Source organism: Drosophila navojoa, chromosome 4, assembly GCF_054131105.1.
Source record: "Drosophila navojoa isolate 15081-1374.11 chromosome 4, UAZ_NAV_1.0, whole genome shotgun sequence".
Lineage (NCBI taxonomy): Eukaryota > Metazoa > Arthropoda > Insecta > Diptera > Drosophilidae > Drosophila > Drosophila navojoa.
This window is the reverse complement of record NC_142892.1, coordinates 24,318,462-24,462,640: the sequence shown is the minus strand read 5'-3', so window position 1 is coordinate 24,462,640 and position 144,179 is coordinate 24,318,462. Positions and strand designations below refer to the sequence as shown.

At 40.6% G+C, this 144,179-nt stretch overlaps 7 protein-coding genes and 1 long non-coding RNA gene across 8 annotated transcripts; 6 read left to right on the top strand and 2 right to left on the bottom strand.

Annotated features, from left to right (window-relative positions):
• Positions 1-1,037: 1,037 nt before the first annotated feature.
• Trxr2 (Thioredoxin reductase 2) lies at positions 1,038-2,749 on the top strand. The gene has a single exon (XM_018102633.3). It carries the CDS (start codon positions 1,158-1,160, stop codon positions 2,703-2,705), a length of 1,548 nt encoding a protein of 515 aa, XP_017958122.1. The 5' UTR covers positions 1,038-1,157; the 3' UTR covers positions 2,706-2,749.
• Positions 2,750-26,889: 24,140 nt separating this feature from the next.
• Positions 26,890-114,457, bottom strand: LOC108650333 (uncharacterized). The gene is made up of 4 exons (XM_030387838.2): positions 114,273-114,457; positions 82,610-82,682; positions 42,973-43,011; positions 26,890-27,311 (listed from the first exon to the last, which is right to left on the bottom strand). Exons 2-4 carry the CDS (start codon positions 82,623-82,625, stop codon positions 26,890-26,892), a joined length of 477 nt encoding a protein of 158 aa, XP_030243698.2. The 5' UTR covers positions 82,626-82,682; positions 114,273-114,457.
• ND-B14.5AL (NADH dehydrogenase (ubiquinone) B14.5 A subunit-like) lies at positions 70,317-71,573 on the top strand. The gene has a single exon (XM_018102636.3). The coding sequence runs from the start codon at positions 70,462-70,464 to the stop codon at positions 70,930-70,932; it is 471 nt and encodes a 156-aa protein (XP_017958125.1). The 5' UTR covers positions 70,317-70,461; the 3' UTR covers positions 70,933-71,573.
• On the top strand, positions 87,509-87,889 carry LOC149091539 (uncharacterized). The gene is made up of 2 exons (XR_016196713.1): positions 87,509-87,762; positions 87,818-87,889. It is a non-coding gene; the product is annotated as an uncharacterized LOC149091539 (long non-coding RNA).
• Positions 114,458-121,262: 6,805 nt separating the features above from the next.
• LOC149091538 (uncharacterized) lies at positions 121,263-121,965 on the top strand. The gene is made up of 2 exons (XM_089260215.1): positions 121,263-121,408; positions 121,469-121,965. The coding sequence occupies exons 1-2, from the start codon at positions 121,352-121,354 to the stop codon at positions 121,943-121,945; spliced, it is 534 nt and encodes a 177-aa protein (XP_089116341.1). The 5' UTR covers positions 121,263-121,351; the 3' UTR covers positions 121,946-121,965.
• Positions 121,966-126,386: 4,421 nt separating this feature from the next.
• Positions 126,387-126,868, top strand: LOC108650332 (uncharacterized). The gene has a single exon (XM_018099448.2). It carries the CDS (start codon positions 126,483-126,485, stop codon positions 126,858-126,860), a length of 378 nt encoding a protein of 125 aa, XP_017954937.2. The 5' UTR covers positions 126,387-126,482; the 3' UTR covers positions 126,861-126,868.
• A 620-nt stretch (positions 126,869-127,488) lies between these two features.
• On the top strand, positions 127,489-128,373 carry LOC108652446 (uncharacterized). Its single transcript, XM_018102634.3, has 2 exons — positions 127,489-127,795; positions 127,858-128,373. Exons 1-2 carry the CDS (start codon positions 127,712-127,714, stop codon positions 128,329-128,331), a joined length of 558 nt encoding a protein of 185 aa, XP_017958123.2. The 5' UTR covers positions 127,489-127,711; the 3' UTR covers positions 128,332-128,373.
• A 1,309-nt stretch (positions 128,374-129,682) lies between these two features.
• On the bottom strand, positions 129,683-130,736 carry LOC108650331 (uncharacterized). Its single transcript, XM_030388928.2, has 2 exons — positions 130,367-130,736; positions 129,683-130,311 (listed from the first exon to the last, which is right to left on the bottom strand). The coding sequence occupies exons 1-2, from the start codon at positions 130,475-130,477 to the stop codon at positions 130,153-130,155; spliced, it is 270 nt and encodes an 89-aa protein (XP_030244788.2). The 5' UTR covers positions 130,478-130,736; the 3' UTR covers positions 129,683-130,152.
• Positions 130,737-144,179: the final 13,443 nt, after the last annotated feature.

Below are 144,179 nucleotides of genomic sequence, written 5' to 3'. Positions count from 1 at the left end.
CAGCCAAGAGGCAGTCGGTCGCTCAGGCAGTAGAGCATAACGCCATTTACTTGATTGGAGATGGGTGTTTGGTCCTTTGGCAGGCCGAGCAATGGCGGCGGAAGGCCTCTAACCATCGTCCAGCAGAAACTCTAAATGGTTCATGGTGAAACATAAATCATTGAAGCTGACATTTCACCATTTTCACTGAACTTGTACTTATACATACATACATTCGTATGCGGCTAAGGGTCGGTCTATTTGCTTAAAGGATAGGCAGAACTCACGCAGAATATCTTGATTTTCCAGAAGATGCTTGAAGTGAAAATAACCTGAAGCGCCTGATGGTGCCTGCTAAGCCATTGACTGAAATTCATAGGACAAACCTACAGGATAAGGATTTAGAGCAGGGACTTTCCTTATTCGCCAACAAGGCCAAGCTGCATAAATCATTCTGTAAATTCAATGTGGACATCACTGGTATCACAGGCCACACACATTGCCCCACAGACGCACTGCATTCGCATCCGGCCAGTGGCTCGACAGGGATTTGCAAAGTGCAGGCCTCTGGGCAGCGAGGAATTGCGCAAAAATTAAAGAACATATCCATAAGTTAGATATGCAATAATCGATAATAATCGGATATCGTAAGAAAGGGCTGATAAGTTCCAGGACTAACCATATAATATGTTATAAGCTTAGTGCATATGGTTGGTAGTCCAGCTCTTTTTACTTGGTGAACTTCAAACATACTATCGACCACTACAGAAAGTTAATACGTTACTATCATCAAATATCGGTAGTTCCCCACTTCTACTTTATTCTTTCGTGTCGGCTTGATATCCCTTCGAATACCTATTGGCCGACGAGATTCCTGAACAATAAAAAACTAGATATAATTATATATATATAATTAATAAATGGTATTAAATAGTGTTAGTCTTCAGTCAAACCTGAAAATATCTGAATATTGAACGGTGTGCACGATTTTCAATATTTTCCTTAACCCTGCCATGGTTAATGAGGTCAAATAAATCAGATCTCTAACAAGTTGGCAGCGCATTTTGATTCTCTGGCCAGGTCGGCTTGTACCAGTCTAGTTGGCAGCTCCCCAGCTTCATTGCTACAAATTGTCAAGTTTTAGTATTATAAATACGGACTAATATACGGAGCAGAAAATGATGTTGCTGAAATCACTGCGAAGCTCGGGCACATCTCGCTCTGTGCTGCTTTTGCGGTGCGCTGGCTCGTTGAGAAATGCAATTAAATTTGATTACGATTTGGTAGTGCTGGGCGGTGGCTCCGGCGGTCTAGCCTGCGCCAAGGAGGCCGTCGCGTATGGCGCACGTGTTCTATGTCTCGACTATGTGAAGCCTACGCCCGCTGGTACCAAGTGGGGCGTGGGCGGCACCTGTGTAAATGTGGGTTGCATACCCAAGAAGCTGATGCATCAGGCCTCTCTGCTAGGCGAAGCCGTGCACGAGGCCGTCGCCTATGGCTGGAATGTCGACGACCGTGACATTAAGCCTGACTGGAAGAAGCTGGTCAAGGTCGTGCAGAACCACATCAAGTCCGTCAACTGGGTGACCCGCGTGGACTTGCGCGACAAAAAAGTGGAGTATGTGAACTCCATAGGTAGCTTTGTGGATCCCCACACCATTCAGTACAAAACGAAGCAAGGAGAGCTGAAGCAGCTGACTGCTCAGTACGTGGTGATCGCAGTGGGCGGCCGACCACGATACCCGCCCATAAAGGGGGCCTTCGAGCTCGGCATCACCAGCGACGACATATTCAGCTACGAGAAGGAGCCAGGCCGCACCTTAGTCGTCGGCGCTGGCTACGTGGGCCTCGAGTGCGCCTGCTTCCTGAAGGGTCTTGGCTACGATCCCACAGTCATGGTGCGCTCGATCGTGCTGCGCGGTTTCGATCGGCAAATGTCCGAGTTCCTGGCAGCCATGATGACGGAGCGCGGCATACGCTTCCTGAATACCACCATTCCTATGGGGGTGGACCGCACGCCCGAAGGCAAGCTGCTTGTTCAGTATCGCAACACGACGACCCAGACGGATGAGAGCGACGTCTTTGATACGGTCCTGTGGGCAATTGGACGAAAGGGTCTAATCGGGGACCTCAACCTTGGCGCTGCTGGTGTGCAGACCTACAACGACAAGGTCATTGTCGATCACACAGAGGCCACCAATGTGCCCCACATCTTTGCCGTGGGCGACATCATCTACGGCCGGCCAGAGCTGACTCCAGTAGCTATTCTAGCTGGTCGCCTGCTGGCGCGACGCCTCTTCGCTGGCTCGACACAGCTGATGGACTACACTGATGTGGCCACCACTGTATTCACACCACTGGAGTACTCCTGCGTGGGCATGTCCGAGGAGATGGCTATCGAGAGGCTGGGTGCTGATAATATAGAGGTGTTTCACGGATACTACAAGCCCACCGAATTCTTCATACCGCAGAAGAGTTTTCGCCACTGCTACCTCAAGGTGGTGGCCGAGCTGTCTGGCGACCAGAAGATTCTCGGACTGCACTACATTGGGCCCGTGGCTGGGGAGGTTATTCAGGGATTTGCCGCCGCTCTGAAGTCTGGCCTGACTGTTAAGACGCTGCTTAACACTGTCGGCATTCATCCCACAACCGCAGAAGAGTTCACTCGGCTATCGGTGACTAAACGTTCTGGTGTAGATCCAACACCAGCTTCGTGTTGTAGTTAAATGTACTAGTTATGTTTTTGAAATACACAAGTCTTATTATACGTTTGGCAAACTATTTTAAGAAACACAACTGTCATAGAAGAGTAAGATTCATGGAAAATTCATGGAATACGCGCCTCACCGGCATTGAGTTGAAACATTTCTATGCGAGGCGTACTCTGGCGTTTGAAGAGAACGCACACGTTCCGTTGATATGACGTTTTAATATAAATGACGATGAGATTCCGTTGTGCGACTATTTTTGGCATATGACGTCGTAATTTATGAAGTTCACGCTAAAAAAACAACAAAAGGGCAGTAAGAAGGGCCAGTTACAGACGGTTTTCTTCTTTCTTTGCTGTGCTTTCTTTAGTTCCGCCCGTTGCACGAGTATCTCTGACCCGCAATCCACGGCGTGCAATCTGGCTGCTGGCGCCGCAAAGTATGCCATGTTTTTCTAGGCCTGCCATTCACACACCACAACAACAGCAAGTGGCTCGGGAACAGCAAACTGTTGGGGGAGTTTCGCAGGCCAAAAAAAGTTTGATTAATGTTTACTTCCGATTTGCATAAATCTTACTTTAGCATTTTGGGCAATTTTAGTTGCACGTTTTTGAGGCTGGCTCGAGTCTCGCTCGCCTCGTGTCGCTTTGTTATAAATTATTTTTTTATTGGTCCGGTTTTCTGACCTCTTCTGGTCCATGCCCATTGCCGTATGCTCCCTGAGTGCAATCTTGGGTCCTAGATGGGCGTGGGCTGGGCCACACAAAGCGCAGCAGCGAGCTGCAGGTATAAAAGTCTGGGATGCAGGTCAAGGCAGCTCGTGAATGCTTGTAGGAACAGCTCAAGTAATTCACAATTCTCTCCACTTCCACGGCTGCGACCATAACTCTTCGATTAGCTTTGCCAACTCATTTAATAAATGGTCTAGGTGACAGTAAGAAAATACAACAAATTTACCCAAGAAAGGGAAGAGCTGCTTTTAGTTTCCATTGCAACACCTTACAATCATAAATTGCGAGCACACCTAGTCCACGAGCCCCGCCTCAGTCCGTTGGCCATCCACAGCTCGCGCTGCACAACTTCTGCCCCCTCCAAAAGTTTGGCAGTAAGTTAAAGCACCCGCGGGTAATTCGATAAAGCGTAAAATTTTGCACTTAAACTATTTTCTTTCTGGCATTTGCCAATTGCATTCGTTATTGCTGCCGTTGCACCTCCCACTGAAGTTATTCTTGTTGTTGTTGTTGTTGTTGGTGCACGGCGCCAACTGCTGTCAGTTGACCTGTGTAAGGGGTTTTGAATTACAATACAATGCAGTTGGAAAATTCGTGGCTGGCATTCGAAAGTTGAACTGATTGCGTGTTTCCAAGTGCACGAGTATATTGAGTCATTTTCTCCTTTTGGCTCTGCAAGCCGGTCTGCTAAATTCCCAAAAAACTTTAGTGTGGGAGAAAAGCTAGCGAAAATCTCTCTCCGAAGTAAGGAGCAACCAATAATAATGAATCTGGCTACTCAGCCAACCAGCTGTATGCTTTGTATGCTCTCTTGATGCCAGTACTTGTTTACATTATTTATATACAGTTTCCGAAGGCACTTAAATACAAATTTGAATTGAATCACTACTTTTGGGATCAACAATTTGTGCAAGGGCAATGATTTTCATAAAATGAGTTCATCAATTCTCGATTCTCTATTTTGATAAGAGATATGGATCTCCGAATCCCTTAGAATATGATAGACAGTAGCCCCGCTGTACCCGGTAGCTTTAAGGTTGATCATATGAATTTCTCATATAGACAATGGCATTAAGATAATAGTAAAATCGTTTTCTAATCTAACAGTTTTACCAAAATACTACAAATTCCATAAAGGGACTTTTAATACATATTATGTAATATTAAGATTAAGAATATTACTATTCAAATCGAAAATTTACTGCTCGAGTTACCCTGAACCCTCCAAGCTGATCTAATCATTGTACACTTCTTTAATGCACACATACATACACATGGATCCATATGCATGCATAAGCCCACGCTCTGCTAACGGCGCAGTAAGCAGCGACTGCGCTGCAATGTGGGCAATATTATGAGAATTTATTTGTTGAATAATTTACTTTCTAGACGTACAATCTTGATGAAACTTCAATGCGCTTATTACAAACTGATGGTAAAGGGGGCGTGGTATCAAAAATCTGTAAATTGCAAAATGTTTGTATTCAACATATGCATATAAACAGCAAATCTGAAATCTCCTGGTATAAAAGTGTTCAAATGAGGCTTAAAAACAAAATCACGATTATGCATGCCAAATTTCAGCTCTCTAGCTTTTGTATCTCTTGAGACCGACACACTCATACAGACGGACGGACGGACAGGCGGACAGGGCTATATCGACTCAGCTCGTCGTCCTATTCAAGAATATATATACTTTATGAGGTCTGCGATGATTTCTTCTGCCTGTTACATACTTTTACACAAAACCATTATACCCTGATTTCCTCAGGGTATAAAAATACTGCTACGTTCGATTCGTTTCGATTTCATTTAAATTTTGCCATTTTTGGGAACGGTGACAATAAGTGACAATAATAATTAACTCATCCGATAACTTTTTTATCGAGAATAATCAAAAATTGATTTTGTTTTTTGAGCCTCATTGGAATACTATTAGACGTGGAGACTTCAGATTTGCTGTGTATATACATATGATGAATATAAACATTTTGTAATCAACAGATTTTGGATACCACGGCCCCTTCGTCCCCAATTTGTAAAAAACGTATTTCAAGTACTAGAAACTTGTGCTTTAAAATGTACACACATTTTGACCATATAATTACGCCCTGAAAATTTCATTAAGATCGTATGTTTACAAAAGAAGTTATTCACCAAGTAAATGCTCACACTATTGCCCACACTGCAGCGCAGCCCAAGCGCAGTCGCTGCTTACTGCGCAGGGTGAGGGTGGATGCATGTGTATGTATGTGTGCGTGCATAAAAGAAGTGCAAAATGATAAGAATATTAGCTTGGAGGGTTCAGGGTATCTCCTAGTCGATCAGTCTCGGCTAGAGTCTTCTTACTTGTTTATTTTACCATTAGACTTTTCCAATTATTTTAATTAATTAATTATGCTACTGTGCTAATTAATTACTAATGGTTATTATTTATATTTAACTATATTTTGTGTATGTATTACTACTAATGTAGAAAGAGAGCACAAAGTAGAAATCAACAATGGTGTGATGGGTATTTCAGTCTCTCTTCACGAAACTCAATTCTCGACAGCTCAAACATTAGCTGATGATGATATAGTTAAATCAGAAATTTAATTGTCTGCTCAAATTTAAATTATTATTCCACCTATCCATTCAGAAGGGCCGGCCTTGAATTACAAAAGGCAAGGAATGCTGCTCTCCTGTGGAACAGCTGTAAAAGCAATTAGATAATGACAATTAGCAGTAGACAGCAGCAATAAAATTGTTTATCGTTGTTTGCAATAGAAGACAAAACATTATATTGCGTAAATACCTCAAGTAATCAACACATTATCAACTTTTGCTTAATTACACATGCTGTGCGGATCCAGACGCTGCGGCAGATGCTGCAGCTGCAGAGATACAGATTCAGATGTGGATATAGAGTTTCTCGCCGAGCTGGGGCGAACGTAATATGACAGCAAACAGCGTTGCTGATTCCAGCAGTTGTGCAGGGCGAGTGCACAGACAGATACACAATACTTGCCCAGTGAAGGGCTGTGCAGAGTGTGGCCGAATGGTAATTGATATATTTAATAACTTAACTAAATAGAAAGCTTTTATTGTGATGCCCGCCTCAGCAGAGGGTGAGGATATTTGCTTATTTGTGTGGAAATTCGAAATTTATTTATTGGATCATTGAATGCCTATTGTCTAGACAGTGCTCGCATGCAGAAGTGGACGAAATACATTCAGTTAGACACATTGTATATAGCGAAGCAAGGTCCAAGTCCTGGGCAAACAAATCAAGAACTGATTGCAAATTTAATGGGTTTTAAAAATTCCAAATTGCTAAACAAGCTCTAAGCTCTGCATTCTGTTTGTGCACACAGCCAGGTGTGCTTCTGCCTGAGCGTATGTATATGTTGTGTCTGTGTGTGTGATTTTACATACGGATGTCACGCCCACTGTCCAGCGCTCACAATTACGTTATGGGCGCCAGCCGTGAAACCGCAAGCTGCTGCAGCTGCTTGCCTAAAGTGGAATTGTTTGTAATGCGACATCAACCTCCAAGAGGGACTCCCATGAGTGGGTCGTGGGCAGTGGAGAGCGGAGTGCAGAGAGTGGGGAGTCGCTGTCATAGTTGGCAATTAATTTAAGATTTTCATTTTCATTAGCTCAGTTAGCCAGTTGACTTGGAGTGCCAGAGGTATTTCGTGATCTCCTTTGTATGCAGAGTTAACAGTTTAAGTGAATTTATCCGCCTCCTCCACAGACTTGCGAAGATTGTTTTTTAATCAACATTAACGCATTAAAGCATCTCCGGACGCAGTTGGCAGACACTTCCAGCAGGATTCGTTTGAGGCTTTCGTCATGCTGTGCAGCTGTATTGCTGACTGCAGTCCCTTCCTTCCCCTTGCCGGCCCCTGCCGAGTCAACCACTGGCAGTGCTTAAATATGTGTGCCGTAATTTAATTTCATAAAAGCAATTGTATTCCTGCCATGTGGCGACTAAGTTCGCCTGGGCTAGCACATGCCAAAGCCGAGAGTCGAGAGCTGGGAGACGAGAGCCTCCACAAACTTCGTTGCCATTTACTGGAATGACAAAATGACGTCGCTTCCAACTCTGAGCTGGAGCTGCCAGTGAGAGTGAGTGCCGCATTTATTTTATTTTTTGTAAGTTTTTCTTTTTTCTTCTTCTTTATTTTTATTTTAATGCCAACACCGAGAGTCAACGCAGACGATGAGCATTTTCATTGTCTTGCCTGCCGTCGGCGTTGAGAGTCGCATATTTGACATTGGACTTGTGTGCTCTGATAGCGCGCCAGCAAAAATATCACAATTGCTGGCAACACACCGGACAGAAGAGCACACTCACAAGTGCACACACACATACGTAGACAGCTGCACACATTACATATAATTCTGCATGTTTACTTTGTGTGTGCGTTAATATTTTTGTTGTGGCTCCGACAACGCTACGTATGCGCAACGTGCGGCAAACACAATGCGAGGCGAGGCTGCTTCGCACACACTGCACTCTCTCATCATTTATGCACAAACGTTGCCAACTCCTGCTCCTCCGACTGCATTTTTACTCGCCAGCTCTGTTAAGTTTTTGTTCCGCAGGCGGAGCCGCTGGGAGGGAACGGCCGTAGCTACGCCAGTTAGCGGGCGCAGCCTAACCACGTTGCGGAATTTACCCAGACAGAGAGCAAAATAAAAGGCAAAGAAAGAAGCCGCGGTTTAAGCATTTTCAAATTTAATTTAACTGCTGAAAATGGAAACTCAACCCCCAATCATACATCCAAAGGGTGCCAATGTATTAAGAATGGCATCGCCCTTGTTTGAAGTTGAGCCACGAGAAGATGTGTACAAACAGAATTAATACGAATTTACGTTTCAATGATAAATTTAAGAATGAATTTGTGAATTGTGCTCTCTGAATTGATTCATACATGAACTCTTTATCGAATGAAGGTTTCTCCATAATATTAAAATGTAGTTGAGCTTTAAATTTTCAATAAAAGCAATCAGAAGATGAGAGTTTGTTCTCTGAATTCTTATTTATACACACATAATACGATATAAATATATCGGCTAATCAACTTACTCTTACTCTTAAACTATAGACGAAACAGTTACATCCAAGGTGGTCTTAAGAAATTCCGCTCCTATTCTTCTGATCTTGAATTGAATACTCGAACTTACATAGGAAATTTGCACAAGCTAAGCTACCATCGTCAATTTGCCGCGCCCCTAGTGGACGTATCACTTAAGTAACCCTTACCAGATAAGTATAAAATGCATGACTGATTGATTAACAAGTGATTGACTCATAAATGAACTAATTCCATACAAAGCATTAAAAGTTTAGTAAGGCCCCACTAATAGGTAGTTGATTTTATAATAGACACACTTTTTCCCTATTACATGATGACTCTATTATTGGCTTTGGTCGAACTCATTGGCACAAGATCTCATTAGAGGTCTATTTGTCAAACTAACCTGTTCGGCTAGCTCTCCTTTTGAAAGCGTCAGCCTGCAGAACACTGCATTAGCAGAACCCGCATTATTACGGTCAGCTGCTGATCATTATCCGGTAGAGGCGCGGCTGTTGTTCCCCTTTTTAAGCTTTTCCCTCTCACTCTGGGCACTGTGCGCAGCTCTTTTGCTCTTGTTGTTTTTGTACAGTCGATGTTTTCCATGCGGAAAATTTTCATTGTTGGTCTCGTTATTAATTAATTTGCTGCGGCTGCCTATCTCTCACTGCCAATGTATGGGTGCATGAGTGAGTTTTCTCTCTGTGTGTATGTGCGCGTGTGAGTGTGTGTGGTTATCAGCTTTGTATCTGCCGCTGCCGCTTTTTGGCCGGAGCGCCACTCTGGGTAATAAAATATTTGCGCATGACTGAAATTGAATACTTTGCTGCAGTTCTGCACAATTTGCAATTGCCATGGAATCATATACTTAATTATGCATCGACAATGAGCGCCCCAAAGCGATGGGCTGAAACTCAAAGCGATGCGGCCAAGTCTTAGCTTTAAGTCAGGTGTAAAAGGCCTTTGCTAGAGGACCTCTAGACGACCCCTCCGCTACAGTCTAGTGCTCCAATGAGTTGAGAGTGAACATCAACTCTCTGGAAATGAATTATTTGGTCTTAAGCGAAACCATTTGGCTCTCATTAACTAATATCAAAGAGAAAGGGCAGCATGTTTTACTTCTCAAAAATCTCATAGATAACCAGGGAAAAATTTTTCCCAGTGAAGTAAGCGCCAGCAGAGCGGAAGAAAAACTAACATTTAAGACATTAGCAAATTGAAATCATGCCTGTCAGCTGGCATTCGTCAAGGTGAGCCCAGCTGTCGGCCTTGATTATCAAAGTCAGCCCATTATGTCGCATGGAGCAGGCATTGCAGATGATAACTGCTGTCATACCATCAAGCAGGCGCTCTGCTAGGACACACTGAATGCAGCTGCATGGGTATTATATGAGCCTCGCTCGACTCACAGCTGCAGTCAAAGCCACAAACATATCAAAGCAGTCTAAAAGTTCAGGCACGACCTCTGTATCCCAATACCAAAATGCGTCTATATATATGTGTATGTGTGCTTTTTGTATATGTATGCATTGGTTGTTTCTCTAACGAGTCTTTTGTTATGTGAGATCCGAGCACGAGAACGAGACCCAGAACCAGGCCCAGACAGATGGTAAACATGTCACATTGACTGTGTGCAGAGTGAAAGCGACGTTGGCCAAATGACAAAATCACTGACAGCCACGCCCGCTGCTTGATTTGCAAGCCCAACAGCTCCACAGCTCCTCAGCCCCCAACATGTTCAGCACGCTTTCATTTTTATACCCTGAACCCATTGAAAATGGGAAATCAGGGTATAATGGTTTTGTTAAAAGTATGTAACAGGCAGAAGGAGGCGTGGCAGACCCCACAAAGTATATATATTCTTGATCAGGGCGACAAGCTAAGTCGATTTGGCCCTGTCCGTCTGTCTGTCCGTCCGTCCGTCCGTCCGTCCGTCCGTCCGTCCGTCCGTCCGTATGTATGAACGCGTCGATTTCAGAAGATATAAGAGCTAGAGACTTCAACTTTTTTTTAAAATGTCCGTATATATCACGCGCATATCGAGTTTATCACTAAAAAACGATAACTCATTCCGATACTTTTTTATCGATAAAAAACCTTATCGAAGATCACTTAAATAATTATATCTCCTACATCTTTCAAGCTAGAGTCTCCAAATTTAAAATGTATATAAAGATGTATTTTATACAATTTCGGTTTTTGTTAAAATTTGCCCCCCACCCCTAAATCAACCCCTTCACCTTCATCTTTGTAAAAGGCGTATTTCAAATACTAGAGACTTGAGCTTCGGTATACACATACATTTAATACATTATGATTACGTTCTGAAAGTTTCATTACGATCGTACGTCTAGAATTCAAATTATTCAACAAATAAATTCTCAAAATACTGCCAAGACTGCAGCGCAACCTAAGCGCAATCGCCTGTATATGTGCCCGTGTGTGTGTTGTTTGTTTATATGCGTGTGTGTCCGCGTGTATTTGTTTGTATGCGTGTGTGTGTGTGTGTGTGTGTGTGTGTGTGCTAATTGTTATTGAAATATCAGTTGCTTGTAAGGTTCAGGGGATCTTGTAGTCGAGCAGTCTCAACTAGAGCTTTCTTACTTGTTTATATACCTCTTTTTTGTGCGCCTCGTTTGGATGAAGGGTGTGAATTATTAAAAGCCATAGCAGCAGGAGCAGTCAAAGTCTAAATTAGCCAGAGCCCAACGCGGAAGGACAGCCAGGAGGACAGACGACAGACGATAGACGGCAGTTGGCAGTCAGCAGTCAGGGCCGAGCGACAGCTTGTGCATTGTTTCACTTTCGACGAACGCAATCATCATTATCATCATTTTTATGATGATTATCATTAGCATAAGCATTGCCATTGCCCCCCCCCCCCCCCCCCCCCCCCACACTTTCGCCCGTGCAGCTCCAGCACCAGCTGCACTACGCGCCGGCACGTGTTCAGGTCCTGGTCCATGTCCTTTCGCTTGTCACTCATTCGCATAAACAGTTAATTAGGCATAATATGCATTTTACTGTCATGTTGTGCAATTTTTATCTACGCTCATCCCGTCCTCGCGACCATTTTTATTACTTTCGCCTCTTCCCACTCCCTTTCCCATTCCACTCTGATACATGCGTTGCCCGTCGCCCGTCGCCCGTCACTGGTCGTCCACCGCCATCGCATTTATGATTTTTAATGCGCTCATTTATGTCGGCGATATGCGCACGAGTCTGCACCGCTTGTCAGTGGGCAATTCGATGTTCGATCCAGAGGAAGGTGATATTGCAATATTGTGATTTCAACATAATTTTATTACACATTGCTGCACAAACCTACAATGTGCTGCCCTCACTCGCGTAGGTCATCACAAGAGTTGAATGGATTGTGAATCTCTTTCTCTAGTTGTACGTTGTCTTTGATATGTGCTTAAGATGGAGAGTAAGTAAGAGTTCAGGAGTTTATTTTCTATTGCAGAGATGGAAATTCTTTTCTTAAATTCTTCAAGGAAAATGTAAGCATGAAGCTTTAGCTTTTGCTAGATATTTGTTTATTAAAATTTTAATTGTGTAATTGAATTCTAAGCTAGGTTCCCAGATATTAATTGCTCGACTCAATCAGGCATTAAACAGATTCTCCATCTGCTTGCAGTCGATAGACAACGCTGCGTATAGTTAATAATATTTAGATTGCTTACCAGTTGTACTTGATGTGCCGAAATCTTTGCAAAAACTATGCCGTAATAGAGTCAGAAAATATCTAAAATTCAATTGACTCAACAATTTGCATAAAGTCACACAGACAGGGGGCTGAAGGACCATGGGTGGGTAGAACGAGGGGGAGAAGAGGCGGATGGAAATTTCGAGCTGGTGTTGGCATAAAATTCAGTTTGGCATTTCCTGATAGCTGACTTTCGGTGTGGCCCGCTTTTAAACTACGCAAAGTGTTGCTGACAATTATTACATCCGCATAAAATTCACATATGGGGGTTACACACAAACACACATACACACACACACACAAATACACACATACATATATAGCGGAGAAGAATAGTATTGTAGTCATATATGTGGAACTGAGAGGATTTCGGGCTTACATGGACACACCCATGGCCATGGAGACAAACTGAGAGAGAGAGAGAGAGAGAGATAGAGAGGGAGAGAGAGAGTTGGCAGAAGGACGCGGGAAATGAAACAAGCAAATTAAAAATAAAAGGAAACTTATAAGAAATGCGACGATTGAATTTAAATGCCCTGCCACTTGAGCGAAGCCAGACGTCGCCTTCGACAGCCACTTCGATTTCCAGTTCGGACCCAAAGTCAGACTCAGTTGCGAGGGTGACGACGAGCAAAGCCCATTTCCTATTTGGAACTGCTTTCGACAACGCCTGCCAATGTGCATTTGAGTAAGTCATGAGAGGCAGTTGCTAAGATTTGCCTGCTCCACGCTCCACGCGCCACGCTCCATATCCCCCTGCCAAGGACCCATCGCATGCTAATGGGCGCTGGGCATTTGTGAAAGCCGTTCTGGTCAGTTAGCCGGGAGGAGGATAAGAGGGTAGGAGGGCAGGGCATTGGAGTTGGCCGCCTGCGCCGTCTGGCATTATAAAAATAGGTTGTTAATATGCATGACCATATGCCAAGTGGGCCGACCAGAACGAAGCGAATGCCAAGTCCGTCTCTCCATGCTAAGCAGCTTGGCAGCTCGGACGCCGCTTTGTCTTTTATTGCCCCGTACTGAACTGGTAAGACGCCTTGAGACAGTTTGTTAGTTTTGCCGCCCAGCGGTTGGCAGTGGGGCAGAATGAATTTGGACTTGATTGCGACCGAGTTGGCTTGCTGTAACTTTGGGCTAGTGTAGCAAAGAGAGCACCGCTTACAGCTGAGTGGCTTGAAGCCGACTACAAAGGGAGCACTTGAAGACTTCTTAGAAAATGGGATATTAAAGGCATATATAATGCTTAGTTCATTTTCTTTCACTTTCCTTTCTTTTATGGTTATATATCACAATCACTGTAGATCAAGAATAATTCTCTTATCAAAGAATATGACATTCATAAAGCAACACAATTCAAGAAAAACATTTGGCTTTTATTTAATTTATTGTTAATTTATGAAGTTTTCAGATCATTCGCGGACATACTTTTCGTCCAACACTCGGATAGAAGCTTTCACGAAGCCCGCCCCAATTAGAAGTATGTCAAAGCAAATGTATTTCTGCATATTAATCACTCGGCTTGGCCAGGCACTTCCACTTTCCACTGGCAGCCAATCAGGCAATCCCAGATTCAGTTCTTTTGGCGAAAGTGCCCCTGCCCCTGCCTCCGCCCCTGCCGCACCCACATTCGCAATTCATTAAGTGTCAAAAAGTTTTGCTTTTGGTCATTTCTTTGGCGCCAACAATTTGCATACATCGAAAAGTTACGGGTGGTGCGGGGTGAGGGAGGCGCCTTTCACTCGTTTTGCCAACTTTGAAAGGTCCACAAATAAGCAGTGAATAGCCAAAGTCAGGCTGCCAATGCTTGAATGGAGCGCATAGAAAGTTCCACCTTGCAGCCAACGAAATGCAGGACAATGCCAAACAACGTGTGCCGTTGTCCATGCCATGAATGAATGAAAGGACATAGAATTAAATTTATTTGAAACCCAGTGCACAGTCTAAAAACTAAAGTTTTCGCCATTTTCCCTTTCTCTCTTTCTATGTCTGTGTCTGTGTGTGTGTGTGTGTGTGTGTGTGTGTGTGTGTGTGTGTGTGTGTGTGTGTGTGTGTGTGTGTGTGTGTGTGTGTGTGTCAGTGTGTGCATGTGTGTGTGTGCATTGCCAAAGGAACTGTGGAAATTTGAAGAGCTTTGCCCTTAGCTGCTGATGAATATTTAGATATTTTACGCTTCCTTCAGTTCAGCTGTTGTTGCTGTTGCTGTTGCTGTTACAGTTGCAGCTGCCAAATATTTGTTGTGCTTATTGCGCCAGCAAAATTAACTTTGGCAATTTTAATTAAATTTCTGGACATTTTGGTTTCGAGACACATAACAGAACAATTTTAGCCGGGCGTGGTAAACAAAATAAAACGAGCTGCGGAATCTGAGATATTGGCTTCAAGTTTTGTTGCCCAGCAAGCAAAAGCGACCAACAAATGTCGAGAGCGACAGCGATCAGCGCTAAAGCAAAGATAAAACCACAGACTAATATCGCTCTGTCTGAATATTGGGAATTTCTGCTCCTTTTGAGTTTCAGTTTGAATTCATTTGCAGACTCCACATCGATAATCAGTTCAATTCCATCTCAATAAAACACTTGTAATTTAATTATGTGCGAGGCAAGGCAGCGCTCTAGGCAAATGCCTCGGCCCTTCAAGTTCTGCGTTAATGCGTAATAAATATGTAAAGAACGAAAGAAAATGCGATGGCAGAGGGGCCAAGAAAGCAACTCGGAGCACGGAAATAAAATAAAAAATATGCTGCATAATTTTGAGCTTTGTTCCGGCTTAGTGCCTTTCGACGCTCGCACACACACACGCACACGCGCAGGTATTTACAAGTGCAGGCAGATCCTCAGATCCTTATACGTCAACTTAACAGCGTAGAAAATATCCAAGGCAACAATAAGAACAATAGTTCCCCGGGGAGAGTCGCCAGCGCCGAGTGCCGCGTCCCCCTTTTGGCAAAAAGGCAAATGGCTCACACACAGACACATATACAACTGAACGTCCGCACCTACACACACACATTCACATACAGTCTCACGCATGCAAATCCTTTTGCTGGCGGCAGCTGCGGCTGCTTCTGCTTCTTCCTCTGCTGCTTTTTATTTTAACATTTTTATTTTATTTCCACAGCGCCTTTTGTGAGCATCTTTGCCCTCCACCACGGCTTGCCGGCTATGCCGCCAGCTTTTCAATTTTTATTTTCATTTTTCTTAACACACACATGCACACACGTATATACTTGCACGCGCAGAATGTGCGAAAGGATAAATTTTTACATATTTTTCTTACCTTTAAAAATAATTTCGCAGCTGCTTCCCCCGTCGGCTCCCTCGCAACATTTTGTTGGCTTATTTTGTTGCGCAGTTGCTGCTAACTTGAAACGGAATTCAAATGCATATTTAACTGTGTGCGTATGTATGTATGAGCTACTCACACATACACACACAAGCAAACACAAAGCACATTTGCGTCGAATTTGCATTTGTTTTGCTTCTGCCTAACGCTAAGCGCGACTGACTAGAAAATACCCTCGCCCAACAGCGATTCTCCCTCGAGTCTCCATTTCTAGGTTATCTGATATATTAAGAGATAAGCTACACACTCTAGCATGTGAATCTGTATAATACACATATATTTTTATATGGTTTATTCATTTTCTGCTTGCTTCTAATAATCTTTTAAATAAGAAACACAAATTATCCATTCATCTATTCACACTGATTATACATTTTCGTGAAATTCTTTATTATATGATAGTAATGTTACGAACTCTGCTTTAAAAATAGAAAGAAAATGTTCATGTAAAATATGGCATGAAGAGATTAGATCTCAGCGTGGTTTTTGGGAGTGTGTGTATAGGGTACTCTGCCGTCGTGTCTTTATTACGAGACAATTAAGTTCTGTTGACGGCAGGCTGACTGCAAGCAGCAGACAAAAGAAAGGCGACTCGAGCAACAGGGAGAGACAATCTCTAGCGAAGCATCGCATTCTTGCACACACTCACACATAGTCACATAGTCATTTTTTCGTACACATACATACATATATAGATTCCAAGCAAACTAACCGCCAGCGACTTGGTGATATTTTTCCCTATGCAAATCGCATGTGATTCCTGCCCGCTTTCGAGCACTGCCTTATCCGGAGTGCCACTAGGCGTGCGTATGAATTCATCTTTTATAAGCGCATCTATGTAATAATGTATGTATGTATGTAAGAGCCTAGCTACAAGCGTGTGTGTGTGTGCATATGTGGTATATGTAAAGGGAATGAAGCAATATATGCACCCACACAGGAACACTTGCACATACTCACATATATACATTCGCATTATTTAGGTGCATGTAAATAAATACATCCATAAATGAAATTGAAAAATTCCAAGAGACACAGTGCTTCGACTAGTCTGCGAGTACGCGTATGCAACGTTTTATTATTGAATTCAAATGCTTTGGGGGACGGGCGAGAATTTGAAAGTGTCGAAGCAACTCTACAGAGCCCAATAAGAGCCAAGATGCCTCGGGCAAAGAATGCACAGCATATCAAGAGGCACCATAAAGGAGTTTTAAGTTTGGAGGTCCATCTATATTGTTATACTATATATAGAGAATAATGATCTGAATGAGATGAATTTACTAATTAAAGAATGACTTGGAATATTAATAATTTACTATAATTTATAGATTTTCAATAGTAAATGTTTAAGTTCGCGACTGATAAATTGCAAACTCATTTAATTATTATAATAATACTATTTACACGTTCGTAATAATAATAACAGAAGAAAAAATTCTATATTATATTTATCATATCATTTTAATATTTTTAATCAATATTTAATGTACAAGCTCGCTAATTGATAAAACCACTGAGACAATGGGAAGCCAATGACTTACAGATGAATAGGTAGGTTAGTATAACATAATATATATACTACAACTGTTAAACTCGATGAAGCGGAATATTCGTGAAATTACACTACATTTACTACACATACGTATGTATATAAAAATATTTTCATATTTCAATATGATAGCTTAAGAGGATTTTTTGTTTCCTGGAATCTGAATTTCAAGAATTCTATGTATGCTGATGTTATGCTGGCAAATCGACTTTAAACAGCATCGGCAAACACATGTACGATGTGGTGCGGCGTGTGGTTATCAAAACAATAAAATAAAATATGTAAATTGCATTCGAAATATAGTGCAGACTTGGGTATAGTTAGAGAGCGAGCAGCGAACGACTATTTACACATATTATGTACAAATATTTGAATTCACTTAAGTCTGTGGGAATATTGATTAGCATATGCTATTATGGCATGTGGGGTCGCTCGTTTGACTGCTGATGTGGAAAAGAGTCTATCGGCTATTTATATATCATGGTAGAAATACGCTACAAAGGCGTTGGCAACTCACTTTCACTTGCTCAACTCTATTCGTCGTTTAGAAGAGTATTCTGATTACTCATAGATCTGCAATGAAGATCCCAAGAGATCAGTACGAGCTGACATACATACAAGAAGTGAGTGCATTCCGAATGTGCTGCTGTCTCAGCTCTTTTAAACTGCCCATGAAATATTTGCGAGCAGCCCTCAAATTTATTTCTCTCATAAATAACTCAGCAGGCGATGCTCACAGCTTCATTCATTTTGTGGTTGAGCAAATGCGTTAAAAGCCTTTGCTCGAGTGCCTGGCGAGCATTGTGCAGAAAATATCCTATTTTTGAGATACGGATTTCTACGCCTGAGCAACAAGTGTGGGGTGCATTTGCATATGGCCCATGGTTGGCATAAAATCATCTTGCGCTATTCAGTCACTTACCTCTCGGACAATCAATTTCATTGTTCATCAAGTTGAGTCATCCAACGAGGAAGCAGAAAACAAAGCGCGCGCAACATGTCTATTTACTCTCCGGCGACTAGGTAATCTCGCGAGCCCAAAAAATAGCTCTGCTATAATAACTATTATAGGCAACTTCTTGTTGTCGAGTTTGATTGCTGTTTGGTCCTCAGACTACAAATAACTCTGCATGTGGCACTCGGGCAAGCAAATTCCTTCAATTATGGCCTGTTTATTGGCTTATTTATTTGTTTATTTGTACATAAACTTGTTAGTTTAAATTTTGGATTCATTCGCGCATGCCGCAAACACGCCTGCGGCGTGTTTAGCAAAGTTTCTTTCGTTTTAGTTTAGTTCGAGGAGTTTGCTCGCGAATTATCAGCGCGGCGCCTGTCGGATCGGCGCTAGTCAAATTTATTGCCCGCCTGCGGCTGCTTATAATATTGAAAGTGATGTTTCTCAAATAATCGACTGCGATTGCGGTTGTTCCCCAATTCGCCTCTGCTTGTCAACGTACATTGAAGCGTTAAGCTACTGGCCAGAGAAAATCTACATGTGATTGTTTTAAGTTTGTCTTTAAATAAAATGGAGCTCTTTCTCTATGCCAATTATAAGTAGGCAATTTAATATTACGTATACGCAAGAAGCAAGCAAATAAAATGGAAAAACGCATAAATTGGCTCGTAACACGATAGCTGGAAAACTTCAATGTCACAATTATCCGCTTTCAGTGACAGCCGCAGCCACAGTCAGAGGCAGAGGCATGTGCTAACTAACAATGTTGCATGGGTGCAACAGAAAAATTACGCTTTTGCTCGAGTGTTACCGCTTCCAACTTGTTACACACACCTGCACAGTCACCTGCACACTCACACTGAGAGTAGTCAAGTTTTTTGGCGCCAAATGGAATTATGATTTAGCTGCTATAGCGACTCTGGTCAGTTCACACATTGTCCACTTGCCACTGACGTCGTATACTTAATATTCACTGCACTTGCAATTGGCCATTTGGACGGCATTTCGAAGCACGTCGTTTGAAAATGTACGCTAAACTGCAGTTAAGACTTGGCCGCAGCAACAAAAATTAATGCAAAATTGTATACACACGACACGAATATGACGACTACGACTACGAGAACGACAACGACGACGACAACGACGACGACAACGACGACGACAGCGGCAACGATGACGCTGACGACGAGGACACAGGAGAGACACAGCAGCCGTAGCAGCAGCAGCTCATTGTTGCGCTTGCCACATTGAATGCGATCCGTTATTGCGGCCCTAGCCTGATGCGACGATGCGACTACCGGCCACATTTCACATTTTAGCGCCAGCCTCGTCGTCTCACGCACACACACACGCACGCACACATAGACACGCACAGCCAGAGATACACTCGGATGAGATGAGCAACAGTCGAGAGACGGGATTCGCTTCCGAATGCTCTCGCTGCTGCTCTCCAAGCCGAATCCCATCCGCACACAATAAAAGTTATGCAAAAGCCAAAATACCAGCGGACGCCACCTAACAGCATGCAGCCCGAATGGCACGAGCCCACAATCTGTGTGTGTGTGTGTGATAGTGTATGCTGTTAGGAGCCTTTAATGAGCAACAACCTTTGTAAATTGCTACACTTTGTAATTTGCAGAAAGTTTGTAGGGGCAAAGCTTTCATACAGAGAGCTTTGGTAAAGCTCTCTAGTATATGAGCGTAGGGGCAATTACCCCTACATTGATTATAGCACCCTGTGGAAGCTTTAAGCTTTTCGAAAAGCTTTTAACATTCCTCTGTTAAATAATATTCCCTGAACTAGTCAGCTGCTTATGCAGCTTAAAAGGGCCTACTACTACTGCTTTAGTTTTGCTCTCACGAAACTTTTAAAAGCTTACTCCGATTCGACTCGGCAGTGCTCATATAATTTAACATTGTATGGAAACATGCCCCTTTCAGCGTCTGCTATGTTATGTTTAACATTATCTAGCTACCCCTGATGAGAAGGGGTAGTTCAAGACTTGACGAAACTCCTGCAAAGCAGGAGGCGGCTGGCTATCGTGAGGGGAGGTAACAGCGAGAGAGAGAGCTCAGTATCTGAGAGCGCATCACAGCAGAGCAGGGCAGAGCAGGCAAACCCTGTTATCTATTGAGCCAGCAGATGGAAACCGACTTTCAATAACATGAAGCCTGTTAGGAACTTCGGAGCAATGGAATTTCGAGCAGTAGCCATTCAATTAGCGCATTCCAGAAATACTATAGAATGACTAAAATATAATTATAGCTACAACTACATTTTCATGCTATCCAATTTATCGCAATTTAGTTTCAATCATGTTTCGATTAGTGTTATTAGACCTGTGCCATTTCTGGCCCGCGTACTGCTGTAAAACAGTTTTATAGCTGTCAGCACTTACAGCATTTTATGGCTCTAGACAGGAGCGAGATGTAGTTGTGTAAAGCTCTGGTGTGGGTTAGCTGCAACTATCTTAAAGTTCTCTTTATAACAGAAATTGTGCCATAAACCTGGCTATAAATAGACCATAGAGCCCGCTGGCTGTCGAAAGCACTTCATTAACAACATGCTCCAAGTACATCGTATCGAGTTAATTCCAATTTGCTCACCTGCTTTTCAGAGCCCATCATTAGGTCAAAATTTCGACTCGCTTGCCCCGCCTCCCCCATCGCATCTATTTCTGCTTGCTTGGCACATTTCTCTCGACTTGTGCTCGACTGGCTCCTGCCTTCATTTTTTAGGATTGCTCGCCATTTTTATGATATTCATGAGAGTTGTTCTACGTGAGTGTGAGTATCTGTGTGTGTGTGTGTGCCTCACGTATAAATATTTTACGACGTCCTTCAGTCATTTACTTTTATTGCAATATTTGCTCACTCAACGTTTATGATGATCATTTTAAGCCATTTTTATGGCCAACTGCTGTGCGAATTGCATGAATCACGGACCCGCTACTCGCAAGCAGCCCACATGTGAGTACCCGTACTCCGTGCTCCAAGTGCCCTTAGGTGTTTGTCTGACGCCCTATCTCCCTGGCTCTCTTCTGTCTCATTCTCTCCTTTTGCCTCCCCGTATGCGGAATGTTGCTAAATATTTGGCCACCTTTGGCCACTTTGCTGCTTTTTATATAAATGGCAGCTCATTAAATTGCTGCCATCGTTTCCGGCTGGAGTGGCCGTCGTAAATTGGCCAGGTGTTTTGCAACCCCCTGCCCCGGCCCTGGCCATGGCCCAGTCCCCGCTCGGACAGTTGAATACTTGCATGTACGAATTCTAATTTGGTCGGCAAGTTGTCACATCATTTGGCCTGCTGGCCACGTAATGAGCTGCAGCTGAGCCAGAGCCAACTTTAACTGGGCAACACGACTCGAACTTTGGGCATAACTACTACTGGCATTCGCACGTGCTAGCTGAACTCGGGGCAACTGGAAATTATGTCAACTCGGAGTCGGCCAAAAACTATGCTAAAGTTGATGCCACTTTTGGCTCAGCACTTAAAGGATACGCCTGATTGCTTTCCGGCCTGTGCTCTACCTCCCTCATTCTCTCTCTCTCTCCCTCTCTCTCTCTCTCTCTCTCTCTCACTCTCTCTGTCTCTCTCTCTTTCTCTCTATCTCTCTCTTCTATGCTCTCAATAGTTGAGCAGTTTTCGAGCGCAGTCGGGCCGAACAAAAAGTGCACTTCATTTGATTTAAATTGATACGATGTCAGTTTGAATTTAATTTCGAAAATGGCACAGCCAAAAAATTTACCAACCGCCACTTGAGTGATAGCAAGAGAGAGAGAGACAGAGAAAGAGAGAGAGAGAGAGTGGGAGTTTGGTTAGACTTATACAAGTTATAATGGCCTGACCACAATTTCCCACTTGACAGCGGCCAAAAGGCATGTTCAAGTGCTTGGACACTTAAGAGCAAAATGTATTCATGTGAATTGAAGATGAGATTGCGAGCTCAGGCAGAGCTTTGTGAGTCACTTCGTCCGCACTTCACTTTACAAATTGACAAAATTACAGAATTACAATTGAATTATGCCAAATGCTGCGGGCAGACACTTAGGCGCACTCTTTCAAAAACTTGCCTGGCTTATCAATAGGCATCTCCAGCTTACTGACTCGTATCTAACTTGTTTTGCGCGGCCAAAACTTGGACCGCCTTCTTGGCACCTACGGCCTTAAAAGCCAGCTCCCATTTACACACGATTGCGACACTAAAAAGTGCATCCAACTGTCATTTCCACCGTCTCGAATCTGAGTTTCTTGTGTGTGTGAGTGTGTCAGACAGTCAGACGGGCGTAGGCGTACCGTCGTGCTCCAGTGAACTGACTCTGTTGATTTGGCAGGTCATACACGATTGGGCAGCGAGAGCTCCACGTCAGCTGACACAGCAAGGATTATGTGTTGTTTTCTTTTCGGACTCCTTCAAGCACTCAACCATTCATAACTACTGCAAAAGTTATGCAGTTTTCGTTATTTACTCAGGGTAATCCAATGAAGCGTTCGAGCGATATTCAATTGAGCATTGGCACAAAATTAAACATTGGACTACCCCAGTGCAAACGCGTCCTCGCAGCTGCATTACCCAGTGTCGACTCCCCCACGGAGGGATCGGTGTGCATGTTCCACGCGCCCCCTTATGCAAGCACAGTCCATTGCACACATATCGACAATGACAAGTACATGGGCATAATAAAGTCTTGGAATTTATTTTTATGTGCATATAATAGAGGGCAGCTGACCCATCCGTTCACCCCCTCGCACAGAGCCCAGAGCTCAGCGCCCATCGCCCGAACGCCCAATCATGCAGGCCGCCCCCAAGAGACGCATTTCATCTAAAAATACGGAAAATGCTATTTGCCTGAAAGTCCCGAAGCCCGAGAGGCGGGCGAATGCGTAGAAATAACAAGAATAACAGTTACAAGGCAAAATATACAGACGAAGCCAACCCAGGGATCAGAAAGCAGGACCATGACCATGACGTGCACTGACTTACATCGTGTCCAATGCATAGCCCAAAATCTGTCTGACAAAATGTCTGCAGCGAATTTTCCAATTTTGCCAATATTTGTGTAGTCATTCGAAGATTATCCTAATTGCGAATCTCGGCGTGAAGCAGGGGGTTTTTCGAGCCCTTAACGTTGGCCACGCTTGATGATCCACGGGCTTATGGCCATCGATGCGACAGGTCAAATATAGAGATACAGGCCTATCAGGCAAGGGGACCCGCCCGGAGGCGGAAGCATGAAATTGTCGCAATTAAAGGGAAATATTTTGTGAAAAGCTAAAATTATAGCCAGATATGCTATGGCAAGTGGAAGAAACTACAACAGAAACAGGAAAGTAAATCAATCAATTACGTAGCTGTGAGCTCAATTCCTGAAAGCGCACAGCAAATGAACAACAAACAAAGGAAGATTTCCCAACTTTGCGGCGTTTGGCTTATCACAATTCATTACAGGCGCAAGCGTCTAAGGACAACATCATCCACAAAATATACTTTTCGTTTTAGATTTCGTGACAAATGTACAAAAATGGCGAGGCCATAAACTGCAAAATTACCAAAAGCACAATATTTACACAGACCTAGGCCTAGGCCGCTTCAGTTTGGGCGAATGAAGTTGACCTGGCTGCCAAGCTGCCTGAGTGCCAGCAGGAAGCAGGCTGGCGGAGCCAAAAAGGATTACTTATCGCATATTTTGACATAAGTTAAGTTCATCACTGAAATACGAGAGTCAATTGTCCAATGTCTGATTCGGCTGGGGTCGAAACGCAAGCCAATGCCCGGACGGATAGACAGCCAGTTGCTCGTGTGATGGGTGAATCGTGATAAGCCGAACGCCCATCAGGGCGGCCAGGACGAGAACAGCCAGGCCTGGGGTGGAGGAGGGAGGATGGGCCCTCCACCATCGACTGCTCCTTTGTTTATAGGCCTTCTACGCCTTGTTTATTTGCATTCGCCTGTTTGTATTTGCACTGAAATCGAGGCAGTGACTGGACGACGGCTCCGGTCTGCAGACCAATTGACAGCTTAGGGCGGCGGCAATCGGCCTTGCAAAACAATTGATGGATATTGTGGACATGTGTACGGAACCTGGCTTTGATTTGCTGTACTTATTTAAAATGCGAGTGCTAATAATGCTTTATTATGTCCTGAAAAAGGGACAAAGGCAAGGAATTTAATTCCAGTTTAAATGTAGTTTTATTTTTGGGCCTCCCCTAAAAGGGCTTTAAGTCGCCTGGCTTCTGTTAATACTTTCCCCAATTTTAGATTGCGTAAAAAGCTTTTTCTTATTTCGGCTAAGGCAACAGAAAACAGAAAACAATTACCTATATTTTTTTCCTCGTGCACTACACACACGCTGCCCAGATTTATCTTTAAATGACGTTCGACACCCTCTCTTGAAGACCGCGCACTCAACTCTATGCATACATGAATGTATGCCTCGTAGCTGAGGCTACAGAAGCTGGGACATGTTCTGTATCGTGTAGCGTGCACACACATGCTGACAGTCTTGAGGCTGTGCTGTGTCTCTCATTCAACTGGAATCTCAGATACCTCCTTAGACACCGGCTCCTGAGCATATTGCAATCCGAACGCAGATACACAGATTATTCACAATTAAATGTGTATCCCATATATAATGACGCCAGTGACAAGTCCCTGTACTGCGTGCAATATACCCGCTTTGTATTTCTCAGAGTGAGTGCAGGGTATAAATAAACACAACAGAATAACAAAGACAGCACCCACGGACTGGGGTCCAGACGGCAACTTTGTGTTGAGACTGCTCTGACTACTCATCCACAGCCGCGCCTGGTTGTAAAGATATAAAATCAGACAACTGCAACAACAAGCAACAAGCAAGCTACAGGAGCAGCTAGGACAGCACAGGAAAGGACAGGACAGGGCAGGGCAGGACAGGCCGGGCTAGGACACTGTTGTGCCCGTCTAGTGGCCGACGTCTGGCTTCTTCTGGCTCCTCTGTGCTCTGTCAGCTGCAGCGGCGATTTGTAGCGCCACAAGGATAATCACACTTTTAATCGTGATTTAAGTTTATGGCGCTGGGCGCTCGTTTAGTTTCTAGCAAACTCGACGCGTTGCTTGCGAGGATTTTCAATTTTTTCCATGGCTTCATCAGCATCAGCGCCAGCATCGAGCGCCTTGTTAGCTTGCCGCTTTCATTTTTATATATTTTTTAATGATTTTTATTGCATAACAGGCGGCGTGTTTGCCCGTCTGCCATTGTCCTGGGCGGCAATTGCACTTTGCCACATTTTATAGTTACCCCAGCAGCCCCCAATGATTTGTGGATAATGCAGCTAGCCAGTCAGGCAGCCAGGCAGACGAAGGGCAGCTTTAGTCTGGCTTCCGAGAACGAGATTTTCAGCTTAAGATTACATGTAAGAATACTTCAGCTTTAGTCGAGAGCCTCAACCCATTTGAGTGTGTCTGTGCTTGTGTGTGTATGTGCGTGTGGGTAAATATTTACAAGATTGCATCAGTCAAAGTTGAAATTCAATCAAATTAAGTAGTTAGTTCAACTGTTACATTCTCAGTGTGCTCTCCATTACAATGCTCGCTTATAATGAAACAACATGGCTCAGCAGCCACATACATCTTGGCCACAATTCACCACACCTTTGGCCAGGCGGTTTACTGCGTAATTTGTTCCTGCTTTCTTCCCGAAAGGAAACTCGCATTCTCCTCGAGCAGCTACTGAGAGTGTGTCCCACCCGCTCTGCTCTGCTCAACAAATTATGAGCTCTCACATTAATTTCACGTCGGGCGCCAAGTTTGCCAGCCGGAGAGAGGAAGGCCTGGGTTCGGGGCTGCGCAATGAGCACATTTTTGTGCTGTAATTAGAAGGCAGTCGCAAGTCAAGGAGAAGCTAGTGGCCAACTTGAGCATTGAGTGGAGCTGGCTGCAGATCGTTGGCGAAAGCGAGGGCGAGGGCGGGGGGATTGGCCACTTGAAATGCAAATTGCGTGCAAATTATGGAAAACTGCCAGCCAAGCAGGCAGGTGAGCAAGGTTTTTTGATTTGTTGTGCCAGCCGAGGTAGGAATTATGCAGCAGCGGAAATATTACTTAAGGCTCGAAGTTGTGTTTTTAATTGCTCTAGTTGCTTTCCAATTTACGATGCACCTCAGTAGAGTACAACGCGGCAAGTCCTAATCAAATTAAGTCAAAAGCTTAAAGCTTATTCTTTATATGGCGGAAGTACAAGCATTCGATGTGTCGAATTGAGCAGGCCAGCTCGACTCATAGACTATGCTATACTACTATCCTGATACCTAGCATTCAATATTGGATATCTCTTATCTACGACGATTGTAGGCGTTGTGGAATTAAAATAAATCGAAAATTATAATGAATCGGCTATTGGAACCTATTGAAAATGAGAAATTGTTTGTAAAAATATTTGTGATAGGCAGAAAGAGGCGTGGCAGGCCCTATAAATATAAATTGTTGATCAGGGGGCGAGCTGAGTCTATATAGCCATATCCCCTATGAACTTAGAGATATGAAAATTTAGATGTACGTAATACATAATAATATCATAGTTCTTCGATAACTCATCCCATTTCAATTTAGTCGATAATAATCGATAGTTGCAATACGGTTTATTAGGAGTAATCAGAGTGCTGATAGCTATTTAATGTGTAGATTCATAAAAATCAATTTGAGGTGATTTTATTATTATTATACTATCATTCTAGCATAAAGCTAATTTAACTCAGTTTAAATAATAACAAAGAGCGAATTTTTTCAAAAAATCCACCAATTTTTCATTAGAAAAAAATGAATGGAAATATATTTTCACTCTTGCAGCATTTTCATTTCCCATTTATTATCTGCTAAACACTTTTTATCCGCTTTAGAGATAAGTCTTCTTTCGGCAACTTACCGTTATTATGAGTTAGAAACGCGTTATCTGCCTCCGATGATGACGATCCCTGCTGCTCGTTGTTGGCGTTCGATGAGGATGACGAGTTGGAGAAGTCATATGGATGACTCAAGCTATTATTGCCGCTAACAGCAGCAGAGGCAGCCAGCGCCTTAAATAGGTGTGCTGTGCGTTGTTGTTGCTGTTGTTGTTGCTGCTGTTGTTGTTGCTGTTGTTGTGGATTGTAGGGATTGTTGTATATGTTGCGTGTGTCAGTCGCTGGCTGCAGCTGCTGCTGTTGCTGTTGCTGTTGCTGCTGTTGCACGCTGTACTGTTGCTGCTGAAGCGTGTTATTAGCACTCAAGCCGTTCACCGTAAAATGTCGTGATTTGCCTGAAATACGATATAGAGGGAGAGAGAAAATAGAGGGAGAGATTAGAAAAAGGTGCGTCAAAGCTGGCAGCATATTTATCTGTTCAAATATAAAAGCCATCTCTGTCGAAAAGTTCGAACAAAAAATTCAACTTTTTCGCCATGTCACGACAGTTTGAAGGTGCCGCCCCTTTCCAACCTCCCACAAACACGCTTAATTGCACGCATTGAAATATGTAAATGCCCAAAGAGGATGGAAGAGGGTGTAAGGGATTGCTAGTAGGTGCGAGGGGAGCGAGGCGAGCGAGGGGGTGTGGAGCTCCAATTAAACCATTTTCAGTGGCATGCAGGAGGTTTGAGGTTATGTTTTTGCTTCGTTTGCTTTGCCACCTATTGTTGCGTTTCACATATGAATTATGCATGGCAATAATAACAACAACACCAACAAAGCGCTCTCTGTATCTGTGTGTGTGTGTGTGGTTGTTGCTGTTTGCGGAAATGATGTTGACGCGGAAGCTGTAATAATGAAGCAGCAGCAGAGCTGCAAAATGTCGTCTAACGATGCGCCCCGCACACCCCCGCAATGTATGCTAACCCTTTCAATTTTCCAGCTCGGCCAAAAACTTTTGGTCCCCCTCTACCCATACCCTTGCCACTCCCCAAACCTATGGCCCTTGTCCCGCCGTTGCTGATGTTGTTGCTGTTTTTTGCTTCTTTTGCATATTAATTATGCATGTGTTGTTGGTGTGAAGGCATCAACACATTGTTTGAATTTTAAGCAACAAGCAGCAACACTCTGGGCCCACCTACAGCCCGCTTTCTTCGCGCTTGTCAGTGCTCAATTCATGCCCTGTAAAGCGAGGTAAATGCCACGAGGCGGGTATGATACCAAGACTAAACGGAAGCGATTGGCAGGCCAAACAGAGACTGAGCTTTTAGCTAAAGTCAATTTCATATACCCATTCAATCTATATTCTGGTTACAGGGTATCTCCAAGCCAGCACGAGCTGCTTCCACTGGTTAGATGATGTGGCGCCGCTATTCGGCAGCCAGCTGTATAAATATGAAGTGCGACAGATAACGAGCTAATAACTCAGTTAATTTCTGTGAGCCATTGTCCATGTGGACTGGGCAAAGAAATGCATGTCGACGAAAGCTGAAGGACAATGGCTCAAACAATGTCCGCTGCGATGTCCCTTTGCCGGCCAATTAGTCGACTAAGTACGTAATCACGTTAATTGCATCAATTTGAATATTATATATAAAAAGGCATTTCAAGCACTGCAGCTAATTTATGACCATCAAGTGTGTGTGTAATTAGCTTAAAATTTTCGGGGGTGTCATTAAATCCTGTGCGTGTGTGAAACTAAATTGTTCTATGGCTTTATTTAAATGGCCAATGGGAATTTGTGCGGTCAAGTGAATCGAGCAATCGATGACCCTTTCAAATGCGTGCTGGCCTCAACTAACGCCATACAATTAACAATTTTCAATCCATTATTAACTAGTGTATCTATGCATATATATTTTTCATGAGTATAAATCTATTTAAAAATCCGCTTGAATGTGAGACCAAACTTTTCTTTTGGGGCTGAAAGCTTGTTAATTGTTAATTGGCAGCATTTTAAGCATCGATTGTTAATTGCTAGGCTTCATTGCATTCGACTCGAAGTGAAAAGTTTCAAGTACTTTCGTCTGGCAAAAGTTTCCAGCGAAAAACAATAGAACAATGACAATACAAGCTTACGCTGGGAAAATATCCATATATATATATATATATATATATATATATATATATATATATATATATATATATATATATATATATATATATATATATAATAAAGAGCCCAATGCAATTAGCCTGTAAGTATTCAGAAAATCCTCAAGCTACTCCCGCACAATTCGTGGCTTTAGGTCTTTTAGTCAACCTGTTCGAAATGTCCTTTAAAGGGAAGCATACATATATAATGCTGAAATTTGTGGAAACTTCAATCCGCCCTCTTGGCTCTGTTTACTACGTCAATTCGAGGCTATTTTCGTATATTTTGCTTTTAACAAAATTTGCCAAATTTACACTTCACTAACATGCACACACACACACACGAACGCACACACTCACACTCACGCGCGATAACAACAAGCATTTGAAAGCATAACAATAGGCAAGTGTGATTCACTTTTGGTTTTGGCCGTCTGCTGGGGTTTCAGTCGGAAAGTCAAAAAATAAATAAGGCAACATTCAATGCAAATTGGACTATTTACGCAAATTTTATTGCCAAGCACTTTTCTATTTATTTCCTTGTTGTGTGCTGTTATTTTTCTTTTCTTTTCTTTTCTTTTCTGACTGCTGCTAGTTTGCCCAACCGCCACATGTGGCCGAGTACACATAAATACATATTTATATATATGTATGTGTGGGCCTGTGCTGTGTGGGCATCCTTGGAGCATACTTTATTTGCTTGACGCTGAGCTAGGAAATCGTTAGCCCCCAGCGACTAGTAAATCAGGCAATTTGAAATGCGTTTCCTCGACTCTCATTTTGTTTCTTTTTTGCTTTTATTTTATATTTTTTTGTTGTTGTCTTTGTTGATGTCGTCGCCGTTGTTGTTTTTGTCGCTAACCCTTAGCTAACCTTTTGGGGTTACTCGTGGCTCGTCTGCTGCAAAAATTATGCGATTTGATGTCATTATTTCGTCGCCAAACGGCGCGCGCCTCACTGGGCAATTGGCAGAGTTTTATGCTCGCATTTCGGGCCCGATTACCTCGACTGCGCGGCCTCCACATAAAAAGCGTTTGCCTAACAAAATGTGTTCTTTATTGACAGACTCAACGAGTTGAAGCGTGGCCTGAGGCTCTGTCAAAAAGCTTCATCCCGTTTCGGTGGGGGCTTACCAATAAATTTGTTCTAGTGAAAATTTATTGACATTGGTTTTTAAACCGCGACGCGTGTTGCCAAACGATTTTATGGCCTCTGATGTGTCGCCCGCGACATTGAGCCCCGACAGAACTGACCTTTAAACATACAAAATGCTTGGCATCAGAAAGTCGATATCGCAAATTGAGCACATCAAATGCTACCAAGGCATACAATGAAGCCAATAGGCATTTAATGGTGAGAATAGAAATGAGCTCGAAACATGTTCTATCAGCCTGAAGCCATTCAATCAGCTCAACTTTATACCCAGGACAGGAATAAATTCTGGTTACGATAGATATGCTTGTACTATACACATTATGTATATTATTATATGTTGATCAATAATGAAATATACTTATGCACTAGATGCTCGATGAATCATTAAGTTTTGCTGCGTATAGATAATATACATGGAACATTTATTATATATTGTGTAATTGTGTTTTCATAATAAATAGGGTAACAATATAATTAAACAGAGCATTCGGGGATATAAAGATTCAACTTCAATATACTGAGACTACTCTAGATTCTTTTTCTCACCAGCGGTAAATCTTTTACCCTATCAATGATCTTCTCAGATTCTCTTCTTATTAAACTTGTGATGTCATCCTGATGAGATTGAGATCGAATAAGCTTTTTATGCAACTTTACATCGTTTATTTTATATTCAAAGCAAATAAATAAAATCAGTCGAGAAAGAAACCTAAGAAAATAATCAAAAAATTTTAAATAGAGTCATATGGGTGTAATCAATCTTCTGAAGAAACAAAACGATCAATTGGTGATTATTTTACTGAAGTAATTTTTAAAATGAGCAAATGGAAATTAAGTTGGATTAATATTAACCGATTAAAAGCAAATAAATTTGTTTTTTAAATTTTTTTTTAGCTTCATTTGAGCTGTGCCGCCTTTTCTATAATGCTCTTTGGTATATATTCTGGAAAATGGAAAAATCTAGTCTAATAAATAATAATAATTATTTTAATAATAAACAATTAAATATGTCGTCACATTTCCGATATGATTGTATGTCGAAAAATGCTCTAACGAGAAGCGCTTTTGTACTTTTGTTTTTGCATGTTAGCATACAAACGCTTAAATTGAATTTGATTTTTTTCCAAAATTATTGCGATTTGAGTTCTTATTTTTTTGGAAGTATGTAAGGCAGATGTTTTCTAAAACTAAACATATGATCATTTCGTGGGAATGCGGAGATATGATAGAATGATCCCATTACATATCTTTCACAGTTCGTTTATAATGAAAAACAAGTAAAAAGACTCTAGTTGACACTGCGTAATCATATGGTGAAAATGTATATACAAGTGTTTGAAATACGTTTTTTACAAATTTAGGGCGAACGGGGTGTGGTATCCAAAATCTGTAAATTACAAAATGTTTGTATTCATTATATGCATATACACAGTAAATCTGAAGTCTCCAGGTCTAATTGTATTCAAATGAGACTGGGTCAGAGTATAAAAATTACCAAATTAAATGACATCTGCATTGTCAATATGTGAAACACATTAACATACGGCACTTTGTGATCTATGCAATTTGGCATAATCTTATATTTCACCCGTTTCAGTGATTTGAATGCCCATATTTCGTAGCATATGCTAAAAAAAAAAAAAAAAAAAGAGAGAGAGAGAGAGAGAGAGAGAGAGAGAAATGCAGTAACAATATACCCCGTAGGGCTCGATACCCACAGAAGCCACCGCTGATACACCAACAGCAGGAGCAGGCCGACATAATGAGTTACTTATGACACAAAGGAGACCGCGGATGTGCTGCAGAAGGACACTGTCAATGCTTATCGGCGCGTTATCTGCTTCTGGTCCTGCTGCTGCCTCTGAGGGCGTTGCATGTGCTCTGCAAACCGCGAAATGGAATCGAATCCATAGATCAAGCGCGCAGCGAGAGCAACAAAAAAAAAACCAGAAATGAGAGCAGAAGAACCGAGTGAATCAACTTGCATTGATAAATTAAAAGCAGCGCCCAAATGTTTGCCATTGCTTTGACATGTTTGACAACAATGCGACCGAGGCACGACAACTGTGCGGGGGTTGGGAGTGTAGGACGTGGAAAGCCGACAGCGGAAGGCCGAAAGAGGGAAGTGGAAAGTGAAAAGCGGAGCGCGACTTAAGCCGCTGACAAATGCGATTGCCTATTGAAATTGAAAAACCAGAACGAAACATAACACAACCCTTGACGGTTGGCTCGGTTGCCTCAGCCCGCACGGCATTTGCATTGATTTCAATTAATTTGCTTGTTGTTCTATCGCCGGCCGCTGTCCCCGGGCTGAAGTGGTCCGTGTTTAGTTCTGTTGTGTTCTCTTGTGTTGTGTTGGGTTTGCGTGATTGTAATTGATATTTGGCTTGGGCTGCCTCTAACTTTGATTTTGTGCTGGGCTCTGCGTTCTGGGTGCTTGGCTTGAGTCAAGTGCTGCGCCCAGAGATGGCCCCGCGTCCTGTCTGGGGAATTATGTAAATGCCAGCGTGCATTAGAGAGACGCGACAGACTTTGGCAAGTTGTGGCTCGACTCTCGACTCACCTCTAAGCCAGTCACACTTTGCATTCGTCGCATTCTATAGAATTATTCAGCCCGCTAACAGCGTTCAGCTGTGCGAATTTCTGTCCAGAGGGTGACAACAACCAACTGTCATTGGCAGCCTCAGTGCCGGAGTGCCCAAATGCCGGAGTGCTTAGATGCGAGTGCTAGATACAGATGCGCAAGGTGTTGGTCGGGCAATCCTCTTTGTCTTTTCAAGTTCTGCCTTTGCGGATTTGTTTGGTTGCGTCAACAGCGCAGCTCGCTTTTAGTTTTGTGAATTTCAAATGCAAGAACATCTGTTCAAGTATCCCAATGCTAATGCGTTTTATGCGAATTTCACGCTCAGCAGCTCCCTCTCGCCAGCTTGGAGTACACGAGCACCAAGACACAGCGATTAGAAGGCGCTTTAAACGAGTCCTGACTGACAATTACAGGGGAGCAGCAGCAGCAAGCTCTTCAATTATTACCAAAAATATATATATTCCGGCTTTGCCTGAAAATGTTTTGCGCAATTTCCAATGCTAATGACGACATTTGCCAGCCCCTGAGAACGGCAATGGCTTGGCTCGTGCGCGGGGCGACATTTGACATATTCAACTCATTGAACCAAAATTGAAGGATGCCCGACAACACAGGCAGCCAGAGATCGCCGGCTGCGAGTGCGGATGTGTTTGCCAGGCTAATAATAAACACCCGACAAAAAACTGAGCTCAAAAGCAAATGCTGAATGAGTGCGAGAACAATGGCCACAAAGGCAACAGGCAACAGGATCAAAAATCAGTAACAAGGACAAGAAACGTCGCAGGGTTCATTAAAACTACGTCGCGACCATTCGCAATGACCGGGGTGCTCAAACTACCCCTGGCTGGGCAGATCAAAGCGACTGCAACTGCCATTACCGAATTTTTTATGCAGCAGCAGCAGCAGCAGCAGCCAGCAAAAGGAAAACTTATTACAAAGTTGACATTGTGTCAAACACGAAATAACGAGCCAAAGGCGAGACGCACACACGTACACAAAGAGGGCCGTGGGACGAGGGACGAGTGGCAAAGGATGAGAGACGAGGGACATTGGCACACCTTTTTCTGAATCCCGTCGAGCGGCGTGCGGTTCGCAGTCGCAATTATTGCGTTTGAATTGTCAACACCCCGAATGTGCCGCGTCTGTGGTCAGAATCGAAGCGCTGCAGGCGATGCCCCGTTCCCACCCCCTGCCATTTCCATTGCCATTGCCATTCCGTCCCTCAATCGAGAGTCTCTGGTAATCATTGCTCGCATGTGTTTAACGCGTCGGGCGTTGATTGTAACAATAACGTTGCCCATAGCGCAGATTTACGCCTCTAACGAGACTGAGTGAGCCCGATGGCTGATGATGATGTCGTCAGGGAACGGTGAGCGGTGAACGGTGAACGGTGAACGTTGAACGGGGCTGCCCACTGGACAGTCGTAGAGCTTCGTGTATCGCAGCGCCAGCCCCAGCCCCAGGGGCCAACCGTTGCCATTTATGTGCTGGAGTCGCGCTGATGGCTCAATGGAGATGTGATAAATGTGTCATTATTTTTAACAATTTCTGCATGTTTGTGTGTGGCTCTTAGCACCTTCTGTGATTTATGACTGCCGCTCCGGGCAATCGCCGATGGGCTTCGATGATAGCTGGGGCATAGAACTAAATGGCCACATGCAAAACAAACCTCTCATAGATAGACTCATTAATGAGTCACTAGCAAGAGCCAATTAGTCCACTCCAGTCCTCTCCAGTGAGCTCGCTGCGAGTCGAGGCACTTCATCATAGTTCGAGCTGCCGTCGCAAATGAAGAAAGACTTCGATGATATCTGGCAGGCAGCCAATAAATCAGACTTATTGGTTTTCAAAACAGATTTGCAGCGGAAAATAGCAAGCCACAATACGGGCAAAATGAAATGAGTCCGCTCTTATTGTATTTTTTGCGCTTTCGCCATGGGCAACGCATCTCCATGGCGTTGCTGGAGTGCTCCTTGGACCATATGGCTCGATTCGAGCACTCGAACTATTGGCGTGCCTGGCTAAATCCATCAGTATTGCGGCAGGCCGGCCGGCATCATGCCTGTCGCATTGATGACACAAAGCGTGAAAGGATTAAGCGCGGCCCGGAACAATAAAAGTTCATCATGGCCGACGATGATGCCCGGCCAGCCACAGGCTCCGGCAATTTGTCGCTCGTTTAGTTGAGTTGTGCGACAAAAATAGAATAAATGGCACAGATAATGAAAAAATGGGCAGCTGGAGTCTGCAGTGCAAATCGTTGTCGAGGACTGCGACCACGGCCACGACCAGGAACAGGACCACAGCCACGAGCCTGGCCACATCCTCCCTGTGGCACGACCCGGGCTAACCCAACCCAGCCTGGCCGCTGGGCAGCTCCTGGTAATCCGACGATTAATTAAAAACGCTGTCTTTGCTGTAAAGGGCTTAAAATTGAAATTGATTGCAGAGCAGAGGGCACAGATCGTCTGGCCCATGCAAAGTTTGTGCAATTTGAGCAAAGTTGTTTATGCTAAGTATCGTTAATATAAACAACGATGTTCATGTGCGGTGCCTCCGGCGAAAACAATCACATTTATTACCGACGCAACTCTCCAGGGAGCGGAAATCATCAGCGTGCGCAGAGACAGGCCCGTTCAACACCTGAAGGAAAGTCGCTTAACAAGCTCTTGACTCCCCAGGGTCATATGCCAGAAATGAGCTACAGAAATAAAAGTAAAGCGCCCCAAAAGTTCATAGCGAAACAAAGCGCAGCAACCGAAGATCGTGAAAATTCATTTAGGCAAAGTTTGCAAGACTAAAAAGTTACGAACCTTCTTCCCATTCCATGGAAAATATAGAAAGCAAATTTACGTTTTTATTCCTAATGAGCTTTTTCCATTTGCAGCCCCTCCTCGCTAGCCCCCTGCCTCCCTCAACACCAACAGTGCCTGAATGGCCTTTGATTCCATTGGACTTTGGCTCGTTTGTTCCTTCCATTTAGCGAGACGGCTTTTAGTCTAATTTTGCGTACCGCTGATTAGCCGCATAAATATTGATGTTGCGGCATCGAATGAACTACACATGAGAGTGGGTCTCTACCCATCTACTACATCTCTGTAGTCCAGCATGCAAATGCTAGGAACATAAAAAACTGTATACGGTTTCCAACACAAATAGATGCGTGAGGGTGCTCGGGAAACGAGAGCTTCAACCCCCGGCAGCCGAGAATGAAAAGCCACGTCAGCTTCTCATATCAATTAGTTACAAGCGAGTTCACTTGATTCATTAGCGTGATAATTACAAACAGCCGACGGACAATCACGACGACAAGGATGCTGTGCTACGGAGAACAAAGTTTCCCACGCAGAAGGCTCGAGGGACAAGTACAGCCAAGGCTCACGATGATGTCCAAAAAATAATGTCAACAATTTAGACGCTGGCCGGCGAAAGTGCACGGTTAAAGATTAAAGTCAGAAGCCAAACGAAAGTGGAAGTGGAGATGGAAGTATAAATGGAAATGGAAATGGAAATAGTATATAGCTGCAAAAGGGACGAGCAGAGATGTAGATGCGGAAGATAAAGTCAAAGCTGACTGCTGCGACAACAAATTGCTGCCCAACGAACCGTGAAACTCAATTCTCGGCCAGGTAGCGCAGCGGAGCAGAGCGCACTTCTAAAAAAATGTGGAAGGGACTAGAACAATCAGCCGGAATTGCAATGGATATGCCAACGAGCCCTGCTCCGCATTTAATTGGACTAAAAAGCCGAAAGAGCCACTGATGCACCTTTAAAGCCCAAAACCTGACTGAGTCGTTCACAATGGGATTTCCGACCAGTGTCTGTTGCCAAGACAATTGATTTCAGCGGCTTAGCCCCTCCCCCATTCGCAAAGATACATGGAATTCGCACGACTCGCATGAGTCGTGTAAAACTGCAAATGTCGAGGCAAGATCCGGGCTATGCAGAAATCAACCCGAAGTCGAGTGCTTCTAATAATTTACTTGTATTTGCGCTTTGTGTGCGCTAATTGCAGTTTGTCTGTTTAATAAGTTTGCGAACAGATTTGTTGACTTGTTTGCCTTGGGGGCTGCGGTGAGCTTAATTGAAGTTTATTATTTGACTGCGGGATCATCGCTCGATTCCCCCGGATTCCTCTGATCTGACTGACCCACTGACACCAGGCATCAAGTTTCGATTTGCATTTGGCTAAAGTGAAATACAATTATCTCGTGACAATTTGTCCTGCAGCTAAGCAATTAGGTGCAATGCCCAATTCCAATCCACTGGCGCTCAATGTTTAATTTCCTTTCAATTTATGCTGCAAATCGAGTCGACATCGGGTCGATGCCAAAGAGCCTGGGCATCCAAAGCCGAAGGCATCAACTGAAAGCCAATTTGCCAGTATGATTATGAAGAGCTATTGATAGAAGATGCCAGCAAAGAGGGAACGAAAGCGCAAACAAATTCGCTTGAAGTGCTCACTGGAACTGGAACTGGAGCTGGAGCTGGTGCTGGAGCTGGAGCTGGAACTGCAGCTGGAACTGAGGAGAAGATGAAGTGTCAGCGGCATCGCTGACTGCTGTCAACTCAAGTGGCAGACGCATATCAATGGACGACAGCAAACAGCAAAAAGTGGAGAGCGAAAAATTTTACTTCAAGTGTCAATCAGTGACAAGACTCACACACACACACACACAGACAGAGTAAACACACACGTACCCACATGTGAGGCAGACGACTGGAAGCTAATCGATTTATGTTGTAATATTCAAAAAGTTTCCCATAAGGACGACGACGAGGAAGACGACGAAGAAGAGGACGAGGACAGCCGGCAGCGACCTAATCCAGTGGCACTCCCCCGTGTCCCATCGTTGCTATAATTTTTCCCCAGCCAACGCGACGAGGCTGCTGAGGCCACGGCCACGTGTTTGACTCTGATTTGAAGCACCCTGTCACTGGGTATATAGGGCCCATAAACGAATCCAGAGCGTTCGACCCACGGGCCAAGCGCCAAGGGACATGTGTCTGCATGTGTGTGGGTGTGTCTCCATGCATGTGTGCGTGTGTGTGTCAGTGTTGATTCTGCTGTCGGTGTCGCTGTCTGTTTATCTGCCTTCGTTTGTCGCATTAAAATTGAATAAAAAATCAATCTCAATTCTAGCATAATTTGATTCCTGGCTTCGATTATGGGTAGATGGGAAAGTGGGCTTAAGTGTGCGGGAAGGCATCCATACGCTTTGAACTGACGGCAAATGCAAAAAGTAAATAAATATTTAAATCATAATTTGTGTACTCGTCGAAATCTGATGAAATGATTAGGGCGCCAGCGCCCTGACATTCTACAAATCTAAAATAGAGCTATTATTCCTATTCAACTGAATGCTCGAGCTCACATTGACCTTTCGCATTCAAAGAGTTGGAAATAAGTTACGCTAATAGCTAGAGGAGAGGGGGAACTCAAAAGTGTTACGAAAACTCTCCAATTGTATTGCGTTATGAGTAGATATATTCTAAAGATATATTGTAAAGGTATATCAGATGAATTTCAATTATTTCTTTTCTGTTCAGATGTCAATTGTAATTCGATAATTTCGTTTTCTTTCTACTTTTCCATATTTATTTCCCTATTACCCTATTTCCCTTTTGCTTTGACCGTATTGCATAAATTTTAATGAAAACTTTTTGAAAATATTTAGATGTTTCTCATTCTTTATGTGACCTTTCATTATACCTAACAAAAATAAAAGATTTGTTCATAGAGGAAAACTGTCACCAAGTGGGGTCTAGCCGCAGTCCCTTATTACCGATGACTCCTCCTTTTCCGCTTAAGGTAAATTTAAGGGATGGTAGAACTAACTCCAGCTGAGGCCCTTTTGTTTTCTTCTGATTCCGCATCTGCCTAAGCCCAAGTCGCATAACTCGATACCATTAGTGTCAATATATTTACTTAGATAGACGTGCAACGCCGGGCTCCTCATTTTTATTTGTAGTCTTAACAAAAGATGCAACTTTTTAGATGCCTCGCTTTAAGATTCAGCTCGCTGCACGGACGAATATCCCACTGGAGCTTAGCACCAAATTCACTTCTCGAGGAGAGTCCGCCAAAGTTTTTATCCGCAGAGCTTATCCACATGTGAGGAGAAGACAAATTGAACTGCGCCAGCGAAAGACACTCTTCGACTGCGTTTATTCCAATGCATTTAATAAAGTGTTTATTTCTGTTGCAACAAATTTGCCAGCTCAATGCAGCGCGTAGAAAAAACTAGACGACGAAAACAATCTGAGCTGAAACCTGAGCACGACACAAAGGAAAATTGCTTTTCCGCTACGCACACTCATATACACATATACACGGGGAAAATACCTAGCACGCTTCGTGGCGGCGGAAATATGTGGCCAACGCATCAGCAACCACACCCCCAGCCCAGCCCCCGACCTCGCCCTCGCAGTAGGAAGACAGATTGGAGCTCCGGCTATATGGCCCATCGAAGTTCGCCTGATGACGTACATCGAGGGAGGCGTGTTGGCTGGGCGTGTGGCTGCATGCACTGCCAGACTCTGGGAGCAAGCATAGTTTCATTTCAACTCACTTTTACATTTTACTTTTGTTTTCTATTTGTCTTTCGCTTCGGGTAGTCGGAGCTAGAGTTGGGGCTGGACACGCTTGGTATTCGGCTTGAGTGGCACATTATTTGATGATGCTTTTCGCGATTTTTTCGCACTCCAGTGGCTGATTTTTATTAGTTGAATTCTTTACGATTCCGCCTGCAAAAGTTTCTACAGTTTCTTGCTTCCACATTTTCTTTGGCTTTGGCTTTGGCTTTTCCCGCGTTCAATGCCGCCGCACGTTCTGTTACTTTTTGTTCGCCAAAACTTTTCCTTCCGTGGCTGGGCAAACAAAGATTTTGAAATATGGTAGCAAAAGTATGTGTTAGATGGCACAAACGATTCCCCGACTGCCCGCCCGTCCCCTCACTGGATCATTCTGGCATCGAGCTCACAGGGGGATAGCTAGAAGAATAATCCATTTCTATTTGATTGCAAGAGGGAATGTGCTTCGGTTATTGCTCGCTCGATATTCAGATAATATCGCTTCTTGCCTATCGCGTAATTGTCAAGCCGAAGCAAAAACTTTCACTGGCCAGGTGGGTGCGTCACCCTCTGAAGAGACGCCAAAACAAATACACGGAAATGAAAGTTAATTTGAATACATTACCAATTCTAATTACGATTTTTCAAGTGCAATAAAGCGGCGGAGCAGGAGCACGAGCAGGAGGAGGACGGCGAAAAAGACAAACACAATGACGATGGGATGAATAAAATAATATTGGCTGGACCCACCGAATCGTAGGGACACCCAGCCAGGGTGTCGTTGAGAAAACCACGAAGCGTTCAAATTGTAATTCCAAAAAGCGAATAGACAACAAGCTGCAGACGGACCGACGCGACGGACAATGGGAATCGGAATGGAAGCAGGAAATGGGATGTTGGCTGACCGAAAGATTAGCTCAAATGTGCCAAGAAACAGATGGGCAAGCAGCGCAGCTTTCACAGCCAGTGACAGCACAGGAAAATGGCGAAATGGCAGCAGCAACCGCGAGCCATGAGCCACGAGCCACGAGTCAAATTTGAATAATTTCTTTCGCTTCTCTTTTGCCGCAGCATCTGCACAAGTGGCAAATGCATTAAGGAACGGGACGAGCCAAACTTGTAGGGATTCGCATTTCATTTTATTAAAAATTCAAATACTCTGCTTATCGCTTCAGATGCCAGCTTAAGCCACCTGCAAGCAACACCAGGCGCCGCACACACCCCAATTGACTTTTACTCACCATCCCCCATCCCATACCTCCGATTCAGAGCAACTTTCGCTATTCGGAGCTCGCTTATTATGCAGCATTTTTTCTCCCCACTTTTTCTATCCACGACCAAGGTCTGGCTGCCTTCTCATATGCCTCCTGCCACGGCAAAAAATTATAAATGAAAATTAAGTAAATATTATAATATATATGTACGTTGCCACCTGGCTGGGACTGCGCCTGCGGCTGGAGCTGGGACTGGAGCTGGGTCAGCTTTCCCACAAGTTGGTGGCATCGAATCCATTTGGGCGCAGCCTTGGCAAATAAATGATAAGCATTACATTTGATATTCATTATTTGATAACGTGTAATAAGAAATAAAAATAAAACGCCAGCGGAAATGAAAATGTTACCGAACAGAAGCTAGACACCGACTCAAGCCAGCCAAACAGGCGGACAGATAGGCAGCCAGGTCTAAGGTCCTGGAACATGGTGCAGGATTAAATGTTTGCCTAAGTGAAATATGTTAAATGCTATGATATGTGCGGCAGGCAGTGCTGCAGCTCGCATGGCCCCGTCTACGTTTGATTTATGAGATTAAAGTGATGTAGGCGAGAATGGGACATGAGATGCCGTGGAATAATTTGCAAGACTGGCGAGTGGCCGGAGTCTCGGCTGTGGCACCGGAATAATTACGATGCCAAAGCAGTTTTTATGGCCCGTTTTTTGCGAGTGCATTGACACGGCCATTCATCACATTAGTGGAAGAGCCAATTCGCTTGAAAGCCCCGGTCAGACGCTAATGTCAAGTCCGTCCACTGGGAACAGGCAGGCATGAGATAAACTCTCGTCTAATGGCATTAGAGATGACCTCAAAGGAATGTAAAAGTCCTTTAAAAGAGTAGGCAAAAAAATGGAGGCTCCAAATCACAGCTAGTGTTTGCAAACAAAATTCCTCAATTGATTATTGAATCATATGATTTATTTTAATTAATCCACGTTAAATGTCGATTGTTCATTAATCAAATTAAATTATTTATTTTTTTTTTTTTCTATTATAGTTTTATTGCAGCTTTTGTTGTTAACTATATAGCGCATTTATAGGAAATTAAATTATGTATAGTTTTTTCATTTATATGTTTTATTGTACACAATACTTGGAGAAATCGAAAAATTACTCACAAGTATTAACCATGCCACAACCCATTTCATTAAAATTATATAGAATAGAAGCAAAGTATCATATGGTTTATCCTGTCATCACTAATCACAATATAAGTGAGAGTTTCGTTTAAAGGCTTGTTGAGCAAAAACTCTTAGCTTGCAAGTATTTAGCTCAGTGCTAGAGCTGCTTAAGACAGAGATCGTGAGCTATGCAATGCCACGAAGTCGGCAATTACAGATCCAGGGAATTCAACATCGCACTTAAGCTTGATTGGATTGAGGTGGGGTCTTCAGCAGCTCAAAGCGAGAGGAAGCAAAGCTTTTGGTGTAAATTGTGTCGACACACGCACAGCGGAATCGGTGAGAACTCTTCACTTAAAGGCCACAGGTACAGCACGGCGAGGGGGACTCGTGTGTGCGCGGAGCGTGAAATTATGAGCCCTTTAACAGCAACAGCAGCAGCTGCAGGCGTGGCAGGAGCAGCAGCAACAGCAGCCGCCGTGGGTAACGAGCACCTCAACGACAAGCTTAAGCTGCTTAAAAGGAGCCACCGGCAAGGGTAGCCAGCAATGTGGGAAGGTGGAAAGCGAAAGTGTCAAGGATGCGGCTGCCGTTTCATAGTCAAATTAAATTGCTCACTAAAACAGCGAGATGTGAAGTCGACGCTAAAGTAAAAGGATAATGTGAGCATAAAAACATTTTTAATGAAATCGAGACGACTTCCAACTGGGACAAACACGCAGTCTGAAGACTGAAGACTGCTGTCGGAGTCAGCGTCTAAAAATGTAACAAGTGAGTTTTAAATTAAACGCCGACTGCTCTCTGCGGAGCTGGGTCCGGGAACGGAAGGCTGGGGCCTCAACTCTTGAACTGAGGTGTGGCCAGATGTAGCTCCACTGTTTTGTTTGCCAGTGTAATTTCTTTCGGCTGCACATTATTTTCATATCCCGCTTAAAATTTTAATTAATTTTCAGCTTGATTGCGTTTTAAAGAGGCTGCTGGCTTCTTCGCCTCTCCATCTGCTCATTGTGAGCGGGCTCCGGGTCCTGGGAATTTATAGTTATTGTGGTTGAGTGTGTGGGTTTCGCCTGGGTTACTGCGGCGCCGTTTGACTTTGTGTCGAGCAACAAATTTTGGTTTGCAATTATTTCGACAATTTGGACTTAAGTGGGGCCTTAATAAATTTATAATTTCCATTGGTCCAGCCAAATAAAATGAGGACCTCCGCCCTCTTACCTTTAGTGGTGTGCCTGTCCAAATTAGGATCCTTCAGGCCTGAAATAAGACGAAACAGAAAGTTCCATCAGCACACAGTCTCTATAATTGACTTTTTCTAAAAAGAGGTGCGGATGAGTGCCCATTGGAAATATACCAGTTATCTTCATATCGCTATTAAGAATTTTCCTATCTCTTCGCTTGAAAAGCGAAGCTCTAGCTTAACGACTTGAAATTTCAACCTCTAGCTGGATTTTGTGTCTTTTTAATTTTCCATGGATTTCCACTGTTCTTTAAAATATGGCTTCAGATTCGTTGTTCCTCTTGCTCACTCTAACACCGGCGGGGTTAAAGGAAAGCCATCTCATGCGATTGTTCGTTCTATATGTAAAGCTGCAAAAGCCTTGTCGAGTGGTGTGACACCCTGGTTGCATAATCTCAACTGGGTGGCAACACCAAGAAACAGAGTTTGACAAGCACATGCCTCGCCGCTGCTTAAATGAAATTTAACTAATCACAATGCTTAAAAGTTTTCAAGGCCTATATTCTCAACTCAGTTTATAATGTTAATACTCTATTATTTATATATTATATATGTATAACTTGAGTCCCCTTATAACGACACTCAACAGACCATCGTTATACCCGGAAGCCGCTATAACCGTATAAGTCGTATAAGTTTGTCTGGGGACCAGAATTTTCGTCGCTATAACCGACGCTATAAGCGGAGTCGTTATAAGCGGATTTTACATATAGATAGACTATTATTAATTTAAGCTACATATAAACCGAGCTATATATAAACCGAGTATCGCCCCGAGTACGTTCTACGGATTTTACTTGCTTTAGAGCGTTATTTAATCGTCGTCTACTTGGTGCAATGGCAGTCATTTATCTCTGTCAGTACGTAGAGACTTATGTGGGAAACTCGGGCCACGGGTCGACACATTAGTCGAGGACCCAAACTGGGGGCAAGACATGGACGCATTGCTATTGCCCACAAATGTTAATCTTAATTAATTGCTGCTAATTACATACTACAAAATGACAAGACGAACATGTCTCTGCATCTGGCGTTCAAGGTGCGCCAACAAAGCGGAGGTCGGTAGCATTTTGAGAACATTGCGGACAAACAGTTCGTGAGAACGACGCATATCGAGGGTGCTGCATCTAAGAGCTGATCTATGAATTCGCCAAGTCGTGGAATACATGTTATTCAAAGAGAGACGAACAAAAATAAAAAAAAAACCATAGATGCAGGGAGAGGGGGCGACGCAGTAATATGGGCGACGGAGTCCAGGTCGAGTCGCGTGTTTGTGCAACTTCTAATTAATTTTTCGCAAAATTCTACGCCCTGGCGGAAATGAACTTAAACTTTAAGTGCAGCGGAAGTGGAAAGTCGCTGCCAGAGTTGCATTTGCTGCAGTTGTTTCGTTTCGAGTTTCCGCCCGACCCAGTCACGGTTTTGGCAGAAGGCGCGGGGTTTCGCTCTGTGCTTGTCGACTTTCTCGGTTAGGCCTGCCCGATGAATGCAGAAAAACGAAAAACAAGACGAAATCAAAAAGAGGAAGTAGGCGTCAAACATTATGAAAGCCACAGTTGGGCAACAGAGCCTATGGGGATAGTCGTCTACTCGAGGATTGTGTTCGCCCTTAAGGGGGTGTGGTATTGCATAGCACATCCAAATTTATATCTTTAATTCGTTTATGCCATTAGTAATAGACCTTATGGCGCACCACTTGAAGGCAGCTTTTGAGTTTGCGGTTTCATTTTAATTTAATTCGACGTTTAATTAATTCCCAGTTATCGCCACAGAGCAGTCAACAGCCTTCTGTGGAATTCGCTGCCACAGCTCTAATGGCGTCTAGCCGGTCAAAGAAAATTGCACCAATGAAAGGTCTTCCACATACCGCAGACATGTCGCGGCGAGAACTTCAGCTTAGCACATAAACGGGACGATTAGCAGGACGAGGACGAGATAATACGGTCTGCGTTTCGGTCTGACTCTGTCTATCTGGCATTTTTTCGACAGTGGAGACTAAAGCACCACTGACTGGGGCTATCGGAGCTAGAGCTTTAAGAATTACTTGGTTCAAGTCACCCCGACTATTTAGCTTCGATCGTAAACTATTGAAATTAATCTCAGCTGTTTATCTGACAGGCATTCATAAAGTTTTATTTGCGAGAGCTGGGGAGCAGCACCCCATCCAAGCTCCCCCCATAAAGTGCCCATTAAAATCGTCGCCGACTTCAGTTTATATTGGTCCACAACTTCGCCCATCTCCAAGCCAGTCGCTTGTACACAACAAATCGCGCATAATTATGGCAGAGACGTCATCAAATTTGATGTTTACATCCTATATACTATCTCTGATTTGAGCAGGGGCTCTGCGAGCAGCCATCTAGCTGGGGTTAAGCTGCCTCTATAGGCAGTTGGGTAAATTATCACGTCATGCTTGCTGCGAGCTGCATGCAAATGTGATGAAGCGGAATCATTCTCCCATGGCAGAGCCCAAAACATTTTATGTCATCTACGTGCTCATAACTTGCCATGCAGTTTCTCTTCCCATTTGTTTGCTTTGCGGACTGTGCAGTTGTTGAGCAAATAATTTTATTAGCTCGTGTCTGAGTACATCTAAGGGATACTTGCTCTGCACGTCTGTAGCTCTATAAATATATATACATTTATTTATGTGTATATGGGTTGTCGCTTCGAGTTGATTAAGTTGATTTAACTAATTTGTTGCTTGTTTAATTAGAAAAGTTGCAAATGTTGTTCTTCAATGAATAAACGAGTCAAACGAATCAAAGAGCCAACGAGCCGACGAGTCAGTGACCTGAAAACTTTTATGCCACCTGCGATGTGGGGGGTTGAAGTTGTAACTGGGTGGGAGCTCTTGGCCAGCTCCTTCAACTCCTTTGCAGCTCAGAGTGGCCCACTATTTATCACTCGTGCAATCAATATCCAATTAATGTCCTTTTATTCTAGCACTTGCACATATAATTAATTAAACTGCCCTCCACATGCCGTATGGCAACATATTTTTATGCCACATCAGCATCAGCATCAGCATGCACAACTGCTGCAGTGGTGTGCAGCTCCAGTGGGTCCAGTGGGTCCACTGGGAATGCAAACCATATTCTATGCCTGGCTCACACCCGTTGCGTCTCTGGTCACTCAAGCCTACGGCAGCGCTATGCACACTCATTAACGCAACAATAAAATATGCCCCGCCCACCCGGGGCCAATACAGGCCAATGGCCGCCCACTTGGTTCGGACAATTAATGTGACTGACACACATGGAAATTTTGCATCGGCTGCGTTGTCATATTTGATTTACAGTTGCAATTTACACACTTGCGAGGTGACTCTCAACCACCGGAGGCCGGACTCCGAACGCCGGAGGCTGTAGTCCCCGTCACGTCAGCAGCCAGTGTCTGTTTGATGTTGTTAATTGATTTTCAAAGTCAACTTGCTGGGCCGGCAAACGTGTCCCGCGACCCACACATACCCGCTCGCCCAACCACCGGGCTCAGTTGCCCGAGTTTGGTTTCGCTTTTACTTCGCATTGGCGCAACGCACCGCTCAGAGATTAGCAGGGCAGTAAAATGCGTCTCCATTCGAGCGCAAGCGACATAAAACCAATCCCTTAATCCTCCACGTCCAATTCTCCAACACCCAATACCCAATACTCAATGTGAAATGTTCGATGCCCAATACCCAATGCCCAATCCGCATCCGCATCGACAATTTATACATGGAGCTGAAGCTGGGATGCGTGTAAGTGCAGCGGAGCGCATTTGCAGCAATTGCAAGTGGATTTGGATGTGGCCAGGACACTGGCAGGACGTGGTCTGTTTGTTTTATGTGCGGCCATTGTAGTGCAGCAGTTGTTGCCGTTGCTGTTGTTGTTATTGTTGGTGCTGTTGTTGCCTGCCTGGCATGCGGTTCAATCAAAGCGATTTTCAATGTCCACAAAATTACGCAAAAGGACAGTTCGGTAATTTGACAACGACGACGGACACAGCACAGCACTGAACAGTACACAGAACACACTCGCCTGTTGTTGGTAATGAGTTTGGTTTTACTGTTTAAATTTAAGCATGCATCAGCCAGCCGAATGTAACTGGAGCAGGAGCAGCAGGAGCAGGAAGAGAGCCTCCCTTCGTAATGCGGTCGGCTACAATTCTAAAGTGTATTTGCATTAAAAGATTCGTGAGCGAGGCCAGAGAACGGAGGACGGGGAACAGAAAACATGACAGTTGCATTAATTTTGATTGCGTAAATATTGTAAGTGTGCGGATTGCTGAAGGATCAAATAGAGCCTGTGATGGATATATGTGATGTCCTTTATTCCCACATGCAGTACAAATATCGGGATGTTTTACACGTTTGACAATGCAAATGAGTATATTCGCTAATATTGCAATGAGTGCCTCGCTATTGAAACAAGAGACTTGAAGATAAAACAAGTAAGAAGGCTCTAGTCGAGACTGCTCAACTAGGAGATACCCTGAGCCCTCGAATCTGATATTCTAATCATTCTGTACTTCTCTTATGCACATATACCAGTGACTGCGCTTGGGCTGCGCTGCAGTGTGGGCAATATTATGAGAATTTATTTGTTGAATAATTTAATTTCTAGACGTACAATCTTAATGACACTTTTAGAACGTAATCATAATGTTCAAATGTATGTACGTTCCAAAGCACAAGTATCTTGTATTTGAAATGCGTTTTTTACAAATTGGGGGCGAAGAGGGCGTGGTATCCAAAATCTGTAAAAATGTTTGTATTCAACATATGTATAAACACAGTAAATCTTAAGCCTCCAGGTCCAAAAGTGTTGTGAGTGTTGTGAGGCGGAAAAAACAAAATCAATTTTGCGATTATTTTCGATAAAAAAGTTATCGGATGATTTATCGAAAAAATAAAGCAAACTCGTACTGCCACTAACCAGAGAACACATAGACCGGACATGTAGTGCAAAGCGTTTTGCACACTTATTTTCGAGCATTGGTTCCCAGACCGTTCGTATTTGCTCGGCTTCTCACTTTTTAGGCTTGTGCTACTAAAATATGGGAACACAAAATCATTTCTCTTCATGCGCTCGACCGAGATGGTCGATTGTTAAACGAAAGATCCCTCTATGCTAAATGTTTCCCTTGCTCTCTCTCTCTCGATGCTCTCTGCTCTCTCAAATGTGTATATGTGTGTATGCATGTGATCACAAGCAGCAGCTCTGAGCTGCCAGCTCAAGATAATTGAAATTTCTTCGCAGCCAGAACCCATGCCTTCCCTTCTGTGTGAAGAGTATACCGAACTTATCAAACCGTTTGCCAAGCTCGTGCAAAATATGTATATGTGTTTTCGATTTTATTTGTGGAAAGGGTATGAAAGCGTTGGTGCTCATAGTGAAAATGCTTTCGCGACGATCCTGCACGCACACACTCTCCCTTGCTACATGTACTATGAGCATTTGTATGCCTGTGTGCGAAGCTCTTGCTGCTAGTAGCAATTTTAAATCCCAGCATTTGCATTTGGTTGATCTTGTGAAGTGCTCACATACATATGTATGTATGTATATACATTTAATTGTGTGTGTATGAATGGGATCTGAAAGAGTTATCGCTTGAAGATCGTGGAAAGATTTTGCATCTCCACACAAAGGAGCAAAAGTCGTATGCAGAGATAGCAGAAATCATGTCCAGAAGCAAGTCTACTATACAGACTGTCATTGGTAGATTCAAATATGAAGGGCGCATCAAAAACAACAAGAGATCTGGTCGGCCACCTGTACTATCCGATCGTGACAAGCGCACAATAAAGCATCTGGTGGACAAGGATCCTTTTTGTAGCGCAGTGCAGATTGCGTCAGAGCTGGGTCGAACAACTGACAAGGAAGTTCACCCGGAAACAGTCCGTAGAGCCATTAAAACCTATAACTTTAGGTCCAACACGCCTCGCAAGAAGCCTCTTGTAAATTTAACAAACAGGAGAAAGCGCTTAGAGTTTGCCAAAGCCTATGTGGACAAACCAATGGACTTCTGGCGGAAGGTTATCTTCTCGGATGAGTCTAAATATAACATTTTTGGTTCAGATGGGCGTCTCCGCGTCTGGAGGAGACCAGGAGAAGCACTGAACCCCAAAAATACAATAAAAACCGTAAAACACTGCGTCGGAGGTATTATGGTTTGGGGTTGCATAGCTGCAGCAGGAGTCGGAAATTTGGAATTCATCGACGGAGTGATGGACCAATATGTGTACATTGATATTTAAAAAAAAAAATTTAAAGAGCAGCGCCGAGAAACTTGGAATTGGGTCTGATTTCTGGTTTCAACAGGACAATGACCCTAAACATAAAGCAATTAATACTAGGTTGTATCTCGCGTACAACACTCCACATCTTTTAGAGACGCCGCCACAGAGCCCGGATATCAATCCAATCGAGCATGTTTGGAATATGCTCGAAAAAAAAATAAGGAAGCACCAAATAAGCAACAACAAGTAAGAACGTTGCAGTCGGGCGCTACCGACTGCGGAATACTCATTCACAGTCCGTATACATGATGCTATGTTTACAAAGGGGCATTTATTCTTATTTCAAATTTAATTTGGCTTTAAAAAATTTAGTACAAAACAATTATGCTTTTTGATTATATTGTAGCTTTTGGTAATTTTTATCGAGTAATCGATAATTATTATATTGATCGTGCACTTTTTGAGTACAAATGTATGGTAATTTTCGTTAATAGCTTTCGGTCACACCTATTGCAGATTCTTAAGCGTTTGCTTACATTACAAAAGCGCGCTTTTTAGCATTCTAAGAATTGTGATTGATTTCTGGATTTTCTAGCTGTTATTGTAGTTTTGTCAGATGACGCTCTGTTATTAGTTTATTGTATTTTAGCTACTAGATTGTCAAGCAAAACGATAGCGTGGGTGATAGAGGCGTCGCAAGTTATGTTACAGCGGCGGAGGTTCAAGGCCCCTTCAATGTTGTATATTTTTTTTCATACATATTTTGTTTTTTATTTTATTCTTTTTTCTAATTAAAAAATTTTATAAGTTTAAAATTGTTAAATTGTTCTTCTTAAATATTATTATATATGTACATATGTACGCATTTATGCATGTACATATATGTATGTACATAAGTCTGCACGCATATGTAACATTCCAGCGTTTCTTATGCACGCGCTCATTTGTATGTGTGTATGTATGTACACATAAATGCATACTCTAGCGTTGAAATGAGACTGATTTGTTTTTGCTTTGTTCTTGAATTTACCATCCGCTACTCTCATAACAAGAATCTTATTTTTGGATTTCATTTTAATTGCATCCGTCGACAATAGGTGATGGCGCTGTCAGCAAAGGCGCCGGTTCAATTTGTTTTTGTTCTTTTGACAAACATGACTTGGGTGCGAGTTCAAATCCCGCGGAAAACTCTTTTTTGTAAATTGCATATTTTGTTATTTTAGTTTCTTTTATATTTTTTAAATATTTAAATTTTATTTTTAAATTTTATAAAAATGTTTCCTTCCGTGTTATCAATGCCTATTAAGCCTATTTGTATATACATGTACATACATAGATAGCTCAAGCATATAAATGTCGCAATTTGATACTACAAATGCCGATTGCCACGCCCCTAATGGCCGTAGACACCTCATTTTTGGCCAGTTCTTAGAAAGAGCTAACGGTAACGTAAATGCAAAATTTGAATGCTTACGCTCAAAAAATGTGAAAATTACAGGGTATTTTTCGATATGCCACGCCCCCAAAGAGGCGTGACAATTATTTTTGGGGCATCGATAAAGGAGGTTACCAGTATTACAACTATCCAAATTTGAAGCTTCTAGCTCTTAAACTGTAGGAGATATAAAGTTTTGCGGTTTGCCACGCCCCCTTTGGGCGGACATATATCCACTATAGCTTGTTGGACTTGGGAGGTCAACTCACGTATATATACCACATTTCAAGTCTCTAGCATCAATAGTGCCTAAAATATAGCCAAATTTGAAAAATCACTATATCTTCAGGGCCGATTTGCCACGCCCCTATTAGGCGTAGACATACAAATTTTTAATCAGTCATTATAGAATTATAGCATTAGCTCACGTGCGAAATTTCAACGTTCTAGCTTTAGAACTTTAGGAGATACAGTTTTATCTGATTTGCCACGCCCCCAATGGGCGTAGATATATCCACCATAGCTTTTTGGACTTGGGGGGTCAACGCGGATCTACATACCAAATTTCAACTTTCTAGCTCTTCAACTAACATGATTTCTGGTATATCGGAAAATGCATTTTCCGATTTGCCACGCCCCTAGTGGGCGGATCGGGAAAATTTTAACACTTTATAAATCGGAGTTATACACGAGTATGTGTTCCAAATTTCAAGTCTCTAGCTTCAATAGCGGCGAAATGAACTGCGTTCATACGGACAGACGGACAGACGGACAGACGGACAGACGGACGGACGGACGGACAGCAAGACGGACATTGCACAAAACCAATATACTAATTCACTTCGTGAATGAGTATAAAAACAATAGGAACTCCAATGTCTGCATCAACAAAAGTCTACGTACTCTTACAAACTAATAGAAATTACTAACTATAAGGAACAATCTTTTCAATTAAACTTCAAATTTAGTATCTAGTGGGATAACCCTTCATCTTAATCACCTCTCTGAGGCGATTTGGCATTGAAAGCACCAATTTTTCGATATATTTGGGATCTAACGCGCACCACTCCTGGTGTAATGCCTCTCGCAGGCGGTTTTTATACTCATTCACGAAGTGAATTAGTATATTGGTTTTGTGCAATGTCCGTCTTGCTGTCCGTCCGTCTGTCCGTCCGTCCGTCCGTCCGTCTGTCCGTCTGTCCGTCTGTCCGTCTGTCCGTCTGTCCGTCTGTCCGTATGAACGCAGTTCATTTCGCCGCTATTGAAGCTAGAGACTTGAAATTTGGAACACATACTCGTGTATAACTCCGATTTATAAAGTGTTAAAATTTTCCCGATCCGCCCACTAGGGGCGTGGCAAATCGGAAAATGCATTTTCCGATATACCAGAAATCATGTTAGTTGAAAAGCTAGAAAGTTGAAATTTGGTATGTAGATCCGCGTTGACCCCCCAAGTCCAAAAAGCTATGGTGGATATATCTACGCCCATTGGGGGCGTGGCAAATCAGATAAAACTGTATCTCCTAAAGTTCTAAGGCTAGAACGTTGAAATTTCGCACGTGAGCTAATGCTCTAATTCTATAATGACTGATGAAAAAATTTTATGTCTATGCCTACTGGGGGCGTGGCAAATCGGACCTGAAGATATAGTAATTTTTCAAATTTGGCTATAATTTAGGCACTATTGATGCTAGAGACTTGAAATTTGGTATATATACGCGAGTTGACCACCCAAGTCCAACAAGCTATGGTGGATATATGTCCGCCTAAAGGGGGCGTGGCAAACCGCAAAACTTTATATCTCCTACAGTTTAAGAGCTAGAAGCTTCAAATTTGGATAGTTGAGTTACTGGTAACGTCCTCTATCGATGCCCCAAAAATAATTGTCACGCCTTTTTGGGGGCGTGGCATATCGAAAAATACCCTGTAATTTTCACATTTTTTGAGCGTAAGCATTCAAATTTCGCATTTACGTTACCGTTAGCTCTTTCTAAGAACTGGCCAAAAATGAGGTGTCTACGGCCACTAGGGGCGTGGCAATCGGGATTTGTAGTATCAAATTGCGACATTTATATGCTTGAGCTATCTATGTATGTACATGTATATACAAATAGGCTTAATAGGCATTGATAACACGGAAGGAAACATTTTTATAAAATTTAAAAATAAAATTTAAATATTTAAAAAATATAAAAGAAGCTAAAATAACAAAATTTGCAATTTACAAAAAAGAGTTTTCCGCGGGATTTGAACTCGCACCCAAGCCATGTTTGTCAAAATAACAAAAACAAATTTAGCCGGCGCCTTTGCCGACAACGCTACCGCCTACTGTCAACAATAGTAATTAAAATGAAATCCAAAAATAAGATTCTTGTTATGAGAGTAGCGGATGGTAAATTCAAGAACAAAGCAAAAACAAATCAGTCTCATGTCAACGCTAGAGTATGCATTTATGTGTACATACATACACACATACAAATGAGCGCGTGCATAAGAAAGGCTGAAATGCTTGATGCTACATATGCGTGCAGTCTTATGTATGTACATACATATACATGCATATATGCGTACATACATATTTGAGGGCTTTTTAAGAAGAATAAAATATCTATTTTATAAAAAACGAAATATTTATGAAAAAAAAATTAACCTTGATGGGGACTTGAACCTCTGCCGCTGTAACATAACTTGCGACGCCTTTAACGCCCACGCTATCGCTTTGCTTTACAAACTGGTAGCTAAAATACAATAAGCTAATAACAGAGCGTCATCTGACAAAACTACAATAACAGCTAGAAAATCCAGAAATCAATCGCAATTCGTAGAATGCTAAAAAGCGCGCTTTTGTAATGTAAACAAACGCTAAAGAATCTGCAATAGGTGTGACCGAAAGCTATCAACGAAAATTACCATACATTTGTACTCAAAAAGTGCACGATCAATATAATAATTATCGATTACTCGATAAAAATTACCAAATGCTACAATATAATCAAAAAGCATAATTGTTTTGTACTAATTTTTTTTAAAGCCAAATTAAATTAAATTTTCAAAGGGACTGTGAATGAGTATTTCGCAGTCGGTAGCGCCCGACTGCAACGTTCTTACTTGTTAATTAATATTATTATGTTAAGTTTGAAATTTCACTGTTTTTCTTTTTTAGTTTAGAAGAAAATATATTAGTTTATAATCCTGCATTAACATTTTTTAATTTAACAAAAATTTGGCCACGTTTCAGGGTCATTCGCGCAAATACAACAAGAGTACGGTGACTTTAGTGGCACACTGTATGTACATATGTCGGAACAGTATTAGTATCAGTCATCGTTTCGCCCAGCGAGTTTCGTTCGCACTTGAATTCTGGACGCAACTAACTTGTGTCTCTCAATTATTCTTTGTGCCTACTCCCGAACCAGTGATGTCATTTTTTTCTAAGCAAAAAAAGCTGGATCAAGGAAAAACAAGTAAGAAAGCTCTAGTCGAGACTGCTCGACTACGAGATCCCCTGAACCCTTCGAGCAACTGATATTTCAATAATGATTCGCACATACACACGCACACACACACACACACACGCATACAAACAAACACACGCATACACACATACTCACATATACAGGCGATTGCGCTTGTGTTGCGCTGCAGTGTTGGCAATATAATGAGAACTTATTTGTTGAATAATTTAATTTCTAGACGTACGATCGTAATGAAACTTTCAGAACGTAATCATAATGTTAAAATGTATGTGTATACCGAAGCTCAAGTCTCTAGTATTTGATATACGACTTCTACAAAGATGAGGGTGAGGGGGTGAATTTAGGGGTGGGGGGTAAATTTTAACAAAAACCCAAATTGTATAAAATTCATCTTAATATACATTTTGAATTTGGAGACTCTAGCTTGAAAGATGTAGGAGATATAATTTTTTAAGTGATCTTCGATAAGGTTTTTTATCGATAAAAAAGTATCGGAATGAGTTATCGTTTTTTAGTGATAAACTCGATATCCGCGTGATATATACGGACATTTAAAAAAAAGTTGAAGTCTCTAGCTCTTGTATCTTCTGAAATCGACGCGTTCAAACATACGGACAGACGGACGGACGGACGGACGGACAGACAGACGGACAGGGCTAAATCGACTCAGCTCGTCGCCCTGATCAAGAATATATATACTTTGTGGGGTCTGCCACGCCTCCTTCTGCCTGTTACATACATTTTAGCAAAACCATTATACCCTGATTTCCCATTTTCAATGGGTTCAGGGTATAACAAGTAAGAACGTTGCAGTCGGGCGGAATACTCATTCACAGTCCCTTTGTAAATTTGATTTAATTTGGCTTAAAAAAATTTAAGTACAAAACAACTATGCTTTTTGATTATATTGTGGCTTTTGGTAATTTTTATCGAGTAATCGATAATTATTATATTGATCGTGCACTTTTTGAGTACAAATGTATGGTAATTTTCGTTGATAGCTTTCGGTCACACCTATTGCAGATTCTTTAACGTTTGCTTACATTACAAAGGCGCGCTTTTTGCATTCTAAGAATTGCGATTGATTTCTGGATTTTCAAGCTGGATTTAGACTGACTGACTACATTTGTTTATTTACTTCTATACTATACGGTTTGCCGTCCTCATTTGTCCTTGGTGGTGAAAAAACTTGCAATGACCAGGATTCCTCTGATCTATTTGCTGATTTTTTTCAATCAACTTATTCTTCTGCTAATCTCTACAACAACTCATATCCATATCCTCTTTCTGAATATGGGTCTATAAATATTCCCAAAGTTACTGCAGCCTCTCTGGCTGCGGCCATTAGGACGTTGAAATCATCTTTCTCTCCCGGTGCCGATAATATTCCTAGTTGTGTGATTAAAGAGTGCAGTGTTTCTCTTCAGTCACAATTACTAAAATTGTTTAACTTGTCCTTGGATACTGCTGTGTTCCCTTCAATATGGAAAGAATCTTTCATCATTCCCTTATACAAAAAAGGTGAAGATCTGATATTTCCAACTATAGAGGCATTGCGAAATTATCTGTCATTCCGAAGTTATTTGAGAAAATTATAACATCGGCCTTGCAGCATTTTTGCAAATCGATTATTCAACCATCTCAACATGGTTTTGTTCAAAATCGATCAACGTCCACTAATTTACTTGAATTCACTTCGCTTGTCAATGATGGTTTTTCTAAAAAAATGCAAACGGATGTTATTTATACTGACTTCAGTAAAGCATTTGACTCTGTACATCATCACATACTACTTCTTAAGCTTGAACGCTTAGGATTTTCGCCTAGACTTGTATCTTGGATTTCATCCTATTTAATTGGTAGAACCCAAAGAGTCCTGCTCAGAACAGCTATGTCTAAAGTTATCTTTGTTTCGTCTGGTGTACCTCAGGGTAGCCATTTGGGTCCATTTCTCTTTTCCCTTTTTATAAATGACCTTCCTAGTTGTATCTCGTATTCTACTATATTTATGTATGCTGACGATGTAAAACTTTGCCTTCCATACTCCAGTGCAACTAGACATCATCACCTTCAAGATGACCTAAATGCATTTCAACTTTGGTGTGTGGCAAACCAGCTTGACTTAAATTGCTCAAAGTGTATGACAATGACCTTCAGTCGTACCGTTCCTCTAATTGTTGATTATAAAATTAGCAATATTTCCTTACGACGCATCCACACAATCAAAGATCTTGGTGTTTCTTTCGATTGTAAACTAAATTTTAATCTTCATATTTCTACCATTATTAATGAAGCCAAAAGTGTGCTTGGCTTTATTAAACGTTGGTCCAAGGAATTTAAAGATCCTTTTATCACCAAGCGCTTATTTACGTCGCTTGTGCGTCCCATCTTAGAGTATTGCTCTGTTGTTTGGTCTCCGCAGCATAAACTGCATCAGGATCGCATTGAATCGGTCCAAAAACAGTTTCTTCTCTTTGCCTTAAGGGATCTTCGATGGGACAGTAATTTACGATTACCGTCTTATCATAGTAGGCTCCAGCTTATAGATCTTCCATCGCTAACCAATCGCAGAACAATCTTAGGAATTGTTTTTCTGCATAAATTGATTAGTGGTGATATTGATTCGTCCTCTTTGTTGGGTCGTCTAAACTTTTCGGTTCCGTCCCGAACAACTAGACACTATCGTCCGCTTCATTTACCGGTGTGCATTAGGGATTATTCTTTGCACAGTGCGTTTCATGTTCTTAGTGTTAATTTTAATAAATATTATCACGTTTTTTCCTTAGAGCTCTCTCTTCCTAAATTAAAAAGTTTGCTATTAGCTCATCTTAGGGAAATCACTCACAATGCCCAGGCATAAGCATTGGTATACATTTTCGTTGTCAATGTTGTGTAATGATTTCTCAATTCTATCCTACATTCTATTCTGTGCTTTTCCTTTACTCTTTTCTTTTTACTATTTCTTATCTATTTATTTATTTTTTTATTATTAACTTTTCTTGCAATTTCTTTTAAAACCTTACTTTTTCTTTTTCTGTACTAATTCTTATTTATCACATTTTTTTCTTTCTTTTTTTTTTTAATATATTTGTTTTTATTTTTTATTTTTAAGAAATATTTATTATTTTACATTTAATATTTTTTTCTAAGTTTTCCTACTAACACTTCTTTTTATAGCATCATTAGTTTCACTGACCATATTCGGCTGTGAGACGTGGGCATAGCTGGCCGGACTGGCAAATAAAATACCCCCATCGGGTCGGTGTTACTATTGATATCCTGTACTTTGTTTAGGCTTTTTCTTTTTTAAATTTAATTTGACTCTCGTTTTTGTCAATAGCTTTAAGAAATAAATAAATAAATAACATGAGAGCAGAACCGAACACTGTCACTTATATCAAGCCTACTGAGTAGCAATATATATATATATATAAATATATATATAAATATATATATATATATATAGATATCGATATAGATTACTTGTAATCAAATTAGGTATTATAATCTCACAAACTTTCTAGAATAGCAAATGAAGAGATCATTCAGGATGGCCTTACCTATTAAAGTCAGTGAATCGCATAACAGAGTCAGAGGTCAATACCGTAAATAATTGAATTGATTGTCCATTTGACCCAAGTAGTATCAATTGCTTTCAATTCGTAACTCCTTCCAGTCAATCGATAAATCAATCTACACTATTAGAATCACAATTTGCAGGCGGCAATTGTAAATAATTTAATCTTTGAGCCTTTAGCTAAGCGAAGATCTTGGCTCAATATAGGTTATTTATTGTCAAGTTAGAGCAATCAATGCGACCCCTCAGTCCTGTCGGCTGGACAGTAAAATTTAAATATTGTTTCGATATTTTTAATGAATTTCTCTCCCAGTGAAGAATTTTAAATTCGTTGCCTTGCGTTGTCTTTGTGTCTCGACAAAAGCAAACAGAAAGAAGGCAAAGACAAACAATTCGAAAGAAAAACAAGTAAGAACGTTGCAGTCGGGCGCTACCGACTGCGAAATACTCATTCACAGTCCCTTTGAAAATTTAATTTAATTTGGCTTTAAAAAAAATTAGTACAAAACAATTATGCTTTTTGATTATATTGTAGCATTTGGTAATTTTTATCGAGTAATCGATAATTATTATATTGATCGTGCACTTTTTGAGTACAAATGTATGGTAATTTTCGTTGATAGCTTTCGGTCACACCTATTGCAGATTCTTTAGCGTTTGTTTACATTACAAAAGCGCGCTTTTTAGCATTCTACGAATTGCGATTGATTTCTGGATTTTCTAGCTGTTATTGTAGTTTTGTCAGATGACGCTCTGTTATTAGCTTATTGTATTTTAGCTACCAGTTTGTAAAGCAAAGCGATAGCGTGGGCGTTAAAGGCGTCGCAAGTTATGTTACAGCGGCAGAGGTTCAAGTCCCCATCAAGGTTAATTTTTTTTTCATAAATATTTCGTTTTTTATAAAATAGATATTTTATTCTTCTTAAAAAGCCCTCAAATATGTATGTACGCATATATGCATGTATATGTATGTACATACATAAGACTGCACGCATATGTAGCATCAAGCATTTCAGCCTTTCTTATGCACGCGCTCATTTGTATGTGTGTATGTATGTACACATAAATGCATACTCTAGCGTTGACATGAGACTGATTTGTTTTTGCTTTGTTCTTGAATTTACCATCCGCTACTCTCATAACAAGAATCTTATTTTTGGATTTCATTTTAATTACTATTGTTGACAGTAGGCGGTAGCGTTGTCGGCAAAGGCGCCGGCTAAATTTGTTTTTGTTATTTTGACAAACATGGCTTGGGTGCGAGTTCAAATCCCGCGGAAAACTCTTTTTTGTAAATTGCAAATTTTGTTATTTTAGCTTCTTTTATATTTTTTAAATATTTAAATTTTATTTTTAAATTTTATAAAAATGTTTCCTTCCGTGTTATCAATGCCTATTAAGCCTATTTGTATATACATGTACATACATAGATAGCTCAAGCATATAAATGTCGCAATTTGATACTACAAATCCCGATTGCCACGCCCCTAGTGGCCGTAGACACCTCATTTTTGGCCAGTTCTTAGAAAGAGCTAACGGTAACGTAAATGCGAAATTTGAATGCTTACGCTCAAAAAATGTGAAAATTACAGGGTATTTTTCGATATGCCACGCCCCCAAAAAGGCGTGACAATTATTTTTGGGGCATCGATAGAGGACGTTACCAGTAACTCAACTATCCAAATTTGAAGCTTCTAGCTCTTAAACTGTAGGAGATATAAAGTTTTGCGGTTTGCCACGCCCCCTTTAGGCGGACATATATCCACCATAGCTTGTTGGACTTGGGTGGTCAACTCGCGTATATATACCAAATTTCAAGTCTCTAGCATCAATAGTGCCTAAATTATAGCCAAATTTGAAAAATTACTATATCTTCAGGTCCGATTTGCCACGCCCCCAGTAGGCATAGACATAAAATTTTTTCATCAGTCATTATAGAATTAGAGCATTAGCTCACGTGCGAAATTTCAACGTTCTAGCCTTAGAACTTTAGGAGATACAGTTTTATCTGATTTGCCACGCCCCCAATGGGCGTAGATATATCCACCATAGCTTTTTGGACTTGGGGGGTCAACGCGGATCTACATACCAAATTTCAACTTTCTAGCTTTTCAACTAACATGATTTCTGGTATATCGGAAAATGCATTTTCCGATTTGCCACGCCCCTAGTGGGCGGATCGGGAAAATTTTAACACTTTATAAATCGGAGTTATACACGAGTATGTGTTCCAAATTTCAAGTCTCTAGCTTCAATAGCGGCGAAATGAACTGCGTTCATACGGACAGACGGACAGACGGACAGACGGACAGACGGACAGACGGACGGACGGACGGACGGACAGACGGACGGACAGCAAGACGGACATTGCACAAAACCAATATACTAATTCACTTCGTGAATGAGTATAAAAACAAAAACACTTAAAAGTAGGAGCAGACAAATGCTTTTAAATACACAAATTCACATACATACACACATATATATGTAAATATATATATATGTATATGCATTTATACATAGTCTGTTGACTTTCGATTGATATTGATGCAACGTCAATCAAAGTGGAAGAGGACTTTTGCTCTAATTTTGCTGTAGTTGCGTTCATTTGATATAAATTGATGTCGCAGTCGAGAGAAGAAAGTTTTGATTTCATTTTGGATGGGAAACGTAGTTTTATTGACGCACTCTTAATTCAATATTTGACGTACATATATATGTATATATATATATGAATGTATATCGCTCGTGTATATTAAATATTTATTTAACAGTATTTAATCAATAAACTCTGTAGAAGATTTATGGACATTTGATGTTAAATTGATGGCGGCATATTTCAATGTTGACCTGGTTACGAATCCCCTTCGCACACTCACGCCTTTAGTTATGCAGAGCTGTCTGTTGGGGAGTCAAAGTGGAGCCACAGTTCGGATACTTGATATTTGGCAAGCAGCTGAAGCTGAAACTGCTCTCCAGTCTTCATAATGCTTTGCATATTGTTTATATTTTTGTGCAGTCTTGTTTATGCAGTCGGTAAACGGAAGCATTCTCGACTCGATTGCTCTGCTGTGCTCCTTCCTTGGTTCTCCTGCTCCCCTGCTCTCGTTCTCTCGTGCTGTCCTACTGTCCTGCTGCCTGTTGTCCTCTGCACTTTGCACTTTGCCGTCGATGCATGGCATATCAGATTTATTTTACAGTTACAATATTTAATTTGCTCTTACGCAAATTGCTTGCATTTTCCGTTTTGTTCAATGCAAATTTCTTGCCCTGGGGTCAGCTGCCCCAGTTGAGTTATTGAGGGACCTTGTTCTCACTAAATTTATTTCGAATCGAGCATTTATACATCGTATGTCGTAGAGATGTGGGCAAATTGATTTATCCGGGCGATGCCATGCAGCTGGGACTTCCATTCAATCGCTGAGTAATGCACTTTAAACTACAAGGCATTAAATCTTGCTTATTTATGATACTGTTTGCAAATTGTGTAACCAATGTCTAACATCGCAGCACATTTCGAAACTTGATCCGCAAGTTCCGTGGCGAGCGCGGCAAACATGCGTCATACGCCGTGTTTTACACGGAAAAGTGCTGCCAAACTATTTGAATGCGGAAACAACAGATAGCAGCAGCTGCGGTATTTACGGGACCAGCACGCCTCCCGCCCCGCCTCCTGCGGGCAACTATCAACCGGTGTCGACTTAATTTCAGCTGGCAGACAGCGCCAAGAAGCCAAGTTGAATCTTTGTTCAGCGCCAACAACGATCAACTGTCAGATAGTTGTCGTCGTTGTTGCTTTTGTTGTTCGCTGTTGATTCGCTGTTGTTGCGGGCAGGAAGCGTGTGCGCTTAAAAGTTTAAACAACAGTTATGTGGGCTGTGCGCCCGCACCCAATTGGCCAGGTATGCAGCATATTGTGCAGGTGGAAAATTTATAATTTGCAAAATTGCCACGCATGTTGGCAACATGTTAAATGGCCAGGCAGTTAGCCGGTCTCGCAGGTTGTCGTTAGAGCCGCTTGGGTGGCGGCTTGAAATATGTTGACCTCAAACGAGACGCCAGCCCTGCAGCCCGGTAGCCCGGCAGCTACCTGCCGTGCCCTGGCCCGGTCGAGCCCTGGCCTCCGGCACAGCCATAACAACGGAACGACCCGAGCCATGTACAAAGTTCGATTTAAGGCCTCGTTTATTTAGCTTTCCAAGCAGAGGGCAGTGAGTCGAGGCGAGGCGAGTCGAGTCGTCTGGTTCGTTTTGCATGTTGCAAAAGTTGTTGCCGTTGCACAACCGCATGCCACAACATGCAGCTACTCGCTGGCTAGGGCAGGGGCACATTCTCCCTCTCTCTCTCTCTCTCTCTCTCTCTCTCTCTCTCTCTCTCTCTCTCTCTCTCTCTCTCTCTCTCTCTCTCTCTCTCTCTCTCTCTCTCTGACCACATGTGCGTCTGCGTGGAGGTGAAGGCCTCGCATGTGGTCCTGACATGCCCCACTTGGCAATTGCCGAAACTATTTGTTTACATATTTAGACCATGCGAAAGAGGCAGACATGTTGTCAAGTCATGTTTACTGTGAAATATGTGCATATAAATGCAGCCGGCCCTCCCAATTTCACGCCTACAGAGGCTCGTGCAAATATGGATACAGGCTTAAAATCAAAGTCGAGTTACGTACGAAATCTAAATTCAAAGCAACATGAATTCTTCAAAGCATTCACTTTCTAATCAATTCTGGAATTATCTGCATTTTTTAAAACGCAACCAAGTTATTCAAATTATAAAGAAAACGATATCAAATGTCAACCGTCAAGGATTTGGTATACCAAAAAGAGGCAAGACCCACTTGGCTTAATGCAGCAGCTGTTGAATGCGTAATTTCAATAAATATTTAATGTTTTATTTGCGCATGAAATTGAAGAATATAAAAACGATTATTAATGTTACTTCCTGTATACTTAAAGCTATACTGAAAATTATATGGAGATATTCGATGCTATTATATTTTTGTGAGAGTAGTAAAAAACAAGAATGGGTGCTCGAATATTATACGTACATGTATGTATTGTTACAGTATCAATTATCAAAATCTACTTTGACTATTTAAATTTGCCAAAAGTCTTCCGTTACCATCTGTATTTTGAAAGTAGGTGCACTTTAAATATATCCTGAACCCATTGAAAATGGGACATCAGGATAGAATGTTTTTGTGAAAAAGTATGTAACAGGCAGAAGGAATCATCGAGCCCATAAAGTATATATATTCTTGATCAGCTCGACGAGCTGAGTCGATATAGCCCTGGTCGTCTGTCCGTCCGTCCGTCTGTATGAGTGCGTCGATCTCAGATGTTATAAGAGCTAATAAGCTTAAATTTTGCATGCATACTCGTGTATGCCATACGCAGTACGATGTTATCATATTTTTTTCGATAGCTCGTCCGATAACTTTTTATCGACAAAAATCGATAAAAAAATATTTTTTCTACTCAATTTAAGCAATTTTAGACCTGGAGACTTCAGATTTTACTGTACATATACATTTGGTGAATATGTAGATTTTGTAAGTTACAGATTTTGGATACCACGCCCCTTTCGCCACCAATTTGTAAAAAACGCATTTCAAATACTAGAGACTTGTGCCTTAGAATGTACACACATTTAAACATTGGGATTAGGTTCTGAAAGTTTCATTAGGATTGTATATCTACAAAAGAAATTATTCAACGAATAAATTCTCATACTATTGCCCACACTGCAGCGCAGCCGATTCGCAGTCGCTGCTAACTACACCGTCAGCAGAGCTTGATCTTAAACGTATGTACGTGTGGACGCATGACCAAATAGGACGTGTTTTTTGAGTCATTCCTCTGGATTTTTAAGTTGTACATCTCAGGTGCTCACTTAATTTTCCAAATTCTTTTGTGAAATGGTCAGGCATTACTTCTGAAATGTTATTCCATCGGTTAAAGCCAAGGGTGCAACACAGTAGGTAATATGGAAAGGATTCAAGTGCGTGAAGGTTTCTGAGGTACCTTCAGACATAAATTTCATTGAAAATATATGGAAACATGTGAAATCGCAGCCTGCGAATTATGGGTGGCTCCAAGAGAAATGATAGAGCTGTGGGAAAGGAACAAGGACAATTGGTGGCCGAATCCTTTTGAAATGGTGCGACGGTACACATTATTATTAATTATTAAAACAAGTAAGAAAGCTCTAGTCGAGACTGCTCGACTACGAGATCCCCTGAACCCCACAAGCAACTGATATTTCAATAATAGTTAGCACACACACACGCACACGCATACAAACAAATACACGCACACACATACACATATAGATAAACACACGCATACCCACACACACGCATATACAGGCGTTTGCGCTTTGGTTGCGCTGCAGTGTTGGCAATATAATGAGAACTTATTTGTTGAATAATTTAATTTCTAGACCTACGATCGTAATGAAACTTTCAGAATGTAATCATAATGTTTAAATGTATGTGTATACCGAAGCACAAGTCTCTAGTATTTGATATACGACTTTTATAAAAATGATGGTGAGGGGGTGGATTTAGGGGTGGGTGGTAAATTTTAACAAAAACCCAAATTGTATAAAATTCATCTTAATATACATTTTGAATTTGGAGACTCTAGCTTGAAAGATGTAGGAGATATCATTATTTAAGTGATCTTCGAAAGGGTTTTTATCGATAAAAAAATATCGGAATAAATTGTCGTTTTTTCGTGATAAACTCGATATGCGCGTGATATATACGGACATTTTAAAAAAAACGTTGAAGTCTCTAGCTCTTATATCTTCTGAAATCGACGCGTTCAAACATACGGACAGACGGACGGACGGACAGACAGACGGACAGGGCTAAATCGACTCAGCTCGTCGCCCTGATCAAGAATATATATACTTTATGGGGTCTGCCACGTCTCCTTTTGCCTATTACATACATTTCAACAAAACCATTATACCCTGATTTCCCATTTTCAATGGGTTCAGGGTATAAAAATGTAAATAAAGTCAAATGTTACAGTTTTGCACTCCGTACATTTTAATTACCAAATACATTTATTAATAATTTTTATACCCTGAACCCATATTTAAAACATCATGATTACGTTCTGAAAGTTTCATTACGATCGTAGGTCTAGAAATTAAATTATTCAACAAATAAGTTCTCATTATATTGCCAACACTGCAGCGCAACCCAAGCGCAATCGCCTGTATATGTGAGTGTGTGTGTGTGTGTATTTGTTTGTATGAGTGCGTGTGTGGGTGCTAATTATTATTGAAATATCAGTTGCTTGTAGGGTTCAGGGGATCTCGTAGTCGAGCAGTCTCGACTAGAGCTTTTTTACTTGTTAATTCTTATAATTCTTCCAGCCAACCGAATGATTTCAAATTTCAGATAAGACAGCTAAATATCGTACTAATACAACAAAATTAAGATCTTAAACATCCATAGCTTAGAAGCGAAAATACAGATCTTTGAAGTTGCAACATTGAATTCGTGCTACAGTTTTGCTCGTCACTGTATGTGTATGTTTGCATAAAAGAAGTGCAGAATGATTAAACTATTATAAGCGTGGAAGGTTCAGGGTATCTCCTACTTGTTCTGTGTGTGCGTTTCTTGTGCAATAAGAAAGACTCCAAGAATTATTGTGAAGTATCATTATTAATTTCGTAGTCCAGCAGTGTTGACTTTCTTACTTGTTGTTTTTTTTTTATATGGTGATTTATTTACTTTGGAAATTTCTTTGACAATCATATAAAGCTTATGCTATACATGTATTTTTAACAGAGATTAAAAATATTGTCAAAGATTACTAAATGATTCAAAAGAGTGCTTTCAGTATACTCACATTAAATGAAATTATTAGAATGACACATTGTTGAGTCCCGATATACTTCATACATTGCTGAAATTTGTATACTTTATGTGAAATTAATTTTAAAGAAGTCAGAATTTCATGATTGGTGCAAACGCAGTTTGAAATTGTTGCGCATTTCAAAATCAATCTCGTATATCTCAAATTTTCGCTCCGGCCAGACAACGGCTTGAGTTTTACCTTACAAAAGTCAAGATCAAAGTTGGCTCTTCAGACGTAATTAAGCCATTTGCAGCACGTTTTGCCCATTCAAAAAATATACTTTGACCTCCTGCCCTTTGTGCTCTTATCGCAGAGAGCAGAGCGGGCCCAAAGGCAAGACTCATTTGAATTGTTGAAGACGAAGATAAAAAAAAGCAGAAAGAGAAGAGAAGGAGAGTTCCGCCAAGCTCGTAACAAGTCAAAATTTGAGCAACCCCCCCAAACGATGGGCGTTTGAGCCCGTTGGGCTCAAATTCGTAGGAAAATCACGCGCGCTTATCTCAACCTTAACCAAACCCACGCAATTAACGCCCATTGCGCTGTCACTGTGAAAAATGAGGCCGAACAACTGGGGCGGAGCAGCGCGGAGGGAGGAGTGGCAGGGGAATGTATAGATTGAAGGGGAGCTGCGGAAGTAGTTGCCCCAAACCCAGTTAAATTCTGGGCAATTGCGAAATGATTTGCAAACGATGCGCAATCGAAATCGAATTGGAACTCCCCATAGTAGTCGGCATTTAGCAATAGCTACAAATTTTAATTGCCGTTGCGATAGCGCCCTGTAGCTGTAGCTGGAAGCAGCCCGAGGAGGAGGTGGAAGTGGCGGAGCAGTGGCGTCTGCTGCTTCACAATAAGTAAGTCGAATTGATAAGAGAGTCACGTTTCACGTTGCACGGAAGCCAGCTGAAGTGCTCCAGCATCGGCCAAGGCAGGGAGGCGTTCCCCAAAGACAATGTTCCGGGTGTCTCCATTATCAATGACAGCCGAACGGAAACAATGGTTACTCTTTTATTGCCACGACTCCTGCTCGAGGAGAAGGAGCAGGCAGCAGGCAGCTGCTGTCTTTGTGAGTAAAATTGATAAGATGCCGAAAATGACTTGGAAAACAATAAACGTGGCCATGAAATGAATAAAGGCTCTGCATTTAGCACTCGGAATGAATAGAGCGCCACTTCAATGGAGAGAAACTCAAATGTAATTTCAATGCATAAACAGAACGTTTGCGCATTTTAATGAGGGTATTACTTGTGCCTCCTGCTGATCGAAAATCGAAGCGAAAAAAATCGGATATTACAGTTGTAGAAGCAGGCGGAGCGGAGAATAGGTGAATAGGAACTGCTATATATATATTCTTGTGCTATCGATTCTCGATTATATATTGTGTGATGCATTAACTCATTATCTTCATCAGCTGAGTGGAAGAAACCAGCACTGGCCGCTGATTCAGGGCAAAACTTGCTCTCATTTAATCAATTTCATTTGATGAGACAACAAAAGTCGAGTCCATTCCGGCTTGTTCTGATGCGCAACAAAATTTTATGAAATACTTGAGGGAAAATTTTATGTCTTGGCGCAACATAAAATTTTAGCGCTAGCAAAAGTGCCGCGTCTTAAGCCGTTGGCGGTTTCTCCTCTCGGCGAGACAGAGCTTCGCTCAGCCTTAGCTTGGCTAATAATATCAAGCATTTACACCTTTATGGAGCGCACTTAGAGCGTTTATTTATGCTAATGGCCGAACAGGACAAGCGGGGCCCACTGTTGTTGTATCTCAAAGTTAAGCCACCGAAAGTGGCGTCGGGGCGAGCTTTACACTAATACCACCCCGAAGCGCTGTAAAAGCATAAAAGAGCATTACAACAGCAGCAGAAGGAGGAGGGAGAGCAGGAGGAGCTGGAGAAGCTGGAACAACAAACAGAACATCCGATAGTCAGCTCAAGACTAGAGCAGGTAAACTTAGTGCGAGTCCATTTCATCACATAAGACAAAAGTTCGCTTCAGTCGCCACCCTCAGCTCTTGACCTCCCCATGCGGTGACTGTGGCGGCGGCAGTGGAGAAGTCCTGGGGCAGCCTCACAGCCTTGTCACGAATGTGTTTGTAATTTCCCCAGAGTGTGTTTGACTTTGACGACTTAAGTTGTAAACTTTAACATTATCATTTTCACTACAAGGCGAGGCGAGCAGCTTCTTTGGCCTTCGGCTACCAGCAGCCGGGAGCAGCTAACAGACATGGCCTGCTCCTTGGAGCGACTGCCCTGGCATACGGCATGTGGGGTGTGTGGCATGTGTGTTTGTCCTGCCCGCAAGCTTAGCCAGACATTTTGATGATGTTGACCTTCGCTACTTTTACTTTTCGCAAAGTATCTTTGCTTCTTTACATTTTGCAGCAAACTCCCGACCCTGTTGACATATCGAATTACACTCGAACACACAGCAGAGCAGCGGGAAGGAGAGGAGCTGGATCGTTTCATAGATTTTTTCGTTCGCCTTGAAGTCGAAGCCGCAGCGTGAATCCAGCCGTGCTAGATGGCGGCTCGAATTACCGAACTGCCGAACTGACTTCCTTTGCTACATGTGTCAATTAGTTAAATCAGAACACGAGAACACGTCAGCCGCATATGTGGCAATCCCTCCCATCACACGACATCCACCGCCACCGCCACGACCATCGCAACCGCCGCTGCCACCACCCAGCGAGCCATGCACCCCTTCCTGAAGGGCTCGACAGCAGCGCATTGAATGTCATCTCCAAGGCTTTTCCATTCGTGCGTGCCATTTTTCACGAAATACTGAAAAAAAGAAACAGCAAATAATTTGAACTTGCAGCAGTCGGCACAATGCCCTCCAAAGCATTTAAAGGTTTGATTTATTAAAAGCATATTATGTGGCATTAATAATTCTTAGCCTTCGCTCATTACTCACATTTACATCAATGCAATAATTTGATACGCTTTGAAGCACCGAAGAACAGTTACTAAAATAATCCAAACTAAGATTTTTTCCACATAGTGCTGTTAATGGAATATGATGACAACAGTCAACTATGCAAAAAATTTTATATGTATCCTTCAAGCAGTATATTTATCGATATTTACAAGAATGAATAAATGACTTTAAATCGAAAGCTGAGAGCAATGAGAGTCCAGATGAATATTATTATTAAATTTTGAATTGTAACGAAAATCGAAATTCTATAAAATACATCTTAATATATGTTTTAAATTTGGAGACTTTAGCTTTAAAAAAGTAGGAGATATAGATTTATAACTGATTTTCAATAGGGTTTTTTATCGCTAAAAAATAACGGGATGAACTCGATATCCGCGCTGTATATACGGACATTCTAAAAAAGTTCTAGTCTCTAGCTCGTATATCTTCTGAGAGATCGACCCGTTCCAGCATACGGACAGACGGACAGACGGACGGACAGACAGACAGACGGACAGTACTATATCGATTCAACTTGTCGTCCTGATCAAGGATATATATACTTTGTGGGGTCTGCCACTCCTCCTTCTGCCTGTTACGTACATTTTAACATAACCATTATAGCTTGATTTCCCATTTTCAATGGGTTCAGGGTACTAAAATAAATAAATATAATAAAAATAAGTATAGTGTAGCATACTATAATACTATTTTTATTACTTTACTCATTTTTAGAGCACATTGATTTTAGCTGCATACATGATATTAAACGAATGAGGATCAAATTCAAAGTAATATTGAACAATCTTATTGCATACAACTCTTAACATTGATTACAATCTGATTACGTTTTTCAGTAACATGCAGCTTCCCATGTTAAGTTTTTCTTTCAGTCTGATTTTTTTTTTTCTCATGGAAATCAATTATTGTGAACAGTGTAAACCTGATATTCAGCACCGTGAGCTTATCGCAAATGATGTTAGCGCAACGTGTGCCGTAAATTAGAATCAAATTGAGAGGAGTCAAACTGATTTATGCGTTTCCCATAACCAATTCCGCTTGTATAACAAGAGATAAGCGCGCGGAACAACTGCAGATCCCGTGGACGGACGTGGAGGCTGGAAAATGAAAATGCAAAAGGTAAACAGTGAGCCGTCGGCTGGACCACCCTTTGACACGCGACCTGGGCTGTGGTGCTGTCCGGGCTGCGCCAATCACAAGGACATAATCAGCTCGATTTCATGAATCTCGACAAGCTGCTTATCTGATGAAATGTGAGCGGAGTTCTAAGGATCTTGCTCACTTGATAAACATCTCACACGCTTGGCTTGCAGACTTCCTACTGGCCGTGGGGGCTGTCAAAGTGACAGCTTAGGCAATGCGAGGGCGAATGCTAAGTACAGTAATGCCTGGCGCGTGCGGCTGTCAGAAGCGGCCTGCGTAGCTGTCCTGAGCTCTTCATTTTTTTGTTCTCTGATTGGCATCGGAAATTGAAGTGTTTTTATTAATTTCGATTGGACATTTGCGCACTGACTTCCACAAGTGCGAATATTTCATTACGCGTCTTCATTTGAGCAAAGTCGGCAGCTCCCAGTCCTCGTTTCCTGTCGAATTTCCGCAGCTCGCCTTTTGTTTCTTTTCTACGGTTCTGGTTTGTGGCAATATTAAAATTCATTGACGTAGCTCGACAGATTTGTTGCGCAATTTGATTGACAGTCAAATGCGATTGATGCTTATTGAATTGTGCCAAAAGCAGGAGGCGGGCTTATGGGTAATGGGAGAACTCCTCAAGTGATCCACTGTTTTTTGAGCATCAGTAATCCGCAGAGTAGGCGCTCATTTTCGACAGCTCGATTAGAATTAAAAACATGTATAAAAATCTCAGAAAAAATACATTTTATATAGTGATAATATTCTAGTCTTAGGTTTTGTTTAAGTTCCGAAACAACTTTTGATTTGAAAAATGGCACCCAATCACCGCGAAATCTCGCCATTCTTGAAGCTCGTTCGCGACTTTCTTCTGGGTCGCAAGCATGTGACCAACAACCGCTACGCGGAAACAGTCAGTGCTCGAAGCCAGACTCCTCCCACTATTCCCGAGGGACCTCCCACTCGACTCTTCGGCAATCAGTACTATTTGAGGGATCCGCGGCGTCAGATGGGGCCTCCCATTGACGTGGTTGAACAGAAGAAGAAAGAACTAGCCGCGGCCAAGGCTGCCGAAGCCGCTGCCAAGGCTGCTCCCAAGGACGCAAAGCCTGGCGCTGCTGCCGGAACTGTTTCCAAGGGTGGTCCGTCTCCGCCTTCTGCCCCTTCAAAGGCAGCTAGCAAGTGTGCTCCTGCTGCTGCCGAAGCTGCGAAGCCTAGTCAAGGGGTACAGCACAAAAGCGGATCTGGGCTTCCCGTTCCGGGAAAGATGCACAACTGGGATTAGTTGAAAGGTCGAAGTTTTTAAATTTAAAGTGATTCACAGACATTTAAAGTGATTTACAAACGGTGCATGCACCACATTAAACTTCTCTGCGCTCATCAGCTGTCCAGCTATTCTGTAATTCAGTTATTCACTCGTCGAATTGTTCAGCAGTGCGAACGTAATTGCTGCCTTAGGCACTTGACACAATGGCGAGCGATGTCAGTCAACAGTCAGCGACAATTCGAGAGGGGGCGGTGCGATAAGGGTCGTAAAAACGGAAATCTAATTAGACATCGGAGGCGAAAATCATTTATTACACCTGCATGAAAATTTAATTAAGCGCACAATTAACAGACCTGATACCTTTACGGCCCGCGTCGGGGCTTATGTATGCGCTTTATAATATTTAATGCCATCAAAATTTATTTGCAATTTAAAACGAGGCAATTTTCGCAGCGACGTTGAGTGGATTATGCCAATTGTTGATGATGATTGGAGGTCGATTGTTAATTGTCTGTTGCCGTAATTTATGTTAATGACTTTTCACATCGATTTATTGATTGCAGCAATGCTGCCCACGGCAGCATATGAAACCCACCCTAACCCTGTTTAAACGCATATACGAAAATGTAATCTTATTTGGAGCTATGCAAAAATTCTTATATACATACAGTCAGTTATTTTTTAAATTTATTGAAATTGCCCTTATGAGCCATAAACCCATCGAGGGTTGACTTCAGCTTGAAGTGCCCTTCGCCAGATTGCAAAAGGGTGTCAATTGCTTGGAAATTTCACTCTGCGCCTGTCAAGTCAACATGTTGCCAATGCTGATTCTCATTTCGCAGCTGCCAGAAAATATGAATTTCGCAACGGAGCTGTATCACTTTTTCCTCCAGATTTGTTTTCCTCCGTCTGTTTGCAGCTTGCGTGGATTTATTGAGAGTTCCGCTCTCTTTTTATGGGGCCAAGAAATTTATTTATTAAGTTGTTTACTGCCTCCACAGTCATACGTAACATACTTGTCCCCAATCAATGCTAATTTCTGGGTCACACGTGGCCTCGAGTATCCCAGAATCCAGTCTGGACTTCAATTAACTTACACGTCATGTTTGAGTCGAATAAATATGATGTGCCAAACACTCTTTGGACTCTCGTAATAATTAATGTGTGCTTAAGAAAAGTCCCTTTCAACTCCTTTTCAAATGTCAATTTCGGCAAACCAAAAATTGCGGGCTTCAGACGACAGATGGGCGCGATTGTCAACGCGTTCCACGAGCTCTTCTCGTTGGCGTCAAATGTTCAAATGCTACTCCAATCAGAAACGCGTAATTAAAATATGTACAAACATGCCAGGGAGCTGGAAGAAGAGGGCCAGAGTTTGTTTACTTTGCGTGTTTTGCTATAAAACCAAAAATAACAAAAACGACAGCAGGATCCGCCGCAGCAGCAGCAGCGGCGGCGGCGGCGGCAATAACAACAAGAATAGAATTTGCATAAAGCAACAAACAGCTCGCAGGCTTAGGAGTGGGTGTTGAGCGTCGAGTGTGGGCGTTGGCTTAGTGGGCGCCCTCAAACGGAAGTTAATGAGTGCCGGAGTGGGACTTTGAGACTGTGGAACAGTGGGAAAGTGAGACAGCGGGACAAAAAGAAGGAAATCCAAAAATTCAATCCCCAGAACGCGGGCGAAATCACTTCATTAATGCGTCATTTGTAAGGGAGCATGACCGAGTCTATAGTCGCTACATGGCCAGGACATGGCCATATGCGAGCAAATATGGCCGCGAGGCAAGTGCTCCTGCTCCTGCTCCTTCTCCTGCTCCTGCCAGAAACGGAAGTTGTCTCCGCGCCTAGCACGAAAGTTTGCGCGAAACTTGCCACCAGGCTGGAACAACGTGTGACAGTTGCCTGGGAAAGTTGATTATTTTTTACACGCAGGGCTCTCTAGGCCGCGCAGGGGACGGCGGGGCCGGCAGCAAGCTTCTAGTACACTGAATAATGACTTTTACTGTTGCGTCGCATCCTCGTAGTCAGCAATGCCTTCGGGCCAAGTTTACGAGGTTTTTTTTTATCAGACCTCCGTCCCCGCCACCCCTAAAGAATGGCTGACAGACTTTGTACTCAGAGTTATGCAGGCTCATTAAGTTGTTATACAGTTTAGAGAGAAAATTGTCAGCTTGCTTAATTTGGTGGAGCAGAGACACAAGGGTGTGGAACGTGGGAAGTGGAAGGCGAGAGCCGGGAAAACCGGGACCGGAGCACAGGCGCATAAACAAAAGATTTCCGTGGCTGGCCCTCAGCTTTTGTGTCCGTGTCGCAAGCTCATGAAAATTGTTTAATGAAATGAATTTTAAGAGAAATTTATTATATGTCCGAAACGAAATGAAAAGGGAAGTCCCCCAATTTATTTTACAATCTATGGCTGGGCGAAAGTCCGGATGTATATTTCAAGTATAATTAAACCTAGGCCTCTCCATTCAACCGCTCCCGGCACACTAGTGTAGCCCAATGGTACGTCCAATTACAATTGGGGATGGAAGCTTTCAGATTTAAATGCAACAAGCTGCAGCTCGTCTATGCCACAAAGTCGATGTGAAGCCTTAATATCTCCGCCTTTCACTCTGAGCTGCATGACCACATCAACTTTTCTCTTTCACAATTTCACCTTCAATTAAACTTGAGTTAATTGACAGCGTTGGAACCAAATCCTGCACAAAGCGCTGAGCCACCGCGGCAGCACCACCACCACCCAGGTGCACAAGCACACACACACGCACACACACACATTAGGGGGTCTGGCCCGAGATAAATGGCGATGCCTTAAACTGATTGTGTGGATTAAATTGCCATATTGGCGAAATTGGCAGCGACGGTGTCAAAGTGGGGACAGCAAGGGCTGCGCCGGCTCCCAAACTCCGAACTCCTAATTCCAGAAAGGGAGGCAGAGTATCGAAAACTTGTTTTTGATAAGCGCAATTATAATTGGATTTGGGAGAAGTTGCTCCAGAGGCAGGCAGGTAGCTTATTAGATGGAAGCAGAAGTCGAGTCAGCCCAATGATTAATCTACCTCTGGAGTATTTAAAAAGAAAGATGCGCCTTAAGGGCAAGGGTAAGGGCAAGGGCAGAGACAGGGGCAATGGCAACTCGAGCAAGCCAATGGGAAAATTGGAAATTGTTATGTTTGGCTACGATAAAGACGTGTTTCGCCTCGCTCACCCCCTGCGTATTTTTGTAAATGTTTGCTGTCAAGATAAGCACCACACAGCATGTGGTTTTATTTGCTCTGACTCGACAGCCCGGCAGACCCGACAAACTCGAGTGAGTTTCGAGAACGAGCTCGTCCCAGGACTTAACAAAGACAAATGAAGCTGTTACCGATTGACAGAGTCCCGTAGTCTCTGATCTTATCGCCTGTCGGTCCGATTGTCGTTGCAATGCAACAGATTTGATGTGCAGTTGACTGGTCGCCCGGTTGACGGCCATTAATTGGGCTTAATTATTAGGCTCTCAAAGCGTGCCCCGCCCCACCCTGTAGAGCCACAGAAATGTTTTGAAACTGTGTTCTCTTTGTTGCAACACCAGCGAATCTTTCAGTTATTTACTCCCTCTCCCCCTCCACCCACCTGCTCCGAGCTGTGTCAATAGCTCATTAAAAGTCCAAAAGTCTACTAGACCACATAACCCAAAATGAAAGGCATTTATTCGGGTCCATGATTAAGCGCAGACAACGTGGCTCGCCCCATCTGGACACACGCTCCCCGGTTTGTCAAATATTCCGGCTTAGCAACAATTTAGAAATGCAAATGGGGTCCGCTCGCCCAGTTCCCGTTTTCGCCACCAAGCCGAGACATAAATTCCAAATTGCTTGTCTCCTGCCCGCGGGCGCTGAAACTCCCAGCAAATTATTGAATATTTTGGATCGCGTCTCCCACATGTGCGGCGCGTTCAAGGAACTGCTTTGAGTTCTCTGATTGCATGTTTATTTTCCGAAAATTGAAAAACAACAATCCTAAAAGCGGGCAATTTTTGTTAAGCTATTTTTTTACAGCCATTTTCCCAACATAACAATTAAACCGTTTCCCAGAATTTTCGGGGGGACTTCATTACCCCCATCTTTCTGATGCCCCCGGTCCGTTTTCAGTAGGCTGTGTTTTTCCACGCCTTTTGTTGCGTATGCAAATTAATGATGGCAATGATTTGTGGGCAGTCCTCGGGTGCCTCGAAGGCGAGGACTTATTTATTTTCCTACTCGCAATTTGATTGTTCCTAAGTCTTAATTGTGCTTGTCATTGGCTGGGGGAGTGATAGGACTGGCGATCAATTACGTCTATAGAAAGCGAAGGCAAAAGCTATTCCTATCTATCTTTACGGAGTTTTAATAACTCTGGCTTATTATTGAAATCAACTAAGAATATGTAAAATAACATGGGAATAACAGATTTTGAGAATGTTCTCCCAAGTCCAGTCAGTCTGCGTATAAGTCGATGATCATATTTCGAATGAGTTTATATGTAGGTATATACATGTATAAATTGCTTACACTATTCTGTATGAATACTCTATACTGCGTCGGCTGCTATTAGTATCATATTAAACATATTACAAACACAGTTCAATTACGTATTAAGCCTCATATGGCCTTAACTTCTTCATTTAACTTTTGCTTCATTTATCAAAATATTCTAAAGAATTATATCGTATACTTTAAATATACACTCACATCTTCAATAAAATCTTACTTGACAAATTCTTTTACTTTAAACTTCTACAACTCACGGGTTGGACTGCTATAATTCAATAAAAAGCGCTTTCAGTCTTTGTTCAGTAATGAAAAACTGTTATAGTCACACACACCTACAAGTCAGATTTACTCTGTGTAATATAAAAGAAAAGTTTTAGGCATCAGCTTGCAGTCCCATATATACATATCTTTATGTTTCGAATGCATCGTTAATAAGTAATAATTCCCAATGTTGAATTAAATGTTGCATTATTTAAGTTATTAGTATACTTTATCTATAAACGCCTCACATCCTTGACGTCAGATGGATGTACTTTAACATGGGAGAACCTTTAAAATCCCGAGGTCAGCCTTTAAATTTTTACTAATTGCCAGCAAAGTTTGGCCCGCCCATCAATCTACTGAGGGCTACATCAAAGTTGCACACTGCGCTTTTATGCAGATAAATTGTCGGGTATTTTCAGCCCACTTCTCTCATCGCTGGAGTCGTGACGGTCTTCGTCCTACTGCTGCTACTCCTGCTCCCGCTCCTGCTGCTGGCTGCTGCCGTTTCGTTTCGTTTGGCTGGTTTTGCAGACGCCGCCGCGTCAGTTGTTTGGGCAGGCCGAGGCAAGGACGTAGACTGAATCCCAACGGAACTAGCCGGAGTGTCGGGGCTGCTCGGCTGATTGTTTCACAAAAGTTTTGCTGGAGCCGCCCAACTAACTATTGTTGTTGTGATTTTGCAAATTAATTTGCTTATAATTTTTACGCTTAGTTAAACACAATTTTGAGTGATTTTCACACAGAAAATGCTCGTTGCTAAAAAGTTTCGCCTCCTACCAGCAGAAGGCAGTGCACAGTGGAACCGGATGATTGAAATTACACACTGAAAACGAATAACTGACAATCTTGATGTGTGAATACGTCATCTAACTTTGTAAATTTACTGCAAATTTATTTGGCTGTTCACATTAAAGAGTACTCTCTACTCTCATACATTTCTAATATCTATTGTTCAACAGCATCACTTAAAGCCGTCTCGATTAAAGCGAACAACTGCGCTAAAATGATTCCGCTCAGAGTCCCCAGTGGCGGCTCCATTGCCTTCGTTAGCTCCAACTGGCAATGGTCAAACAGCGGAAAAAAATATAAAATATTTATATATGTATGTGTGTATATGTATGCTTTTAAATGTTATTTGCATCATTCTGAAGTTTGTTGGCGCGTCCCTCCAACGTTCAACGTTTTTGAAGCCTATCGGCGTGGTTCATATTTTTATAAATTGCTATAAATTGAGATATTAATACGATAGCCGACAGAAGTCACAGCCGATGGGACGTGTTGCTGTTGTTTTTTTGTTGCTGTTGTTGTTGTTTTTATTGTTGGTCGGTTCGCTGATTTCAACATGTGGCAAAAAGTGTCGAGACATTAAAAAATGTTGCGCAAGTGTTGCGCAAACATAATGTGCAGTTATTTGTATGAAATGCGACAAGCGCCAACTTTTTCAGAGCAACATTTGGCCCGAGCCGGCACTCGACAATGAAGTCGTTGTTGTTGTTGTTGATGTTGATGTTGTTGTTGTTGTTGTTGTTGCTAACGAGTAAGTTGGACTTTAAGCTGAAATTTAAACACCGACTGTGGCAGTCAATGTCCTGCTGCAGGATCTCTGCCTCATGCAGCTTAAATATTCCGTACACACACCCAAGCACACATACACACACATGCTCACTCAAATGCACACACATTTTGTCAGTTGCTTCAATTGGACTGATTTAATTGAATCACTGTGCTCCTCCATCGACTCTACAGTGCTCTGCCCCCTCTACCTCCACCATACACGTCTACCACTTCTGTCTTCGGCCTTTCAATTTACAACGCCGGCTGTTGTTTTTGTTGTTGTTGCTGCTGCAGAGTGTCTGTAGTTTTGGGTCTACGTTTTCGCACACGTTTGCGTGCTATGCATGGCATAAAAATTTGACACAAAAGCCGTTGCATACAATTGGGCACACACGCACTCGTCTGTGTGCGTGTGTGTGTGTGTGTGTGGATGCAGCTGCCGCGGTCCATGGCATTTGTTTGAGTGTTTCCAGACAAGGCATAGGGCTACCAACAGGCGACGTGTTGAGGTCGTTGTCATACACTGATTTTGTATGCAGCAGAAACAACCATTTTAATACATGCTCTTTATACCCTATGCACATTTGAAATGGGTAAAAACACACTGTCCGAATTGTAAGTGTGTGTAACAAGTAAAGGGGAATAGTTGTGCCTCCATAGTACAGTTAACTATGTGGTATTCACTTAAGTCAACTTCATTTGAAGAACTAGAATTAATAGTACTAAATTTCAAATACTAATAATAAATATTTAAGACAGGGACAGGGTATCTTCAAGTCTTAAATGGAACCATATAAAATTGAACACAAAGTATTTTTTTTTTTAATATTTTATAGCCGTAATGAAAAATTATGAATTATTATGAAAAAGTGGCATGCCCCATTATTCTATTAAGACAAACGCATATTTTGGCCTTAATAAACTCGAAAACATATCTTTTGTGAACGCATTTTTATGCATTTAGTTTCATATACGTTTATAAAGTTGTTTTTCGATATTCACTGTTGATTTGCTTTAAGCTGTTCCGTTGCAAGAATCTAAACTTAAATAAATATACCGAAGATCGCAATGCACAAGGAAAAATAAATACTGAAGAGGCTTTGATCTAGAGCTAGACTTGAGATTTTCCAAATCTTGACTTATCCCATAATAATGACTCTTATTCAGAGTTATGTACATAAATTTATTAAAAGTAATAATAAAAAATTATGATTTTATAAATAGGTGAGTTTTGTGGTTGAAGAATTTCAATATTATTTTATTACAAATGGAACTTAAATCATTTAACTGTTTTCTTTTCAAGGTAAATTACATCTAAATATTATTAAGAAAATTCATTAGGTATAATAATTTATAAAAATTTATTACATCATTCTTTATACAAACTATTGTGAAGTTATTATTAATTTAATACAATACACTTTTTAAAATTTTAATTAAATATTTTTTTTTTATTTAAAATTTGGCTGTAAAACTTTGAATTTACAACTAACTTTTAATTTAAGTTCAATGGGCAAGTGCCTATGCAGTTAATTAAATATATTTGAATAAGTACAAACACACATATATATATATATATACTAGCTGGCCCGGCAAACGTTGCATTGCCCTATCCATTATTTCTAGGTAAAAAAATGTTGAAAGCTATGTTGTTTAGGTTGGGATATACTCTGATTAATTTATTAATCGGATTTTCATTCCAGCACCGACATTCTTTACTTTTTTGTTAGGCGCAAGAACAAATAATGCGGATGGGTTGCCAACACGTGAGCATGCCGCGTACAATGACTATGAGAAAAACACGCATTTTCTAGATTGAGGCCACAAATAGTCAAAGATTGCCCCTGTGATTTGTTGATCAGCATGGCGAAGGCAAGACGAATCGGGAGTTGAATTCGTGTAAACTCAGAGGGCATATCTGTTGGGATCATCGGAATCTTAGGAATAAGAACTTCCTCATCTTTAAATTTTCCTTTGAGTATCGACACGTGAATCACATTGCTCATCAGTTTTCTTATCACCAAACGCGTTCCATTGCACGGTTTTGGTTGATTTAAATTTCTAAGCATGATAACTACCGAGCCAACCTTCAGTTGTAAATTGTGCGGTGGTAAACCAGACACGTCCAAGGAGTTCAAAAATTCAGTTGGATAATTAGTGGCTTCTTTTTCGTTTGTTACACAGTCGATAGATTTGAATGAATACAGAGTACCAACGATTTTGAGGAAATTAAGTCAAGCCACTTGATTCGTCAATAGGAATACGGCCATTACCGATATTCAGCAATTGCTTCGAGAAATCATCAGCAGATAGATCGTTCAACAATGCAACTCTCATATTTACAGACAGTTGAAGTTTGGTTACATATCGCCACAGATTTGATGCTTTGAGGCAAGCGTTTATTTCGTCGGCAACATTAGATCTTAGATTTACTGGTAGTGTTTGTCGGAAATCGCCAGATAATAAAATCCTTGAACCATTTCTTATTGCCGTTTCACGAGTGGCCTCTCTTTAAGAAGCATGAATTAAGGCCCTTCTCTGCTGGGTATTAACGCGGCGCCTTTCTCGGGCGATTTCTCGTTCTTCGTCAGAAAATTGATTCGCGATATTCCGTTGCCTAACTGCATCATAAATAATATAATTTACACAAATTTATGTTTGAGACAAACAAATAACTGAACTTTCGAGATATTTAGCTTTTGTATGCACGCGTGTTATTTTTATCAAATGTCCTTTTTTTATGAATAGTCAGGTACGCCTGAGGCTGTGCCGTAGACTGACTGACTACATTTGTTTATTTACTTCTATACTATTGTATAATATGAGAGCAGGACCGAAAGCTGTCACTGTTATCAAGCCTACTGAGTATCAATGGAAATCTGAATCTTTAGGGAAAACCCGCGTTTTTCAAGTATTCGTCAGTTTATTTCAGTATTTTTAAGATCTACTAATCTACTCGTAGCGGAGACAAATCCAACAAATCAAAAACCATGAAAATTGGTCCAGCAGATCTCGAGTTATAAGTGTAGGAACACTTTTCACAACCCTCTTTTATATATATAGATATATGTAGATATATATATTTACACACATATTATATATTGGTATTATTGCATAGATCATATACATATATATATACGAATTCCCTAGCCAAGCATTTATGCTCATTAATTGAATATCTCTGATAATGCCTCACATGTAAAACTCCTTGGCAACGGCTTACACACCCATTTTATTTATTCGGCTACTTGTAATATTTAATAAGAATGTCTCAATTGGTTAGGGACACACACACGCACACACAGAGACTATGCCTATGTGCTCCTGAGTTCAGGCAATCACAATTTATATTTTCTTGTGCAGCAAGAACTCTGCAGTTCCTCCCGCCTCTGGTCCACACGTGCGTTGTAGCCCTCTCGACTCGAACTACATAAATAAGCGAGCGACAAAAGATGCTCGAGGGGCCCTCACATCCGACGCGAGGCGGTACGATGCGAGGCGCAGAAACTTTTCCAATTTTCCCCTTTTTATCGTAAATTACGCACAATTCAATATTTGGCCTTTTTACTGTCGCTGGTTTTGTGTCCCCGTTGCCCTTTTTCTGCTTGACTAGCTCCCAACATCGACTGGGGCGGCTGATAGTAGTGCTGGCGGAGTGAGGTATTTGTGTGCGATTTCTTTTCTTGTTTTATGCCATTTTGATATTTTTTGTGTGTTTCTTTATCGTAAATAAGAAATCTCATACGTGCGTCTTCTGCCTAGACCTTTCATATATCAGCCCACTGCCACTGGCCCCCCACTTTCACTCCCACTTCAACTCTACCCCGCCATCTCATCGCATTATGTATGGGTAAGGAAAAGTTTGTTTTAGTTTGGTTTCTTTAATCGAAATTGCCCAATGTGCCCACTAACTGTAAGGACTGTTTTTCTATGCGTCTTAATTTATATTTAGGCATTATTTAGATTGGAATTCGACTAGAAAGAAGTTTCCACAACTTATTGCATTGCCTGGGCTGGCAATTGAGTAGCCTAATATATAGTCCGATTAAAGTCAATGCTGATGTAAGTAACATTTTGTTGTCTAGTATACACCTTCTGATCAACATTCAATGCAGACCTATCCATACAATGCGGATTCCATAGTCAAATGGGTAACCCGACATTGTCATTCATTTCTTCCCCTTATCCTACTCGCCTCTTTATAATCGATCTACTCACATTCAATTTTTATCATACACTCCGTAAGCTGTAATCAAATTCTGTGTCGCTTACCATCTTTCTTCCTGTCTTAAAAATGACATCTATTGCATTTTATGTCAAGTCATAAGAATAACGTCAGCTACACCTCGTATACTTATTAATTCCATTTTCAGCTTTAATTGCAGGCCCTCTCGCAATGGTGTCCATAAAAATTGCCTTGGCTGCAGCAGCTGCAGCTGGCGATGCCATTAAAGCGCATTGTCGTTGCTATAGGCAGTTCACGGTGGGCGCCGCCACTCCCCCGCCACGCTCTAGCGCACTACATGGCCATAAAAGCATTTATGTAATTGCTGTTATCGACAAGCGCCCATCCAAATGGCCTCGTTGTTCCGACTGTAAACGGGCCTTTAATACACTTTTGATTGGATTGTCGCACAAGTTAATTGAACGCCGCGGCGCAGCGAAAGCTACGCTCTAAGCCACTAGGTCCGCCATTTGGGATCCATGTAACGGCAGCTATATTCGAAACTAGTTGGCAGTAGCCTAAAAGCCCAAACAAGCGCTGGCAGCTCAATGGAGCGCATCGACGAATCGCAGATTCATGCAAGCTCATTAGGCCACAGTTCATATGAGGGCAAGACCATACCCCCCAAAGAGCGATTGCTCCGCTGTCAATCGGTCCATTACTGTATAGTACTCTATAAGCTCAGAGTCCACTCCGAATGGCCCCATCGACAGATATCGAAGCCGACAACGGTGAAAGTCGTGCTACATCGTGTCTGCTGAACAGTTTTGCCTGAATGCTTCATCGAATTTTTATCTTTTGTTGGCTAATGCGCTAGCAAATTGTTTGAGAATGACCCGCGTAAATTTCATTTCTACTTGATTTACTGTAAATTGTATTGCAGACAACACACAGCGCACAGAAAGAAAAGGAAAACGAAAACCAAAGATAAACCGAGCATGCCATATAAATGGATAGCAAATGTGGCAGACTTTTATAAATTGTTCGGGGCAAACTAATGTTTGATTTGCTATGCATTCGATGGGTTTGGCTAAATGGCAATTGATTCGTATGATTTGCCATTCGAGCAGCTCAGAGCCACTCTCTCTACTATTGTGAATGTCATATGCAGATAGGTTGATCAGTTGCTACTTACCCTTCTGATAGCTCATGATTTCAAGGCTGTTCTGAGCACATAAAGAGAAGCTGACTTCCGCTTAAATCAAGCTCTGTAAAGATAAATTGAAAGCATAAACTATATAATTTAACAGTATCAACTAACAGGCTAAGCCTAGATATTAATCTTTGGCGTATCTTGATTGTATTGTAGTATTGTGACTCTTTTGCTACTTCAGCAAACATTTCTTTGCATTCACGTATTTATCTTTTAGATATACATAAGCGAAGCCCGCATCAAGCTGGAAGTGAGCGAATGACCGAGCCGCGTCGAGTAAACAAGTTCAAGTTTTACCGGCGTTGGCTTTGTTAATTGCAACCTGAAACATTTTCATTAAATTGAGGCAAGCCCCAACTATGAGGTGCGTCGTCAGACCAACCAGCTTAGCAGTGAAGTAGTTTTGAAAATTCATTTCATTCATTTGACTTCAAATATTTAGAGATTGGCTCTCATGATGCTATCAGATCTACCAGATTAGAAAGTTGTGAATTAAAACTTGATGGCCCTCCTATTTGTAAATGGATGCCTATAATATTTGGTATAAATACTAAATACATGAAAAAGGACTATGACATCAATCAAACGAGTATGCAGATGCCTTTTAGTCATTGCCGAATGGTATGAAACATTAAGTTGGGAGTTAATGACTCCGCTGTTGCTGGCCATCTTCATAGCTCGCACACAAAGACAACAGAGCCAGATAGTTGCGAGCCTCATTTTCAGGCAGAACTTTGCAGAATTTGAGATCTCAAATGCTGCAGAGTTTATAAAATTAACGTTGTCATGGCGTTCAAGCAGCCAGCGTTGCCATTGCCCTCGCCTCTTTCCCCACCTGCCGTCCCTTCTGTCACCACTTGTCATGCTTCAAAACATCCTTTGAGCTCTCGCTGCGCATTTGTATGCGTTTTGCCTGATTTATGTGTAAGTATGCCAATATGTGTGTGTGAGTGTGTGTGTGTTTACGTCTCTGTCGTGTTGGCATTTGTCGTTACAAACTTAATTAATGTTATGCTGCCACCGCCACAGAGCTGCCCTTGTCCTCCAGGCTCTTGACTTTTGTCGAGCGCCGCAAAAACTGCAGGCGGTTGACACTGCGCCACTGTCAGTTTCAGCTGACGTTTGGTGTTTCCCACCCGTACCCCCGTCCACCCCTCGTATACCAGCACTCGTTCCGGTCCGACGTTTTGCATGTGATTAGGCGAAGTCTGTGTTGGAGTTTCACTAGAGTCCTACTCCTTCTCCCTCGTTCTCTCTCTTTCTCTCTCTCACTCTCGGTGTGAATGCTGCAAAAATGATGCTCAGCTTTTGGAAAATTGTGTGTTTCTGTTGACATTTGGCAAAATCGCATTGGCAGCATTATCCTTATTGGCATAATCAGCGTTTGGCATTCAGCTTGTTTGCTCTAAGGTTTTGGCTGCTTATTTGCTTAGCCGCTGGCTGCTGGCTGGTGGCTCAGCCCGATGATTAGCGCTTCACTCTCGCTAGCTCAAGTTAGGGACAAGTGCTGGCCCAACTCCATATTAAATTGTCTGTGAGCCGTGCGCTGTTTAAATTTGCACAAATACGTGCTGCATTTTTCTATTCGTGGACGGGTCGAGAGCTATCGCATTTGTGGTATAGTTGGTGGAGGGGCGAAAGGGATCCAGACCAAAATACCGACTTTACTTTGTGCAGCAGGGCGTGAATCGGAGCGAGGTGAGGCCGGGGCACACAAATGCAACGTCTGAGCAGAAGGCCCACAAAAACACAAAAAGAAGCGAACCTGAGCTGCACGAACACTTTATTTGTTTATAGCGCAAATGGCGGCACAAAAAGCGCAACACAGCTGCCGGCTAAAAGGCATCGCAGCCAGCGGAGGCAGCGAATGCAGCCAAAGAGCAAGCACCTCCTGCCAGGGCTCTTGTGTGTACTTGTGCGCGCATTGTCAATACTCCTGTATAGAAAGGGGGCGTGCGAGGGCTTGCCAGGGCAGCCAACGCAGCTTATGTGATGTGATTTGTAAAGGTGTGTGTGGGTGTGTGTATGAGTGTGAGTGTGCACACATGTAAGTATGGTCTATTGTCTGTCTGTCATGTGTTCGGCTCGTGCAGTCGTAATCAGTTTGCCCTGCCGTAAATTATGTAAAATGTGAAAAGGATTTGTTGCGCTTTGTCCTGCGTAGAAGTAAAACGGCATGTGATAATGCTGAGAATCCGTCCCATATAACATCTGATATCATATGTAATTCCAAAAACCGTGACAAGCTTAGTCATCATAATAAGATCCCGAGCGCCATTAATAAACAGATGATAAAGAATTCTTAGATATGATTTCATGATTTTTAACCAAGAAATTCCAGTTCAACTGTGGCGATCTAATATGGCCACTATTTTCATAATATACTAATACTTTCATGATTAGACATAATATCTATATCTATATCTATATCTATATCTATATCTATATCTATATCTATATCTATATCTATATCTATATCTATATCTATATCTATATCTATATCTAAATCTAATATCTATATGCCAATAGCAATATCTATATCTATATCTATTACTATATCTTATCTATATCTATAGCTATATTAATATCTATATCTATATCTATATCTATATCTATATCTATATCTATATCTATATCTATATCTATATCTATATCTATATCTATATCTATATCTATATCTATTTATATCTATACTATTATATATCTATATATATATCTATATCTATATCTATATCTATATCTATATCTATATCTATATCTATATCTATATCTATATCTATATCTATATCTATATCTATATCTATATCTATATCTATATCTATATCTATATCTATATCTACATCTATATCTATATCTATATCTATATCTATATCTATATCTAGAGCTATAGCTATATCTATATCTATATCTATATCTATATCTATATCGAGATCTATATCTATATCTATATCTATATCTATATCTATATCTATAGCTATAGATCTATATCTATAGCTATAGCGATATCTATATCTATATCTATATCTATATCTATATCTATATATATATCTATATCTATATCTATATCTATATCTATATCTATATCTATATCTATATCTATATCTATATCTATATCTATATCTATATCTATATCTATATCTATATCTATATCTATATCTATATCTATATCTATATCTATATCTATATCTATATCTATATCTATATCTATATCTATATCTATATCTATATCTATATCTATATCTATATCTATATCTATGAAGATCTATATCTATATCTATATCTATATCTATATCTATGTAGGTCATGGTTTATAAATAATAGTACGCGAAGGTGATCTTTTCTTCTGCTGACCTCTATTTGACTTCTATTCGTTTTATCTTATCCCGTACTTTCAACTGTACGTCTTGCCTACTTGGCGACGGCCTTACGACTCTCTCTCTCTTAACAACGGCTTATCTAGTTCCAAGCTTGCGTTGACTCCGAATGACTCTGCCAGGGATGCTATAAATTTTAGGAATCTCACATTTATATCTTTATTGTCTGATAGTAAATCAGCTCTCATATCAAATATTTATCAGCAGAGAATGTTTCAATTACTATCGATTCGAAACCCTCTTGTTTGTTGCACTTCAAATTGAAATACACACTTTCTATATACCACACCCGCACCCACACCCACACACACTCACACATTTTGTGCCCTTGCAGCATCTTTCCCTTCAGCTGGCCCCGTCTCCTGTGCAGCGTCTGAGCAGCGGCCACAGCAGCAACATAATTTAAATGCCAACTTTAAAATGTTTACCAAACGCTTCATTCTAGTTGTAACGTAAATTTACGGGCCAGCAGCTAAACAAACACGGAAACACACTTTCACACACACACGCATACACTCACGCACACATACACTCAGCGCCAGCTATTGTGCATGTATGTGTAGCTGTGGTTCGTCTGTGCTTTCTATTTGCGCTTAATCCATGGACAGCCGCGGTAAAAGCATGCTGCACTCTTCTTCTTATTATTATTTCTTTTTTGCTTGCAGGCGCGAGTATCTATGGACCGAAAAAAAGATTCTGTTTGGGCGACTTGCTCATTACGGTGGCAATTTTTTTCTGTTTTCGCGGTAGTTCGGAGCGCCTCATTATGTTGGATTTTAATTAAAATTAATTACATTAAGTGCAGCAGGCAAATATCAAGCAACACACGCCCGCCCTCGCTCGCCACGCCCCACGGCACGAACCAAAATCGAGCGGGAATCAGGAGCAGGAATCATTCGAAACACAAAGGAGGCGTGGCAACAGCTATGCAGCTGTAGCCAACGTCCGAGATTTAATGCACTTGAAACGCTCGGTTTTTTTTTTTTTTTTTTTTTTTTTTTGCGAACGTCTCAAATTTGAGCAAAACGGAAGGCAAGCAGAATACAAATCATTTTTTCGCTTTTCCAAAAAATTATTTGCTTTACTTATGGATGCAGCCAATGTAAATACACTTACTGTTCAGCCATGCACGTACAAACATACAAAGATCGTATAAATGCCTGAAATAAATAAGGGGTTCTATGAATAGGGACATAAACACTAACCGTTACATCCCCAGCTCTGAGAATTTGTCAGTCACATACTTAGCTCTAGATACAACAGATTTGAGAGATAGATTTATGCATGATTCTGGGAGTGAAAACCTCTTCTCATTAAACTAATGATCAATACTAATTTGAACACCATTACTGTCAAAGGTATTCATTCACTTACTGAGTACTTAATTCAAGAATAACTTTAACATATAAATAGACATCTGAACCGACAGACGCACAGAGCAAAGACGACTCAACTTGCCTCCCTGATCAGGAATATATAATTGATTCCATCTGTTATAATTAGGGACACGAAAAAAGTATCGATATTTTCGGTATCGGATACATTGGGGCGATGATACCGATACTTTTTACTCGATGTTTTGGTTTCGATATTTTTACTTATCGAGTATCTCTAGAGCCATATCGAGTAAAGAAAAATACGCGGGATCAAGTCAAGCTCGCCAGCCAATTTGCGCAAAATTTGAGACTGAGTTTGAGTTGAATCATTAAAAAAGGTTAAAACAGTGAATTATTATCGAAGTCAATTTGATTTATAGTTAAAGTAAGTAATAAAGCAATTAATCTATGCAGTTTATTGAAATATATTTCTTTAAAAGAATGCCACCAAGCCACAGCAGTGTTTGGCAGTATTTCACCAGAATACGCAACGACGAGGTGAAGTGCAAAATTTGCTTCAAAACTCTTAAATCATCAGGAAACACCTCAAACATGCATAATTTCTAATTCTCTCTCCAGTGAGAATGAGAGTGATACTTCCATAGATTCAGCAAACAATCTTTGGAGTGATTATAAGAAGTGGACGCATGCAGGGAAGCAGACCAAAAAAACAAGATCTACAATAAACGATGACGAAGTAGGTCGCTACCTATCTACCCATGTTTTACCACTTTCCATCGACCCTTTAAAACAATGGGCTGATATGAAAGTAGTTTATCCCAAACTATACAACTTAGCTCAAAAATATTTGGGAATTCCCGCGACGTCCGTGCCCTCTGAGCGCCTTTTCTCCAAAGCTGGAAGTACCATAACCAAAACTCGCAGCCGATTGTCACCCAAAAGGCTTGACAAACTTATTTTTTTAGGCGATTGTGCAGAGGAGGAATGGAATATATAACTTAACATAACTTCACTGTACTATGTAATATTGAAAATTTACTTGTAACTTTTTATTAAAAAAAAACATGAAAGATATCCTACATTTAATAAACATTTCATCCGATACCTTGCAACATCGATGCTTTTGATTTGATATTTTTATAAGTACGATGCTTTTCTTTTGATGCTTCTTATAAGTACATGATCGATACTTTGCATTCGATATCGTGTCCCTAGTTCTAATATATATATATATGTATATATATATATATATATATATATATATATATATATATATATATATATACAGTGGCTCACAGCTTATTTCGTGCAGCAGCATAGTACAACTTTGAAACCGTATTCCCGCTAAACCAGTAAAGATATCCAAAAAATTTAAATGAGGTCTTATTTATTGGTTATTCATTATGTATTAACGATTTTAATTATTTTTCTATTATAATTAATAAGATTAAAAACTAAAGAAAACTAAAAAAACAGCCCCTTTCCATGTCACAGCTTATTTCGTGCACTTCACTTTCAACGACTTTATTGTCCAAAAATTCTTAAATTGGGATAATTATACTCATTCACGAAGTGAATTAGTATATTGGTTTTGTGCAATGTCCGTCTTGCTGTCCGTCCGTCCGTCCGTCTGTCCGTCCGTCCGTCCGTCCGTCTGTCCGTCTGTCCGTCTGTCCGTCTGTCCGTATGAACGCAGTTCATTTCGCCGCTATTGAAGCTAGAGACTTGAAATTTGGAACACATACTCGTGTATAACTCCGATTTATAAAGTGTTAAAATTTTCCCGATCCGCCCACTAGGGGCGTGGCAAATCGGAAAATGCATTTTCCGATATACCAGAAATCATGTTAGTTGAAGAGCTAGAAAGTTGAAATTTGGTATGTAGATCCGCGTTGACCCCCCAAGTCCAAAAAGCTATGGTGGATATATCTACGCCCATTGGGGGCGTGGCAAATCAGATAAAACTGTATCTCCTAAAGTTCTAAAGCTAGAACGTTGAAATTTCGCACGTGAGCTAATGCTATAATTCTATAATGACTGATTAAAAATTTGTATGTCTACGCCTAATAGGGGCGTGGCAAATCGGCCCTGAAGATATAGTGATTTTTCAAATTTGGCTATATTTTAGGCACTATTGATGCTAGAGACTTGAAATGTGGTATATATACGTGAGTTGACCTCCCAAGTCCAACAAGCTATAGTGGATATATGTCCGCCCAAAGGGGGCGTGGCAAACCGCAAAACTTTATATCTCCTACAGTTTAAGAGCTAGAAGCTTCAAATTTGGATAGTTGTAATACTGGTAACCTCCTTTATCGATGCCCCAAAAATAATTGTCACGCCTCTTTGGGGGCGTGGCATATCGAAAAATACCCTGTAATTTTCACATTTTTTGAGCGTAAGCATTCAAATTTTGCATTTACGTTACCGTTAGCTCTTTCTAAGAACTGGCCAAAAATGAGGTGTCTACGGCCATTAGGGGCGTGGCAATCGGCATTTGTAGTATCAAATTGCGACATTTATATGCTTGAGCTATCTATGTATGTACATGTATATACAAATAGGCTTAATAGGCATTGATAACACGGAAGGAAACATTTTTATAAAATTTAAAAATAAAATTTAAATATTTAAAAAATATAAAAGAAACTAAAATAACAAAATATGCAATTTACAAAAAAGAGTTTTCCGCGGGATTTGAACTCGCACCCAAGTCATGTTTGTCAAAAGAACAAAAACAAATTGAACCGGCGCCTTTGCTGACAGCGCCATCACCTATTGTCGACGGATGCAATTAAAATGAAATCCAAAAATAAGATTCTTGTTATGAGAGTAGCGGATGGTAAATTCAAGAACAAAGCAAAAACAAATCAGTCTCATTTCAACGCTAGAGTATGCATTTATGTGTACATACATACACACATACAAATGAGCGCGTGCATAAGAAACGCTGGAATGTTACATATGCGTGCAGACTTATGTACATACATATATGTACATGCATAAATGCGTACATATGTACATATATAATAATATTTAAGAAGAACAATTTAACAATTTTAAACTTATAAAATTTTTTAATTAGAAAAAAGAATAAAATAAAAAACAAAATATGTATGAAAAAAAATATACAACATTGAAGGGGCCTTGAACCTCCGCCGCTGTAACATAACTTGCGACGCCTCTATCACCCACGCTATCGTTTTGCTTGACAATCTAGTAGCTAAAATACAATAAACTAATAACAGAGCGTCATCTGACAAAACTACAATAACAGCTAGAAAATCCAGAAATCAATCACAATTCTTAGAATGCTAAAAAGCGCGCTTTTGTAATGTAAGCAAACGCTTAAGAATCTGCAATAGGTGTGACCGAAAGCTATTAACGAAAATTACCATACATTTGTACTCAAAAAGTGCACGATCAATATAATAATTATCGATTACTCGATAAAAATTACCAAAAGCTACAATATAATCAAAAAGCATAATTGTTTTGTACTAAATTTTTTAAAGCCAAATTAAATTTGAAATAAGAATAAATGCCCCTTTGTAAACATAGCATCATGTATACGGACTGTGAATGAGTATTCCGCAGTCGGTAGCGCCCGACTGCAACGTTCTTACTTGTTTTTTAACTAATTTTTGTTTAATCACCTTTTTGAATCGTGATTCCATCGAGTTTACTCATTTTTGGGTGATTTCGCTGGAGATTTTTGGCCAATCCTCCAACAGGGCCGTTTTGAGGTCATTTTTATTGAATATTAACCATTTCCGAATGGCCACGCCCAATTTTGCCCACAAATTTTCTATAACGTTCAGCTATGACCACTGGGCCAGCGGATATACCACATTTGGACTGTTCCAGATTAACCAGGACTAGTCAATACCCGATTTATTGTGTTGGTCATTTGCCTGATGCAATCGGGATTGCCCTTCTAGACCCAGTTCTTCTGCATTTTGGAGCAAATTCTTCTTCAAAAAGGATAAGTACATGTTATTGTTCATATTACCATCAATGAAAACTAAGTATCCAACTCCCAAACCTGACCTGCAGGCCCAACCATGCAACAGCCACTGCCATAGCTTATATTTGGTTTTAGGTGCTGATCTTGGAGCTCAGTATTTGGTGGGCGCCAGGCATATTGCCTCCAATCCGGTCCATATATATGCACATGAGTCGAAATTTAATATATTTGCGTCGGATGGGTTCCAATATGATTGCCGCTAAGCAAATACTGAGCTCCAAGATCAGCACCTACCACCACCATTTTAACATTATGATTACGTTCTGAAAGTTTCATTACGATCGTACGTATAGAAATTAAATTATTCAACAAATAAGTTCTCATAATATCGCCAACACTGCAGCGCAACCAAAGCTCAAACGCCTGTATATGCGTGTGTGTGTGTGTGTTTATTTGTATGTGTATGTGTGTGTGTGTGCGTGTGTGTTTGCTAATTATTTTTGAAATATCAGTTGCTTGTAGGGTTCAGGGGATCTCGTAGTCGAGCAGTCTCGACTAGAGCTTTCTTACTTGTTTGAATGTGGAATTAAATTGTTGACCATTTGCAGCAGTATTTGTAACTACTTCCTTTGCACTATAGGAAAAAAGCCCGAAATTTTGGCATCAATTCTAAAAATAGAGCTAGGAGGTTGAAATTTTACATATACCTAAGATAGACTAAGTTAGAATTTAGAATTTTTTTTTTAACGATTTGACCACGCCTTCTCCCCGCCTCCTTGTTATGCATTAATGAAATCATATGTACTTTACACATAAATTTTTATACCCTGAACCCATTGAAAATAATATATATGGGTATAATGGTTTTGTGTAAAAGTATGTAACAGGCAGAAGGAATCATCGCAGACCCCACAAAGTATATATATTCTTGATCAGCACGACGAGCTGAGTCGATATAGCCCTATCCGTCTGTCCGTCCGTCCGTCCGTATGAACGCCGAGATCTCAGAAGATATAAGAGCTAGAGAGAAATTTTGTGTGCATACTCGTGTATACCATACGCAGTACGAGTTTGCTTTATTTTTTCGATAACTCATCCGATAACTTTTTTATCGAAAATAATCGAAAAATTGATTTTGTTTTTTGAGCCTCATCGGAGTACTATTAGATTTAGAGACTTCAGATACCACGCCCCCTTCGCCACCAATTTGTAAAAAACGTATTTCAAGTACTAGAGACTTGTGCTTTAGAATGTACATACATTTTGACCATATAATTACGCCCTAAAAGTTTCATTAAGATCGTATGTTTACAAAAGAAGTTATTCGCCAAGTAAATTCTCATACTATTGCCCACACTGCAGCGCAGCCCAAACGCAGTCGCTGCTTACTGCGCAGTTAGCAGAGCGCGGGCGCGTGAGGGTGGAAGACGCAGAAGGACGCGTGGCAGACCCCACAAAGTATATATATTCTTGATCAGGGCGACGAGCTGAGTCGATTTAGCCCTGTCCGTCTGTCTGTCCGTCCGTCCGTCCGTATGTTTGAACGCGTCGATTTCAGAAGATATAAGAGCTAAAGACTTAAACTTTTTTTTTAAATGTCCGTAAATACAGCGCGCATATCGACTTTATTACTAAACAAGTAAGACAGCTCTAGTCGAGACTGCTCGACTACGAGATCCCCTGAACCCTACAAGCAACTGATATTTCAAAAATAATTAGCAAACACACACGCACACACACACACACACGCATACATACAAATACACGCACACACACACGCATATAAACAAACACACGCATACACACACTCGCATATACAGGCGATTGCGCTTGGGTTGCGCTGCAGTGTTGGCAATATTATGAGAACTTATTTGTTGAATAATTTAGTTTCTAGACGTACGATCGTAATGAAACTTTCAGAACATAATTATAATGTTTGAATGTATGTGTATACCGAAGGACAAGTCTCTAGTATTTGATATACGACTTTTACAAAGATGAGGGTGAGGGGGTGGATTTAGGTGTGGGGGGTAAATTTTAACAAAAACCGAAATTGTATAAAATTCATCTTAATATACATTTTAAATTTGGAGACTCTAGCTTGAAAGATGTAGGAGATATAATTATTTAAGTGATCTTCGATAAGGTTTTTTATCGATAAAAAAATATCGGAATGAGTTATCGCTTTTTAGTGATAAACTCGATCTGCGCGTGATATATACGGACATTTAAAAAAAAAGTTGAAGTCTCTAGCTCTTATATCTTCTGAAATCGACGCGTTCATACATACGGACGGACGGACGGACGGACAGACAGACGGACAGGGCCAAATCGACTCAGCTTGTCGTCCTGATCAAGAATATATATTTTTTGTGGGGTCTGCCACGCCTCCTTCTGCCTGTTACATACTTTTAACAAAACCATTATACCCTGATTTCCCATTTTCAATGGGTTCAGGGTATAAAAACGATAACTCATTTTGATACTTTTTTATCGATAAAAAACCTTATCGAAGATCACTTAAATAATTATATCTCCTACATCTTTCAAGCTAGAGTCTTCAAATTTAAAATGTATATTAAGATGTATTTTAAACAATTTTGTTTTTTGTTAAAATTTACCCCCCAGCCCTAAATCCACCCCCTTACCCTTATCTTTGTAAAAGTCGTATATCAAATACTACAAACTTGTGCTTCGGTATACCCATACATTTTAACATTATGATTACTTTCTGAAAGTTTCATTACGATCGTACGTCTAGAAATTAAATTATTAAACAAATAAGTTCTCCTAATATTGCCAACACTGCAGCGCAACCAAAGCGCAATCGCCTGTATATGTGAGTGTGTATGTGCACGTGTGTTTGTTTGTATGTGTATGTGTGTGCGTTTGTTTGTTTGTATGCGTGTGTGTGTGTGCGTGTGCGTGTGTGTGTGCTAACTATTATTGAAATATCAGTTGCTTGTAGGGTTCAGGGGATCTCGTAGTCGAGCAGTCTCGACTAGAGCTTTCTTACTTGTTAAGACAAAGACTTGACAAAAGCGGATCAGATGAATCTAATGCCCTGTGAAAAACATCAGTGATGTTGTTTAGCCAACTGCTCTTTCTGGCATGCGACCTTCTGTCATTTTTATAAATTTTGTTTTGAGCTTCTGATGCGTTTTCTTCGAGAATACCAACAGGAACTATGCAGCTATTCATTATTTGGTATCCATGGATCAAAACTTTGTGCACAGTTGGGGACTTGGGATACCAAGAATAGTTCTATAGAAGTTGGTAAATTGCCTTCTATTTTTTTTCTTAGCTCACTCGCATTCTCACTGTGCATTGTTTTTCGTAGAACGAATGCCATATCATTTTCTTTGCATTTTTTTGCTGAAACCGATGCAGCATGTATGAACAGTTGGGTTGTGTGTTCTTCTTGACTTGCAAGATCAGAAGCTAATTTTCTCTTCAGCCGACTGCCTGCTTCTTCATAAGTAAGTTCTTTACGGCCAGCTTTATCTTGCGAGGACTTAACTTCTCTTAAATTGATAAATATTTTGCCCTCGACCCACCGTGAATGTCTTGCTTTGAATCTATGCAGATTACGGTTACATCTAGGCAAATATCTTTTAACAAAAGCAATAAACTGGGCAACTTGGGTAGAAATTCTGTTTTCTACATTTTCATCCACATTATTATTAATTTTTTCTATCATAAACGATTAGCGATTATTGCTTGCCCATACGTCTAGAAGCTCTGAGCGCTTAAACTCATGCTTAGCTATAAAAACGTTATTTTTTCGAAATGGAGCAAAAAGGAGCAAAAACGGTTAATAGTCTCTTATAATAGAGGGTTCAGACAATACGTTTGCATTTAAACTTCATCACTAATTGCCTCTATTTGTAAGTTATACTCCACGAAATAAGAACAATTTATTTATTTGCTAGCTAAAATACACAACAACAAAACATTGAAAAATTAGACAACTAAACTTGAAAGTTGCACAATTTTTCCCGCGCTTTTTTTGCATACAAAGCAACTCTGGGTCAGCCGAATTGCAGCCCAGCGTTATATAGTAGGGGCAGTCCATAAAATTTGTTTTACATTAGTTAAAATATTTATTATTGGAAAATAAAACAAGAAAGAAAGCTCTAGTCGAGACAGCTCGACTACGAGATCCCCTGAACCCTACAAGCAACTGATATTTCAATAATAATTAGCAAACACACACGCACACACACACACACGCATACAAACAAACAAACGCATATACACACACTCACATATACAGGCGATTGCGCTTGGGTTGCGCTGCAGTGTTGGCAATATAATGACAACTTATTTGTTGAATAATTTAATTTCTAGACGTACGATCGTAATGAAACTTTCAGAACGTAATCATAATGTTAAAATGTATGTGTATACCGAATCACAAGTCTCTAGTATTTGATATACGACTTTTACAAAGATGAGGGTGAGGGGGTGGATTTAGGGGTGGGGGGTAAATTTTAACAAAAGCCGAAATTGTATAAAATACATCTTTATAAACATTTTAAATTTGGAGACTCTAGCTTGAAAGATGTAGGAGATATAATTCTTTAAGTGATCGTCGATAAGGTTTTTTATCGATAAAAAAATATCGGAATGAGTTATCGTTTTTTAGTGATAAACTCGATATGCGCGTGATATATACGGACATTTTAAAAAAAAGTTGAAGTCTCTAGCTCTTATATCTTCTGAAATCGACGCGTTCATACATACGGACGGACGGACGGACGGACGGACGGACGGACGGACGGACGGACGGACAGACAGACGGGCAGGGCCAAATCGACTCAGCTTGTCGCCCTGATCAAGAATATATATACTTTGTGGGGTCTGCCACGCCTCCTTCTGCCTGTTACATACTTTTAACAAAACCATTATACCCTGATTTCCCATTTTCAATGGGTTCAGGGTATAACAAGAAAGAAAGCTCTAGTCGAGACTGCTCGACTACGAGATCCCCTGAACCCTCCAAGCAACTGATATTTCAATAATAATTAGCACACACACACGAATACAAACAAACACATGCACACACACACGCATACAAACAAATACACGCACACACATACACATACAAATAAACACACGTATACCCACACACACACACGCATATACAGGCGTTTGAGCTTTGGTTGCGCTGCAGTGTTGGCGATATTATGAGAACTTATTTGTTGAATAATTTAATTTCTATACGTACGATCGTAATGAAACTTTCAGAACGTAATCATAATGTTAAAATGTATGTGTATACCGAAGCACAAGTCTCTAGTATTTGATATACGACTTTTACAAAGATAAGGGTGAGGGGGTGGATTTAGGGGTGGGGGGTAAATTTTAACAAAAACCGAAATTGTATAAAATACATCTTAATATACATTTTAAATTTGGAGACTCTAGCTTGAAAGGTGTAGGAGATATAATTTTTTAAGAGATCTTCGATAAGGTTTTTTATCGATAAAAAAGTATCGGAATGAGTTATCGTTTTTTAGTGATAAACTCGATATGCGCGTGATATATACGGACATTTTAAAAAAAAGTTGAAGTCTCTAGCTCTTATATCTTCTGAAATCGACGCGTTCATACATACGGACGGACGGACGGACGGACGGACAGACAGACGGACAGGGCCAAATCGACTCAGCTTGTCGCCCTGATCAAGAATATATATACTTTGTGGGGTCTGCCACGCCTCCTTCTGCCTGTTACATACTTTTAACAAAACCATTATACCCTGATTTCCCATTTTCAATGGGTTCAGGGTATAAAAATTGTATGTATGCCAAAATTTCGGGTTTTTTTTCCTATAGTGCGTTGCTCCAAATGATATCATTTGAAAACATGAATGTTATTTTCGAATCGACTGCAAGAACAACGAAGAATGTGGATCAGTACCAATAAGGAAGCCGTGCAATGGTCCCGGCGGGGTTTTAATTTCTGGGAGATTTACTTTTTCTGATAAAAAGTAACACATCCCGATCGGCTTATTTTTAAATTTAAGGGCAAGTCAGTGCGAGCGTTCCTTTTCCAATGTACCAATGACCCTTTGAAATGGGCGTAATGTTCATCATCGTGCTTATACTGAAACTCTAGGCAACATTGTCGGTCAATTCTTTTACGTCTGTTGACTACGAATCTGCGCGCTTATCCTCGTTCGAAATGTCTTTTCTGGTTTCGTTCATCTCGTGCCTCTTGCAATTGTGATGTTTGTAACTGTGCCATTCTCACACGGACATCTGCATTGATTTGTTGCCTTTCTTCATCTGATCTTTGTGCTCTGCAATCTTGCATGCCTGTTTCTAGGTTTCAAGCCTATGTGGCTTCTTCCTCGTTTGTTACACAGTCGATAGATTTCCATGAATACAGAGTACCAACGATTTTATTTTGAATTATAAGACTAAGGTCATCCACATCTTTATTTTTAGCCGCCAAAATTGCTCGCTCACTTAACCATTTAGTATTTTTGAGGAGAGCAATGATATTCGGAAATACTTTGTTGATAAGCTCATCTTTTAATGAGACGAAATTGCAAAAATTTTGAGGAAGGGAAATCAAGCCACTCGATTCGTCAACAGGAATACGGCCATTACCGATATTCAGCACTTGCTTCGAGAAATCATCAGCAGATAGATCGTTCAACAATGCAACTCTCATATTTACAGGCAGTTGAAGTTTGGTTACATATCGCCACAGATTTGATGCTTTGAACCATTTCTTATTGCCGTTTCACGAGAAGCACGAATTAAGGCCCTTCTTTGCTGGGAACTAACGCGGCGTCTTTCTCGGGCGATTTCTCTTTCTTCGTCGGATAATACCTGAACTTTCGAGATATTTATCTTTTGTATGCACGCGTATTATTTTTATCAAATGTGCTTTTTTATACCCTGAACCCATTGAAAATGGGAAATCAGGGTATAATGGTTTTGTTGAAATGTATGTAACAGGCAGAAGGAGGCGTGGCAGACCCCACAAAGTATATATATTCTTGATCAGCACGACGAGCTGAGTCGATTTGGCCCTGTCCGTCTGTCTGTCCGTCCGTCCGTCCGTCCGTCCGTCCGTCTGTCCGTATGTATGAACGCGTCGATCTCAGAAGATATAAGAGCTAGAGACTTAAATTTTTTTTTTAAATGTCCGTATATATCGCGCGCATATCGAGTTTATCACTAAAAAACGATAACTCATTCCGATATTTTTTTTATCGATAAAAACCCTTATCAAAAGTCAGTTAAAGAATTATATCTCCTACATCATTATAGCTAGAGTGTCCAAATTTTAAATATATATTAAGACGTATTTTATACAATTTCGGTTTTTGTTAAAACTTACCCCCCACTCCTATATCCACCCCCTCACCCTCATCTTTGTAAAAGTCGTATATCAAATACTAGAGACTTGTGCTTCGGTATACACATACATTTTAACATTATGATTACGTTCTGAAAGTTTCATTACGATCGTACGTATAGAAATTAAATTATTCAACAAATAAGTTCTCATAATATCGCCAACACTGCAGCGCAACCAAAGCTCAATCGCCTGTATATGTGAGTGTGTATGTGCGCGTGTGTTTGTTTGTATGTGTGTGTGCGTGCGTGTGTTTGTTCGCATGCGTGTGTGTGTGCGTGTATTTGTTTGTATGAGTGCGTGTGGGTGTGCTAATTATTATTAAAATATAAGTTGCTTGTAGGGTTCAGGGGATCTCGTAGTCGAGCAGTCTCGACTAGAGCTTTCTTACTTGTTTATGAATAGTCAGGTTCGCCTGAGGCTGTGCCGTAGACTGACTGACTACATTTGTTTATTTACTTCTATACTATTGTATAATATGAGAGCAGGACCGAAAGCTATCACTGTTATCAAGCCTACTGAGTATCAATGGAAATCTGAATCTTTAGGGAAAAACCGCGTTTTTCAAGTATTCGTCAATTTATTTCAGTATTTTTAAGATCTACTAATCTACTCGTAGCGGAGACAAATCCAACAAATCAAAAACCATGAAAATTGGTCCAGCAGATCTCGAGTTATAAGTGCTGGAAAAGTTTTCACAACTCTCTTTTATATATATATAGATACATATATATAATTATTCGCTCGTAGTGTAAAAATATATGTAATAAAATATAAATATAAATCTAACAAGCAATACTATATAAAAGAGCACATACAAATAATAAAAGAGTTGGAGAGTGGATCGAGTATTATTTTTATTCATAATGTACATATTATTCATAATATAATAAAAACAAGTAATAACACTCTAGTCACTCCCTCTAGCCCTCCAAGCAACTGATATTTCAATAATAATTCGCCCACAAATCGAAATTGTATAAAATGCATCTTAATATACATTTAGAGTTTTATCGATAACAAAATAACGGGATAAGTTATCGATTTTTAATGCGCGCTATGTACGGACATTTTAAAGAAATTTGAAGTCTATCTCTTATATCGACGCGTTCAAACATACGGACAGACGGACAGGGCCAAATCGACTCAGCTCGTCGCCCTGATCGAGAATATATACACTTTGTGGGGTCTTCCACGCCTCCTTTTGCCTGTTACATACTTTTAACAAAACCATTATACGGTGATTTCCCATTTTCAATGGCATTTGAATAATATATTAAAAAGTTCGATGCCATCTGCAATACTTACAATTTCTTAACGTGAAAGATTGATTTGCAAATTGTCAACGTCTTTTATTATTATATAAATTTTAGTGAAAATTGAATTTTATAGCAACTGTTCCTAGCTTTTAAGTCCACTTGCCCATGCTCGTAATATATGACGAAAAGCTTCCAACTTTAACTCGATGACAATAGCATTTGGCATACTGCAAATTGTTGAAGTGTTCAGCAGAGTCTCAAATGCAGTTTATGGGAGACTTTAAGCAACATAATAAAATACAACAGTTCACAATATTTTCTCAGTTTTTTTTATTTCTATTTCTATTTTCCCCCCTGTTTCTCTTATTATTTCAAAGTATTTTTCTGAGCAATTAAATGTTGCCAGTTGGGCAAAAAAGTTGAACATAGCAAAGTTTGAGAGCGCAAAGTTGAGGCGGAAATGGTAGTAAAAATTGTCAAGCCAGAAATTGGGCAGCAAAAAAGCAAAAGCCACAATCGAAAGCCAACACTCTGCACATAAACTCTACTGCTACTGATAGAACAATAACAATAACAACAGCAAAAAGGGAGAAGAAGGAAGAAGAAGGGCAGCAACAACTGGAAGTAAATTGAAACCAAGGAGAAACATTTTGTAATACCAGCGTGGAAAATCATAAATAAAACGCATGTAATCCACAATTGAGTGCTCAAGTTGATTTCCAAAGGGGAGTCGAGTCCAATGTGAATTACACAGCACACTCACACAAACACACACACACGCACAGCTTATTTACATTTTGGCACACGTTATGGCTGCTGCCACATAAAAATCACTGTCTCTATATTGAAAAGTCATCAATCATGAGTAAGCTGGGAAGTTAGCAGACCGCGAAATTTGTCAGCGTGGCAGAATTTGACGAGGAGCTCGGATAAATCGTGACAGGAAAGTTGGTAGAGCCTAAGTAATATGGAGTTTATGCCTCAATTCGGCAGAGCTTTGGCTTAAAGTGCTCGCTGGGCGCCAGCACAGAACAAAACATAGCGAACACAGCCAAAATGAATGGCTGAATAGATAGAACACAAGTTGAAGTGCGGCCAGGGCCAAGAAGTGCACAAAGAACGGAAGACGGGCAAAAAGTAGCCAAGCTAGGCAAAAGTTTACATAACATTAAACAAAGCGCACAATGGGCTCCTCGACTAAGTTTGGTGTGAGTGTGGGTGTGAATGCGAACGGGCAGGGTTAGACTTGGGCGCCCCTTTTGATGAGTGCGAATGGACACAGCGGCGGGCTGCAAGGCAATAAAACACAAGTTAAGTGCAACTCGGAGGACCGAAAGACATGCCAACCAGACAGACAGAGAATTTGTTTAGACTTTTTGCTGCCCCAAAGTCAAACAAAACGAGTTGTGCATAATTGAAGCAAGGCACAAAGCATTCGAGCGCCCTCGACCACTCACTGACTCACCCAACGCTCGTCTTATGAATGTGGCAAGTCGTGAAGTGGCTATTCGGAATGCCTTCTCTTTTAGTGCAGGTAAGTAGAATCTATGCCAGATAATCAGCCGCAGCCGCAGAAACTAAATGAACTGAATTGTCGAGTTTCACTTTCTTGCTTTTCACTCAGCGCACCACGCACACACCCGAAAAGTTTTCCTACGTTGTAAGAAATTATTTCATTAACAACTTCAATTGGGGGTCGTTAGGTATGAAAGCGAGTGCCCGCTGCTCTCTCTCTCTCTCTCTCTCTCTCTCTCTCTCTTCTTCTCTCCCCCTCTCTCTATGCCACCCTCATACAGCTCTCTGCCATAGTTGTTCGGCAAGTTTTATTTCACTAAATGTTATAATCGTGTTAGTAACCAAAGTTGTGGATAAATGTTTACCAATGGGTGAGTAAGTGCTCCAGGATGAAGTACATGGCTCTAATTGTAAATGAAGTTTACCATTGCGGCAATTAAGAGACCGAACGGTGCAACTTTTGTGGCAGCAAACCAAGTCCTGAAATTCAACTGTGAGGCATTATCTCTCTGACCTAGCATTAAACACTTGAAAACCCCAATTTGCATATAAGCAAGATGCGCAAAAGTATGCCAGACACTCATCCACACGCACATACACACACACACACACAAAGAGAGAGACAGACACACACACCCGCATACACCCAGAGGCAACTAATACAACTACTTAATTCCTCTTTATGGGCGCTCGGGCCATAAACTGCGCACTTAAAATGAAACATGCTTAAATGTGATTCAACATCGTCCATAAATAAATTATGAAAAACGCTTAACTACTTTCGACAGCTTATAAACGCCTACAAAATGGCCGTCCCGCAACTATTTCTCTCTCCCATTGTGTGTGTGAGTGGCGGTCGGTGTGGGGGTGCTGGGATGTGTGGGTGTATACACGGCGTTGATTTACAGTTGCACATTTCTTAAGCGTATCCCGTCGACGCTCCAACCTTCTGGGACTGCGGTGGCCGTAAAGCAATTCATTTCCCTTATGCATTTTGTAACAGGTAAAAGCAACGGCAACAGCAATGGTAGAGGCAGCACAGTAGCAGCAGCCAGGTGGAAGCAGAGCTACTTGTGTGCCCGCTAGACCGACCCGAATGGCCCGCCAGCCCGGCCGCAAAATGGCGCAACGGAAGCGCTTTTCAATGAAATTTATGACGCATGGAAACATTAGACGATCGTTGACGTTTACAAGTCGGCGTCGCGTCGCGTTCATTCCTTTCGCTGCCTCGAAGTATGCTAATGTCCTGACACCAGCAATTTATGAGCCCCGCCAAAGTTGTGTGTGCTGTCTGTTTTTTTTCGCGTATATCCGCTCACTTTTTTTTCAATATATCTATATCTGATCCTTGAAGCGACTCGAAAAAGAATTTCAATTAATTATAATTTATGCGACCGAAAGTTGTCTAAAATTAGAACCAAAAAACTTATTTTCAACATGCTGCAATTAATTAAAAACGCAAGAATGAAACTTTCCTTTTCATGAAATCACAATTTCTAGGTTATCTGAGAAATACTTCGTTAGGCTATAGGAATGCACATACATGTTAAGGAAGTGTAGAAGTCAATGTATCTTGCAAAAGTATCACAGAATAAAGAAAAGTATATTTAACCCCCTAAGAACGAGAATACAGTTGATATAAAAGAAGTAGTGAATACAATTTGTTGAACCCTCTATGACTTTAACTACAATGGCGCCTGATTTCCCCTGTTCCAAGTAGGCGGATCGAATGAATCTTGACCCTTTCTAGTCCGAGGATATAGCCGAATATATGTATGGTCCACATATTAAAACTTTAGTTTCAATAATTTCTATTCCTGCGAACAGACGGACGGACACCATGGCAGACATCGCTGAAAGCCCAAAAGAGAAATGAATTCTCTTCCGTGAATGAGTAGATTAAAAAACATACCTCACAATAAATAATAATAATAATAATAATATCCCACTAATAATAAACTTATTGAACTTATACTCGAACTCATATCGAACGGACAGATAATGTTTCGTTTAACATTTTGTGTGTCCCTATTTGGCTTTAAGAAGGTCTGGGAACGCCTCGACTCACATGTGCAACGCCTAAAAGTATGCAATGCCCGTGTCGTTTGTTGCTCGTTAGTAATTTGGAGTTGAACACACAAAAAAAAAAAAACAACATAAAATAAAAAGAAAAAAATAAAAAAAAAATAAATATGCCCTTTTTTCTGGCATATCTCTTGTGATTTTTGCTAACGCCGTCGCGCATGGAGCGCTTTGTTTCTGCAGCCGTTTACCAAGCGCCACGCCCCGGCAATCCCGCACTCTTGGACTGCTGGAGAGCAGGCGCTGGTCGTGTAAGCAGCCAAGCAGCGGAAATGATTCGTCGTAATTTTCCTTTGTGTAATCAACTCCTTTGTAGGGAATATTTTGTATGTTCATATGGCTTGCCGACTACGCCGACGCTTTTGACTCCAACTCCGACTCCGCCTTCAACGCCACCCCCGCCTCCGACTCCAAGTCTTGGCTTCGACTCCAACTTTCGTGCAGGACTGAGAGAGTTGAGTTAGCAGCAGCTGCCACGCCAACTTCAGCGTGCCTTTGGCCTGAGCAAGGACTGCTTATCGCATATAGTTAAATTTCTTGCGCCAAGCCAGAGCTAAAACTTTAATTCGCTCGTTTACGCATCTCAAGCTCATATTTTAATTAAATTCTTTAAGCGGACCAAACCATTATGTAAATTTGATAAAAAAGGGAGTATTCCAATTCACGAGAGTCGATCTCTCAATTTCCTATTCCACTTTCAGACGTTCGCAGAACTTTCAGCGCGCTGTCTTCAGGTAAAGGTAGCCCATGCACCCTGTTAAGGAGATGGATATCGCAGATACTGCGGCCAGGTGTTTTTCTTCTTCTTTTTTCTTTTTGTTTTGCAGCCATCCGCGTCACGGCTGACTTATTACCGCGTTATCGGCGTCGTCTCTGCTTCAACATGATTATTATGAAGTTTTCCCGTCAGCGAGCGTAAAATCCACTTAATTTCAAAGGCAGCCACTGGACTAGCTGCCGAGTCTGCGGAGCTGCGGAATCCCCCACTGATTGTCTTATCAGATACCAAAGGCGAAACTTGCCACAATCCATTGTTCATTATTCAATGTTTCATTTTTGATTGCTAATGGCGTGAATATTGCAAAAAATGACTTGACAGGTATTGCCCGACTAGCAAACACCCTAAATTGAAGTTGAATTGAGTATCTTAAGAGTGAATTAAAATATAATAAATCAATCCTTTACTTTTTTTTTATATTGGAAATGTGAACAAGATTTGAACTCACAGGCCTCTAGTCTAGTCTGCTTGGCTAGCACATGCTGACCCAAGATTTGCAAATATTCACTACAGACAAATATTAATAATTAATTAATTGAATAAATCCAATAATGATTCTAAACAGGAGGCAGCAGTTTCCTGTGTAATTTTAGGCCGTAGGTCAGACGGATGAGACAGATGGATAAGAAGGTAATCAGATATAATCTTTCAGCAAATCTATTGATTCTGATGAAGAATGAGTTTAGTCTGGTTTAGAGAAGGGCAACATCCCCTCAATCCTCAAATCGAGGGAGATCAGGCTTTGATTGAATCGATTGTAATTCTTCTGATATAGGCTTATCTATACGAACGGCCTAGGGCTACTGTGATTTGTTCCTCATTTGAGTGCTTAAATGCAAACCAGTTAGATGCACTACTTAGTTTCCATACTTCAATCATATATACATATATTATTACCGACGCTGCCCGGGAGCTCATTTCGCCAGACAACATACATTAAGAAGCACTACTTCTAAACTGTATTAATATGCTACACTGAGCTGTCCAACTGCCTCAAATAAGGGAGTAATTAAAAGCAACTGTAAATTCTATTAGCATATGGCTCTTCTTCTCTTTTATGCGTCTATTACATTTACAAGGAGCAGTCATTACGCTACAAATTGAACGCTGCATGGAAAAAAGTTGGCAATAGGAGAAGTAGAAAAAAATCAAAACCAGCTGCAGATTGCAGGGCAGACGACGAACATCAAAGCGTTGTGCAAATATTTAAAGATCAAAAAGCCAAAGGCCCATTTGACCCGCTGGGCCACATGGTCAAAAAGGACACATACATTTGCCACATATGTATGTGTGCACGCACACACACACTTTCATATGCTGACACACACAAACATACATTTCAACATTCCAACCATTTTACACTCACATATACAGCTACAGACTCCTGCTGTTGTTGCTTCTGCTGCTGCTGATAGACATAGCAGCGAAAAGAAGCCAGCAGAAAAATAACTGACCATTCACTAACACCCTAAGCCTCCCACTCCGGCCTGGTTGGCTGCATTAATAAAAATTGTTCACCATATTGGTAAATCCATTATGAATATTACGGGAGAGTAAAAGGCAGCTCACTGCGATGAGCCCAAGCGAAGGCAGGCACAGTCGGTGGTTAGTGGGCAGTGGACGGCAGGGCAGAGGGCCGGTTGTAAAAAGATTAAAATTGGAAATTGTGCTGCTGCAGCCGGATAGCAGACGGAGGCCCTCCTCTCGCACGGTTCGACTGCAGTTGGTCGTCATAATTGTGTGCAAAAAGCACAGCAAATGTTTACGTAATAAATTTACGTGATTGAAATATGTCGAGTTGGCAACAAAATGGCCAACGACTGCCCCCTACGCCCCGCTGAACACGTCGCTAGCCCGTGCCTGGCTAACGAATTGGCGCTCTATGCTCTGGGCTGGTCCAGACTCCGTAGCTATGCCCCGCCGAGCACTAACACCACCACACGCCAGCCCCACACGCCAACCGCCCAGCGCCTTCCCTCCGCTTTGGACGTGGTGTAAATTTTTACACATACATATGCAACGCGCTCAGTTTTTATTAGTTGCCAAACGCTTTGGCGTTTGAAATCTGTTGATGCTGCCAGCCCGCGTAGTTGTTGCTTCTGTCGCCCGCCGATGCCGAAAAGCCGCAATTTGCGCAAAAATTATAAAACGAGACTTTAGGCAAACAAAAGCCACGCTCGAGTAAGTTTCATGCATTTCAATGAGTCTGCCTGGGCCTGCGCTTGGGCTTGGGCCGAGCTGAGCCGAGAAGAGAGTTGCGTAACTGAAAGCCCATCGAAAATAGTTGCCATGATGCTCCCTGCTAACCAGTACTCGTGTATTGGCGTGACTATGTATTCCTGTTTAAGGCAAGTTAAGCAAACTAAATCAATTCATTTGAATATAAGATTGAAATTTTTAAGATGTTATAAAGCAGCAAGACAGACAATACTGGTTGAGGCTTCTGGAGTAGGAGATACCCTGAACCCTCATCAATCAGCGATGCTTAAGTACTTAAATATGTAAAATAAAAGGGGTTTCTCTAAAGACTTCTCAACACATAATTCAATATGTATGTAATATGTAGATTATATGTTGTATACTTCTGATAATAGACTTGTTATTATTATAGTTTTATTATTTTATTCATCCATTATAAATATTATTATTTTTTGTATACTGTGAAACCATTGAAAATGGGAAATCAGGAAATCGGTTTAACCGTGTCCGTCTGCTTGTGTGTCCGTATGCTTGAACGCGTCGATTCTAGAAGACACCAGAGCTAGAGATTTTAATTTTGTTTAAATGTCAGTATATATAGCGCGAATTTCGGATTTATCTCCAAAAAGCGATAGCCCTCCCCTGTTTTTATCGATTAAAAATCTTTTCGAAAATAAACAATTTAATTAATCACTAACATCTTTTATGCCGTTAAATTTTATATGTAAATTTATATGTACTTTATAAAATTTCGTTTTTATTATACCCTGAACCTATTGAAAATGGGAAAATCAGGATATAATGGTTTTGTTAAAAGTATGTAACAGGCAGAAGGAGGCGTGGCAGACCCCACAAAGTATATATATTCTTGATCAGGGCGACAAGCTGAGTCGACTTGGCCCTGTCCGTCTTTCTGTCCGTCCGTCTGTCCGTCCGTCTGCCTGTCTGTCCCCATGTATAAGTGCGTCGATCTCAGAAGATAAAGAGCTACAGACTTCAATTTTTTTTAAATGTCCGTATATATAGCGCGCATATCATTAAGACGCATTTTATACAATTTCGGCCTTTGTTGAAATTTACCCACCCCTATATCCACCCCCTGTGTATATACCATATACCATATACATGTGTATATACACACGAATCGAAATAATTGGAATGTAATAATGAAAACTGTCTTTTCGATATTCCTTCACAAAATAAAACAAGTAAGAATGTTGCATTCGGGCAGTCGAGAATACTCATTCATACCCTATAAGCAATTTAGTAGCCAAGTTTTACTCTAATACTGTAGAAAACTCAGTTTTTCTCGATCTTCCACGCCCCTACTAAGCGTAGACTCTTAATTTTTGGCCAGCTCATGGAACAAGCTAACGTTGACCTAGCTATAAAATTTGGATGCTCAAAAAATGAAAAAATTATAGGGTATTTTTTTTTTAAACGCCACGCCCCTAGAGAAGCGTAACAATATTATTTCGGGAATCGGTAGCGGAGGTTACTAGTAAATTTACTATCCAAATTTGAAGCTTCTAGCTCTTATGCTTTAGGATATATAAACTTTTGCGGTTGATCTGATATGAATCGGAGATATACACAAGTATGTGTTCCAAATTTCAAGTCTCTGACCTCGCAGAAATAAACTGCGTTCATACGGACAGACGGACAGCCGGACAGACGCGTCTGACGGACGGACAACAAGACGGACATTGCAAAAAATAAAATTACCAAATTTTTAAATCAATATTTAATCAATCATTTAAAGCCAACTCGTTCAATGCAAATTACGTAAAATATTTGAAGTGTCTACCATAATCAGTTTCCGAGATCAGCACTGCTTAAGCTGCTGGGTAATCGAGTTGAGTCTATGTAAAATACGGCATTCGCTCATAATTATATATTTACTGTAATACCTTCTTTGGTAAATGTAGAAACTGAACCACTAGAAAAGAGAGAGTGCTATCAGTGATTTTTGCTGTAATATATATGTATGTGAGTATTGTATATAATCTACAATAAGAGTAGTATATAATTTAAACATGACACTACTCTATTCCCTTATTATAACTGAACTAGTGTAATACTGTTCTTCCGTATATATAAAATTGTAAGCTCTTGAAAATCCAACTTACTTGCTTAGTCTTAAGCCCAACTCTAATAAATATTTCAGTGGCGAAATCTGGGTCGACATGCCGTTAGCTGGCAGATTAGAAATTTGTTTGTTTTCGAAAACTTCGGCGAGCTTGGAAATCTATTTGAGTGTTGGGTATCGCTTAACCCTGTCACGACTCTAGCAGACATGCCTTGCAATCGCATTTAGCTGGGGTCTGGCTTATATATGTATTCGCACCTTGTCAGTGAATGACAACTATGAAGGAAAAATCTACCACGCGCAATTTGTCTGCTGCATTTGGAAATTGATCCGAGCGACTTGTGCGACAGTCCTGGGAAGCTTCTCCCGGCCATCGGGACATGTCTAAAAAGTATTTACGGCATCGTCAGTCATTCAATTTATCGCATTTCTTGGCCGAGCGCAAACTGAGAAAACGTCACTCGACTTTGCCGCTGACGTGGCTTTGGCTTTGGCTTTGCCTTTGGCCTCCGCCTGGCGACAAGTTCATACGTCTTATGACTTCCCGTTGACGGAAGTGTGTGTATGCGTGTGTTGGTGGGTGGGTGTGCGTGTATGTTTGGGTCTTATGTCTGCTTGGGACGTGTAGCTTACAGCAAAATCACTTTTATAATTGGCACGCAGCCAGCCAAAAGAAGCTGCATGTGGGCAAAAAAAAAAGAAAGAAAACTCTTAAAAAAAAGTTACAAAAAAAGGAAGACTGAAAGAAAGAAACAAAAAAGTTGTTCGTCTGTGAGGTTTTCAGTTAACTTATTGCCTGGCTGGTCGCGTCTCGACTCGTCTTTAGATCCTTAGCGATGTCTGCAGATACGATTTGTCAGATATGACATTATATTAATTGAAATCATACGTCAGCGCTGAATCGTCGCTTTAAAACTGTAATAAAACCGCTCCATGGAAATGGCAAAGTCAATTAAAGTCATCAAAAGTGTCGCCAATAGTAAATTACGCAGCCAGACCAAACCAGCCCAGAATAGCCCGAACAGAATGAAAATTGAGACCCTAATTGAATTGGTAAATATTTAAATAAATATAACCGCAAATAATTAAAACAACAAAGCCAAACGAGGCAGCAACCAGTGGTGGATTTCAATGGACGACACGTCTAAATTAAAAGCTCCACAAATATGAATGCATGACAGCAATAAAAAAAAAGGACAATGAGAAAAAAACTGTCCCTGGTCCAGGTAAATGTTCAAGTGAAAGGCAAAGGGCTAGGTGCGACAGGTAAGAGGGAAGGGCGAAGGTGGCACTCGCAGCACATTTCAACCACAAAAGCAATTAAATTTCCAATTAAATGGCATTCAATGAACGTTACAAACGCTGCGCGATTTATTTAAATTGTTAATTAGGAAACGCAATTCCGATTGCAAAATTGACAAATTAAACAAATTTACTGATCACAAAACTCTCCCACAACTGTCAAATATTGAAATGTTTCCTATATCCTGGATATATAAAAACAAAGTGCGCATTTATTTCGAGTCTCCAACTCAATTTGAGACTCAGCCAACACATTTGAGAAACTTTAACAAAGCCAGCTGCAGCTGCAGCTACAGACCAGAAACAGCCCCTTTCAGAAAAATTAAGAAGGTATACAAGAATAATTTTTCTTAAACGTTTTTATCGTATTGTCATGTACGATTAATTGCGGATCATTGAACTTTTTATAGCTGCAGGAGCTTGAACGATTTTTGCCCCGAACCACTCTTTGCTCTGTTTATTTTTTGCCTGTTTGAACTCAGTTTCCTTCTTCGAAAAATTTGCCGCTTCAACAAAGTTCTCCATGTGATTGACCAATAGATCGGATAAATTGTGAGTTTAGTACATATTTATTTCTTTTGGGTAGTATAATTTACAAGAGAAAATCTATGCACATTTTAGGTTTGTGCGGACCTAACGAGATAAATGTTTAAAAGTCATAAAACCGCTAGCTGAATTTTATACTGCAATAGTTGATGACGTAATCATAGAGGTACAAGGACCTACAAAACTTGATGATTGTAGCTGTTTTTTCTTACATATTTAAATAGTTCTTCGCCAAGAATGAGACACTTGCAATGTTTTGGAAGAGATTTTTTATTATACCCTGAACCCATTGAAAATGGGAAATCAGGGTATAATGGTTTTGTTAAAAGTATGTAACAAGCAGAAGGAGGCGTGGCAGACCCCACAAAGTATATATGTTTTTGATCAGGGCAATGAGCTGAGTCGATGTGGCCTTGTCCGTCTGTCTGTCCGTCTGTCCATATGTTTGAACGCGTCGATTTCAGAAAATATAAGAGCTAGAGACTTCCAATTTTTTAAAAATGTTAGTACATAGCGCACGCATATCGAGTTTATCACTAAAAATTGATAGCTCATTCTGTTATTTTGTTATCGATAAAATCATTATCGAAAATCAGTTATAAAATTATATCTCCTACATCTTTAAAGCTAGAGTCTCAAAATTTTAAATATATATTGATATTCATTTTATAGAATTTCGGCTTTTGCTAATTTTTACCCCACACCTTTATATCCACCCACTCACCCTCATTTGTAAAATGCATATTTCAAATACTAGAGACTTGTGCTTTGGAATATACATACATTTGAACATTATGATTACTTTCTGAATTTGAGATTGTACGTCTAGAAATTAAATTATTCAACAATCAAATTCTCATAATATGAACATGAACATTAATTTCATACTGAATATACTTCTTTATTACTATTCAGAAATTAAAAAATCTAATAGACAAATTGTCAACTTCATAAAAAATAAATCAATTCGATAGGTATTTTCAGCCGATAATTTGATATAGACATATTAGCATAATGCATACATACATACATATATTTACGTATGTAAAATAGATTATTAAAATTATTTATGGGTAATTCTTTATTTTACAACTACACCATTTGATTTTTTAGTCAAAAGTCCTTAAAATATTACACAGGTAAAAAACTGGATTCAAAAATTAAATCGCTAGACGAATTTTTAGAGGATAATTTATTTAATTTTAATTTCCCTAAGTTTCGATGAAAGGCAAATATTTGTTTAAAGTATATAAAGTCATAGTCTCATTTAATATCCATTTCTTCACTCGGCTTACTTCAGTCTGCACTTACATTCATCTTTTATAAAAATAAAACCAATATACTGATTTCACTTACGTGTACGACTTTCATGGTTCGAACACAGGGTTTAATATAATTGTGAATCCTTCTTAATAACAAAAAATAAATAAATAAATAAATATATGTAAAAGGAACAAACATAAAGTAAAATATGATTTGCATAAATAATTTGTAATCTAGTGAAAAAATTTTAGGTACTTGTATGAAATGTATTTCGAGTATAAATTTAAATTTGTTCATATACATATGTATATTATGAATTCTTGTTTTAATAGGAGGTTTGTGTGGCCAATGCATACAAAGAAAAATATTTTTTATTTAGTTTTTTCTAACCTCTATATTATTAAAAAAAAAAACTAATTGTTTTGTTAGTTGCAAATATAAAACTATAAATGTAAATCATATGAAATGCATCACAATAGAAATTGCTTGTAAATTGAACAAAAGTATGGCACGCTCAGCTAAATCAAAACTTAAATTGAAAAAAAAAAAAAAAATTTAACGAAACAGTTCCCATGTCGGATATGTAAGAAGTTGAGATCAGAATTGTATTTTATATTTTTATTGGCAAATGTAAAAGCAACTTTTAATTGATATAATGAAAAGCATTCCTTCTAAGCCGAGACCTCCAATTGTAAAAATGTGTTTGTAATTCTCGAATTGGATCAGTTTGATTATATTCAAACAAAACAACCAAACTATGTTTATATGTATTTACTACTATACTGTCTATAGTTATATGTTGCCCTCAAATTAAAATATCAACTTACGAACAGTCTGAATATTTTGTAAATCTATCAGAATAATGCAAATACCGTATATAAATACTGATACAGTACTACAGAAAAAGTAGAACTTTCAATAATATATCTCTATTATATAAAACGTTTTGAGTGACTTTCTTTGTATATTTAACCCTCTTTAATGTAGATTTCAAATATTTGTATAGCTTTTATTACCTTACAAATAAGTTTACCCTTTGGTAGTTTGATTCCAGGGTATTCCTTTCAATGGCACAAAATGACTATGCGGATGGTAATTGTTGAGCCTCTGCTGGCGGTATTTATTTGCGAGGATGCCTATGGCAATGTTGCGACAACTCGAAAACGAAAAAAAAAATCAAATTCATTTTCGTTGCAATTTTCGGTTTTTGTTGTATTTTTTGAAATGTTTTTCAAATCAAATATCGACAACTGCGGCTAGACTGAGGAGCGAAGCGACATGGCTTGATTGCCTTTGACTGCATATTTATTTGTATGGGCAAGCCGGAATCTTTTTTCAATCATTTTGTTGTAGTTGTTGTTGTTGTGTTTGTTGTGTTGTGCTGTGGGATTTTTCATTTTGTACAGTATTGAGCTGTTCGTATTTTTACGCTTTTTGTCAACATTCTGTTGTGTCAGACTTGTTTGCTTTATCAACTGGACTCTCTCTCCCTCTTTCGTCTCTCAGCGAGCCGTTGGTTTTTAATGCAATGTTTTGATTACGTACTCAGGCAGTGCTGCCTCTGCTGCTTCTTTGTTGCATTCAGCCATCGAGCATTGTCTTTGCGGGCTCGCCTTATGGAAGCATATCGAATGCATCTACACCTCACATCGCCTGCATTGGCTAAGATATTGCTGAGATGAGCTTTAATCAACGACTGCAGGCCCATTGATTGACTCAATGACTCGGCACAGTTTGCGGCAATTGAAAATGCATGTCATTTAGTGGCTATTCATGCAAATCATCTCATGCGAGCGATGCGATTTGGGCGCAAGAGCAAAAGTCCTTTACTGCAGTCAGTTCTAGAATTGCTGATGTTGACATTTTGCTTGGTTCATCTGCTGACAGACATTTCAGTTGTAAGCTAAAGGCAATTCTGTCAAGTTTTAATTGAAACTGAAGTGTCAAGAAACGAACAGTAAATCAATAATAACACAACAAAGCTACAACAACTTGGTTACTATTTAAAGTGTTGGAGCTCATTTGATTATGATCCAAAATGTAGCCTTGATAATGAGTTTTATTTAAAAAAAAAAAAAAAAAAAAAAAAAAAAAAAAAAAAAAATTGTATATTTTTTGTAATTTTTTATATTTTTATTATGAAGTATATTATGACATTAATTCCCATATATGATCATTTTAGGCTTTTTTATCGTATGTAAACTTTTTAATTATTTTGTTAACTTTAAAATGTAACTAAAAACTACAAAAATCGCAGAGGAAAAAATCAAATTATGCCTCGCTAGCCAATATTATTTTAAAACTCTTTTACATGTTGTTTGCATATACTTATTTAAAAACTATGTTTTATGTCACCTATCTCAACGAAAGTCATATCTTAAAACAGATTTTATGTTACCTAATAAAATGCAAAGAAGATTGATCACAATATTATCAAAAATATGTTACAAGTATTCGATTGGCATTCTAAGATTTTATAGGAAACAAGATCACATAATAAAACATATGCCTACTATTGTTTTATTATATTTATATATTAAAGCTTTGTAATGCTTACCATTAGCGCAATCTATATGCAGTTTATGATGATATATTTGAAATTAAATGGAAATTAACCTTCTTTCACTTGCTTAAACACTTTCCGTCAGAGGAAGCTCCGCGATATTAAATAGAATCGTTATTTACACTTTCGCTTAGATAATACACTTATAAATTCAAACACTACGAACGTTTTCAAAATTCCATTAGTTTCTAGCATTGAGTAGTGATATGAGAATGCATTAATATTTACTGAATACTGATTGAATACATTAATATTCACTGATTTGTAAGCGAATACAACTCTACAGAACTTACTGGGAAATATAGATGATTCTATTTAGCCAAGATAAAGTTCAAATATCATTGAAGTATTTCGGACCGTCAATTCGCATATTTTCACAACCATAGTTAGTTAAGCGAGCGATTCATAAATTTTGACTTTATTGGAAGAATTATTTCAGAATGCAGATTCTTCCTAAAATAAACTTACTTGCGAATCAAATTATATCTTATAGGAATAGTTATATACATGCTTGTATACGTCTACATATATTTATATATATAGTTATGTTATATAGTGCAGGTATGTACTAACTTAACTAATCAATATAGAATTATCTTATTCAGATTTAGTATTTTTTAGATGCTGCAAAGACTCTAAAGCACTCTCATAAATGTACTTTCTTCTTGAATAATTATGCGTTCCTTAAAAACATTTCGTACCAAAGATATGCAAAAGTTCTTTCTATAGCTTTGTTCTACATGAGCTTCGGCGTGTCCTAGGTCAGTTACAGTAGGAAGAGCCTTGGCTTAGGTCAGTTCTCAGTTTACTCGGAGGCGTTAATTTACATTTCGTTGAGGTCGCCAGACATTTGCACAATCTCGCGGTAAAGTTTTCGACTTCACGGACACACACACTCACACATAAGGGCAGGAGCACAAAGAAAGACAGAGGAATGTTTGCTCAGACGCCGGTTCTTTGTCGTCAGCAACCTTTCGTAACCGTATTTCGCGTAAAACTGATCCTTAACGCATTCCGAAAAAATCTGCTGCTTTGACATTGAGTGTGGCGAATGTGCAACGAGCACGAGACCCAGCAAATGCACGAGGACACGAAGCGACACGGCCGACAGGACGACGAAAAGGAAATTTCGGTAGACGACGTGCCACAACGAACCGGCAAATGGACGACGGCGAAGTCGTAGGGCCACCAGATAACGGCTTTTGCTGCCAACAACTGCACGCTTGTTCTTGCTGCTTTTGGCCAAGTGCAAATCTCGGCAAATACGACGAGCTAACGACGATTGCAGCCAGCCGACGTAGCCTGGACCAATAATGAAGATGTGTTGCATCCACACTGCGTGCAACATGTATCGACTGAGAGGGACAGCTTCCCAGCTTCTCAGTTCACCGTGATTCTGAATCCAATGACAAAACTCACTCAACTTAAATTAATAATTTAGATATTGGATTCGTTATCTGCTTTGAGGACTCTGTGACGTGCTTTGCTTCAGCGGTTGACCAGCTCATTGAGAAGCCGAGCTCGAACATGTTGCCAGGTTGAATTCGCCGCAACTTAAGCTCTCTGCAATACAAGTAACGGCAACAAGTGCAAACATCCCCAAAGAAATTCTACACGCTCACGGTAACCTATCAGCATTTCGCTTAAAAGCTCCGATTTTGCCGCATACACTGCACTGAAAAATATTTCTATCCTATGCAAAAACATAAATACATGTTTATTCTATAGACTTTATTAAATTTGTAATTGAAGTGTAAGTACACTTAACGCCCTGAAAAGTTTACTATATATAAGAAATTTTGTCATCCCAATGTAGAAATATTTCAATAAAGTTCCTCTACTTTCGCACTGTGTACAAAAGCTGTTGAGCTAATGTGTGATGCGCCGAGTTGAAATTCGGTTTGTGTAGACTTTTGTGTAGTCTCTCTTAAAGAGTAAATATTTAGAGAGAGCGAGACAGCAAAATCTAAGAGAACTTTTGGGGGTTGAAACACGTCTATGGGAATAAAGGCTTGGGTAAATCAATTACAAATAAAACTAAAAAATAGTGATGAAGAACAATACAAATCACAAATGATTGAAGTCCAAGATCCCATTTTAGATCTATCGAAATTAATTCACTGTACCAGAATTTTATTGAACCATTATAGAGTGTATAATATTCGTAAATTAGACCCCAGAAAAACAATGGTCCAATTGCATTTAGTATCGATATACATATGATTATGAAAATATAAATAATATCACCAGAATTCCCCAACAGTTTTTCACCACACTCCTAACTTGAATCGCTCACAGAAACGTTCGCACGCACACAAATACAAGTATCTATATAAATATATATGTATATGAATATGTGTACATATATATGGACAGAGACAAGCAGCCAGCCAGCCAGACGGCGTAAAAAGGGATAAATAAACTCTACTGTAATGCATAGCAGCTCTTACTATTTGCTGAGCAAGTCCCTGAGGCTCTCTCGCTCTCGCTCTCTCTCTCTCCCGTCGCATGCGCACTGGAAGTTGCCCTAAAGCCGAGCTCGGCCAATCAGCTGCCTTGCTGCAAGTTTTATGAGCACGACTCGAGCGGGCCAATCAGAGGCTTGCATATTTCCAGGCAGCCGAGAGCCAGGCTGCACTGTTGCCCCTACGAATGCACTGGGGCCCTGCTGGAGGGAATCAGCCACCCCGAAGAGCGCGCAGTCGCAGCGTTGAGCAGTGGCAACTGTTTGCCTCGATGGGCGCCGCCCAAGTGTCGATTACAATAGCAACAACCTGCACGTTGCATATCTGTAGGCTCAATTTCACACACACACACAGACATGTTTGCTCAGTGGCATTCATTCCGGCTCTGACTCCGACTCCGACTCCGACTCTGGCTCTGACTTTGACTCTGGCTCTGGCTCTGGCTCTGGGTCGGGCTAGGTGACAAATTTTCACGCCAACGCCTGTAAATATGTACTAATTTTTAGCTACAAGCCCTTTTCGCATTGCAAAACGAGGGTAATTGAGGTCGACTCGCCATAGTCCTTCTTTTGCAGTCTCCTTTTGCTGTGTTGATTTTTCGCATTGCATATTTCGAGGCTCTGATTACGAGCCTCCTGCAGCTCGGCCATTATTATGACGTCTTCTTTGGCGCGCACGAGTGCCTTTCTTCCCCTGTTCGTACTATCTTCTTCATCATCAGCAACATCATCCGCTCCTTCTTCTTCTTGTTTATTTTGGGGTCATCATGTTTACCAGCAAAATATTTTCTCCAGTGCCACATAGCCGAGTGTGAAAACATTTTCCATGGTTGCACTTCTGATTACAGTTCGAAATTTGAGTGCCGCAAAAGTGATAAAGCAAAGAGAACTTTGCAATCTTTAGAATAGTGGTCCATCTCCCTGTCAGTCTGGCAGTCAAAAATGTGGTCACAATTGTTGACAAGGCTTTTTATATTCTTCGAATCGTGGAGGCAATCAGTGAACGTCAAGCGTCCGAAAATTCCATTGATGACTCAATACTAGTTTTAGATATCTATATTCCATTACACAAGACATTAAATTGATTTATTGTTATTCCTATTCACTATTTAATATACATTTTTGCAATACACTTTGTTAAAAGTTAAATATATGGTAGTTTTTGGCTTGACATGGTTTATTATAGTATTATTAGTAATTTTTAATCTATGATACAAGATTTCTTTAGCTTTCTTCTACATTTATATTCAACTTAATTAAGGCTTACATTTTTGAGAAAGAATAAATGATTACATGATATACATGCATAGACTTAATAATACCTATATGAAAAAAGTATATTGTTTTTGTAAATCAAATCTTATAGGAGGAGTCTAATAGAATGAGGACACGCTTTGATTATTCTTAGTCTTGATGTGGTAGCGTAAGGTCAGACCATCAATGCGTTGTAAAAATCTCGTTCCATCATCCACCTCATCATAGGTGAGTGAATTTCCAGCTTTAAGTCATAAGGCTGAACCATTTTAATTCATTTTCCCGCAACCCACATAGCTTTAACTTGAACTAAGGTCACATGAAACTAAAGATGGTGGTCACGGACTATGTCGGAGTCTGACAGCTGCAAGCGCTGTGCCTATTTACTCAGCTCAAAGGGGGCAGAGCACGCAAATGCATGTGCAAATAGATATAAGGGAGCAATGCACGCCTTTGCACTGCCACGCACACACACACACACGTACACGTTACCACACCTGGTGGAATGAGAGCTACATAGTCGAAAGGGAATTGAGTTAGGACCTAAGAGCTTTAAATCAAAAGTCATCCAGGCAGTCAGCTAGCCAACCAACCAACTAACCAACCAACCAGGCAGGCAGTCCGCCAGGCCTATGTAAATAAATGCAATATGCAGGCGCAGACTGAAAGCAAAGCAAAGCCAAAGCAAAAATACCAAACAGGACACTTTTTTTGGTCACTAGGAGACAACGAACGTCCTGGCGACTACAATAGAAAATGGCGCCTTAGTTTTACTCTGTCGATTCTGATTAAGGCCAGAGGTCGGCATGTCGGTATGTCTGACTGCCTGTCTGACCGTCAGACAACCGCAACCACAGATGGGAAAAAAATGTCCTAAAAAATCCGTCGGTGGGCACAGTGCACTCTTGCAATGCTACGAAGTAAGCAGAATTACGTGCATTTGTTCTCTGCAGTGCGGTTCGTGCACATAAATACGAGATGCGGCTTCGGCGTACTACGCCAAGTAAACAAAGTCACGTTGACTGCATTTCGGATGAGCCTCTCTACCTATCCACTGGCTGACTGACTGACTGCCTGAATGCCTGATTGACTGACTGAATGACTGTCTCTCCGCTTTTTGTTCCTTTCCCTGACTGCGCCTCTCTTGAGCAAATAAACGCTGCATACTGACAGGCGCGTTTCTCGTGCTGCTAGCGACTATGCTTTAATGCCTGTACGGAGTTATAACAGCTAATGAGACTATTGCACTTTAATTTCAATAAAATGTCCAAGTAATCAACGAAAAGAAGTTTGTAACAAAATTAATTAAGTTGCTGTATTTATTTGTTTGTTGCTACATATTATTATGATTAGTCTACTATATCCTTGCTTTGCGCTGCTAATTCAGCTTCGATATAACTAACATATAACGACCGTAATTATTGTATCTTATACAATAATAATACACATATTCATTATTTTAATTTTATTTGATTTGAGGCCGAACTAACACTTTATCTATTAATTTCTGGGATATTTTTATACCTGAACCCATGGAAAATGGGAAATCAGTGTATAATGGTTTTGTGTAAAAGTATGTAAGGGTAGAAGGAGTCATCGCAGACCCCACAGAGTTTATATATTCTTGATCAGGACGACGAGCTGAGTCGATATAGTCCTGTCCGTCTGTCCGCCCGTCCGTCCGTCTGTATGAGTCCGTCGATCTCAAAAGGTACAAAAGCTAGAGAGCTGAAATTGGGCATGCATACTCGTGTATACTATGGTATGACGCAGTAAGCGTCACTTGAGCACGTTTAGACCTGAAAGCTTCAGATTTACTGTGTATATAAGTTATCATGTAAAGCTTTATAATTCCAAAGCTTCATTCGATACAGAGGCTTAAAAGCTATCACTCGAAGCTTTGTTCCCACAAAGCTATTCTCAGTTGATAGCACTATCATTGAATCTCCCTGTGGTTATCACTCGAAGCTTTGTCCCCACAAAGCTATTCTCAGCTGATAGCACAAACGTCAAATATCCATGTGGTTGCTGACGTGGCGTCCGATTATTGGCGGAAATGTAAAAGCTTTATGATGGGCAAGCTTTATCTCTTGGAGCAGATCGCGTGGCCGGCAGTATCAAAAAGAACTCACCCAAGAGCAACACGCACAAACTGTTGCTGATAGCTATTAATTAGAATAAAGTCGAGCTGATATAAATCTTTTGTGGATCGCTAAATAAAGCCTCCACACTACAAAATAAAATAACTTATGCATATGATGAATACAAACATATTGTAATCAACAGATTTTGAATACCACGCCCCGTCGCCCTCAATTTGTAAAAAACTCATTTCAAAGACTAGAGACTTGTGCTCTGAAATCTACATATGTACATTTTCAAAATTATGATTACGTTCTGAAGATTAAGATTGTATGTCTAGAAATTAAATTATTCAACAAATAAATTCTCATAATATTGCCCACACTGCAGCGCAGCACAAGCACAGTCGCTGTTTACTGCGCAGTTAGCAGAGCTCGTTTTTATACGTGCATGTGTATGTATGTATATGTGCATAAAAGAAGTACAGTATGATTAGAATATCAGATTGGAGGGCTTAGGGTATCTCCTAGTCGAGCAGCCTTCTTACTTTTTTGAATATATGAATATCGAATATAGCTAAATATCGTACTAATAAAATAAAGTTAAGGTCTTGAACATCCATAAAGTAGAAGCGAAAATACAGATAAAATTTCATGCTCAATCACCAACAAATTTTAATTTAACCTTATTATACATGAATTTAATAGAAAATTTATTTATCAACGACTAAATCGTAAAAAATAATAACACACAATCAATCCATAAAAATAATTGTAAAGCTTGAATTCTCTTAGTGCTTATACTTATTAAGTTACCCTTCCTTTTTTTTTTAATTTGGCCCAATAGAGGAAAGGAGTTTTATTTTAAATTTATATTAAATCTTTGATATTTAGGCAGTTAAGGCCAGTTAGATGTAATCATAATCACGAGAATTTATAGTTTAGCTAACGCACAGTACATATTTGATGTATATCAGAAAATGTTTGAAGCGATTCTCTGGAGACTCAGACTCGATTTCCAATAGATTTTCAATTTTAGATTCTTACATTAATAATTGCGCGTTCACGCAATGACGCTCAGAGTATCTCTATATTGAACACTCCCGATAAATAAAGTCACTATTATGACTTACTTGATTTTGCAGTCGTTGCTATTATTTTAACTGCACACAATTATCCTACAGACTGGGCGATTAAATTGGCTCACACACAGTGTAAAGTAAGCCCATTTGTTAGTATCAAAAGTATCTCGGAACAGAGAGGAAGCATTAGATATGAATTTTTTGACAGTGCTTATAATTATTTTAAGTTTCTTTCCGTATGCAAACCTGGTAAGCATAAAGAGAAAAAAGCTTATTTACAAAATTATTTTTAGTGTATTTTATTTCTAGAAGTTGAGATTTATAGTTGTAAAATCTCCAGTATGTGACAAATATAATCGAAATTATTTACGAAACTTTTCTGTGGACTATTACAACACTAAATTGGACGTTGATGTAGTCTTGATAAAACCACTTCAATCAGGATTACGCTTAAGCATGGACTTTTCCACACGAAGGATACGGTCATCATCTTTCTCACATTTTTATGAATATTCCCTGGATTTGTGCAATATGTTGTCCACGCGGAAAAATAATATCTTCAAGAGGTGGTTTTCCACCTTTTATAATTATGGAAACATGCAAAGAACTTGTCCAGTTCAACCGAATTATTACTATTTGAAAAACTATAAGATCAGTGAGCTCGAAATTCCGCCATTCCTTTTTGCTGGCCTTTTCCGCTTGGAATTTCAGATGGTCCAAAATAGTGCTCAAAGTAAGAAAAAAGACCATATTTTTAGCTGCGAAGTAGAGGTTGAAATCAAATAAAGGCAAAGAAACGAAGCAAGCTATACGTGTAAGGTGCCCGACATGAAGCCAAATTGAAGCTCGTTCCAGCTACTTACAAAAGCTTTTCTAACTTTTTTTGATCAAACTTTAATAAAAATTAGGCTCTTCAAAAATATAAATAAATAAATAAAATAAAAAAACCAATAAGGAAAACTATTTCACATATTGCAAGTGAACTTCAGTTAAGCAATTTTGAGAAAGTTCTTCAAGTTAATTAAATAAAAATAAACTTCAGAGCAAATTTAGAGACTATCTCTAATGGTCTGACACGCCTCCCTATGCATTTTAAATTTTAGCAAAACTATTATACATTGATTTCCCATTTTCAATGCAAATCAGTACAATCGGTACAAACGATGATTGCCACTCGTCTATAATTTATATAATTATTGTTTTCTGAACTTCATGTTTAATTGAGCAATGAACTTCTTTGCACGGCTATAATTATAGCCTGAACCCATTGAAAATGGGAAATCAGGGTATAATGGGTTTGTGTAAAAGTATGTAACAGGCAGAAGGAGGCGTGGCAGACCCCAGTATATATATTTTCGATCAGGGCGACGAGTTAAATCGATTTAGCCCTATCCTCTGGCTGCTTATTATATATTTACTTTATTTTCATTTTTATACCCTGAACCCATTGAAAATGGGAAATCAGGGCATAATGGTTTTCTGAAAAGTATGTAACAGGCAGCAGGCTTCATCGCAGACCCCACAAAGTATATATATTCTTGATCACCCATTGAAATGGGAAATCAGGGTATAATGGTTTTGTGTAAAAAAAAAGTATGTAAAAAAGTATGTAACAGGCGGAAGGAATCATCGCAGACCCCACAAAGAATATATATTCTTGATCAGCACGACGAGCTGAGTCTCTATAGCTCTGTCCGTCTGTCCGTCCGTATGAACGCCGAAATCTCAGAGGATATAAGAGCTAGAGAGCTGAAATTTTGTGTGCATACTCGTGTATACCATACGCAGTACGAGTTTGCTTTATTTTTTCGATAACTCATCCAATCACTTTTTTATCGAGAATAATCGAAAAATTGATTTTGTTTTTTGAGCCTCATCGGAGTACTATTAGACGTGGAGACTTCAGATTTACTGTGTATATACATATGATGAATACAAACATTTTGTAATCAACAGATTTTGGATACCACGCCCCCTTCGCCCCCTATTTGTAAATTCTCATACTATTGCCCACACTGCAGCGCAACCCAAGCGTAGTCGCTGCTTACTGCGCAGTTAGCAGAGCGCGGGCGCGTGAGGGTGGATGCATGTGTATGTATGTGTGCGTGCATAAAAGAAGTGCAGAATGATAAGAATATCAGCTTGGAGGGTTCAGGGTATTATCCTAGTCGAGCAGTCTCGACTAGAGTCTTCTTACTTGTTAATACTGATATAATATCTATATGTATTCAGTTTATTTAAAATATGTTATACAGATGATTTTGAAATTAAGCTTACTTAGGAGTTAACGACTGGCGCCTTCCGAGCATTAAGTCAAAAAAAAAAAAAAAATAAATAAATAAATAAATAAAAAATAAAATATTGAATATAATTATTAATTATAATTTTGATAGGTAAATGAAATTTTTTATACCCTGAACCCATTGAAAATGGGAAATCAGGGTATAATGGTTTTGTTAAAAGTATGTAACAGGCAGAAGGAGGCGTGGCAGACCCCACAAAGTATATATATGTATTCTTGATCAGGACGACAAGCTGAGTCGATTTGGCCCAGTCCGTCTGTCTGTCCGTCCGTCCGTCCGTCCGTCCGTATGTATGAACGCGTCGATTTCAGAAGATATAAGAGCTAGAGACTTCAACTTTTTTTTAAAATGTCCGTATATATCACGCGCAGATCGAGTTTATCACTAAAAAGCGATAACTCATTCCGATATTTTTTTATCGATAAAAAACCTTATCGAAGATCACTTAAATAATTATATCTCCTACATCTTTCAAGCTAGAGTCTCCAAATTTAAAATGTATATTAAGATGAATTTTATACAATTTCGGTTTTTGTTAAAATTTACCCCCCACACCTAAATCCACCCCCTCACCCTCATCTTTGTAAAAGTCGTATATCAAATACAAGAGACTTGAGCTTCGGTATACACATACATTTTAACATATGATTACGTTCTGAAAGTTTCATTACGATCGTACGTCTAGAAATTAAATTATTCAACAAATAAGTTTTCATTATATTGCCACACTGCAGCGCAACTCAAGCGCAATCGCCTGTATATGCGAGTGTGTGTATGCGTGTGTTTGTTTGTATGCGTGTGTGTGTGCGTGTATTTGTATGTATGCATGTGTGTGTTTTTTTTTTTTTTTTATATTCGTTTATTAACAGTTTTAATATTACAAGGTGCAAGTTGCGTGGTGGCTAGGATAGTGCGCGATGCTTGCGGGACGGCCGTAAAGCATTGCTTCGCAAGCACTGTGCGCTACCTTAGCCTGGGACAGCTCGACTTCTCATTCGCTCGACTCTGCGGAGCTCCATCATCACTGTGGCCGCGAAGGTGCTTGTTTGTTCCCAAGCTTCCTCCGATTCCAGCATGGTGTTGACAATGTTGTCCGCTCTGATGGAGCGGCCCACTGCCTCTTCCAGACGACGCCTCTCCTCCAGGAACCGTCCACATTCGAAAAGAATGTGGTTGGCGTCTTCCACGTGCCCTCGCTCGCACCAGGGGCACTCGTCAGATTCCTCGTGGCCGAAGCGCTTCAAATAGCTCCGAAAGCATCCGTGTCCCGAGAGGATCTGCGTAAGGTAGAAGTTTACCTCGCCGTGCTTGCGGTTGACCCATGGTTCAAGCTCCGGGATGAGCTTGTGCGTCCACCGCCCTTTAGCTGAGCTATTCCACTTCCTTTGCCATCGTGCAATGCTGTTCGCCCTGATAGCGTTGGGTCGCGCAGGCGCGTGCGAATTTCGCTCCACGGCTTCGGCGACCAAGTACTCCAGTGGTACCATACCAGCTATGACGAGCGCCGCGTCATCGGAGATAGTCCTGAAAGCGCAGCTGACTCTGATTGCGCTCAGTCTGTAGATCGCGCAAATGCCCCGGCTGTAGCTCGGCGTTGCCATCGCTCTTGCCCATATGGGCGCAGCGTAGAGGATGACGGACCTAATGACGCTCATATGCGTGTGTGTGTGTGTGTGCGTGTGTGTTTGCTAATTATTTTTGAAATATCAGTTGCTTGTAGGGTTCAGGGGATCTCGTAGTCGAGCAGTCTCGACTAGAGCTTTCTTACTTGTTTTAAAATCTCTTCTATATTTCTCATATATATTTACTGTTAAGTGCTTTATTATTATTTTGCTTTATTATTATTTTGCTTCATTATTATTGCATCTAGTGATTACATTTTCAGTATTTAGAGCGTATTTCAGCAGAGCGACAGGCAGGAACAATGAATTCTTTGAAAATGATTATAATTTTTTTAGCTTTAATTTCCTTGACGAATGCGGTAATAATATTAAAACGTATATTTTGTTTATTTTTCAAATGAAAATATCCACATTATTTTTAGAAATCAACAGTTGTTGTCTCAAAAGCCCCCAAGTGCGACAAATACAATCGGAGTTACTTTGCAAACGTATCTTTGGTATATCAAAGTAAGACTCTAAGCGTTGACTTGGACTTAATTAAAACGTTGCTCCCGGGATTGAGCTTGAATCTGGATTTCTTCTCTCGCAACGCTCAATTGTTTTCAAATATCTTCGAACATGGAAACTTCCAGAAATATTGACCAGTTCAACCAAATCATTACTATACGAAAGATTTTAATATTATTGAGCTCGGCGTTCGACTTTCCTGTTCTCTGGCTATTATCGCTTAACATTGCATGCAGTTCAAGTTTATATTCAAACGAAAGCCAAAGACTTTTTAATTGACTGTGATATGGAGGTACAGATCAAATAAAATCGAGACCCAATAAAATCTTTTGAAAATGCTGAACTCCAGTGCGTTCAATTAGGCCTGTATTAATATCGACTATTCTGATTTACGAATATAATTTGCTCTCGCTTTATATATTATATGATATTATTATGTATTCAGTCATTCATATACATGCAGTCTGTTTAGGATGAATAACGAGCACCATTTCGTCTCATTAGTGGTTCATATCGACAATGAATTTAAACATTTCGAATGAGTGTAAACATTTTATAACATTCAGTTGTCGTCAATTTTTAATGATTATCTGTCAGTTGAATAGTAATTAGCTTAGTAAAACAGATAGCCACCAGTTGAAGTTATTTGGTTATTGGCGTCGTGATGAAGGTGCTGACGGAGTGTACAATAGGCATAATTTTACTGACTTGCGCCTGCAAAGTGCAAGATGGAGGTGGCGTGAGTTCTGCTTGAAAAAATTAAGTCTTTCAGTTGCGTATATTCGTCCATTACAGTCCACCGTGCTCTTCCAATCTGGAGAGTGCAAGTTCAATCCCAAGTTCTTCGATAACTTCACCATACGCACTGTCAACAACACGGTCAATCTGGAAATGGTCACCAAGAGAAGCTTTGATCGGGGCTTCAATGTTCACGTCGACTTCTCCATTAAAATGAGTAAAGCCGATCGTTATCAACGCGTCTTCGCCCACACCATGGACGCTTGTGCAGTTACAATGGCCTTGAAGAAGAACATTTTTAAGGCCTGGTTCCAGAGCATGTTGGCTCACGGCAACTTCATATACCACTGCCCAGTGCCTCCCGATCATTATTATCTGCGAAATTGGAAGGTGGACCCCAAGCTGGTTCCCCAGTATTTGAATGCCGGCAGCTATCGCGTCACCGGTCACTTTTTTTACGGAAAACTCAAGTCCAAATACGAGGACCCTGTCTTAGACATAATTGTATATACACTATTAAAGGTCAAGTAGTTAAAAACAATAAAGAAGCCTCTAGTTTAAGCTACGAAATCACTTCAAATTTCAATAATTCTTCGTTTCAGAGCATACATATACCCACACACGCACATGGGGATGCAACCAGTGTTACTTATTTAGCCTGATTCAGCCTAATTTAGCTTATTTATAATACATCCATTAAAAATGAGCATGGGATGGATTCTCCAGACTATGTAGCAATCCTAGTCCTTAAAAGAACTATAGAAGAGATCAAAAGAATTCCTCCTCCCGCACCATACCATGCGATGCTATTAACAGCATTCTGTTAATAAAATGGCCCCAACACCAGTACACCCACTGATTTGCAGTACTAAGGGTGCGGCGGAGTATGTTACATTATATATATACATATATATGTATGTTTCATTATATTATTCAGAGAACACACAGCTATCTTCTCAACAATAATGACGCGGAACTTACAAGGCGGTCTTTGCACTTATTATCGACGCCACCACTCCAACATACATATATATATGTATATATTCTTGAGCAGCGTAATGAGGTAATCCGATTTAACGATGCGGGCTTGATTGCCTATACATCTGTTCGTATGCTTTACTGCTATTATATAAATATCTACTATTTACTTACCATTAGGAATATATATGTAGAAATATTCTCAGCGTCGGTGCATTCATCCATGAAGGTAATGAAGCAAAGGTCGGGGAACAGATAAGAAATCGAATTTATAATTATTCCAACAATTAGGTTAGTGAGTGAGTCCAATTGATTTTTGGAATATTTAAGTCTTTGAGCGCAAAACTAAATTATTTCAGTGGAATTTATAATTGTCCGAAATAGGTCAATTTGTACGTGTCGCAATGTTTTCGTGGCGCATTTATTGCTGTCCGACTATTTTGATAATTGGGTTCATTCTGTGCACAGATATGCTTCCCAGCCAAGCGGTGAGTCTAGTATACCCAACTTCTCGGCCCTTAACGTATCTGAATTCTGTGTTGCTCTGCAGGAGCGGCGGGTGGAGTTTGTGTCCAGCAACGCCACTTACAATCCGAAATATTTTAGGAGCTTTTCGATGTGTGTTTCGAATAGGACCCTGAATATGACAATGGAGCTGTTGCAGCCGATTCAGCGCGGCTTCAAGGCCCACATCGACTACCAGCTGCGTATGCCAAATGCCAAAACGTTCCAAACCATCTTCAGTCATCATGTCGACGTGTGTGCCACGGTAAACAGTGTCAAGGGTGGACTATTCAAGAGCTGGTTCAAGAGCATGACGGAGAAGGGCAACTTCATGCTCAACTGCCCGGTGCAGGTGGGCACCTACTACCTGCGTGACTGGGAGATGGGCTCCAGCTTGACGCACCAGTTTCTGCATCCCGGCGAGTACCGGGGCAAGGTTTACTTCTTCTACGGAAAGTACAAGACCAAAACCGAGAACCGAGTGCTTGCCTTAACCATAGATTCCGTTCTGTATAACTGAGCTAACCAAGCTTCCAATAAATCGACAAAAGTGCGACATCTACGGCGGGTCGTGCTTGCTCATTGAAGTTGCATGAGGATAATAATATCCTGTACACGGCTGCAGCATGTGGCACGCAGCGCCGTTGATAATCGATAGTAGCAGCAGCAAAATGCGAACAAAAAGAAATCGAAAATAAAACATTCAATTTAGCTACAATATCCTCGATGTCAGCAGCCTCGCGCTCCTCGCCTCTTTCGCTTGGCAGCTGTCGCATGCAGCACAAAAGCTGCTCCAGCAGCTGTGTTCCTGCTAACAGTTTCCTTTACTGCATTTTCCTTCCTCTTCTGGTCCTGGCTGCTTCCGTCCGTCCCGTCTCAATTGCGTGTGTACTTTTTACCTTATCGCTTCTTAATTGCCGCCCACCTGCACTTGTCACTGCCACGCACCAGGCGGTCCGGTCGGCAATAATTTTTACAGCTATTCGCTTTAGGCTCTATGTGTGTGTGTGTGTGAGTGTGAATGACTCCCGCTGGAATTATTATAGCATGTGTAATGATGAGTTCCCCCTGACAGTGCCCGCGGCCATCCCAGCTGCCCGCTCCACGAGTGCTAATGAGTGATTTAGGTGAGCTTTGTTCAATTAGTTTATTACCTGCTGCGGCAAATAATTGGTCAGCTACGACTCGGAATATGCTTAATTTTCAATTTGCGCGGATCTAGAGAAGGAGATTGACCACGGTACGGATATACATATATCATTCCACACAATTAAACCTAGCCAAGTCTTAGACTACAGCGGGCTATGGATTATGGAGAGTGTATTTTTCCAAATATATATTGAGTTGCGTGTACATTTTCCTCTTTAAATATTACTAATATGTAAGCAATTTATTAAATCGAGTGATGTTTGCCCAGCCCAAGTATTGGAGAAGAGCAGAGAGCGTTTCGCAGTGCAAATCAATTTCACGGCAAACAAACGCTAAACGTTATTTAGCACTGGCATAAAGCACGACAACAATAATGATGGCAATTTCCTTGAGTACCCGCTGCCACTGCAGACATTATTTGTCTCACAGCCGCTCGGATGAGAGCCCGGCTCTCTGTACTCACTGCACTGCACTCGCTGAGGTCCTCGATGCTGCCAGCATTCGTCGATGGCGACAAATACAAGAAATGATGCTTTGATTCTGCCTTGATTTTGTGCGGAAGTGCAATGATAGTGCAAAACGAGCCAACGTAGCCGGCGGAAATGAGGGCGCGCCAAGCAAAAGAAGCTACTGAAAACGCGGCGTACTTACCAGCGCGTGCGAACGTGTCGAGTGCAGGAGTCAAGGAGTCTGGGAGTCCTGCTGCCTGATGCAGGCTGCAGAGTCGGGGGTGCGCAGCCCCGTGAGCCGGGTAAACTTGTCGAGTTGTTAAGGGAAATACTTTGGCCAACTGTTATTGTCAGTGCTTAAATTATTTTGCGCTTAGTTTGCCATTCGCATAAATAGCAGCAGTGCAGCAACTGCTGCGCTTGTCCGCCATTCGATTGCGTGCCCATGTCCTTCTACGTGTCCATTTCCGCGTCCGTCTCCCTGTCCCGGTCCGCGTCCATGTCCGTGTCCGTGTCTGAGTCCGTTGGACAGCGAGCGTGTGTCGCGTGCGAGCAAATCCAGCCAGAGCCAGCCAGGTTGAGGCTCATTAATTTATTTATGCGAAGTGCACGTGCTACGATTTGCTCAATCGGAAGTGAAAAATTGTGTTAGCAATCGCATAGAGGCGTCAAGTTTCGGGTTATAAAGGATTCATGAAACTCAACAACGGCCAATTAGGTGGTCGAAATGTCTGCGTGGCTTTTCATTTCATTTTAATATCGACAAACACAGTGGTGTTCGTCAGCATATCGTTGCTCCAGTCCCGCATGTAGAACAGGACATCAATGCGAAAGTGCCCCGTCACCAGGAAGGCGGGTATGCTGTCCCTGTCGGGTCGCAGATTCCGCCAGTAATAGTTTCCCTGAAAGCACTCAATTGACTCGACTGACTAGTAGTCCTAAGGATCGACCACTCACCTCAGCAATGGGGCAGGCTCGCGGCATGTTCGTGTACCTGAAGACGTTCTGCACCCAAATCTGGAAGATACTTATGCCTTTGCCCTTGCCAATCAAGCTGCAGATGTTCATGTTGTACGAGAATATATTGCGGTAGCTGTTCTTGGCTTCTCTTTGCCCCACGCTGACCTTCGCCCAAACGTCCACCGTGATTGCTTGAATCAGGTCCAACGTTATGTTGATTTTCAGCTGATCTTGACTAATGCGCGCTTCGTAACCTGAGGCGTACTTGCACTCAAACGTGGTGAGGACCCTGCGAAAGTGCAACGAGTTAAAGGCCTTTGGCACACATTAATCAGATATAATTCTAAAGCAATCTCATTCAATCTTACCCTACGGCCGACAATAATTTGGGCAAACGAGGTGACTGTAACTATAAATATTACAGCTCTTGACACACGGGCCATTTTTATCTCTATTGTACCAGACTAGTTTCGACTCGTATATTTGTTTGTGAGTTTGGCAGTGATGCCACTCAAATCAGATTCAATCTATTTTCTATTTATACCCTGAACGCATTTAAAATGGGAAATCAGAGTATAATGGCTTTGTGAAAAAGTATGTAACGGGCAGAAGGAGGCGTGACAGACCCCATTAATTATATATATTCTTGATCCGGACGACGAGCTGTCCGTCCGTATGATTGCGTCCATCTCAAAAGATACGAAAGCCAGAGAGCTGAAATTTTGCATGCATACTCGTGTATATGCTTTATTTTTTCAATAAATCATCCGATAATCATGTGTATGTGTACATAAAAGAAGTGCAGAATGATTAGAATATCAGGTTGGGGGGTTCAGGGTATTTGCTAGTCGAGCAGTCTCGACTGGAGCCTTTTTACTTGTTTCATTAGTAATTATGACATTAACAATCAACGCCAATTCGAATGTGATTTCATATATCATTACCCAATCGATCAAACTAATCATGTACTAATGAGAGAATCGTTAGTACTTTATTACAAAATGCAAAAATTATATCAAAATTGGATTTAGTATAACAAAAAAGTCTCTTTTTACTAATAACCAAAATCTAATATATTCAAATTGTATACAATATATTGTCAATTGTCAATTTATACGATATATTATTATTTATCTTGTCGATAATATAAGAAAGTATGGCTGATTTGCGAATTTAAAAAGTAACCAAAATAAGAATTAATTTCGGGAGCCTTCACAGTAAATGGGATCTTTTCATATATTCGCAAATCAGCCATACTTTCTTGTTTGTTTACATAGAAAAAGGTATTCATAGAGTTCCAGAAGAAAATTTGTTCGACAATTCGGCTTCCATAGTACAATCCGTGAACTAAGTTTGGTTACATGTCAAGTGTGTCATTATATGTCAAAATGTGACATATTTTGATTCAATAAACATACTCAACTTTTAGTGACATTCTATCTCATTAGGGAGTTTATTCTTTTTATACATTTTCAATTTTTCAAACACAATACTATAATATGTTTTTTTCACTATTGGTCATACATTTTTGAAAGCCCGCAATGAAATTGAGCAAACAATTGCTCACTTATTCGCTATGAAAATGCCGTGAGCATTTTAATAGCCCGAAAATTGCAGAAAGAAGCCAGGAGAAGAAGACTGAGGAAGTGCCATCCACAGGACCTCCCTGCGAGGTTCCTAAAGAATAATGTTTTATAAAAATTTGAATGTGATTTAATTAACTAAAAAAAAAGAAAATTGCAGAAACAATTTATGAGAGCATAATAATATTGAAGGTGCTTTCAGGTTAGAGTGTGAGACGAAATATCGCTATTAACGTATTGCAAGATAACTGAGCGAGTTAAGCACAACTTTCTCGATAAATCTTTGAGCGTCATGAACTCGTGTGATTTATTGGGCAAGTGCAAGTAGCTTGACACATTGCGATAAGGCGGACAGAGAACCGGTCGTCTGCAGAAGTAGAAAATGAAACTGTCAATAGCAAAGGAAAATTCATTGACAGCTGCATTTTGAAAAAGTTTTCTCCTGAGCAACGGGCCGAGAGGCATCATGGCTGTATGCCTTGATCGTATCGTGCGGCAATTAGCATTTTGTGGCAATGTTGCACAATAATTTAACGAGCAAGCCGGCCAGCCAGCCAGGCAGCCAGTGCCACGCAGCAGGAGCCTTCAGAATAAAGCCACAAAAAAAAATGATTGCAATTGTGAGAAACGCAGCAAGAGAATGAGCAAAAAAATTTTTGTAGAAATAGAAAAAAATTATTTGATTATCCTGCGGCCATGCGCTGTCACAATTTCGCAGACTGCCCGCCGTGTCCGTGTCGGTTTCTGTGTTCCTGGCCGGGTGTCCTTCGACCATGCCGCTTACTGCCGCTTACTTCTTGCCTCTTGTCCCTTACCCCTTGCCCAGCAACATAGGCAGCAGCACGAAAACTGCCACATCAGCAAAAGTCAGTTAACTTCCGGTTTATGGTTGCAGCAGCTTATGGAGCCATTTCCGCTGGCTCGTCTTGCCCATTCATTCGGCTCAGCCAACCAGCTGGCGGTGCCCGCAGACCATTCTATTAAATCATCATTTCATTCTCTACTCTCTTCTCTCTATTTTCCTCCTTTTTTCTCCCATTTTTGGTGTGCCCCTGCAACTTCGGTCGCAGCACACCGCACTGCGCTTGCGGTAATTTTTTCCAAGTGCTTCCTTAGATTTATAATTAAGATTTGGTTAGCAGCAATAGCGGCTCTTTTTGAATTTATGTGCCGGCAAATGTTGCCCGTCTGCTGCTAGGCTGGGCTTCTGAGCTGCAGGGCTGCCTGGCTACTGGGCTACTGCAGCCGCCTCTGAGAGCCGCAATTTATCATATTTCCATCGCTGGGCTGCTGTGAACTGCGCCTGGAGTGAGCAAACTACACGGTAAACTTTACCTGTGCAATTTAATTACGCTGATAGGTGCTTACCTGTGCAGAGTGAAAAGCTACGACCATTAAACAAAATTATTACAGAAGATCGACATGGCCATTCCACTCGACACTCGCTTCTCTTACTCGTAAACCTCTGATACAAACAATTACTTGCATCGGACATTATGATTAAAAAGTTCGTTTGTGTTTAAATACAATATTTTCGATTGAAACAAAAGTCGAGCTTACCCCTTGTAATTACTGAAGCGAAAAATAGATCTCTTTGATACATTGAAATATTATATAAACAAGTAAGAATCTGAACATCTAATCATTCTGCACTTCTAGCACAAGCATCCGCCCTAACTGCACAGTAGGCAGCGACCTTGGACTGCGCTACAGTGTGGGCAATATTATGGAAATGTACTTGTTGAATAATTTTGCTTGTAATATGGCTATCTTCATAAAAGTTTCAAAGGGTTATTGTGCTCAAATTAAGTTGATATAGTATGAATTATTGAAAAAATAAGATAAACTTCTACTGCGTATGGTATACACGAGTATACATGCAAAAGTGACACTCAGTGACATACATTAAAATATTTAAAATATATTGTATCACTTTGTTATAATATTTAAGCACATAACACTAGAGTGCAAAGCCCTTTGAGTACATTGTTGAGTAGGCAGGTCTTACAAGTGCACTGTCGCAATAAGTAATATGATACATTCTCACTCTTCCGCTGAGGCAGCATACATGTGAACATATTTATACCCTGAACCCATTGAAAATGGGAAATCAGGGTATAATGGTTTTGTTGAAATGTATGTAACAGGCAAGGGGAGGCGTGGCAGACCCCACAAAGTATATATATTCTTGATCACGGCGACGAGCTGAGTCGATTTAGCCCTGTCCGTCTGTCTACCCGTCCGTCCGTCCGCAAACGTCCACACACGCGCAAACGCCTGTATATGCGTGTGTGTGTGGGTATGCGTGTGTTTATTTGTATGTGTATGTGTGTGCGTGTATTTGTTTGTATGCGTGTGTGTGTGTGCGAGTGCGTGTGGGTGTGCTAACTATTATTGAAATATCAGTTGCTTGTAGGGCTCAGGGGATCTCGTAGTCGAGCAGTCTCGACTAGAGCTTTCTTACTTGTTTTATGTAAGCTTTTATACATATACACATTCATACACATATACATTAATGCTTCTATACATACATATATACACTCATACAGTCTTACACTTACACACTTATTGATATATACGGATTATCTCAAGGACCCTAGGAGACCTTCATACAATACTTTATGGGGTCTATGATGAATCCTTCTGTCTGATACATACTTTTCCCATTTTCAATGTTAATTTACTATATGTATGTAAATGTGAAAACGAGTCTCTAATCAATTGTTTACCCTTACCTCGCCATTATGTAAGATACTTAACTATATACTAATATTAGCATAAACTTGTCCTTTATTAGCTAAAATTGAAAATATGAATGAATTGCTTTGATTACTTTGTCTATGGACATTAAAGAAATGGGAGATAGAGAGGAAGGGAGTTTCCGTTCTCTCCCTGCAATCGAATGGCGCTCAGCAAGTTAATGAGGGAAAAGTGAAGAAAAGTTCTACTCAAGTGGCATTTATCCATTTTTCACATACAGACGCGTTTTAACTCGCAGCGACAGCTGCTGCTGCTGCTGCTCCTGCTCCTGCTTCTGCTGCTGCTGCTTCTACTTTTACTGGAATAACGACGATGATTTCGTTGATTTGAATTGTGATTAAAATACAGTGTATAATTTTTTGGCACGCCTTGGCTGTCTGAGACGCCCGGAATGTGCGGCCCGACAAGTTTTTTGCCTCGTTTCACACTTTGTCTGGCTGTGGCGAACTGCAGGCTGGGATCGGGCGGCCCGGAGAAGGCAAAGAAAAATTGCAAACCGCAACTCGTGTCGACTTGCCGCTCCAGCTCGACTTGATGTTCGAATAATGAAGAGGCAAAACTTTTGCGCTAGGCATGTAATTTTTCGATGCGACAGCCGGCAGTGGTGCTGGCACCACCCACCACACCCCACCGGAAACAGTAGTTGTCATTCTTTCTGTGCATTTGTTACAAAGTTACAGCCAAAAGTAAAAAAGAAGAAGACGAAGAGGAGCAGAAAACACACCCGCAACAGCATAAAAACTTCTGTTGCTCAAGATCTCCAGTGGCTCATGCATTTCCGTAACTCCACGTAACTCCCACGGCCAGCTCCCAGCTAGGCCTAACACTTGCAACAACATAACACAACGCTCCGTCTGGACTTCAGTTCCAGTATTCCCCACATCGCCGCATAAATCACGGCGTAGGCCGCGTTATAAATGCGAACAATGACACAATTGATTGGCCAATTACGTGCGCTTCGGGGTGATTATGACGTTACGTACCGTTAGCCAGGCCACCCCCCTCTCCGCCCAGTGGTCGCGCGCACGCCTGGTCGCCGGAGGAGCTGAGCAGGGCTCCCAATTGGGGTGACCATCCGGCGTGCATGTCATGCCTGGCTAAATTTACACAATTAAATGCGTGAAATTCGTTTGAATAATTGAGCAATTTTTCTGTGCATGGAAAGGGCGCAATTTCGTATATACCTATAAAACCCGAAAATCTGTTTGCTTTAAAACCTACATGAAGTTCCATGTTGAATTTGCAACAAAGCAAGGCATTAATGTAAAGGATATTAGCAAATAACTATTCAGGGTTTCCGCATGTCCGTTTTTCTATCAATAATGAATATGAAAATTTGAAAGCTCATATTTTTTATACCCTGAACCCATTGAAAATGGGAAATCAGGGTATAATGGTTTTGTGAACGGGCAGAAGGAATCATCGCAGACCCCATTAAGTATATATATTCTTGATCAGGAGGACGAGCTGAAATTTGGCATGCATGCTCGTGTATACAATACGCAGTACGAGTTTATCATATTTTTTCGATAAATCATCCGATAACTTTTTTATCGAGAATAATCGGAAAATTGATTTTGTTTTTTCAGCCTCAATTGAACATTATTAGACCTGGAAGCTTCAGATTTACTGAAAGTTTCATTACGTCTAGAAATTAAATTTTTCGACAAATAATTTCTCCTACTATTGTATTTCCCACACTGCAGTGTAGCCCAAGTACAGTCGCTGCTTACGGCGCAGTTATGTATATGTGCATAAAATAAGTACAGAATGATTAGAATATCAGATTGGAGGGTTCAGGGTGTCTCCTAGTCGATCAGTCGATCTAAATGTTTTATGTTTGCATGTTTTAAAAAATCCAAGACCAAAAAATGTATAACTCAAAAATCAAATCAGATAATTATTTATGTTTTACAGTGTTAAAGCCACAGCCTCTGTTCATATGCACCCTGCACTAGAATATTAAAATTGAACGAACAGTTTTAGTTGCCAACCCGCTGTAAGTTCCACCCTAAGGCTAAGAGAGTAAGTAAGAGAGTAAGTACATAGCGCAAAGGTAATTACTGAGAAGCAATAGGAGTGCCGGAATGCCATTAATATAAATAGTATAATCCTAATGAATGGGAGATACAATTCCTGTTAATGGATTCTGGCATTAAAAATCATTGGCAATAACTTACATTAAGACTGATTAAATTATTAAATTAGTTATGAATTTAGTTGTCTCGTAGAAACCATTCATACACTTTACTTTTAATATCCACGCATCCAGGCCAACATTTCATTGGAGTTAATTTGTATTCGTAGGCTTTGTACGTTAAACGTGTTCATTGGAACAAGCCCTGAGCCATCGGTAGGTGAAGATACGACATCATCATCATATACATATATCATAAATCTCAATAGTGAACTAAAGTCAGTGCGAATCGTTGTGTTTTTATGGGCCAGGAAGATAGAGTTACGTTAAAGTTTAGTAGGGCCTGCGGAAGGGAAATTTACCCAGCTTTATTGCCAGTGGTCGGGGGGAGGCGAAGCCACAGCTAATTTATTTGCAGGCTCGGCCGCCTATGCGACACAGCAGAATGCAGCATCCTGGCGGACACTTCATTGTGCAGTGGCTCGTTTAAAATGCTGATTCAGTTTCATCATTAACCAGATTAATATGGCCCGGCGCTACCACTGACAGCCGCAATATGGCAGCTCGACAGCCCAGCTGCCCGGCTGCACGACTGCCCGGAGACCAAAGCCAAGCGCCGCATCTGCAGCCGGCCCTCAAATTGGTAATCGATGTCCGGGCCGGGCATGTTCTAGTCATTGCCAGTGCCGGCCAATGGCCATGTGGTCATTCTCGCTGCCACCATTATCGTTGTCGTCATTGCAGACACTTCAAGTTTATCGCATTGCAGTTTGTCGAGCGTCACGCGGCGTATGCGAAATATTTGGCCAATGAATTTTTATGTGGCCCGTGTGCAACGCGCGGAGCTTTAGATGATTATGCAACGCTGTTCCGGCTAATCGAACGGGCACTTTAATTATGCTACACAAGTCCATCGACTAAATACTATGCAAAGATTAAGCGCCTTATGACTATTATGAAGCCTCAGTATATTGAGATTATTTTGATCCTCACGTCTAAGCCGATTCAAGCCTTGCGATTGTGATTTTGAGCATTTGCGTTGACTTCTCATGCTCACTGTGCGCCGCACGGTTTACTTAGTATCTCTGGCATCAGCCGCTTGGAATTGTAATAATATTTGCCCGAAAAAGTATTTACATTTTACTCAAAGTTCCTCGGTGGGAAAGTCCTATTCCCAGCCATTCGAGCTGAGCCGGCAGTGGGAGGCTCGGTGGAGGCGGTGCAATCACAGTTTTCGACATTTTACGAAATTGTATCGGCGTCAAAGTTTTCCTTTACTTATTTGTTTGACTACTGTTTGGGTTTTACTCCTTTTTCCCTTAGCATGAAATAAGAAAACTTTTTTTATTTAAACAAATTTCAAGCGCTGGCACGCGTGGCAGTTCGCTTAAAGTTTGCCGGGAGGGCAAGCCAGTCTCTCTTCTACTGGATAAGCCTCTCAGCCTGAATAGATATATATTTTGCTTTTACACTAAATCAAGCAATAGATAGATGGAATGTAAAACGATTTTATTGACATTTAAAAAAAATTATATTTGAAATTTGCTAACAGAACAAGTAAGAAAACTCTAGTCGAGAGTGCTCGACTAGATACAACCCTGAATTAAACTAATAAAAACGCACATATAGTATGGTTAAAATTTCAATTTCGATGTATTTAAAAATATTTCAATTATATTATTTTATAGAGAACTCATTTAATTAAATATAAAAAAATTTTAAACAATAAAAAAATAACTAGCTACGCGCCCCAGATTTGAAGCCCGGTACTTCGGACGGACAGACAGACGGACAGGGCAAAATCGACTCAGCTCGTCGCCCTGATCAAGAATATATATAACCATTTTCAATGGGTTCAGGCTATAAAAATGCTTCAAAAGATGCCCAACACAAATCGTAATCAGACTTGAATTTGATCTAAGAAATGGATAGTCAAATGTACAATGGCCGAAACACGGTATTCGCATCGCTCCATCCACTCCACAGAGAGCAGACCGACAAGCCGACACGGTGAGCGACGGTGTTGCAGAGTGACAGATACATTTAGCTCGAATCGACCAATTAAATTTCACCCGCATCAATAACCATGTAAGCAGATATTTCTAAAGCGTCTGAGTGTCTAGGAAAAAGTTAAGGACGTGCACATCCGAGGCGGAAAGCCTGTGAAATGCCACATAAAATGTAAGCACGAAATTAATAGGCACGTGGTGGAGGCGACGCCGCGTTAGACTCGAAGTCGACAAGCGTGTAAATGATATAAATTCAATTTAATAAAATTGTTAAAATTGCAGCGAGCGAACTGTGAAAATGCTTTGCGCCCAGGTGAGCTGAAAGTACCTGAGAATAAGTTTCACTAAGAACCGCTCGTTCTACAATTATTTCTGTCTCTAAACTCAGCTGGGGAAACGGGAATGGGAAATACCTGTGCAAATTCCAAGACACAAAGTGAAGGTGTTCCTGCTGCTGCCTCTTTTCCTGTGCCTCTTTTGGCCTCTAGTGCCGTCGACACTTCTGTTATTGTCACGTCTAACGGCGACAATTGTTGTGTGCAGATGAAGTGAGGCGTATTCCCGCCCCTATCTCATGATAATCTCATAGTTCTCAAGACCAGCTAATAGGACTGAGAGTAATTCAATTGCGCCCGTTAACGGACAGCGGCTTAACCTAATGGCATATTTTTTATCGCGAAAGGTTATTGCTAAATGGCACTCGATAGCATATACGTGACCAAGAGCGCCAATTTGATCTGGATCTGTGGTCGAATTTAACTAATATATAAGATTGCGTCATCATTTTCTATTGCGCTGGAATAGCATATAGAAAATGAATAGAAGGTGAGGCTATCAGTCAGCAAGGCTGTCTTTCTAGTGGATCCGGTATTGAGGATAAGATTGCCTCGAAAAAAGAATCTGTGATAATTGGTACATATTATTCTGATACCTCACACAATAAAGCCAGACCTAAATTGTTCAGATTTTGCCAACGCGCTATATTATATGTATGTATTTATGTTGTAGGCATATACATATAAAGATGATAAATATGTTTAGAGTATATACATGGCTGACAACCTAAAATAAATAAAATATATTGGACATTTATATATATTTAATTGTATCTATAGCTAAAAGTCCATTTATTTTAAAGAAACTTAAAATTTGGTATAATTGACCCTTTATTTGCCGTTGACTCAAAAGCAACGCTAATGCCTCTTCAAAAATACCCTGTACACAGCTTTCAAAGCTTAATGGCCAAAAATGAGCAGATACTTTTTATACCCTGAACCCATTGAAAATGGGAAATCAGGGTATAATGGTTTTGTTAAAAGTATGTAACAGGCAGAAGGAGGCGTGGCAGACCCCACAAAGTATATATATTCTTGATCAGGGCGACAAGCTAAGTCGATTTGGCCCTGTCCGTCTGTCTGTCCGTCCGTCCGTCCGTCCGTCCGTCCGTATGTATGAACGCGTCGATTTCAGAAGATATAAGAGCTAGAGACTTCAACTTTTTTTTAAAATGTCCGTATATATCACGCGGATATCGAGTTTATCACTAAAAAACGATAACTCATTCCGATACTTTTTTATCGATAAAAAACCTTATCGAAGATCACTTAAATAATTATATCTCCTACATCTTTCAAGCTAGAGTCTCCAAATTTAAAATGTATATTAAAATGTATTTTAGACAATTTCGGTTTTTGTTAAAATTTACCCCCCACCCCTAAATCCACCCCCTCACCCTCATCTTTGTAAAAGTCGTATATCAAATACTAGAGACTTGTGATTCGGTATACACATACATTTTAACATTATAATTACGTTCTGAAAGTTTCATTACGATCGTACGTCTAGAAATTAAATTATTCAACAAATAAGTTGTCATTATATCGCCAACACTGCAGCGCAACCCAAGCGCAATCGCCTGTATATGTGAGTGTGTGTGTGTGTATGCGTGTGTTTGTTTGTATGCGTGTGTGTGTGCGTGTATTTGTATGTATGCGTGTGTGTGTGTGTGTGCGTGTGTGTTTGCTAATTATTTTTGAAATATAGTTGCTTGTAGGGTTCAGGGGATCTCGTAGTCGAGCAGTCTCGACTAGAGCTTTCTTACTTGTTAAGACTCTTCTCTCAAAAAATATATCTGGTAATGCGAAGAGAATTGCAAAGGAGAATCGGGAAAAGCGGCTCCCTTTATAGTTGTACGGTCTCCTCTAAAACAAACTTTATATTTATTGCAAATATGCTAAATCGAAAGCAAACAAAATATGGAAACAGTTAGGTAACTGCAGTCTCCTGACTTTATTACCAGCAGAAAAATCTTTTTTAAGGGACTGAGAATGAGTATTACAGAGGCGATAGCGCCCGGCTATAATGCTCTTGCTTGTATTTATATGAATCCCTTAGTTAGTACCTAACAATCCAACTCATCTTGAGCCCGATGCAAAAAGCTGGACCCACGATTGTGAAGTGGAAATGCTCCCCCCGCTCTCCAGCAGAAGATCCGAGCGGCTGCTGCGGCTGCGGTTGTCTTCATGTCTAATTTAGCGACATTTTATTGTAGTTTTCGCCGCAATCGCTTTCCATTGTTGAAATACAATTTTCTTGTCGCATTTTAGTCAAGTTATTTTATTTTATTGTAGTTGGCCACAAAATGTTTTTGGTCGAGCTCTGCTCGCTGCCTAAAAGCGGGCAAGGGCGACACACACTACGCTTGTTCCTCCCCGACCACTGCCCCCTGTTGTCTGTCGTTTGCACACTCTGGTAAATTTTGTGTGTACTTTGCGGACACACTTGGCGAGCTCATGAGGGCGCGAGAGTGGGCGAGGCCAGCTCCAGCACAAACACCCACCCACCCAACAGAGATTGTGGCTTTGTATGCACTTCTTTCATGAGGTCTGCTAAGATAGTGCAAGAATTATTGGCGAGCGATGCGGCTGCTGTGAGTGGCACCCCCACGATTCCGTATGAGTGCCGCATATGTTTTATTAAAATGAGCTCCGATTTCGCTTTCAATTCGCAGAACATTTTCCAGCATTTGGCACACTCTAGGCAGTCGTCGTCAGCTGTTCATGTGGGCCTTGCCGCTTCTTTGTTTCCTGTTCAAGTTGGTTTCATTAAAAATGCGTAAAGTTGACAAAAAGTTGTGAGCAACATTTGACTGTCATAAGTAAAACACAAAACACAAGCAGCTGCAATATTTCCTTCTGCATACCAAGGCAAATACATTTTTTATATTCCCTAAAAGGAATCCTTTAACTCAGTGGCGATGCTCAGCACAATATAACAGCTGATGTACGATAGGCATCAAGTATTATTTATATTACATTGACCTTACATAAAATAAGAAGATATATGTATGTATTTATAGGGTAAATTCTTATATATACACTGCGCGTCATCAGGTTAGCGCCCCCTTTACACTCAACCTCAAAGCTAATTAAAATCTAAACCATCAGAGCTCTATCTTTGAAATTTTTTTATATTATACTCCATTTATTTCTCTTTAAAATACAAAAAAATGGCTACTGTAACAATAAGGATTATTTTTATACCCTGAACCCATTGAAAATGGGAAATCAGGGTATAATGTTTTTGTGTAAAAGTATGTAACAGGCAGAAGGAATCATCGCAGACCCCATTAAGTATATTTATTCTTGATCAGCACGACGAGCTGACTCGATATAGCCCTGTCCGTCTGTCTGTCCGTCCGTCTGTCCGTATGAACGCCGAGATCTCAGAAGATATAAGAGCTAGAGAGCTGAAATTTTGTGTGCATACTCGTGTATACCATACGCACTACGCTTTTTATTTTTATTTGCTTTATTTTTTCGATAACTCATCCGATAACTTTTTTATCGAGAATAATCGAAAAATTGATTTTGTTTTTTGAGCCTCATCGGAGTACTATTAGACGTGGAGACTTCAGATTTACTGTGTATATACATATGATGAATACAAACATTTTGTAATTAGAGATTTTGGATACCACGCCCCCTTCGCCCCCAATTTGTAAAAAAAACGTATTTGAAGTACTAGAGACTTGTGCTTTGGAATGTACACACATTTTGACCATATAATTACGCCCTGAAAATTTAATTAAGATCGTATGTTTACAAAAGAAGTTATTCACCAAGTAAATTCTCATACTATTGCCCACACTTCAGCGCAGCCCAAGCGCAGTCGCTGCTTATTGCGCAGTTAGCAGAGCGCGGGCTTATGCATGCAGAATGGAGGGTTCAGGGTATCTCTTAGTCGAGCAGTCTCGACTAGAGTCTTTTTACTTGTTTAATAATTTTTTTTTGTAAAATGTACAAAAAATATCTAACAAAAATTTGGTCATCAGATTAGCGCCCCCTGCATTAAAATCAATTTATTTAAGCTAATGACCAAAAATAACACCGGTGTTTTAAGCTATTGTTATTTTTAAGTAATATTAGTAGTGCGTAGTGCCGCCATTGTTTAAAATTACTTCAAAAATTCGATTAAAAAGTTGTTCAATATAATTCAAGGATATGGTTGACCAAGCGTGTTCAATACCTTTGATTAACTCTGTCCTTATACTATATTGCCTTCCGGACTCATATACTTTCCTGACCAACCATCCCCAGACGTTTTCGATGATATTAAGGTCGGGTGAGTATGGTGGCCACTCCATGAGATCAACTTTTTGGCCCTGGATCCAGGACTTCACGGCATTATCGTGCTGGAAAGTACACTGCATGTTTTGAAAAATGTTTTGGAAATGTGGAAAAGCAGTTTTTAAAACGATGTTATAGTCCTGTGCGTTCATACGCGATGTCAAAAATTGAAGCTTGCATGTGCCGTAGTAAGATATTGCTCCCCAGACCATAACCCCCCCCCCCCCCCCCCCCCCCCCCCCCCCCCCCCCCCCCCACCCGGCTGTGTAACTTTCTTAATTACTCTTTGGACCGTTGATAAGCTCGCCTTAACACCGGTTTTTTCCCTAATCTTAGTGGTTGAGTCATGGGAATTCGAAGCTTCCCGAACTATTGCTCTTCTATCTGCTTGTGAAATCACTTGATTATTGCCGCCCTTATAATTTTTTCCATAGTTTTCCTTATTTTTAAGAAAATTGCCAATTGTTTTCCTGTGTCTTCCTGTTTTTTCAGCAATTTTATGGAAGGATAATCCAGAATCAAAGTATGCCTCAATCTTTGATTTTTCATCAAAAGATAAAACTGGTTTTTACCCATACTGTACATTTATTTAAAGATATTGAATACTTTGAGCTTCCCAAAAAATTTGGTGACTGTACTTGGCAAAATAAGCAAGATAACTAAAATTGCATTTGGGGGCGCTAATCTGATGAC

Coding starts and splice junctions, on each gene's coding strand:
- LOC108650332 (XM_018099448.2), top strand. CDS start 126,483: ATGGTCACCAAGAGAAGCTTTGATCGGGGCTTCAATGTTCACGTCGAC.
- LOC108650333 (XM_030387838.2), bottom strand. Junction 27,312..42,972: donor GGACAGGCACACCACTAAAG/GTAAGAGGGCGG, acceptor ATCGTATTTCAG/GCAAATCACGACATTTTACG.
- LOC108650331 (XM_030388928.2), bottom strand. CDS start 130,477: ATGAACATCTGCAGCTTGATTGGCAAGGGCAAAGGCATAAGTATCTTC. Junction 130,312..130,366: donor GAGCCTGCCCCATTGCTGAG/GTGAGTGGTCGA, acceptor GAGTGCTTTCAG/GGAAACTATTACTGGCGGAA.
- LOC149091538 (XM_089260215.1), top strand. CDS start 121,352: ATGAATTTTTTGACAGTGCTTATAATTATTTTAAGTTTCTTTCCGTAT. Junction 121,409..121,468: donor TCTTTCCGTATGCAAACCTG/GTAAGCATAAAG, acceptor TTTTATTTCTAG/AAGTTGAGATTTATAGTTGT.
- ND-B14.5AL (XM_018102636.3), top strand. CDS start 70,462: ATGGCACCCAATCACCGCGAAATCTCGCCATTCTTGAAGCTCGTTCGC.
- Trxr2 (XM_018102633.3), top strand. CDS start 1,158: ATGATGTTGCTGAAATCACTGCGAAGCTCGGGCACATCTCGCTCTGTG.
- LOC108652446 (XM_018102634.3), top strand. CDS start 127,712: ATGTTTTCGTGGCGCATTTATTGCTGTCCGACTATTTTGATAATTGGG. Junction 127,796..127,857: donor ATATGCTTCCCAGCCAAGCG/GTGAGTCTAGTA, acceptor GTTGCTCTGCAG/GAGCGGCGGGTGGAGTTTGT.